We start from the raw sequence: 124,452 nt of genomic DNA on the forward strand, positions 1-124,452 counted from the left end.
ACTAAAACATGCTAATATCGATATTATATTTACCAAATTAGACAAATATAAATAGTTTTTGTTATTGTTCGATTTTTCATGTTTTAGATTGATCACACACACACACACACACACACACACACACACACACACACACACACACACACACACACACACACACACACACACACACACACACACACACTTGTGAGTGATAACAGCATGCAACTGTGCATTACTGACAGTGTTACCTACCACTTTTTGTCTAGTTACTGGACATGATTGAAGATCACTTTCCAGGGAAGTTAATGACCTTAAGTCTTCAATTGGAAACAGTTTTGGTTCTGTGCCTCTGTGATCTCCCGAACGTTGTTTGCTTTGAGATCTTGCACCATCCTTACAATGTTCCTCTGCTGCTCCATAAGGATTTCTTGTTTAGATATTATGTCATGGAGAAGTGCTAAAACATTAAACACAGGTACTGAAAGGGTTTAACGTTACCACACCACATCTGCTATGACATGTGGTGTTACATGGTGTACCTATAATCATAATAACCCATATACAAGCATGAATGAATCCTAACAAAACACAATTCAGTTTAAAACATTCAAGATAGCCTAACTTTTAGCACTGGGCAAAAATAAAACTGAAATAGTTTACAAAAATGTCCCCACAAAAATTAAAGCAAGCCAAAGACTCTTTCCTAAAATAACATACAATTCAGATCTAGATTAAAATTAAAAATATAACTTTCGGGGTCATACTAATCTACATAATAACAACAAATGATACAGACGTGACAAATACATTTGTATTTGTATGTTTATGTATTGCAAGTTGTAATATGTTAGAATTTATGATTATGACTATTAGGTGTTTGAATTTGCATATATGATGATACCACCAAAAATGTATTATGTGCATGGTGTTCAATAGAGGGCGCCAGTAAACATGACGCACAATTTGCTCAAGAAAAAAAACCCACTAGCCCTACATTAGGTCGGCTGCAGAAATTGAACGTGTACGCCTGCGCCCTTGACATGCTGCTGTCTCTCTGCTTTATAACAGCTGTACTTGAAAGTGTTAGACGCTGGATACCAACCCTGACGAGCCGAATAACATGAATTCTTAACACAACGCGTAAATCTACACAGTATCCTTCGGGGAGTCTAATAATATGTAAGGATATCGGCTGGCCGTGAGCACGGTACACGTCATGTGTCGCGCGAGCCGAATCACTTGAAGTTCGCTGAACATTATTTCATTTTCTTATTCGGCATATGGAGACTCTGCTCTAGATAGCTCACAGTCTTTGAGATGATCCATTTCTGCAATGGCGAGGGGTCTGTTTTCACGGGCCTGTCTGTCAAAGACTTACCACTTTCAGGTAATAATGCTTTTGAAAATGTATATGCAGTAGCCTATTTTTATGCTGAAATGAAATGCTACTATCTCAGCGAATGCTTGGTGAGAATGAACGGAGCAATCTGAATGACCTTTAAAGCCGAGAGAATTTTTGCTTATATTTAATTTATATTGTTTTTAACGAGTGCAGCTGCTGCTCTAATCTGCGTTGAATCTGTCAGCTCTTCTTGATCAGCGAGCGTTGTTGTGTGACTAACTCTCGTAACTCTCGCTTTTGAACAGCAGTTCAGAATATGTTTTTACGTCAGAGGCAAATGGTTAGGGAATTCTTACATATTATTTATGGAAATAAGTTCTCCATTTACCCTTGAGAGGACTGGGTTGCCATGGGCTTCTCTGCTGTGAGTTTAATCCCCTTCACTGGACGAAGTTAAACGGTCTCATGTCAGCCTGTATAACTCCACAACAGGACTATAAGGAGCTTAAACAGAAGCCAGGCTTACAGCACACATGAGCAATGTTTGTTTAATTTGCAAATAAACGGTTGTGAATCATTGTTTATGGTTCATATGTAGCCTAAACTAGAGGTAGCCTAACCTATTCATAATAAACATTTAAAGTAGCAAACTATATGTGAAAGCAATTAGTTCACTTGGTCAATGGCTTTAAATGTGGAATAACTGGAATGAAAAGATTACTTGAAAAATACACTAGCAATTAGAGTTAAAATATTACCAAGTTTGATATTTTGAGGTTATTATTAGACATAGACAATATAATTATTATAAGTTTTTGTAGACTCAGGAGGGGCGGCGCTAGGGCTGGGCTAAGGGGGCTTAAGCCCCGAATATCCACTGACCTTAGAACCGCCCCTGCTCAGGACCTTGTATTCTCCAAAAGCTCAGTGAGAATTTTTCTGAAAAAGCAGTCAATCCGGTTCCAGTTTGTTTAGCAGGCTGGATTTTTTTTAAACCATTGTACACACTAGGGCTGAACGATATTCTGTTTTAACATCGACATCGCGATGTGCGAATGAGCGATAGTCACATCGCCGGAACATGCGATGTGAAGGGTAACGTTAGTAGTACCCATAAGAGAACGGTAGCACACAGTAAACACGAGTTTGTTGTATGGCTTTTTGCTGGGGTGACATACGCGTTCTGCGTGCCTGCACAGTGATTGGTTCGCTGTGCCGCAGCTCACCGCGCTCACAGCCAACATTCAATAATGCGCGACGAAGAGGATCTGCCGCAAAAAAAGTCAAAATCAGCTATTTGGGACTAGCCTATTTCGTCTACAAAAAGGAGGATGTTGACCAAAAAGAGGTAGGCGACTTTGCTGGAGTGTTATAAAGTTGTGGATGGTTGTCTTTTTTAAACATTCGTTTATTTTTCGTGTTCGCATTTATGAGGAAAAAAACAATGTTACGTGACAATACGGACGCGACCGTTATGAAAGCGCCACTAAAAGACTGCTTTAAAACTTTAACAGAAACCTCAAATTGAAAGCACAAAGCCTTTCTTTAAAACGAATTTCGTTTTGTATTAATTGTATCTTAATTTTAATCAGTATTTCATTATCCAATTTCCTGGATTTAATAATGATTAATAATAATTGAAAATAGCAGCCAGCGCCTTAACCGGAGATTAAGCTATCATCCATGAACCGAAACTCAGCGTAAAAGGTACCCTTCTCGCCTCACACACCTAAAAAAAAAAGAAATATATCTATTATCTACAGAAATCTCTACTTTTAAACAGAACCATTAAAAAAAAAATATATAGCTATATTTAATCTGTATGAAAAGTGCATTTCTCCCGATCACTGCTGCGAAGATCGCGAGTCAGTATATTGTCAACTTCAGCTTTACAGAAAACACTTGTTTATTAATAAACAATTAAAATGTCTCATTGTAATATTTTACATATTATGAATCATTACTTTTGATGGGTCTAGGTGGCGTTTACATGAACGCGTCACTGAATCAGCACAGAAAACATAATTTTTCAGGTCCTAGAACCCGAAGAACGTTAGGTCCTGTGTAGAACGTTCACCGAATTCTGAGAGAAATATGTTTCTGGAATAAAATATTAAGTGGCCTTTTTGTTACTTGTAATGAAGCTTGCTTATTAGTGAAATTATTAATAACATGGAATGGTAATTATTGACTTTAGCCTGGATTGATGGCTCGCAATATCGCGATATATATCGTTGGGGGAAAAATATCGCAATGTAATTTTTTTTCCAATATCGTGCAGCCCTAGTACACACCTTTTTTTGTATGATATCATATTTCAGCATCTGGCTCATATTCGCCATCTCAAACTTATTCTCAAAACTATCATTTTCAACATCTTCAAAATCAATATTTTGATCGCTGACAGCTTTTTATCAGATCCACCATCAAGTGACAGTGACACTAATATTTGATTGCTTTCAGTACTTGCTCTGCAGTAAATCGTTGAGCCATTTCAAGTTTTGCTGATGAAACTTCCTATTCTTTTCCTTCTGCCTGCTGTAACTGTGAGTGAAACGTCACTTAAAGGCACACTATGCAGTTTCTGTTTTTGTCAAACAGCAACCCCTAGAGTCGCTGTGGAGTACTTGTATTTAACGTTACTGTCGTAAATACCTATCACGCAGAGCCGGTTCCTCAAGCGGTCAGTTTGTCGTTTTCTTTCCCTTGACAATTTTCATCGACTCTGCCACGTGATTCACGTCTGAAATGCGTGCTGGTGTCTTCCATAGAGGCTGCTTCATGTTGTTGATGTATGTGACGTCGTGCCGTAAAGCAAGTCGTGATTCTCGCGAGATTTGTCCCCTGCTTTGCTATCGGGATGATTTGCCTTACTACAAGTTTGTTTACCATCGAAATGACTTCGAAGCTGTCATATTAAAGGGTTAGTTCACCCAAAAATGAAAATTCTGTCAGTAATTACTCACCCTCATGTTGTTCCAACCCCGTAAGACCTTCGTTCATCTTCGGAACACAGATTAAGATATTTTTGATTAAATCTAAGAGCTGTCTCACTCCTCCACAGGCTTATGGACACTATAACTTGCTGGCCCAGAAAATGTATTAAAGACATCGTTAATATAGTCCAAGTGACTCCAGTGGCTCAATCTTAAGTTTATAAAGCGACGAGAATACTTTTTGTGCGCAAAAAAAACAACAAAAATAACGACTTTATTCCACTATTCATTTCATTCTCTCTCTGTGCCTCAAGTTAGTTTACGTAGTGTTTTTGCGCAGCGCGTCTGTGTTGCACGTCACCACGTAGGCTCACTATTGGGCGATGCTGGTCATGTGTGTGATGCGTGGTGACGAGAAATATATAAAAAATTATTATTCAGCCAGCGCACATACCTGTATTTACATCCTGTTTTCGGTCGAAGTCCACAGTAATCGATTGTCGAGTTCACGCGCATAGGTTTAGTACCTATGATCACACGCGTGAACTCGACAATCGACTACTGTGGACTTTCGACCGAAAACAGGATGTAAATACAGGTATGTGTGCGCTGGCTGAATAAACATAATTTTTTATATATTTATTTCACATCTACTGCAGTCAGATTCACCCGCGTTCACGCCGAAGGAATCACTCACATGACCTGTGCACTTGTAATGTCACATCAAGGATGTTAAGAGGCTAAAAGCAGGTTTAAAACTTGCCCCATTGAAGTCAACAGGGTGCAAATTTTAAAACGAGGATAACACGGTGTAGGCAACACCGATTTTTGTCGTTGTTCTCTGTACTGACAGCACTCCAAATGTATAAAAAAATGAGCTCAATGTTAAAATTGACGGAGTTCTCCTTTAAGGTACAAATCTTGCATAGTGTGCCTTTAAGCACTGTGTATCAGACATTGACACCTTGTGGAATAAAGGTGAATTGCACTTATTCAGTAATCAAAGATTCAATTATTGTTGTGCAGAAAAAAGATACTTAGACTGTTACACACCTATAAAAGTTTTACAAAAAAATGAATGGGAGAGCAGGCATTCTTTTATAATTTTATTAATACTAAGAAGGTTGATGTATAACTATGTATATAAAATATATATAAAATATAATTCATATAAAAATGAATGAGGAAGAGGGTAGTGAATGACGTTCCGGGTCACTAAAGACCACCAGAAGTATGCGTTTCAGGGTTAAATAAAAAATAAAACCCTAAAACACTTTTTACAGGTACAGATTGCACTGAAAACAATAATATCCCTCATTATGTCTATTTCAAGTGACAACCTCCAATAAGTTTGTTTTCTTCAATTGCTATCCTCTGCTGATTTCAGAATTACCAAATTTGTCTACTCAGACGGGCTTGAGGTTTGATTTACATTTTTAAGCAAAAAGAAAGTTTTTCAGAAATGAAAGGCAGAAATGCCACCAAAAGTGGGGAAACAATGCCCCAAGAATGTAAAATATTGGGGCAAATTTGCTGAAATTATTTGTTGTTTTCTGTGTATATGCTAGACCTTGAATGTGATGTGGTTATTAGTCATATTAGTTATAGATTTGCTTTCTCAGAGCTAATATGACTTGAATTTTTATATAAAAAAGCTCTGAATAATAACTCAAAACAAAAGACATAATAATAATAATAAAGTATATTAATAATAAATACTATTAGTATTGTGATATGAATAAATATTGCTAATAAACGACTGTTGAGATAGTATTCTCAATTGAACCGAGTAGAAGCTTGCGTCATGACTAGAGATGTCAATTTACATAAATTCCTATAATCAATCATTGTTTAAATTAACGATCAATTAATTGAGTATTAATTAACCTTAATCTCTTGAATCCGAAGCGGGGGTGCTACTAAGTTATCACATTACTTAACAACAACCCCTTACACAACCAACACAAAATAGGTGTTGTTTTAGACCTTAACAAGTGCTTTTAAATTTGCTGACATATTAGAAGTGCTCCATTTTCATAGTGTGAAAAAGTAACTGTTTAGATGAAAATGTGATCCTTAAAATCATCGTACATAACAGATACACTTGTGTCATATATCGTTGACAAAACTAGCAGAATACAACTAGCATATTTGTTTCAGTTAAAGACCAAACTATACCAAGTATTTGTATGGAAAATCTCTGCGATGCACCTGCCAACAGTATGCTTTTCACTACGTTTTTTGTTTGTAACTTCACGTAACATTAGTTAACTATAGTACTAGATCGCATTATCTTTATTTCGAGCATGTGGTTTCTAACGAGCCCAAACATAACATAAGACAATGCGTGGATCACAGAGTCACATGACATGCTGCTTTGCTAAAGCTAGAGAACGTCTCCGGTTACTTTCGTAACCTCGGTTCCCTGAAAGGAACGAGACATTACGGATGTCGTATATGGGAACTCCTCTCATCCTTCACTTCCGCTGAAATCTTATAGGCTAACGCCAGCAGAGCTGGCCAATTGACGCAAATATGCTAATACTGAACCTTGTGCAGTATAAAGCAAGTGCATCGTCAATTCCATTCAGAATCGAACAAAAAACGCTTAAATCAAGCGAACACGGCGGCGAGCGTAATGTCTCGTTCCTTGCCTTTCAGGGAACCGAGGTTACGAAAGTAACCGGAGACGTTCCCTATCAAGGCTACGGAACTTCGACATTACGGATGTCGTATATGGGAACTGTATAGAATCCCGCCGTGGCAGCATAACAAACCACTGACAACAGAACCCAATACCAAGACCGCCCCCCCAGCATGCGAGCATCTGATAGGCGAAGATTGACCAATGGCGAACCTCTAACCTCTGATAGGTCCAAAGGAACCAATCACAAGCTCACAAAACACTGCCAGAATTTGCATATCCCGCGCAGTATAACCGGGGAAGTTAGCACTGTTTTAGCAACAGGGCAACAACAGTAGAGAAAGCCAACGCATTGCGGTGACACAGTCTAAAACACACACAAATAGCACAAGAACAACTCATGAGCAAGCGCAGAGCAGCTCTCTCAATGCTGCGTAATGCAATCAACTCACCGAAAGCACTCGAGATGCTACAGAGGGCAAATCCAATTTGTAAAACCTGGCGAACGTGTTCTGAGAAGACCAGCCAGCCGCAAGACATAAATCCTGAATAGACATACCCTTAGTCCAGGCCCACGAGGAGGCGATCGCCCTAGTCGAATGGGCCTTGACGTTAAGGGGGCAATCCTGCCCCAGGCATTAATAAGCCAAAACAATAGCGTCCACAATCCAGTGAGCAAGCCTCTGTTTAGAGACCCCGCGTCCCTTATTGCACCCACCAAAGCACACAAATAGCTGGTCCGATTGACGAAAAGCGGCCGAGCGAGAAATGTATTCCCGGAGCGCTCTGACTGGGCAAATAGCACTCTGAGCATCAGAACCCTGAGAGGTAGATGCCTCAGCGGACAGGGCAGGCAGAGAAACAATCTGCGCTCTGAACGGGGTATTGAGCGACTTAGGGACGTAACCCGGCCTCGGTCTGAGCGTCACATTACAGTTTCCCGGTCCAAAGCGAATACAATCTTCACTCACAGAGAAAGCCTGTAAATCCCCAACCCGCTTCGCCGAAGCGAGAGCGAGAAGCAGCGCCGTTTTAACCGAAAGCTCCATAATGGCGATCGAAGCCAAGGGTTCAAAAGGCGGTCGTGACAAAGCCTCCAAGACCAAAGCCAAATCCCATGGCGGCACAGAAGGCGGCCGTGCAGGGCATAATCTCCTAGCTCCCCTGAGGAACCGTGTCACCGACGCATGTCTACCGATAGACTGACCGTCAACAGGGGTGTGAAACGCAGCGATAGCGGCCACGTATACCTTCAGAGTAGATGGTAGGCTCCCTTCATCCATCCTGTACTGAAGGAAGCGTAGAATATCCGACACAGAGCAGGTCGCTGGGTCTATATCGACATCCTGACACCATTTTGAGAAAACACCCCATTTCAGAGCATACAGGCGCCTAGTGGATGGGGCTGGCGCTTCCGCGATGGTATTCAAAGCTCGCGAATGCAGTGCCTCCAGCCCGCTCAGCGACCCTGCAGCGGCCACACATGTAAGCTCCACAGCGCGGGGCTGGGACGCCAGATCGATCCGCTCGCCTTAGACAGCAAGTCCTTCCTGAGCGGAATCTCCCAAGGCTGCCCTGCCAGTAACTCTATCAAATCCGCGAACCAAGGCTGATTCGGCCAGTACGGGGCTACCAGAGTCACCGCCGCCTTCTCCTCCCTGATTTTGCACAACACCATGGGCAAAATTTTTACCGGTGGAAAGGCATAGAGACAGCTTTTCGGCCATCGCGTCCTTAGCGCGTCCATCTCCCGGGGGGAATGGGACAGCGAGAAGAACATCTGACAATGCGTATTCTCGCTCGTTGCAAAGAGGTCGACCTCCGCTCTGCCGAAACGATTCCATATCAGCTGAACCGTCCCGGGGTGAAGACTCCATTCCCCTTGAGGAATCCCGCTCCTCGAGAGCATATCCGCCCCGCGATTTAGAACACCGGGGATGTGCGCCGCTCTCAACGAGAGGAAAAACCGGTCTGCCCACAGCAGAAGGGATTCCGCCTGCTTGAATAGGGCTCTGGAATGTACACCGCCTTGGTGATTTATGTACGAGACCACGGAAGTGTTGTCGGTCCGAATCAACACATGCCGCTGCTCCAGCCGAGACCAGAAAGCTTTGAGAGCTAGAGAGACCGCTTCCAGCTCTAAGCGATTTATGTGCCACTCCAATTGCTTCTCTGACCACCGACCCGAGGCGGGCTTGCCCAAGCAGACTGCTCCCCATCCGGTGGAGGAAGCGTCCGTCAGGACTTCCACGCGCCGTGTCACTATGCCGATAGGAACACCTGAGCTGAAAAGATCCGTGTTCTTCCACGGGGCCAGGGCGCGGGCGCATCCGTGAGTGACCATGATGCGCTTGTGGCCGGAATACCACGCACTCGGGGGGCGCTTTCAGCCAGTGCTGAAGCGGTCTCATATGCAGTAACCCCAGATGACACACTGGAGAAGCAGCTGCCATCCGTCCCAGTAGCCTCTGAAACTCTTTCAGTGGGACGAGCCTGCCCGGTCTGAAGCGACCGAGAGAAGAGCTCAGAGCCTCCGCTCGCTCGGGGGTGAGGCGCGCTCTCATTCTCACCGAATCCAAACATACTCCCAGGAATGTGGTAGTCTGACTCGGTGTGAGCACACTTTTCTGAACGTTCACCCTCAAACCGAGCATCTCCAAGTGTCGGAGGAGGGCTTCCACATGGCTGACCAGTGTCTCCCTCGACTGCGCGAGAAACAGCCAGTCGTCCAGATAGTTCCATACGCGCATCCCGCTCGACCTGAGGGGTGAAAGTGCCGCGTCTACACATTCCGAAAATGTTCGGGGGGCCAGGGCTAGCCCAAACGGAAGCACCGTGTATTGGTACACCGAATTTTTGAACGCAAACCTCAGGAATCTCCTGTGACGCTTTACTATCTGGATATGGAAGTAAGCGTCCTTCAAATCTACTGAAGCGAACCAATCCCCGGGGCGAATTTGCGCCAGGATCTGTTTCAGAGTAGTCATCCTGAATGCGCGCTTGTGAAGCGCTCTGTTGACGGCTCTCAGATCCAGTATGGGGCGGAGACCCCCTCCCTTCTTCGGCACAACGAAGTAGCGGCTGTAGAACCCGCTCTCCCATTCGCTCGGGGGAACCGGCTCTATATACTCTATTGCCTAACTGCACACTTCCTGCCTCAGCACGTGAGTGTTTTGGGGCAAAGTAAATGACTGGATTACGCCGCGGAAGCGGGGTGGTCTGCGTTTGAACTGAAGTGTGTACCCGTGCCGAACTATATTTAACACCCATGGTGAAATGCCTGGAATAGCTTCCCACGCTGCCTGAAACCGACTGAGTGTGGGCCGATCTAAACCAGCTTCGTCTCGCCTGGCTTTGAGGGCTCGCAGGGACATGTCCGCGCAGTGGTCGCAGGACCCTTCATCTCTGAGGGCTGACTCAGCGTGGGCCAGCCCCAAGCACGCAACACAAAACAGGTGCGTATCCGGGGGCACGATGGAGCCCCTGCACAGGTTGCAAACAGTCGCCATCGGATGCAGGAGACAGTTGTAGTATCTCTGGCGCACCTCTGACGACGGCGAGTAATCCAAAAGTTTGTTAAGTAATATCAGCTTTCTAGCACACGATTTGAGCGTGAAGAGAGAGATTCTGAATGGAATTGACGCTGCACTTGCTTTATACTGCACAAGGTTCAGTATTAGCATATTTGCGTCAATTGGCCAGCTCTGCTGGCGTTAGCCTATAAGATTTCAGCGGAAGTGAAGGATGAGAGGAGTTCCCATATACGACATCCGTAATGTCGAAGTTCCGTAGCCTTGATAGGGAACTTTCGGGATCCGATCGTGTCGTGATCATCATGAGGTTTTCCAACGTCATTTGGAAGATCAACCAATGGAAGCTGGATCTCAGGTGTGGTGGGTTTGTATAGTGGGTAGAGACCAATCAGACACCGTTTTACAGCTGGAGCGCGCTTCGATTGGTTTTATTGCTCAGGTTGAAAGGTTTTGATTTACTGTGTGCATTTGAAACAGTGCTGGCTTAATCTAAGTCCTGTTTGTGAAACAGGGCCTTAGAATATGTCACTACGGCTCGCTCGCTTCATATTTCCTCTCGTGTCTGCTGCTTATGTTTTGCACATGAGCCGCACGCACCTCAAAACTACTTAATCTAAGGATGACCTTAATCTACCATCGATACATTTTATCAATTAAATTCTTATCAACAATTCATTGTTAGCATCCCTAGTCACAATTTAACAAGTGGATTATTTCAAATGTATTCTAGCAGAGTGTTTATTGTATAATGATATCTTGAGCATTATATGTATTTGAGGTAGATTTGATAATTGTTCAAACTGACAGTTTATTTCAATTAAAGTCCATGAACTGGAAGTATCAATTGACTTTACTTCAGTATTGTAACCAATTTGAAACAGAATATTAATTTAAGGGCATCTTAATTTTCAGATTCTGACTAAAGATTCTGAAGACAATTTTTTTTCTGTGGATTCATTTGCACAGATTAATTGTTCACCACAAAACTGTGCTAACAAAGCAAATAGGGCCGATTTTGTTGAAGTTGAAGAATTTGACATATAGACCATTTTTATATGGTTAGTAAAAATGTCCTCAAAATGAAAGTTAATTCCAGGGGTCATATCCTTCATAAAAAGTTTATTTCTGGCAGTACTTACAGTGATGAATGTTGTATAGCACATGAACTGAAGTGAAATGGCGTGGAAGTAGAGTTTCTCGTAACTCATGACACTTCACAGCTGTACCAAAAACAAGAAAATGAAGGTGTGTGGTCAAGTGAATCACATCAGAAGGAATCGGCAGCATGATGAATTGACTTGAGCTCTGTGCTGACAGTGCCAGAGCTGGTGCTTACATGCAGGAATGCTGACTCTAGTCTGGAAAGCAGCAGGCCGTAGGAACAGGGAGCATGTGGCGTCAGATTCTTCTGGTGTTGATGGTGTGATGGACCACTGATTTGTGGAAAATAAAATGTAAGGCATCAGATGTTTTTATCCATTGTGAATTGATTAGATGGTGTGTTTTTTAAGAGAATGAAACCAAGTCTGAATGCTTGTTTGAAGTCACTTATAGAGGACTATTTCCTCCTGAAACACTGGAGGTACACTGTTAAATGTTCAAGCTCTTGAAAGTCGGATGGATTCTGATTGGCTGTCAGTGTTCATTGTTGGGGAAAAAATTTGCTCTGAATGTGATTCCAACACTATCATTCTTCTATGCTGTATCATCCTAGTTGTAAACAGGCCGCCATTGCACGAATAAAGTCGGCATGAAATGGATGTTGCGATAGTTTTTTCTTCCCTGTTGTGTCGTATATCCGAGTGAAACGTCCTCTGAGTCTGAAATGAGAAAAAAATTGAGAAAGGACTTGATATTGTTATTAAAAAAAATAAGAATTGTCCATTTTGATTTCATAGTGACTCAGGTAAATCAGGTATAGATTGAATAATCAAATGTAAAATAACACTGCATAGTCTTCACTGTATAAATGAATTTTTTTTTTGTTAAAGCTACAAAAGTCATTTTCTCTTTCTCTTTTGATTAAAGGGATAGTTCACCCCAAAATGAAAATGCTGTCATCATTTACTCACCCTCATGTTGTTCCAAACCTGTATGATTTCCTTTCTTCTGCTGAACACAAAAGAAGATATTTTAAAGAAGGTTGGTAATTAAACAGTTGCTGGTCCCCATTGACTTCCATAGTATTTTTTTTCCTACTATGGAAGTCAATGGGGTCCATCAGTCGTTTGGTTACCGACTTTCTTCAAAATATCTTCTTTTGTGTTCAGCAGAAGAAAGTCATACAGGTTTGGAACAACATGAGGGTGAGTAAATGAGGACAGCATTTTCATTTTTTGGTGAACTATCCCTTTAACATTGGTGACACAAAGCTGGGTTCATATTAGGCTGCTGTCCCTTTAAGACGAATGCAGGTATCCAATATAATGATACGCATCCGTTTTCTTTTTCAATTGTTTAACACAACCGACTGTGTTTATGAGGATACTCATCGGGACAGGCATTTTTACTTAATTTTGCGTTCACCTGTCCGTTCAAGTTCAAAAGACGATAAAGAAACCTGAATTTGGTGTCCACGTGCTGTCTGCGCGGCTCTGTGCGCGCACAGAAAACAGCGCACGAGTTCCAGTTTTCTTGCTCTTGACATTTAAACGGACAGGATTTAAAAACACATGCAAAATAAATGATAAACTTTCACTCTATATGGTGGTTAAACTTTGCAATTAATCCACGATCACATGATCAACTACGATCCCTATTGCGCATGTGACTATCCCGAATGGCTCATCATGATATCGAATTATCGATACTAATATGATATATCATGCAGCCCTAATTGGCATTGCTTTTGGGTGACAACTGCACAAGGACACTAAAGTACTTTAGGGCTGTAAAATTAAAATTCGAATTTGGAATATTTGTTGAATTTAAAATAAAAATCCACAACCCCCCCCCCCCCAAAAAAGGTGCATTTAGACCGTGCTAGAGCTAGACGGACATCTTTGACCGTTGCACTCTCATGACAGAGTCACATGCTTAGAAAGCCATGGAAAGTTAAAAGAAGTTCAACTTTTAAAAAACATGTCTCTAAACTTTGTGGGGTTTTTTTTATATTCCACTAAACGTTTTAAACACAAAAAGTACTCGGTGTGATTGGCGCCTTGGCCCTTTGTATTAAACTATGCATAATTACATGATGCTGTTTTGTTTATAATTGTTTATGCAATTTACGAAATTATATTTGATTCATAAATGTAATTAGTTATATTTTGGTCTAAAATTCAAATTTAGTTTTTCAGCCATTTTGACATTCCTTAAGTACTCTTGGATTTCAATGCTAGCAATTATCTTTATCCTCACTATTTTTAAGTTGGACCCTTTAGTTTGGCAAATGTGAGCATAGGTAGCATAAAGAAAGTCCATTTTGAGAAAACACCTTAAATTGACAAGACAGAATGGTTTGTCTTAAAGTGTTCTCCTTAGTCTGGCAGACTGGCTCTGTATAGGGCTGTCAGATTGATTTCTGAAAATGGACCCAGGGCTACATTTATGTGTGAAACAGCTTCTCCTTAGATAATTGTTCTGGGCTGAAGCTGCTTGTTAGCCAAAACAGTTAATTACGCCATTTCAGCAGCAAGACAGCAGTTTGCTGAACTCCTTTTTACACTGAATAGTGCTTGCGAAGGTTGAGAGGAAACGTTATACATAGTAATGTGAAGGTTTGATTTGCAGCTCTATACTTGGACACCACCCTAATGTGCTCCATAAAACACAGACTAGCGTGATTTGGCAGCAAGGAGCTTAGTCTGAAACAAGCTCCACTGAGACATTTGTACGGGGAATCTGGCATTTTTCTCAGTTTATTGCATCACATTCATCTCATGATCACACACACATCTGGATGGAGTTTTTCTTGGACATTTTCCTGGACTTCTTTTGTTCAAGACAAATTCATATGCTGGACAACATGATTGCTTCTTTTCAATAGGGTTTGAGTAGCAACTTCTTAAACTTTTCAGCCATGGAACAGGATGTTTGTAAAGTGATGTACAGCGTTGGTTGTTTGCTACAAAGGACGGGGGGAAGGGAGGCTTCCAGTGTCTGAACTTCATTAGATGACAGACTTTTGCTGTTGACTCTCCTCATAAGCAGAAAACATTTTTTGTGTGGTATTACAGTGGTGGTGTATTCCAGAAAGCAGGTTATGCAACATACAGTTTACACTTAAATATGAGGATAACCTCAACTTTCAGTTTCCAAAAATGGAATTAACTTTCAGGCTATACCTGAAATACCAAGTCCTGTCAGAGCCATAGGGTTCAGAGCATGTACTCTGAGTTTAGGTCGCTTAGACTGTGCATTTAGGAGGGCAACAGGGTGCTAATCATCTTCCCAAACTTCCCTTTCCAGATTCCCATCTCCTATCCCTCTGTCCTCTGCTTCCTGTCTCAAACTGTTCTATCAAAATACTTTCAACAATTTAAAGAGAAAAGAAGTCAAGTCCTAGCTTAAAGTGATGCGAGGACTGTATTGTCTGGATCTCCAAAAATCATGTGAGAGTAATTATGAAAGGTTGAATGATATAGGAGTCACAAGGGAGAACATTTCCGACAAATCTAATTTGGACTTTTTAAAGACTGAGTCCTTCTGGGAAACTAACCTGTAATCATGTCTGAAGGAAACCAGTATTTATACCTACCAGCTTCATTGCAGTTTTCTCCTATAAAGAGTGAATGGGATTTCTGAGTTATGGAAGGAAATAAAATCTGAGCTTGCTGTTGTATTACAGAAGCAGCACCTCAAGCCCACATAATGGGTCTTCTACTACTTTGATTCACATTCTTAAAGCTGAAGTGTGTATTAGTTTCCACTAGTAGCACCAAACAGAAATGTTACACCACTGGTTGAGTCAGTGTTGCTGCTCTGGGCTGGTTCTCACATTTTAAACACATTTGTCTTATTTTAATAGCAGTATGTCTAAGATCATGACTAGGTATTAACTGTAATTTTCTTTAATCATTTCACTGTAATTCCAGATGTTCTTTAGACTTAGACTTAGACTTCCTTTATTAATCCCTGAGGGGAAATCAAGGTGTTACAGCAGCAACAGAAATCGAGACAACAACATGTATAACAAAAAATCAATAATCGCAATAATCTGAATATCTAGTAATTACAAAATACCATACAACAACCTACTGTACTTTACATAACAAATTCAAAAACACCTCCAATTCCCTTACCCACATACACACTCAATACCCCAAAACAATGCCACTCAACCCCTAGTCCAAGCAAAAACATTCAATATATTATTTAAAACAAGTTATTACGGTAATATGGACTAAAATAGTAAAATAGTAAATAGACTAAATAACTTCCATTCGTGCATCTACGTAAGTACATATACGCAAGTACGCAAACCAAACATACCCGCATACATCCCTATGCATACGTACATACCTAAATATACCCATATACATATATACCTATACATGCACGCAAATACACACATACACATTTCTATCCATATTTCCATATAAATACATATACCCTCACTATTCTGCACATACTCCAAATCAGGGTGTGGTTGTACAGCCTAATCACAGCAGGAATAAAAGACCTAAAATATCTCTCCTTTTTACACCGAGGAGGAATCAACCTCCTACTAAATGTACTCTCCTGTGCACCAACAATACCATTTAAAGGGTGAGCAGTTTCACACAAAATGACAGAGAGTTTGGCCAGAATTCTCCTCTCCATCACCACCTCCAAGGGTAGTCCCCAACACAGAGCTGGCTTTATCAGTTTATTCAGTCTGTTTGCATCGCTGATCCTGATTCCACTTCCCCAGCATACAACCGACTCATAAAAGGAACTGAGCATTTCTCCCCGAACTCCAAAAGATCTCAATCTCCTCAAGAAATAGAGACGACTCTGTCCTTTTTTAAATCAATGTTAGTGGCCCAGCTCAATTTGTTGTCCAAGTGCAATCCCAGATATTTATAAGAAGTGACAGTCTGAATCTCTTCACCATTAATTCTGATGGGAGACACTGCATGTTTAGATCTCCTAAAATCAATCACCATGTCCTTAGTTTTGTTTGTGTTAAGCTGGAGATTGTTCTGCTTGCAACAGTCCACAAAGCTTTCCACCAGGCTCCTATACTCCTCTTCCTTTCCTTCACTTAAAAATCCCATGACCACAGAGTCGTCTGAAGATTTCTGGAGATGGCATGCCCCAGTATCATACTTAAAGTGAGTATGTAAACGTCAGAGCATCTTTTTCAGCGATTTTTGAGTGAGCATACCAGTGAACACCCCTGACCACTCGGTGAGTTTCACGTCTTTGTAAACGAAAGTTTAATGTGTTTTAGGAAGGAATGTTCCAGTGCACCTAGACAACCATTGTGGGGGTGGGGGGAAAAGCGAAATAAACCTAAAATTCTCGGGACAGGAGCATGTGTCCAAAATTTAATCTTAACCGTTCTATTTCATCAGATACGATCTGTAACCAGGGCTTTAAGTGTAAAATACCGAACTTGTCCTTTAAGCCAGGGAAAACCCTGGTTACGTTAAGTGTTTCCCGCATGAGGTACTTTGTGTTGTACGTGCGCATGAAACTACCATGGTACCTCATCGTTTGTTGTTGTACACAACAAATGTGTCCCCACATTAAGTCCTTGAATTTGACCGTATTGGACCTGGAAAGTCCTTGAAAGGTCCTTGAATTTGAAGTTAACCAAGGTGTGGGAACCCTGTATGCAGTTTGTATTCTAACAGTTTTAATGAACAAATAAAAGAACAACTAGTGTTGGTGTTTATTCTTCATACTTGACCTGAAGATTTATAATGTTTTACAGCATTTGCCAAGCAATTAAATAATTGATTTTAAGCCATTGTTGTATATTCGGCTCTACTGTAATCTAATAATGTAAACACTACTGTTCAGATGTTTGGGGTCAGTAAGATTTATTTGTAATTTATATGTTTATTCAGCAAGGACTCAGTAAATTGATCAAAAGTAAGTGTAGTAATTGATCTCTAAACATGTTGCGCTTCAGGTGACCTGAGTTCGAGTCCCGGCTTGGGTACCTTTTCTGATCCTTTCTCTCTCTCTCTCTCTCTCTCTCTCCCACTTTGCTTCCTGCTAGTTCTCTGTACTATCTCAGTAAAGCCACAAAGGCCAAAACAAGAAAAAGCACAAATAGTCAGTAAAGACAACTTCTAGTGGCTGCAAAGCTACTACTCTACATAGTGATGCCCCCTGATGCCTTTCACTTTAAACTGCTGTGAAACTCGATGCCCAACGTGACATAGTAAGGCTTTGGTGACCGCAGTAACCACAGTCTTTTTTATTTCTGCAGCATAAAGAGCTTCATGCAGGTCTTTTTGTAGTTCAAAGCCTTTGTGTGCAACAGATCCAACCCTCTAGTCTAGGGTGTCTGTCATAGAGACTTAATTAAAATGAGTTAATGTAGCAGATGAATATTGACCTTGTTAAGAATGATCAAATTGTGGCTGTACTCATTTCCTGACCCATTGGCTGATAGTTAGAAAATAAGTGGTTTGTTGATGTGGGTGTATTTCTTTGGACTTGTTGTAGCAGGAAGTTTTCTGTTTGTGCTGGAACTTGCAGTATGACATACTGCTGTATATATGTAGAGACTTGCTGTATTTATGTGTGTATTCAGCCTCTTTTTTTTTGCTTTTGAAATTTCACATGAGTCATGAACTACAAGTAAATATTTGAACTTCTCGTGTTCAGTCAGGATTTGAGTTTACTTTTAGCATGGACTGTGTTAAAGTTCACGACCCAGGCTTGTTTACTTTCTGCTTCTTTCCCCTTAGGCTCGTCTGTCCTACACTCGAGTGAAGTATCTCTTTCTCACATGGCTTGCTGTATTTGTGGGTAGTTGGGTTGTGTATGTGCAATACTCTACTTACACTGAGCTGTGCAGAGGACGAGAGTGCAAGAGCATCATTGTGAGTACGACCCTCTCTGACAGTTGCATTCATTTCAGATTCATCTTGGCACACCGTGATCTAATTTTACATTTAGTGTACCTTTGCCAACTGACGCTCACTTAAAGTTAATCTTAAACACTAATGATTTAACACTGTTGTGTTAACTGTATTCTTTATCAAATCTTCAGTAAATGATGTGATGCCTAAATTCACTTCTTGTATTTATTTTAGTTTTTTTTATCGATTATTGGCCAAAACATAGAATAATAATGATTTTAATATCGGTGCATCCCTAATAACAGTACAGTGACATTTAAAGGGAATAGTTCACTTAAAAAGAGAAATTAAAAGGAAAATTCACCCTCATGTTGTTCTAAATGTATATTTTCCCTTCTTCAATAGAAAGCAAAAAGAGATTTTTTTTTTAATCCGACACACACAAAGCTATTTTATGTCGGCATGAGACTTTTATAATATAGTACATAAGTCATATAAATATTTTATGTCCTTTTTTTAAGTTTGACAGCCCCTGCTCAACATCCACTGCCACTGTATTGAAAAGAGCAGCTTAAAAATTCTTTTGTGTTCTGTGAAACAAAGAACGTCATATGGGTTTGATATAACATAAGGGTGAGTAAATTATGGCAACTTTGAATTTTGGGTGAACTATCCCTTTAAGCCATAAATGAGATAGAAACAAACATCCATGTCCTACCTAACCCCCAGCCCCACCTATTGGTGATGTAGTGAAAATGTTTCTCCCATATTTAAGCCATTACACAACATCTTATTGAAACGCTTCCACTTGTTCGACAGAATGTCACTTACATGCTCATTGAAATGGACCTTCCTTTTCCAACAGTGTGACAAATACAGCAAAGGTATTATCGATGGCTCTGCCTGTAGCAGCCTGTGTGAAGAAAGCTCACTATACTTTGGAAGGTGCCTCTCCACCAAGCCAAACAATCAGGTATGACACAATAAGGCTACGTCCACATTAATCTGGATATGTAAAAAATAAAAAAGGGTTCTTTCATTTCAAAACGAACTCTGTCCACACAAGCGTTTTTAAGCATTTTCCAAAAGTTTCTCATCCACACTGAAACATCTGAAAATTGCTTGAATCACTTTGCTGTGCATGCGTGAAACATCATAAAAGCTCACTGAATATTCTCATGCTATTCTTCTGGCACGATCACTTTATTAGGTTGCACTCAATCGGCATTCCATATATGGTTTAAGGGTCGTTCATGTCGCGACTTTTGCATACTCAAGTTCGCTATTTTAATAGTAGATGCATGACAAGTGTGCTTACAATAGAGAGCGACGTTATTGCAACGCTAATGCATTGTGACATGCTCGTTTATTCCAGGTGTGTTTACACCGCAGCGTGATGAAAAATCTAAACTTTTCAGAATGCTGCAGGGCAAGCACACCGCAAGTCATGTGACAAGAACCAACCAATCAGCTTCACCCTTTCCGTTTGAAATGAACATCGAAAGCTCTGCCAAGGTGGAGGAACAGCTGATCATTGCTGTACAATATGCTTCACATGGCTAAATATGCATCGTCATTATCGAATCCCATCATTTCCGAATACCACACTACAACGTGAAAATGCCGTTTTCAAATTTATCCAGTTTGGAGAGATTCTTTAGAAATATTGATTTTCTGCGGACAAAAGGCCAAAACATTAATTTCCCAACAATAAATTTATCTGGAATAATGTGGATGCCACACTCACCATAGTCCCTAAAATAGGGTGCCCAGTCCTGCTCCTGGAGGGCCACCTTCCAGCAGAGTCTAGCACTAATGCTGCCTTCCAGTGCTATCCGAATTATCGTAAATACGACTTTCCTAGTTAAAACATTGGACATGAATGCCCTCTCAAGTCATATTTACCACTGGGAAGCTCAGGGATAATTTTGATACCCGAGGTCTCAAGTTGGGAAGACAATAAACTTTTTTGATCAAAGATTGCTACTTTATTGGTTAATACCAAGTAATTATTATTAATTTATATTAGCCATGTCTTATCATTAAAGTAGTGTATATTTACATGTATGAATACTTTAGTGAAGCGTGTTGTGTCTTTTATACAAATAGCCTGTGTTTGACCAAAATTCCAGAATCGTAAGCAAGCTTTCTATATAGTGCGGTGAATGTTTATATGGTTGTCAATGAAAGGTATGCTAAATATCATTTTTGCTTTAATCAGATATTCCCAATAAATAGGCAAGAATAAACCCGGTGTCCTCCATGATTCATGTTCTTTCTGACAATAAAGCACTTGAATGCAACGATTACGAGCTCGTAATCACGACTTCGGAAGTGGGAAGCAGGAAAAGTCCCATAGTGCGTGAAGGCAGCAAAATTAAACACACCAGAACCTTCAGGATCACTAGAGCAGGAGCAGGTTTGGACACCCATGCCCTTAAACCACATGCATATCAGTACTGTCACGTTGACATTGTGTGTTCATCCACTACTCTTAGGTCTATACAGGCAGCTGGGGTGACCTGGACGGCATCATTAAGTGTCAGCTGAGTGACGTCCTGCACTATGAGCTGGGAGAGGAACTGGAGCCAAAGAAAGAGATCGCACTCTTTGACAAACCCACTCGAGGAACCTCTGTAGAGAAGTTCAAAGAGATGGTTGCCAGTCATTTGAAGGTTTGGATACTTTTTTATTTGTTTTTTTTAAAACAATAGGGGCTTTCGCATTAGGGGCTTTCGCACTAGTTAGTTCTAGGAACTAGCCACCAGGGTGGTTCCCCAAGAACGAATCGTTCCCCTAGGAACATTTTCCTGTTTGTGTTCACACCGCTAGTAGGAACTCTGAAGTGACGTAAGCCCTGCTTGTTGTTGTGACTTTTATTTTGACGGCGCAGCAGACCTTTATTTTGATTTTGACACACAGTGTTCGCAATCTCCGTGTTCATTAGTTTACGATCTGTCTAACAGTCCTGTCTAATACATTATTAGATACTGTTATACAAAGAAAGTAGACAGTATATTAAAAGGTATTAGCGTTTGCCATGTGGTTGATATCCTGTGTTGCTAGCTGAGCAGAAATCAGGGGGCCAATTTTTCGGAAAACATTGAAGCTTCCCCGGGCGCCGCCATTGATTAGCAGACCCCCACCTGCTGTTAGCATTCCATTGACTCCCATTCATTTTGGTGTCACTTTGACAGCGAATAACTTTACATCTGAGGCGTTTAAAGACTCCATTTGTCCATTATTTATTTCTAAAGAAACACGAAAATGTATAAAACGCTCCATTACCTTGTATCTTACGTTATGGCCCCGTAGAAGCCGTTTTTGTAAAAATAGGCTAACGATTGCGTCATAACCATGCGACTCTCTGTCGCACAGTAGAGAAATGACCGTATAGACAGGAGGAGAAGCTTGCGGGCAATCGGGGGGACGTGGAGGCAAAATGACAAAATAATTAATCAGAATACTTAGCAAAAGTTTCTCCTGCTCCTAGCTCATGGACACCTCCTACTCACACTCTCCGTCTCTGCAAGTTTCGGAAGGGAATGATTCAGATTTCTCTTGGCACAGCTACTAGAAGACAGACGGGTTGCTCACGTCACATCTACGTCGTCAAGCTCAGTTTGAGTCTGCGTAGTACGCTCAGCCATCAGGAAGTGAGAGCTTCTAATTTACTTAACTTTTCTCCGTTGAATCCAATGGGGTCGCTGTGTCCATTTATTTTACTGTCTATGGCAGAAATACATAATCATGTTTCGCTTGGTTCCCTCAAAGTTGCGTTGGATGTTCTCCTTGGCGTAAAGGTTTACCCCGGATTTCCACCAACTGCGGAACGGCTGCGGAACGGCTCCGCGCTCCGCCGTCCTTCAATACCCACCAGGTCCGGATTTGTTGCGGAACGGCTGCGGCCATGACTTACAGCTGAAGTCACGAGGACCCATGAGATCTCGCGAATTCACGTATGATCGCGCGATATAAGTGCTGAATTGCTGCGGAGCTCTCCAGCATCCGGCAAAAATAGAAGCTCTGCGTATCTGCCCCGGAGGGCTGCGGATCGCTGGAGTCGGAACGCAGCCGTTCCACAGTCAGTGAAAATACACACATTGACTTTAATGGAAACCTATTGACTCCGCCGCCGTTGCACAGCGGATCCGCAGCCGTTCCGCAGTTGGTGGAAATTAGGGGTAAGAGGTCCATTTATCACTGTTTTCCATGTTCTTAGAGTTAGTTTGTGAAGTAAATACATACGCTATTATCTGTGTGTTTACACAGCTTTTAAAAAAATGGCGGGTGCTGGTCTTTCGCGTGCGTTCGGCCAATCAGCGTTCGCTAACGTCTCTGTAGTTCCTATTGTGCTGGTTTAGACCCTACTCTGAAGTAGGAGCTAAATTAATTCCTCCAAAAGGAGTTCCTCGAACTCCAGGTACTGTACCGAAATCCAGGTACTTCCGCCAATAGTTCTAGGAACTATGAAAAGGTTCCTCCGATGCGAAAGCCCCTATTGTTGGATCACTCAGTTCTTTAAAGGAAAGCCACAATCAGGTTGAAGTAACTTAATGCACCTTGCATTTATAGTCACAATGTAATGGACGTAGCAACATATATTTTCTTTCATATTGTGAAAAGAAAAAGAAAACATGTTGGGCAGGACTTGGTTCTATTCATCGTCTGTTGATTGGACGGAAGTAGATCTAAATGCGAGCTTGCAGTCGATTGAATAAAAAGGGGCAGTTTAAGTGGACTAAATAATTCAGTACCAGGGCTGCACAATATATTGAAATTACGCAAATGTATATCGCGATATGCATATCGCAACGGCTTGCAATAACTGGGGTCATGAACAAAAGACGAAGAGAAAATCACTCACTACTCTTGGCTGAATAACTTTTGTAGCTTTAATAATAATCAGTATATATTTTTAATTCATACAGTGAAAACTAAGCACATTAGATTATTCAGTTTCTGTTGTTAAATAACCCTAATGTAGGCCTTCCTGAAAACCTAAACCCTGTGGTTTACACTTATGTTAAAAACTTCTTATGCTACAGTAAAACACTGCTGTTCGCTTTCTGAAGTTGTAGGGATGTTTTCTTGTCACAAAAAGAATGTGAAAACGTATGTAGGTTAAATAATTTTAAAGATAATTTAAGTTTATTTTACACACTTTAAGCATTACCGTATCGTATATAGAATATCGCATATTGCAGTTTTCTTCAATATCGTGCAGCCCTATTCAATACTATTGCGTTCATATTTGCAGTGAACTGTACCCCAGACCACCTTTTTAAAGTGGACTCTGATATGGATCGGGGTTAAAGCACCCTTATAGGCTTTGGCATTTCTTTTTTCACTGCAATTATTTGAGTACAAAATCATAAAATCAGTCTATCCCTTGTTTTGTTCCTACAGGCAAAAGTTGGAGAGCAAGCCAACCTCTCCAGTTTGGTAAGCCTGATCCTTTCAGTGGCGGACAGCAATAAAGATGGCCTCATCTCTCTCCCCGAGGCCAAGTCTGTTTGGGCTTTGCTGCAGCTCAACGAGGTTCTGCTGGCAGTGGTGCTCCAAGACCGAGAGCACACACCTAGACTGTTGGGCTTCTGCGGGGACCTGTACGTGGTGGAGCGGGTGCCTCACGCCCCCCTGTACGGCCTCAGTCTGCCGTGGCCCATGGAACTATGGATCCCTACGGGCATGCGGCAAAGCATGGACCAGTGGTTCACGCCTTCCTGGCCCCGCAAGGCCAAAATCTTTATCGGCTTGCTGGAACTTATAGAAGACATCTTCCACGGTACCTTTGGGAGCTTCTTAATGTGCGACATGAGAGCCAGTACTTTCGGTTACAACGATCGTCACGACCTCAGGCTGGTGGACGGGCGTCGTGTAGTTGCTGAGGAGGCCTTCAAACAGGCCATGACCCTTCAGCGCTGCGAGGACGATGAGGACTGCGTGTACGGCGTGGACTGTAGGACTTCGTGCGACCGCGCAGAACACCGGTGCATGGCCGAGGTGGCTCAGCCCAACCTGGCCAGGGCCTGCGGAGCAATGAAGGATTACCTCCTACGAGGAGCTCCGTACCATATACAGGAAGAGCTGGAGAAGCAGCTGTACGCCTGCATGGCTCTCAAAGGTTCAGCCGAGCAGATGGAAATGGAGCACTCGCTCATTCTCAACAACCTCAAGACCCTGCTGTGGAAACAGATCTCGCACACCAATGACTCCTGAAGGAAAAAGAAGATGCGCTGGTGACTACGTTCAGATTCTTGAATGTCTTCTGGAGCACTTCAGGTCATTGTGAATCTGGCTGGAAAAACATGCTGATGGCAATATTCAGTGCTGCTTTGGTATTAAAGTTCTCTTTAGAAGGGGGTAGAATTAAATCTGTGAGGACTTTTTGCTCAGGCTCAACTTTAGAGTAACGTTCACGTCTGTCTCGTGTTTATGTCGTCATGCTTTGTCATACACGATTGATCAGTGATCATGTTAAATTTACAATTCCTTCAGATGTTATGAAGGAGCAAATGACGCTAACTTTGCATCCATTGTTGGATGTTAACAGAAAATTGAGGAATGCACTCGCCACTGACTGTGGTTGTGTGTCTCGTATTGTAATATTTGTCACATGAGCACAGCAAAAAGTCATAAAAGAGCCATTTTGAAATGGACATAGTCCAATGCCTTGATGTGCATGTTGCCAGTGAGTGTGTGTTTGTTTTTTTTTGTTTTTTTTTATGCTTGTGTGAAAAAGGTAACACTTTACAATAAGGTTCAATTTGATAACATGAATGAACTAATAATGAAGAATATTTCTAAAGCATTTATTAATGTAGGTTTATGTTAAGTTATAAATATACTAACACATTTCTAACATTTTAATGCATTACAAACATAAATTACCATTGAGCAGTATTTATAAATTAAAATAAACCTAGATTAATAAATGTAAATGAATTTAATCTTATTCTAAAGTGTTATTGATCTAAATGTTTACAAGGAGTTTCGTGAATCATGCTAAAGGAAGGAAGCCTCTCAACTATGACATTTCACAGCAGTGATCATTACATTTCTAATCATTTTAGTTTGTTGGGTTCCCAATTTATACTCCTAAGGCATGTCTAGTGAAAATCATCTTGATATGGTAAAAATTTGATTTTAATCTAAAACAAAATGAAATGTCAATCATCAGAGTCATGATTCTTAATGTACTAATGAATGAAGAGATAAAAAGTGCTTTTTTTCCATCAGCCATTTTTCAGTGGGATGTTTCAGATTGTACATTGTCAGACTGCTTCAATTTTCTGTATTTATAAATCACACTGCTGCTGATAAAGAGTTAAATGGATTTTTCTAAGATTTGATTGCATGACTTTGCACATTAAAAGTGTTTCAAATAATCACCCGATTATGTCAGTCTACATCATCTCATGTTCTAGTGTACCAAAGACCACAAACACAATATTCTTTCCAAATGATTTATTTGGAAAAGGTGCACACTTTCTTTGGAGCAGTTGACAGTTCTTCTCTTCAGTCGTCTTCAACAGCCTCCTGAGCCCGAAGGAAACTGGCCTTTTTCTGGGCCACGCGATCCTTCCTCTGTGCCAGAGTGAGCTTGGCACGGTTCCACCTACAACACAATATCCATCAGTGATGAGAAAAGAAACATCTCATCTGCTCACAGTAGAGTAGTAGATGGTAATGCAGGTAACAAAAAATAACAGGAAATACAATCATCTGACATGCAACTTTAAGTATTATAGTACTATAATAAGTAGCAACTACAGTATTTCAACAGCACAAACATTTGTTTTTATAGCAACATGTCAAGCTGCAATGAACATTTATACAGATACTAATGAACAATGATGTCAATACTGTCCAACTTTATGGCAATCAATTTCATCCTAGGGCATCCCTAAAAAAAAAAAAAAAACCTGAAAAAAAAAAAGCGTGTGAACGCACCTCTTCTTCTTGACCTCTTTCTTGGGCTTGTTCTCATGAACCGGGTTGTCACGGATGGAAGCATGAGCCTTTTTGTACATCTCTAGAACCTGCAGGAACCGGATAACAACACAATGAGATGGTGAAGGTAAAGGTAAAGCACAGGATTGACAATAAATGCTGAAAATGTTTTCAAATACTACACTGTACACAACAAACAAGAATTACACTTCAAGAAATTTAAGATTTAGCCACCAGCATCATGTCACAAATAGTGTTCATCTACTGATGATACAGTATCCGATCAATATAATAATGACACTTTCCTGTATCCAATCTTAAAACGCTTATCAATCTGTGCCCTGAGTAGTTCATCGAAAAGCAACAAGTGAACCTGAACCAACAAAATGTTTAAGTTCTGTGACAATGCTTAAAGAACTTTGAACTTGACGCACAACGTAATGACGAACGCGGTTGCCCAGCCCTGTTTGTTTGAACCGCGAGAGGCGTCAAGGCTTACGCTAATCCTACATCGTCAATTGTTACTCTTCTGGCGTAAGTTGACTTGCGGGCGGCCGTCTGCCAGAAGCTAGTTATTTTAGTCGCTTAAGTTTTAAAGATGGATATTTTTCTTTCACGAACGCATCGCTTCATTTCAGAAGGCCTTTATTAACCCCCCAGAGCTGTGTCAAGCACTTTTATCATGGTTGGATGTGCTTTGATGGACTTCTAAAAAAAATATATACCCATTGACATTTTTTTATATAACTCCGATTGTGTTCGTCTGAAAGAATAATGTAATATACACCTAGGATGACTTCAGGGTAATTTTTCATTTTTGGGTGAACTATCCCTTTAAAGGTATTGACTCCAACTGTGTGATCCATTCAAATCCAAAGGCAAACAAAAGTTAGCAGTAAAATGATCCAGCAAAGTGCTTTCTTACAATTTCAGGTGTGACGCCGTTCTTGATGAAGCGGGAGAACTGCTTCTTGTACAGGTCCTCGTCCTCCTCCATCAGATAGCTCATGTACTCTGACACGTTCTGGCCCATGATGTGCTTCCTGTGAACCTCCGCATTAAACTCTTTACTTTCAGTGTCGTAGCCCGGGAACCGTTTAGTGCTGAGAAAGAAAGTTACAATGTCAATAAAGACAGGACATACAACTTCACAGCATACTTCACATATTTGGAACTTGTGACAATATGTGTGGCATCCCTTAAAAAGCAAAGACAATCATCAGACACACTGCAAAAGTGGATTAATTCATGCGCTCAACATATATGTCTGTGATTGGCTACAATGATCAACGCTTCAAAAACATGTTGTAAATAGACATCTTTGACGCTCTTCACCGAGCGCACAGATACACACAGGAGCGTAAAGATAGCAACTGCTATTGCTTAAAAAATAATACTGTATTTATATGTCCCGATAAAGTTTTTTGTGCCACCAATCCGAGTCATTGAATTCTGAGTATCTGCCGATACCGAGTCCAGATCTGATACTTGAATTTTCCTAGTACTTTGTGCACACTTCAAGTACATTAACGTTTTTCAAATCAATCCAATGTATACAGGGATGTGCAGTGTGTTTCTCAGGGACTCAAATGTAAAAAAGGTGCATCTTTCACTATGGAGTAATTACAAACATATGGGACTACTGATATAAACTTTGTATTTTATATTTACAATAAGCAGAATAACTGCAAAAAAAAAAAAAAAAAAAAAAAAAAAAAAAGAATAACTTTTAAGTGATTCATTACAAAAATGCGCATCAAATATGCTAAACACGGAAGCTGGAACATGCGTGTGACAGAACAGACCTCGTTCCGAGCAGACCTAAGCACACTGAGTTTCTTTTCCTTTAAATGGCGGTTGGCAAACCCACTTGAAGGTGCATACTACGACACCAGTATGAAAATATAAAATTCGATATGAATATCCCACATTTCTGCTACAATCCCATGGTTTCAGTTAGTGTTATTACAGTAAATCAAGGCAAATGTTGGCGACTTGTGGATTGAAAAGCCTTCTAAGTGTATCATCGCTGCACAACGTTTCTCCTGTTTTCTGCATGAGTGTTGTTGAGAATGTCAGCTGTTTCATCTGGCTTTACACTTAAACTCAGTTGATCTGTGGTTTGTATGGGAGGGCTCTGCACAGAACTGGAACACTTTTCACTGGATCTCACAGCGCCGTTTAGTGGTCATGTGATCGAGACAGAAGAATTTGAGTAAACTTTCTTCAACTATGTGTTTCTCATTTTTAAGGAGCGATCACTAGTCAACAGTGCAGTGATGCATGAAGCGCAGCTCACACAGGAATCACTTTAAAACCACGTAGCTTTCTGTTGGTGAACACTGCGATTCCGTGAAAAAACTGTGGAAAAAAAATGTGCCCAAACCTCAAGTGTTGATTATTGACTTCAGGCAATCCATACAGAAGCTTATTTTTATGGAGAAAACGTAATGTTTTCATAAAGACTTTTTGAAAGCACCCATGCATCCAAAAGTGCTGAATCAATGTCCGTTGTCTAAGTTTGCAAAAAGATAAAAACAGCATGCACTGACCTGTGAGGGATAGACAGTCCTCCGTCCACTGCTCCTTTGAGAGCTCCAAACACCTTATTCCCTGTGGTGGTTCTGGCGAGGCCAGCGTCCAGGTAGCATGTAAACGCCCCTGGCTGGCCATCAATGCTTTCCACATTAAACTCATCGCCAGTCACCTCAACCTGGCCTTCGTAGACCTTATCCAGACCAAACTTATTCAGCAGCTGTAAGCAGAAAACAAATCTGAGCAAGACCATACTATGAGATTTGAACAATACTAGACATTCATGAATGCTAAGGACATTTACCCTGCGTGCACACAGCAAACCGGTGCAGTAGGCGGCAGCGTAGTTTGTCAGTCCTACAGTAATGCCATACTTTGGCAACTCGTGAGAGTAAGCAGCGCAGACGATCGCGTCGCCTTCAATTTTGGCATATGCGATCTGACAGAGAGAAAGACAAGACACTCAGTAACCCAACGGTAATTAGCAAGATTTCAAAAACTATGGCAAAGACGACATGGTAGTAGGGCTGGGCGATATAATCGCATCTCATCAGTAGGGGTGTCCATGGTTAACCGATTAACCGATTAACCGTTAAAAATTGCGTAACCGAGTGAAACATTTTGCTCGGTTAAGTGGCGTCAATGGCGTGCATTGAATTTAGTTGTAATACATTTTTGCACCACCAGAGACCGCTAGACCAGTTTTCTAATATGAAGCGGGCAAAGAAAGCGCGCGTCCGAGAGTGAAGGCTCTGCGCGAGCCAGAAACAAATAGTATCCGCGCCACTGATGGCAGCACAATAATATCTTTCTGCAGAGCCGCAGAGCCACAGCTTTACCCCAGCAGTTTTACCCCGCGCATGCGCAAATTCATCACAACAGTTTTACCCGCAGAGTCCGTTTACCGTTACGTTAACCAATACAATTTGTATTATGCATTTCCTAAACATGTACTTGCTAATCAAACACTTTATCTGAACAAACTACTAATCTATAAAACACAATCGGTCTTCCGACCTTTTACTATTGTGTTGATATGCGCGAGGGAGAGAGAGCAATACAGCGCTCGTGTTGTTTGAAGGCGGTGAGAGTGCGCGCGCGCGGCCGGGGCTCTCTCACTGTTTGTTCTTATGCTCCCTGTCCACTGATCTAAATAATTAGTTGTTACGACGACTTATTTGTTCCCTCGTTTTAATAAATCGTGGACACGTTGAACAAATTCCCTCCCTCATTTTGATTTAACGAATTACAACGTGGCCAAAAACAGTTTGATACTATTAATTAGTGAATGCTAAAGACCTATTTTTTGCGAATTGGTGAATTATTTCGTGGCCACGAATTAATAATAATTATTAAACTGTTTTTCTTACCTGTGAAGATAGCTCTTCAGTGAAGGCCGACTATTCTCGTACAGCTTTTTATTCCTTTTTTTGGTGTGTGAATTGGTGAATATTCAGGTGAATTGTTTCGTGGCCACGAATTAATAATACCTCAGCACGTTTTACAAGACCCTTCTCGATCGCAGCGGCAACGAGCACTTTGATCACTTGATTTAAAAAACAAAACATTTCAGCGCTAGATCGCCTAAAAAAAAAACGAATGAAATGAATGCTCTGCTAGTTAACTGGAGATGTTTTGTTTATTTGTATTGGTATTCCTGCCGCGAGATGTTTCAAAAGTGGTGGGGACAATATCGACCTTAGAAAATAGTGGTGTAGACATGTCTCACCCGCAAATTACGCCTATCTCGGGGTTGCGGCGCGCACACTATGCTACCATATATGGTTAACCGAGTATTAACCGCTAAGGGCCTCGGTTAACGGTTAATGAAAAACTTGAAAACGTGCAGCCCTACTCATCAGTAAAGCCGGTTCCTTGATTAGTAGTAAATCGCCATCACCTACTTTCAGATGGAGCGTCATTTACTACACAGAGCCGTAGTTCACTGACAAGCTGAGCCGTATCGCATTAATTATCGCAGGCGATATGGCTCAGCTTGTCAGTGAACTACGGCTCTGTGTAGTAAATGCCGCTCCATCTGAAAGCAGGTGATGGCGATTTACTACTAATCAAGGAACCGGCTTTACTGACGAGATGCGCATAACAATGTCACGCGATATATCGCCCAGCCCTACATGGTAGTAGTTCATACCTGGCAAACAATATCCCTGTTGGAGAGTCGAACGATCATCCTGTACTTCGGTGTGTTGTACTTGTTCTTGTCTTGGATGACAAGGCGTTTGCGGGCAAAGTAGTCAGTTTTTCCCTCTGAAAAGGCAAAGTGTGTTAGACAACTGTTGAAAAAGCATCCTAAGTTGGTTTTAGGGGCCATTCATACGGAACATGCTTTTTTTATTTCACTGCTTTTCCATTGATTTTCTATGTAAACACGCTTGAACTGTGTTCAAGTTAAATCTCGACACATTGAGTTTTAACTGAATGCTTTTCACTTTTTTCAAAGCAAAAATACATTCTGGGTGAACCAGCCCTTAGAGGAGTTTGAGTGGCCAAACATAAAGTCCATGATTTCAAACTATAATGCTCTATATTTAGTAGGCCACTATGTTGTATTCATGTCATATTCATTGTGTGCAGTATGTAAAATTAGTTATACCTTGTCTTTATTTGAAAAAATATTATTCCTAGTGCACACAGACTTGCCAGATGACCGAGTGCACTGGTGTTTACAGTGATTACTTCCTTTTTATTCATATTTTTAACAAGTTTTTTTCATTTTCAAATTATTTTTGTAATTTTGTAAATATTATGCAAAATAAATATTTCATTTCAGCAATTGTTATGCATGTTTTTACCATCTTTAAATTGAATATTGTGATGATGTTTCTGTGTTACATATATATAATAAATATATAGGCCACCCAGCTCTCTAAGACATTAGTTGACCACTAGTTTCAGTCACTTGAGACATCCTTGTTGACCATCTAAACCAGCTGAAAGACCAGTATATATTGTTTTCATGTTTTTTCCAGAAGGAACACATTCAGGCCGGTTCACTGTCACAACTGGAAACATTCTTCCCCAAAGGTAAGGAAACACGTTGACATACCTCGCCTCCTCCTGAACTTGACCTGGTATCTCTTGAAATACGCCTTGTTCTTTACCACCTTAACGAAGCCCTGCAACAGACAACTTTATTTGTAAGTTAAACTGTTGACAAGCAGGACAGTAGAGATTTGAAGAGCAATAATCCTAATGACACTGTTGGCTGCCTCTGGTTATGATCAGATGATCAGATGATGCAGTGCGCTAAGTGACAGTAAACATGACAACGCAAAACCGAATAAAAGAACAGACTTTTAACCAGGGCAAACACACACTCACAAAAACTACTACTAAAGGGAGAAATGCTTATTTTTTGCGTTTAGTGTCGAAAAACAATTTTTTTAATGTTTCGAGGGAAATGTGCCACTGACGTTCACGCAACGACTGGACTACCGATTGAATCTAATACCATCCCGTCGCTTCATGAGTTCATCTTTGATGGAAATCGAGCTGAAATAGCTGGTGAGGGAATGTAATGAGTAGAACATTGTATTTTGGTGATTTACTGACCATTTTGTTATCGTTTGTTCTCCTTTAGGTTGGGAGACTGAAGTCTTCAGACTCCGATACTGCTCCCGCTGCACTGAGAAAAGGAAGTTCATGGTGCGCTGCGACCGGATAAACAAAACACGCGCAGGCAGAAGTGTGCGCGCTCCTAGCGTCCTGGAGGAAACACGGCAGTATATTTAGGCCCGTTCACACCAAGAATTATTACTATAAAGATAACTATATTAGCTCTGTTTATTCTAAGCGCGTGTTTTTCTGCCGCTTTAAATGCTCGAGTTCGTTGCAGAAAGTTGGATTCTGATTGGCTGTCAATGTTTTTATCGTTCATCAGCTGGATAAAATCCTTCTGAAAGTGATTTCAACGATTTCGTTTCTCTGTGTTGTTATCGTTATAGCTGTTGTGTGAACTCTGCTATTCTCTAATATGAGGAATGGTTTTTAGAACTATATTTTTTATCGTTATCTTTATCGTTATCGTCCTCTGTGTGAACGGGCATGAAACTTCAACATTTCAATCATAAAAAATATTAAAATAGTGAATGAAGCACTCAAACTTCTGGTAGGAAAGCAATTAATTTGTTTTCATTTCTATAGATACACAATCCTAAATTAATTTCTATGTAGGATTCAACGATTTGAACAAATTAACAAAGCATTCCTAATGGGATCAAATGAGAATCAAATAATAAGTAGGCCTATACATTTTAAAAATGAATCAGGTTCTGATGGGTAATCAAAAATGATTTCCCATTTGAATGAGTTCAAGTGATAGGGACTTCCCTTGTGAAAAAGAAGTGTTGAATGTGCACTTACGCCTACTTCAAATCTTAAAACTAAAACACAGTAGCCTACTTGCAATCATATAAATATGATAATTCATTATATAAATGAAATAAAAGGCTGCCTAAGTGTACTTGGAGTCCACTTTCATGACTGTTTCTTTAACACTTACAAACGTCGCTTTAATGTCAAATTAAAAGTTTTACTTTAAAGTGCATTTTATGTCATTGTTTTAATAATCAGTTGTTGTGCTACTAACAAGCACATGTAAAATACTTTATTGTAATTTTAACTGTAGTGTGCTAATATATAAAGTTGATATATTTTAAATGTACTGAATTGCAAATGCGTAAGTTTCAATAGAAATGACATTATTTTAGTTTGCCATAAATGCTTGTCAGTACAACGTTCAAAGACAATTATGAAATGAAAGTTCATATTGTGGTGTAAAAAAGGTTTAGGGTTGCAAACAAACCAATGTCACTTTATCGACTTCCTTAAAATAGGGTGGAGCTAAAAACATAGATGTGTATCAACCTAGTGTCTGTCGACACACAGCCTTGTTGACCCAAAAAACCTTCCTTTTTGTTTCAGTAAATGATTTATGTTTATGCTGCATGAGGGAGCTTATCTGTCAAAGTTTCACAGAGACCTGGACAAGATTAACCATGCAGTTGCTTCTCTCTGCAGTCTAACCGGTTGAAGTCCCACAGGTGAATGTTATGGGGCCTGGTAAAAAGTATGAGAAGTTGTAAGAGGAAGTTGTTCACTCAGTCAGGTCACTTTAAAAACAAGCTCCTGAGTCACAGGCAGAACTGTTATTTTGAGGAACTTTGATCAGCCTGTGAGGCTCTGCTATAAAGCGGCATGTGATTCGTTTGCTGTGTGTTTTTTCCCCTCTGCGGTATGGAAGAAACAGGTGTGACGGACAGTGTCACTGGATTAAGTTTGACAGAAACCAGAGGAAAGATTTTGTGGAGACATTTGCACCCCCAAATTACCGGAATCTCACACACTGGTAAGAAATCCCAGTTCTATGCCAGTGATCCTGATATACAGTAAATGCCATAAAATATGATATGCAAGATGTGAAACTTACAGTATGTATGAAAATAGCAATGTACTAGATTCCATCAACTTCACACATAAACACACACACATTTCCAGAAGCGCATATTTGTATTTTTTTGTTTTTGACATTTGTAAATGTTTTTTTTTTAGGTTTCAAGAGGTCCGGCTTCACTCTGAGTGTTACAGATGGACTCTTTGAGCGCAGCATCTCTGTGTCCCTCACCGGGGTCTCCGCTCAGTGCAGATGAGATGAAGTTGCTTGCTAAACTTGAGGAACAGAACAGGTCACTTCTTCACACCCTGCCCTGTTTCCTAGAAGCAACAACCTAAACTAAAAAGTTAAATATTACATTAGTGACACGTCTCTGTTTCCACACTGTGTCACCAAATTATGCTTTTTATAGGGTTAAGTTTAAAGAACATCATTTATTTAGGTATTTATTTGTTTTTATCTTTTTGTTTCATTTTATTTCATTTTATTAGCATTCAGCATCAAACAAACATTATTACATGTATTTCAAATACTGTATATATAATATATATCATACATAATATATATTAATGTCATCATACATCTCAAAACAGTACATTTATTTATTTGTGTTTTTATTATATGTATATATAATATATTCAAGCTTATACATCTCAAAATTGTACTAATCAAAAGTGTTATTTGTTTGTTTAATTAATTTTCTATTTACATTGGGCTTCAAACAAACATTATTAGATGTATTTAAATATAATACATTCATGTTTATCACACATCTCAAAATATTAGGCTACTTATTAAAAGTATGCTATTTATTTGTTTAACTTGTTTTATTTACATCCAGCATAAAACAAACATTATTAGATGTATTTAAATATAATACATTCATGTTTATCACACATCTCAAAATATTACTTATTAAAAGTATGCTATTTATTTGTTTAACTTGTTTTATTTACATCCAGCATAAAACAAACATTATTAGATGTATTTTAAATAGACTACTTTACGTACATAATAATATATTCAGGTTTATCATACATCTCAAATGTATTTATTTTTATTAAACATTTTTATTAATATTATTACATTTTTAATCTATACAAGTTTTTTTTATATCATTTTACATAGCCTAAAGGTATAGTGGAGGATTTTCTTTTTCCGGGTGGATCATCAAGACTATTGGTCCTCCTAGTTGTCAATCATTCTGGTGATATGTTTACGTGGCTGTCGTACGTGCTCGTCCCTAGGTAGTTTTCGCTTTCTGCGCATGCGCACTTTCAGGTGTATATGTGTGGTGAGCCGTTTATATCATAGACATCATATGGTTTATATACTGTCTATGGTGGTGAGCTACGGTTTCAGTCATTCATTGAAGCTAGTCGTTCTCACCGGGTTTTTTCAAAAGGTCTGAGGGTCGCAAAAGAAAAAGTGTCTACAACAAGAAGAGAAAGGCCTCTGAAGAAAGAAACAAGACCAGAGTGTTTTTGGGAGAATATTTCAGACGCTGGCGTGCGCTAAAAGCACAGGTTGGGCTTCCCACTGATGCCTCAGTCGCGAAGTTTCTACTCGACAGGTAAAGTTTGGCATGCTATTTGGAGAAATCCATTTAAAATCACTGCTAAAAAGTTAATGTAAGCTATGATTAGCGATGCTAGCCCTGGCACAAGTCACGCACCGACAGCAACTTGTAAACAGAGCGTGCACGAGGAGAACTAGGCTCGTGCATGCTCTCTCGTGCACACTTTTAATAGGCGTTCCCTCTCGGGAGCAGGTCGAGTGTTGCGCATGTGCATTTTTTCAAAAAGTGGAGAGGGCGGTTCTTTTCTAAAATTCGGGAAAATCCTCCACTATACCTTTAAATTCTCCTTTTGTATTATTGTAAAGAATTAAGGGCTTTATTATGTAAAGGATTAAGTCATTACATTAGTCTCTACTAATTAATCACTCAGTTCTATTTGACGTTGACGAATACACATCATCTTATCTGCACTCCTAAACAGGCTGCTAGAGACAGACAGTAAGTCTCTTTACTCTGTAAGCGGGGTCCTGCAAAGTCCCACCTCGCCTAAAACCCTCTCTTATGAAGATGACATATGGGGTCATGTCATTAAAGAATGGGACGACTGGAGCAAGAGAAAAGTGGGACAGATCAAGGTAACCGACCGCTCGATCTGTCATGATGATTTCAATGTGGGTGTACACTCATCAGTGAGCAGTATCTCATTTGTGTGTCCCGATCAGGTGCTGATCAGGAGGGGTGTCCCGGCTCACCTGCGGCCCGTGGTGTGGCAGCTGCTGTGTGACGCTCAGAACGTGTCCGTTTCACAGCACTACTCGGATCTGCTGAAGAGCTCCTGTCCCGCTGAGACTCTGATACACAGAGACCTGTCCCGTATCCTCCCACAACACCAGCTCTTTCAGAAGCTCCGGGACGCCACCTGCCAGGAGCCACTGCTTAACGTGCTGAAGGTTAGATGACCGAGAATATGATTGTACTTCTGCATTTGAGGAGTATAGATAACACAATGTGGCTTTTATTACAGGCTTACTCAGTCTTAGACCGAGAGATTGGCTATTGCCAGGGAAGTGTGTTTATTGTAGGCCTGCTGCTCACACAGGTAATTAATTGATTTTTGAATTATAGTTGCATTTAATTATAGTAGTTAGTACTAGTCTATGAATTGAGTTGATGATCTTTCAGATGGCTGAGGAGGAGGCCTTCTGCGTTTTTGTGAGGCTGATGAAGGACTTCAGATTGAGGGAGCTCTATAGATCCAGTATGGTTGAGCTTGGCTGCTGCATTTACCAGTTTGACTCTATGATTCAGGTAAACAAGTGTAATTCTGCTCTATTTAAAGGCACATTCATTATTTATAAAATGTTCCTTCCATAAACCCTGAGCTGAGTAAGCTACATAAAGCCTGTTACAAATGATCTGCTGAATATCTTTGCGATTTCTGAGAATTGCACATGACAAGAACTTCTGAGTCGTAGATGTCCATATTTGGTATTATAGGGGATTGTGGGGTAAGCTGTGTCACCTTTATTTAAAAAAAAAAAAATTAACCAGTGCTCTGCCGTGCAAAGGCAAAAGACCGTAACTTCGTTTTTGGTCGAAAATGAGTTATTTATATTTTTGGCACATTCAAGACCTTCTTTATCATGTGGATAATTATCTTGAATCAATTCCGTTGTTTTTTTCGAGAAAATAATGATTTGTCGTAACAGTAACTTCCAAAAGCCCATGAGAAACAAAGGCAGAACACCGTAACATCAGTTACCGCTCTTTGGCTTTGTTTTGGAACGCTCAAATTGAGTTACGGTGCTCTGCCTTTGTTTAGCCGCGCGTCAATATGAAGTTACTGTGCCGGTGTTCTATCAAATAATGCTACCTACCAGACTGTACGGTGTTCTGCCTTTGTTTTACTGTCTATTAAAATTAAAATTATGGTGTAGCCTGTGTACTTTGTACAGCTGTCATCAGTCCCTCTAACTTCTGATGTCCTCAGAGCTTTGTCCTGCACAATTGCGGTCAGAACATTTAGTATGGTCTGAACCCGCGCTCCATCGACAAACGTGCGATATCGATCGCGAAGGATTATGCAGAGTTAACAGAAAAACGTTACACATTGCCGTATCAGATGAATACAACCAAGAATTAAAGCTTGGCAAACTAGCTGGCAGAGTGCCAAAACTTCGCCTTCAGCCCCGCCCTAAACGCGGTCGAGTCAACGCTGGACTAATATATCTATGGAGGTATTTTGTCATGTCAAATGTATTAATAATGCCATCAGAATGCAACCAAAGCACAGGATAGCAATAAGTAGATGGCTATAAATAATTGTAAATCATACAAAATAAATGCCATGATCACTAGATTTTATACAGGTGTTACTATAATGATTTTGTTAATGGTGATCAGCAACCAAATATTGATAATGTGGAAGTTACTGCCTTTTGCCTTGGCATTACTTCTCACTTTTTGCTGACAATACAAAGGCAGAGTACAGTAACTTTAAAATAGTGGTCAAAAGTCAAGTTTGAGCTCAATATTTTTTTATGTATATAATTTTCATTACTAAAACATCTATTTGCCAGATTTCCAGTGTCCTACCTATAATTAATTTGGCGGGACAACTAAAAATCTTTAAAGTCATTTTTCTCAGTTCCACACTCTAGCGACTTAAGGTCTTTTGCCTTTGTAGGGCAGTGCTGTCCTCTAGTCTAAGCAATGAGAAATTAGTTAAATCTTAGATTTCAAATTATATTTTATATATAATAAAATATAATAAATATATTAAAAAATATATAAAAATGTATTAAAACAAACAAATGCATAAATAAATAAATTTGCATTGTTTTATACATTGGTAATTCATCAAAATATTTATTAACTATTAAAAGTTTGGGGTTATTAAGATTTTTTTTAATGTTTTTGAATGAAGTCTCATGCTCATCGTGGCTGCATTTATTTGATACAAAAATACAGTAAACAGCAATATTGTGAACTATTATTACAATTTAACTGTTTTCTATTATATGATTTATTCCTGTGATGGCAAAGCTGAATTTTCAGTATCATTACTCCAGTCTTCAGTGTCACATGATCCTTTAGAAATCATTCTAATATGCTGATTTGATGCTCAAGAAACATTTATTAATATTATTAATGTTGAAAACAGTTGTGTTGCTTAATATTTTTGTGGAAACCGTGATACTTTTTTTCCCAGGATGTTTTGATGAATAGAAATGAGAAAAGAACAATTGTTTTGCAATATAAATACTTTGTAACATTATACATTTCATAAATGTAATGTATTCTTAGTAACTGAATAAACGTATTCAATTTCCTTTAAAAAAAACTAAAACTTATGATCCCAAACATTTGAATTGAAAAATTGACTTTACAAAATGGAAATTACAGGATTTTTAGCATAAAAGTGCTTATCAGTGCATGGACACATGACAAAAACGGCACACGTTTTTTTTTTTTTTAAAGGGTGTGACACATCTTACCCCACTCTTCCCTACAGTTGGTGGTCATCTGTTGTCTGAAGATATCTTTCTCTCTCTGATAGGAGCAGCTTCCTGAGCTTCATTCCCACTTCCAGACTCAGGGTTTTCACACCTCCATGTTCTCCTCATCCTGGTTTCTCAACATCCTCCTCTCATCTCTGCCTATCACAGCGGCCATGAGGACTTTTGATATCTTCATGTGTGAGGTACATTCAGTCACGTCACAACATCCCACCATAACCCATCACTTCACACTGAATGTCATATTTCATATCTATAGGAAATAGATAAGCTAAGAATTAGCTTTTATTTGTCATTTTATTGTTTTATATTTTCATTTTAGTTTAAGTTTTAGTCATTTTGTTGTGTTTTTATCATTTTTTTTGTTTTATTTTTTTCATCTTTAGTTTAATCGAACTTAGTATTTCAATTTAAACTTATCTACATCAGTATATATTGCATTTTTTCGTCTAATTTTTATTTTAATTGAACTATTTCAATTACCTAAAAAGATTTTTATTTTAGTTAACAATAACAACACTGCAACTAGCATCTAAATATGCAGTTAAATGGACAATATGAGTGTTGATATATATATACGCATGTGTCTGTAGGGTTTGGAGATCGTCTTCCGGGTTGGTTTGGCTGTGCTTCACATGAAGCAGACAGAACTCATCAAGCTCGATATAGAGGGAATGATGAACGTAATGGAGCACTCCAAAGAAACACTGCTATCAAATATTGCCTCTTTGAATTTCTTGGTCTTTAGAGTAACTCTGTTGTTTTCAGTGCTTGCAGAATCTAGAATCATGGGAATCAGATCCTGATGGGATGATTGAAGCAGCATATCAAATTAAATACAATTCCAGCAGAATGAAACAGTAAGCTCTTCCTTCAATTTTTGCCTAATTTTCCTTGTTCTTCTAGCCTGTTATCTGTTGTATTCCACTCATTTTAGACTGAGAAAAGAGTATACATCTATCAAGACTAAAGAGCTGGAGGATCAGGAGGAACTAAATGTGAGTGCTTGTTTCTTTCCCTTCACATAAGCGAATTCAGGTTGATTGAATCACCCTGAATTCACCCTAGTATTTCTCTTTAGGGTTATGAATCGCCATTTTCAGCCACTGTTTGCAAGTGCTCAGTTTTTCTCTTGCCTTTTCTTAAGGGACTGTCCTCAGAAAACGAACATTTAAAGCAGAGACTTGACATTCTGGAGAAGGTGAGTCTATTGCAATGCCTTTATGTTAAAGTTATGTTAATGCACATTTTCTAATGTTCATGTTCTTACCGTGCCGCCCTTCCAGAGGTGCTCTGAGCAACTGGTGTCGCAGATGAAGAAAGAGTTGGAGAAATCTCTGCTAAATGCAGCCAGGTCACAAAACACTTTAAAGGAGATGCAGACGAACACCTTGCAGATAGAAGAGGTCAAAGTCAAGTCAAATCTTTAATGCAAACTTTAAACCCCTGTTTTCCATTCATTATCATGAAGTATTAAGCACAGTTATAGAGTGCTGCAGAGATTGAATACTCGAAAGTCACCTTGGTTCCCTCAACAAAAACCGAATAGGATTATTCTATTGTAGAAAATAAGCTCTGTCAGTGTCATAAGCAAAAGCTTGATTCCTGAACATTTGTTCATTGTGATAATCTTCACAAACGAATACAACTGGTATGTCAAAATCAAAATCAAAAACTACTTATAATGCCTAGAACAAATCGCCTATATAAAGGCGCCCGGGCCTTTGCAGTAATAGGGCCGAGACAGTGGAATGGTCTGCCAAATCACTGTCAATGTTTAAAGCGCACCTAAAGTTGGTAGCGTTTAATGGTTTATTGGTCTATTTATTGGTCTGTGTGTGTCCGTCTTTTTTTTTAAAGAATTTGTATGTAAAGCACTTTGGTTCAGCCTTGGTTGTGTTTTAACAGTGCTATATAAATAAACAAGAAAAAGAACAAGGTATAAGAGATTTTGAAGCCTAAATACTATCGCCAGAAGTAAAAAGCTAACATCGCGATCATGACTTCAACGTCACCACCACTAAGCTTTCAGTCTTTATATACATCTATATATATATATATATATATATATATATATATATATATATATATATATAATATATATATAATATATATATATCCCTGAGAGTTTGAGTAAGCGAAATTATGGCCATTATGGCGCTTTTCCATTACCAGTACCAGCTCGACTCGACTCGCCTCGCCTCGACTCAGCTCGGCTCGGCTCGCTTTTCGCTCCGTTTTCCATTGCAGATAGTACCTCCACAATAGTACCTGGTCGTCATAGCGACACCGCAGGAAACTGCCGTGACTTAATCTTTTACGCGAGACGCGCGAGACACACCCGCTACCTACACACACAGGACAATGGAGGAAATCGAGTGTATGCTGTTTTTGGATGTTTTTGTTTTTGTTTTTGCTGTTTTTTTATTCAGGATACTGCGTCTGGCGCGTGCAATGATGACGCAGTGAATAGTGACGATTCTCTCTGACCAATCAGCAGTCTGCCATGATTTCACGTCACATTTTAGTATCGCCTCAGCTCGCCTCAGCCCGCTTAGAACCGCGCCGGAGGTGGTACGAAAAAAAGTACCTGGAAGCAGGTACAGGTACAACTTTTACACAGTGGAAAACCAAACAGAGCCGAGGCGAGCTGGTACTGTGTAGTGGAAAAGCGCCATAACACTATAACACTAATCTTTCACAGTGAAACAGAATAGTTTGCAAGAGCAAATGAGGCTGTGAAAGCAGACTATAAGTGAATCTGTTCGGCGTGATGATGTTTAATGTCCCGTACAATCTCTGTCACATTTAGACACTTGTTAGAAACCGACTTTTTCAGGACAAATTAAAATCTTTAAAAAATCCCAAGGGGGAATTACTGATGTATTTTATGTCATGGAATAAAACAGGGAAATATCCTGAGCTTAAAGCACAGACTTTATCTCAGCCATTTAACCAAAAAACACATTAAAAAAACTCACTGACTTCAGGACGATTAAACCGGAAGTGCTAAAATGTTTGTTTCTGGGTTTTGGCCTACAAAAATGCATCATCCCTGCAGCACTCTATTATGTATAGTGAGCTACAGAATATTAGATATCACTATTTGCTGATGTTTAGACAGACGTGGGTTTGCTTTAGTAATCATAAATGTGTGTGTGTGTGTGTTGTAGAGCAGCAGCACTGTGCCTGATGAGAACAGTGTGATGTATCTGCAGACGGAGCTGATCAGCTGTAGACTGCGGGAAGCAGAGGCACTTACAGGGCTCAAAGAGCTGAAACAGCACATTAAAGACCTGGTAAAGAAATGGCAGGTAAATTTAGATGGGGATAGAAAAAAAAAGAGGATATTCAGTGTTCAATATACCATAAGTAAGGTTCATCACAATGTCTCTCTCAGTGGCAGCAGGTGCATTGTGGAGGTCAGCAGAAGGTCAGCAGTGCACAGAATGACCTGCAGGTTGAGCTGTTGAGCACAAGACTGAAGGAAGCGCTCACCCAGGCCGCGCTTAAAGAGAGCCGCCACAAATTGCTGCAGCTGCAGACAGAGGTTAAAACCCTCAGCTGATCATATCTACTGGTTTACAGCTTGATGCACTACGATATGAGGAACAATAGAGCAACCAAAGCTTAGTTCAGGTCGCTTACTCCTGAAACTGGTGTCAAGACAAATGTGACACTACAATACACTTTGATATAAAGTCGGCATAAATCAGAAGTTGTGTTTTGCTCCCCTCTTTTGACGTCTATTTGAGTGAAATGAAAAATTTAGGATGGGACTTGATTTTGTCCATCGAGAATTGATTGGGTGCGTCCAAAATCACGTACTCTCTTGTACTTATTTTGAATGAGTAATTACTTCTATATAGAATTAATTTGTGCTGTACGAATGTAATCTGGACGTACTGCATCCGCCATGATGTCATTATCATGTGACCTACCAACGTCAGTTATGTTGCTTCACTGATATTCGCAAATCCTCATCCGTGGCCGTCGTATGCACACTTCAGAATCTCGCCGGAAGAAGCAGGTCATCCGGGTACTCTTTGCCTACTCGTTTATGAGTACTGTGAATTCAGACATACTTATTTTGTCACATACTGTTTTTTGCCTACTACATAGTAGGGAAGTATGAATCTTCAGATGCAGCCATTAGATGGTTGTGGTTTGCTTTGTGATGTCATGTGAGTGACAGGTTGTTGCTGCCTCTGTACAAGTAAACATGTCATCAGAGAAAGAGATGAGATGCTACAAGAGTGAGGGGAGGTTAAAAAAAAAAAAAAACCTGAGGGATAGTGATTTTGATTAAAGATTTTGGGCACATGAATTAAAAATTAATAATATTGATGTGAATCTATCATTTATAAAAATAATTTATAATAAATAGGCCTACTGCAATATCAAAAAAGAAGAACATTTTTGATCTCATGGTGACTTTAAGTGAATTTATTATAGTACAATGTATATTAATATACGATATTATAAAATATATAGTCGGCAGCTAGGGTATGCATGCACTGGCACGCGCTATGCTGAGGGTTAAGCCTATTCAGATGTAAGATGAAAAGTGTCCCAAATGACGCACTATACACTATGCACTTATACACTGTGTACTCAACCATGTAGTGTATGATGTAATTAAAGATGCAACAGATGAGCTAACCTTCCACACTTCGGCTGGATCTGAAATCGCATACTTTTCCTCCTATAGGCTAATAGGGGAAAAACAAAAGAATGTGACAAAAGAAGTATGTCCGAATTCACAGTAACGTTACTCATAAAAGAGTAGGCAAAAAGTATTCGGATGACCTACTACTTCCGTCGAGATTCTGAATTGTGCATTTGATGGACACTTTACTATCCCATAAGGCCACGGGAGAGGATTTGTGAATGACAGTGAAGCAACACTGGTGGTAGGTCACATGATAATAACAAAATGGCAAATGTAGTATGTCCAGATTACATTCATAGCCTACTAGATAGTCATAGAACATACTTTTTTAACAGTCGGACAGTAATTACTGTCAAAATAAATAAGACTTCGATTTTGTGTCACATCGGCAGTTAAGCAACGTAACTGATACTGGTAGGTCACATGATAATGACAGAATGGTGGATGTAGGCAACGTCCGAATTACATTAATAGATATTCATATAGAACATACTTATTTAGCAATATTTATTTCAGTTAAGTGCATCATCCGGGTATTTAAAAGTGCACCTTTTCTATTCAGAATTTTCAGTGTGAACATGTCACCACACAAGCCTAGGCTACTACAAAAGCATAAAATAGTAGGCTACATAAGTACGCGAATTTGGACGTTTCCATCACCTATTTACTGAGCAACATTTTGAAATAGTCCTTCTTCAGGAGCTATAAATGCCATTAAAGTGTGAAAATTAAACTGCGCTAATCAAAAGAAGCGCGCTGCTTGGACAAAGCATTCGTGCGAGCACTGCGCATCACGAGCCGCTGACAGCGACGCAGATCAAGGCGACAGCGCAGTGTGAATCGCGCAATCCGTTTCGCTTCAGTCGTTCTGCGTGATAGAATGGATGACAGATCACAGTTTGTTCTTGTTGTCTTTATCTAGAAACAAAAAGAAGTTTCCGCTATCAGTTTTTGAGATTTTCAAACTTGCTACAGTCAGGGTCCTAAACATATCACAATAACGGAAATTCGTGAGCTACAACAACGAGGAAAGGATCGCGCGCAACACACACGCGCGCGCAACACACACGCACGCGCACACACACACAAACAAACATGTTTTCATGTTTTATGGGGACTTTTCATAGACATAATAATTTTTATTCTGTACAAACTGTACATTCTATCACCTGCCCTATCCATAAACAGCTACCCATTACAGAAAACGTTCTGCATTTTTATATTGTCAAAAACATCACAGTATATTAAGCTGTTTTCCTCACTGGGACCACAAAAATGTCAGACTACATAGGGTTCAATATGTCACGTTGGAAATGTGGTAATTTAAACCTGAAAATTGATAAAAGCTTAGGTTTTTGAAAAGTTCAAAGAAATATGAAACAGTGAATCAAAAATATATATAAAAACATTGATGTTAGGCCTACTTACCAAAACAATCAAGTTGGGGATTGATCATTTTATACTGTTTGGGATACATGGACCGCATTAAGTGTGAAATATGTCAATGAAATATTCGTTTTTTATAAACTTTTAAATTATGCATAAATGCCTTTGTGGTGGGGATGGGGGAATTAATTAATCCCAGTGATTAACTAACAAGGAAAATTAAAAATGGCACTGCATGACAAAAAGGTTATTATTTAGTTTAATAAAGTTATTCTTTACCTCATAATCATTTATTATAATAATTGCATTTGAATACAGTAAACTGAATATGGTTAATCCGGTGCATTATAGCTGCATTTCAATATTTTAGTATTTGTCCTCTTTCTACTTTTTCAGATATAACCCAACAACTTTTTAGTTATGTTAATTGTGTGTTTGTTTATTTTATTCAAATGTATAGGCCTATATATTTTCCAATTACCAATTTGAGAATTTAATTTGTCATTGCTATGCCTCATGATGAAACATCCCGAGATGTCAAAATGATTCTTATCTCTGATTGGGAAACATTACAGTTTTGAAATGTCTAGGGGAGCATGAGACATGACTACTAAATCAGATTCTGACCAACTGAAATCTCTTACACTGTTAGTACTGCAAATCAATATGTCCTCACATTAAATGTGACTCGATTCAGTCCTCTAATTTGATCTGTTTTATTATATCACTACAGGACAAAATTCACAGCGACCAGCTAACGCGTACAGAAGCGCATATAAACAGTCAGCGAGATCATCTACGGGAGTTGACGTCACAGCACCAAGATCTGCGCAGCCAATTACAACAGAGCAGACAACAGTTTTCAGCTCTTCAATACAAGGTAACACCACACCTGACATCATCTGCTATTTGACAGTCTGGAGGTGTCTAATTACAGTGTCATTTACCCTCGCTGACTTCCTTCAGGCTAAATTAATCCTGGACCACGAGCATCATTAAACTTCTCTCACTCATCTCAGCTCTGTGTTCAAGGACTATTCTGGGTTCAGTGCGAGTTAACCTCAGTTGACGGGATTGAGGGGTGGGGCATAATGTTGATTACCACAAAAAAAGATTTCCAATAAGTCCACACTTTTCTGGCTAACAGTAAGACACTTACAATGGACATGAATGGGGCCAATCATAAACATTAAAATACTCCATGTTTCAAACATGAAACCATTAAACGTAAATGATATGTGTTCAAATGAACCCGTAATAGTAGAGGAAATGAAAGCACCTCCCAACACACAAGCCTATTACAAGCTAATCACAGTCCACAAGCAAAAACACAGCATAAAGCTCAGATCAGCGACTGTTCCATTTATTCATCACACATGACTTCGTGCAAAAGTGGCCTGTCTGTTGATCACCCAAACGGCCTTGAGGGAAGCGGTATCTTCTGCTTTTTCTAGAAGCAAAGCTACGATAACATCTTTCTCACTCTCTTGGCCGAGTCTTCAGATGCTTGCGTAGTTCACACACTCAGACCAGGCATAAACATCACACTTGTCTATCAGCTCTTTTATGCAGAAGTGATTTTGCAAGAAAATGCCAACACTGTATCTCACTTAACAGTAATCTGAAACAAATGCTTGCTTGCTTTAATGTTGCACTGAAAGAGTTCTCTTCCGGATGGTCTAGTCTAGCGTGATGGTGGTAGACGAAAAGATTCAGATTACCTTAAATCTGATTTCAAAGAATTGAATGTTACTTCACTGGTGACATTGTTGCTTTTGTAGCAGCCTGTTTGCATCCTTTCCTGTGCTTCAGTGAAATCAAAGGGATAGTTCTCCCAAAAATGTAAATGTTATCATCATTTACTCACCCTCAAGTTGTTCCAAACATGTATGAGTTTCTTTTTTCTCTTGAACACAAACGAAGATTGAATTATGCTGGGAAGCAGACAGTTGACGGTAGCCATTGACTTCCATAGTAGGGTAAAAAAAAATACTATTGAAGTCAATTGTCAACTGTCTGGTTTCCAGCATTCTTCAAAATATCTTCTTTTGTGTTCAGCAGAAGAAAGAAACTCATACAGGTTTGGAACAACATGAAGGTAAGTAGATGATGACAGAATTTTCATTTTTTTGTGAACTATCACTTTAAAGGTTTAAAGTCGCAATGAAATTGAGGAAGCGACACATCTTTTCTTGATGTACATCTGAGTGTAGAGGCCCGTTTACTCAGACTAAGGATGTTAACTATTACCCTGGTAATCCAGAGTTCTCGCGAGAGCACAAGTTGAATTTGCTCAGCGGGTTACTCTGGTGAGTAATGATGCTCATTAAATATGCCCCTCTATCTGAGCTGCACCAATCACATCGGGTAATCTGATATAGGCGGGCCTGAGGCGAGATGACGACAGCGCTGCGACGTCGAAGTCATTAGTAAACATTGCAAGATGGCTATGAATGAACACCATTTGTTTGAAACGGCTTTGGCCGCTACAATGAAAGATTTAGACTTGCCTTTTTCTCTAAAAGAGGAACAGAAGACGGCGCTCGAATCGTTCCTTTGCAAGAAGGGCGTTTTTTGCTGTTTTGCCGACCGGATACGGCAAGAGTATAATCTACCAGTTAGCTCCGCTGGTAGCTAAGCGATGTTGTGATTGGTCGTAGTGTTATCCAATTGCGTGCAGTGAGATTTTCAAATGCATGCTTGGTGCCGCCCCTCGAGCTGGCCGATTTTCATTAGTCGACGCCAGACCATTAAAGCGGGGCTCAGTAGTTTTGGGATTTCTTCGCTGTATTCTCGCTTTTTGCTCGCAGGTTTCTCTCTAGAGCTCCCCCCACAGCTTCGGAATAGATATTTGACAACACTGTTGTAAAAACTCGTTGGCTATTCTCAGACACCAGAGGCTAGTAGATCAACGACATCAAAGCAGATGGGACATTCTTTAAAACGTCTTCTTCATTCGGGTTCGAACAGCTTGAGGGAGCGCAATAATGACAGAATTTTAGCAGATTTCTTTTGGCCGTAAAGCAATTGTTTACATCGCGAGACCTGATATCACGCGAGACTTCCTGACGCGGCAGCCAATCAGAATCCATCCTGCTTTAAAGAGCTAGAGCATTTATGGCAATGTGGCAGACAAAAAAAATAGCAATAAACAGAACATTTTCATACGTTGGTTCGAATGATAATCACAGTAGTTATCGTTCCTGGTGTGAACAGGGCCTAAACAGAGTTATGACATTTTGACTAAACATTATGAGTAAAAAAAAAAAAAAAAACGTATATACGTTTATATATAAATATAAAGTCTGTTGTTTGCAATCATCAGATTTTTGCAATTTTAACTGTCACTTGCTACCACGTTTTACACATCTCGTCTAGCCGAGAATTAGTCCTCCAAATGAATCCTCCAATAAAACCACAGATTACAAATATACTCTGCTGTCAGTGTGTCAGAAGCCACACGGTTGAGCTAACAGACATGCTAACGCTAATTACTGCAGCACAACAAGACACAAAGAGACCAAAACGAAACCTCTGACTTAAAATAAAATTAGTCAAATACACGTGTCCCGATAAGCCGTCAGAGCCATGATCATGCACACATGCTGTGCAGCCAAACTTCTCCTTATTGAGAGAACATTTTCTCAAATAGCCACACAATGGCCAGGAAACTCTTAGCACCTCTCTACACGTCTGCCTTCATGTGATTTGTAGCACCCCACTGTTCAGTAGATTTACAACCAGAAACCCTGGCGTGCAGGTTCACGATGAGCATAGCTGATTACAAAGATAACGGAAGACCTCCTCCCATTGTAACCGGTTAACCGTGCGGCCTGGTTCATTATTGTCTTGCCACAAAGTATTGTAAGAAAGGTGCTAGTGAGATAAACTGCAGTTCACATGGTGCAACAAGAAGGGAATAAAGCCATCTGACAAACAAGCAGTCAGTATATATGGATGAATCATCTGTTCTGGAAACTTAGTTTGTGATTTCCTACAGAGTAAAAAAAAAAAGCCTATATTTTGTCAGTATTATACTGGTTTGTAAATACATAAAAAGCTGCAGCCTATTCTATTCTCGCATTCAGGGTCAGCTTTGACCCAGTGGAACATAAGCTTATATTTCAAAGTTTTGCATGTTATTACTAGACTAATTATTATTATTTTAAAAAATATCTCAAATAATATTTGATCTACAGAAAAACCAGTGTGATGCAGGAAAAACATATTTTTATCAATATTTTTGAGAGATTTTATTTGATATATATATTATGTATATATATTGAGAGAGAGAGAGATTTTATATAATTAAATGAATTTTATATGAACATATAAGAATTATAAACAGTATAATGTACACACACACACACACACACACTATATATATATATATATATATACATACATTATATGTGTGTGTGTGTGCGTGCGTGCGTGTCTTTGTGGGTGTGTGTGTGTGTGTGTGTGTGTGTGTGTATATATATATATATATATACACTACGTATATGCACACACACATATAATACATATAAATATAGGCTAATTTGACAGCCCTACATTTACCCTTTGCTCCACACTTCTTTTGGCTGTAGTTCATTTGATTTTGTTTATTTTTTATGTCACTTACATTTGGTGCTGTTTATAGTGTGTTTGTCTACGCATATTCATGTTCATCGACAAAATTCTGTCCTAAATTTTTTTGCTAGATATGGTAAAGAGGCTGTATTCGTATGTATTTTATTGTATAAATGTATTTTAAAACCTTTTTTAGTGTTTTTTTCCTCCTCCCGTTTAAAAAAGGACCTGAATGCATTTCAAGGCTAAGAGCAGTTTCATGACAAATGCCTATCAAAACAGATAACACACACACACACACACACACACACACTTTTTTGGATATCTTAAAAAAAAAAAAACACTTGTTTAATAATACCTATAGCTGGCTTTCATTTCCAATACTGTGAAGAAGTTTGATTTTTACCAAATTACCGAGAGGAACTCTCCAGTTGTTTTGATTCTGACGCATAACTTTGCCCTGAAGTTTCCTACTCTTTCCTATCTGAGGCGAACAGAAACATTGTCAGTAGTTTGAGGTCTGGTGAGAAACTGCCGCTATCAGATAACCTGTAGGTGTGAGCGCCCCCTCAACACCTCCTGCTCTCTGACTGATTTTCTGTGGGTTCGGTGGTGGTAAGGGGAACCAGTCTGATTAAATTTGATTGATACTTATTTCTCATTACCTGTTTTATGCTGATACCACAGTGTTTGGCTCATAAACTTATAGTTAAAACCTTTTTGTGCTAGCGGAAGATTTTGAACCGGTCCGCATTGATGCAGAAATATAACGCCATTGAGTTTAAGACGCTTTCGCGTCTAATTCTCACATGCATGGTTTCGAATTGAGCGATGTGTGTGGCTATAATCAATGTCTCCTTTTTAAAAGAGCTGCTAAGCCATGCACCATCTCTGATTGAGCTCTGGTTGAGCTGTTGTCTCAAATTCAGAAATAACATTGTGGTCGTGAAAGCTTGTATACATCTCAGTCTATCTATCAGACAGAGTGAACAACGCTCTGAGAACCCAGAAACCTCAAACCATTATCACGGCTGCTTCATGCTATTTCAATCACGTACTCCCTAAAGAGACGCAGAAAGGCTCAGCCCTAAAAGAAAGACGAGAAAGAAATATAGACCTTAGTGTTTCTGAAGTTTTGACCTATGCTGCAGTCAAACTGTCTGTTCAAGTCTGTCTTTTGGTTTCCTGTTCTTGATGAGAAGAGGAGGAGGTTTGTCACGTTTACACACTGTGTGAAGAGAACTACACTATGTCTGTCCTTTGACTTTGCTTCACATTTGCTCTTTAAACTGCCATTAGCTTTAATCTAAAGGGGTTGAAGACAGAGGACTTTCATCATAAGAAAGATCACTTCTTAGTAGACCACAGTGCCAGAATTATTCTTATCAATATTTGCAATTCATTTATGAGCAATTTCCTGCCTTTATAGAGTTTTTGAAAATATTCCTAAAAAATATTACAATGAAAATATGAATTAGTCATTCTAAAAAAAGTGACAATCTGACTCTACAGCTGGCATCTGAGAGGCACTAAATCCATTACTATACAGACTTACAACAAAATATTAAGAATTATAGGCCCATCAGATGTAAGATAACAGAAACAGAAACAAAACAATGGCTAAATATGTGAGACGTCTTTGTCACTTTCAGTGGCAACTGTGGTCAATTCTGGTTAATTCTGTATATGCATATCTATGTAGAAACATTAGTGCTGTGTTGATAGTTGACCCAAAAATGAAAATTCTGTCTTCATTTACTCACCCTCATGTTGTTCCAAACCTGTATGAGTTTCTTTCTTCTGCTGAACACAAAAGAAGATATTTTGAAGAATGTCAGTAACCAAACAGTTGATGGACCCATAGTATGTTTTTTTGTTTTTTTCAAACTATGAAAGTCAATGGGGCCCATCAACTGTTTGGTTACCCATAGTATTCAATTCAGCAGAAGAAAGAAATGTAGACAGGTTTGGAACAACTTGAGGGTGAGTACATGATGACAGACTTCATTTTTGGGTGAACTATGCCCTTATTTGTCAGGTTTTGTGTAATGTTATGCAGTTTTTGTATAATACGGGATCGTTCTTTACAGATTCAGATCCTCTCCAAGAGTGCTACGTCATTTTCTCAAACCACGCTGAAGCCTTCCACATCCGCCTCTCTGGAACACAATGACACCTAAAAATGGACAGCAGCCTTAACGTCCCGTCAACCTGTCTCCAGAAGCAGTGAAGATGTTCTATTAAGAGCTCGACCCACTTCTGCAGTGTCCACTATGAGAGTCTTCACAGCTCCAGCTGTTAATCATGCTGCAACACATCAAGTGTCATGAGCAAAGACTCACTGTGTCAGTTTTGCCATTAACACTTAAAAGTGACAACAAGATTAGGCATTCTTACAAAAAAAAAAGTTACATTTCTTAGATATTTCATTCAAGTAACTGTGACACTGTAAAATAGGTTTTTAGTCATTTACACAGCAATAAACATCTTACTACTGGATTACCGGTACTGAAAACCATGCTGATTGACCAACAGTGATTTCAGTCAAATGAATCTGTATTTAAGTGTTTAGGCCCTCGGTTTCATCTCTTCTGTTTTAAACATATAGGGTCTATGAAAACTGTCACTGTAAGTAAATGAATTAGTACACAATAAATTGCACAAATGTATTATGCACTATTATAAATCATATTTGACACTGTGATGAATGATGTAGTATATACTAAGAGAAATAGTCATTTTAATGAGGCTTTTCTTTAATATGATTTTATAATGAATAATAAATTATCATACTTAATATTACTTTATATACATTTCATTATTAATTATAAATAAATATATTGCATATATATGCTTAATTACATGCAACTAACCCTAAACCACACCATAATCCTAACCCTAACCCTATAGTGATACATGTCGTTAATTATTATTACTCAGTACTAAAATGTATACTTACACTATAACACGGACACCTTAAAATAAAGTTTCATTTAAAATGAAATGTTCATCATTAAAGAGGTAGCCAGTTCAAGTCATTGTATAGCCTATGAATTGCATTCTTTATGTATTTTTGAATGTGCAATGACACCCTGCGTTGGCTGGGATGTTATTCCTGGAAGAGTAATTGCAGAAAACCACACCTGGGACAAATATAAAACCGCCCAGCACAGACAAGCCTAAAATCCTAATGTGATTTAGATCACTTTGCGCGTCTAGCAGGCTAAATCGTATCATGCAGTTTATATTGTCAATTGAGATCAAAATGCATGAGGTTAGGTAGCTGCAGGCACTTACGAGAATCGGGTGAAAATTTAGTGACTGTGAGACATGATCAAACACGGTCGCGTTCAGGAAGTTCGCGTGTGTATTTAAGGCGCGTGTTTGCGCTGCTGTTGCTGGAGACAGGCAGGTCGCGCGCAGCAGTCACATCATCTATAGCGGAGAACAGCAGCGCAACAGGTGAGTCCTGTCCTGACTCACACCGCAGTCGTAATCAGGTGTCAGAATTATTCGCTTTGGATAAAGTAAACGTTATCTTGACGCGCTGGCCGAGGTAAGCTTGAAACTTTTTTTGACTTCTGCACATACTCTTCTAGACAATTTGAACTGTACGGAAAACGTCCAGATATAGGCTAGTGTAGCGATAGATTCACGCGTCACAGCCGGTGCCCCACGGTATTTCCCGTGCACATTCACTCCAACATCTGATCTGACTGCTGGACTCTTATGGTTCAGCATTAATGAAGCCGTGTCCGCTCAATTCATACAAACTTTTTGATTGCAGCTGCTGGCAGAGCATTACGCTTCCTAATGCCAGAGAGCCCGCAAGGGTGTGTTAGGGGGTCTTGGGGAAACTTCAAATTAAAGCAACGAAATTTTTTTAACGAAATGGAAAAAGGTAACAATTGACAATATTACGGTTTCATTCTGCTTTCTGAAATAATGAGATTTAACACCTGAATTGATTCAAGCCCTATAGTTGAACTATATGCTATGCACTTCTTCTTTATTTATAATAATCATAGTAGCCTAATCGCTCTTTTCTTTTTCACATGCTTTAAAGATTAGTATTGTCTCGTTTGTTTTGCCTATAGCTTTAAGGCATAAAGCTGCACTGGAAGAATATTTGTATGGAAAGTGTTGATATCCGAATACATTCAAAACGAATATTTTTTGTTTGTTATAATTGGTTTATACATAAAGCGAACAGAAAAATATACAATGTCAAAAAGTAGGCAAACATTTTTCCAGACAATATATAATTTAATATTAATTTGGATGTAGCTGACCAAATCTGTAGCCTATAGGCTAGTTATGAAAATATTTCACTAATCAATTGTTTGTCACGTTTTATAATAATTTTCGTTGTTTTCCAAAATAATTGCGCAAGCTGAAGACATACATGTACAGAGAGCATCAAGTTAAACAAATTCTTTTAAAATTATTATAAATCTCTAATCGAATACGCATGCAAATATTGTGCGTGACGCAGAGATGGCTAAACCGAATAACCTATTATGTTGTCTCATTTTCTTCCTTATTATTAGGGAAATAAATATGCAGTGTTAAATGCAATAGCCTATATTATTTGAAACTAATTGTTTATTCCCTATGCTTGGAATTCGATGTTCTTTAAGTCTCGTCATCAGGTTATTAACGACCGAAACAAAACCTATTAGTTATTGGCAATAATACCCTGGGCCCCATTTGCAGTCTGTTACTTGGAAGTGACACGATGCTCATACATATTATGCGGACAGAGGATCAGTTTACTAAATAAGTCTTTGAGATCAAGTTGCCGAGAGGGAGCCTAATGACAAAGTGCGCCGTGCAGTGAGTGCAGTGCCTCGACTTCAAATCGCTTTTGCTTTATTTGGGAGGTTTTGATTGCAAAAGGGTGCTGGATAGAGATTTGACACACACCTGCTGTTGCTGTAGGCCTACTGATTCTGTGAAGATCAGGTGCGTTTTTTCACACCGGCCGAAATCCACTTTTCAGGCAGGATTGGAGAGCCGTGAGTGATTGGTAACCCTGAACCTGATAACGGAGAGTAAACATGCCGAGGTCATTTTTGGTGAAGAGCAAACGGGCGCACAGTTATCATCAACCCCGTTACCTGGACGACAACTGCATCCCAATTGAGAAACTTCTCACGTGCCAAGGTACATTTATCAATATATGAATTAAGCAATGAAAAGCGTTCATTAAAACAGCGACGGATAATGCATTGTGATTTTGATTGGGTTTAGAGAGTCAAACGGGGCAGATCCCCGAGAGCCCGGTGGATGTGGGTAATCATTCCCCTAAAGCCAGCATGGTGTGCACGGCGGATCACTCCTCTCAACAGTCCCCGCTGAGCTGCGAGGGCAGTGTGTGTGACCGCTCATCCGACTATGAGGACTTCTGGAGGCCCCTGTCATCCGGAACCTCTCCAGGTTGGCATGACATGATCAATACGTTATGATAACATATGTTTTTAGATTGCTTTAACTCATCAAAATAAGTTAAGCAATATATCAACTTTTTTTGTAAGTTATACAATATTCAACTCCTGCTTTAAAGTCAGTTTAATGTAATTTAAGTTGAAATGACTTAAACATCCAAGTTGATTGTAGGCTATTTAAAAATTTAAGGCAGCAACTTTATTTTTTATTTTTTACATTTAACATGGTCTACGCAAAATCCTCATTACGCTTTCCTTTTGTAACATATCTCACTCTAGATCTGGATAAATGCCCGGTGTCTTCTCCAGACGACTCGCAGCCTTTTGACTTGTCTTACCGTCCTTATGTTTGGGCCCATTCGACATCCGAGCTCAGACACCTCATTCAATCGTGCAACAGTGTTTCTGCGGATTCAGAAACATCAATGGGAGTGCATGAGGCCATGGACAGAAGGCCGGGTGCCCATCTTCTCATTGATCCAGCACAATCCGGCCGATTTTACCAGGACTATGCCTCTCTGAACACTAACCTGTTGGATAGTAGAGGCTTTTATGCAGACTTCAAGATTTCAACTAAAGTGGCAGAGATCGATTCGGAGTCTGATATTATGTCCACGCGACTTCAACTAAGCGGGTCGTTCAAATGCGTAAAATGCACTAAGGTAGGCCTCTAATAGGCTAAATCAACATTTCTATTATTAAGCTAGGCTATATAAATATATCAACTGTTTGTCCTTAAAAAAATTTTTCGAAGCTGAAAATAAAACAAAGATTATTGGAATAGCCTACGTTTTAATATAGCCTACATTTTTAGTTTTTCTACTTAAAAAGTTTACGTTTAATTAAAATAAAAAATGATAGGTTGTTTCACCCCACGTTTGGGTCAAACAGGCCTATGGACAAACCCAACCAGGTTGAAACAACCCAGGTAAAATGGTAACATTTCTGAGTGAACATTTTTTCTACACCATAGCTAACTGAAATAAATTAAATCGTAGGGTTCTTGACTCAATTTTAAAGACCTCTTTATGTCAAAAAGGTTATATCTGCTATAAGGAGAAATTTCTTAAATTATTGCATATTAGCCTACTTTTACATTTACCAGGTTATTTAATTTCCCCCCTAATGTTTCCCCCCCGAGCCGTTTAATTCATAAAACTGTAGGTCTATTACAATTAAAATGGAATTAACAATTAATTAAAACTAAATCAATAAAATGATCACATGATTGTGGAACCCCTGACAGAACCCTTTATGCAGAATTTGCTTTTGTCTAGAAAACTCCAGCCTTTCGTCTTTAGACCAAAATACTTTTTAAGATCCCACGAAACTAAACTAAATCACGACTGTTTAAACTTACTTCTTCTAAACGGTTATGCTTTTGTTTTTTAACAGGTGTTTTCTACCCCTCATGGGTTGGAAGTTCACGTGCGGCGGTCTCACAGTGGCACGAGGCCCTTCGCGTGCGATATCTGCGGAAAAACCTTCGGCCACGCGGTCAGCCTGGAGCAACATAAAGCTGTCCATTCACAAGTATGCTTGCGTTCCCACAACATTTATTGGGCTAATTATTACAGAATTATACGCCAGGGAAATCTTACTAATCACATTCTTTACCTACAGGAACGGGTCTTCAGCTGCAAAATCTGCGACAAAAGTTTCAAGAGGTCGTCCACGCTGTCCACGCACCTCCTCATCCACTCGGACACCAGACCATATCCCTGTCAGTACTGCGGCAAACGATTCCACCAGAAATCAGATATGAAGAAACACACGTTCATTCATACAGGTGATTTATATTTTGATAAAAACAAAACAATATTTTATATAGGGTTAATTACAGCCGAACCGCACATTGCGCAGGCGTTTGCATAAATATTGCGTAATGGAATAGCCTAACTATACGATGTATTAGTCAGTCAAAGTTTGTTACTTAAAACCCCTTCATTATTTTCCAGGTGAAAAGCCTCACAAGTGTCAGGTGTGTGGCAAAGCCTTCAGTCAGAGTTCAAACCTCATCACACACAGCAGAAAACACACAGGATTCAAGCCTTTCGGATGCGATCTGTGTGGCAAAGGATTTCAGCGCAAGGTAGATCTGAGGAGACACAAAGAAACGCAGCATGGACTAAAATAATGCACAAACAATTTTGTATTTGTTTTTTTCCCTTACACCTGTTTGTTTGCACATGCATGTGACACTAGAATTAGAAGGTAGGCTAATGTTGTGGTTTTATGGATTAAGAAAATAACGAATTAATTTGCTGATGTCAGAGAGATTTCCTACACAATTCCAAGTAGGCTATTTTATAACAAGCTGTGATATTATGTTCCTGCAAAATATTTAATAAATGGACAAACAAAATGCTAGTTCTCATTTTTTTTCTTTTACTTCGAAATACAAAGGCCTTTTAAAGGTTTAGGATAAAAATGTTACGTCATGTCAGCAGGCTAAAGCGGATTTCGTCAATGTTAAATTCATATTCTTGTGAAAGTGTGATAGTTGCAGATATAGCAATTGTTAGCAACGCACCTGTCACGGCTTCAAATTCACATTTGAGGTAATTTATGAGGAAAACATAAGAACAAATGAACCAACCATGTATTCTTAATCCAAAAATAGATATTTGTTTGCACTGTAGGCTATATTGTAGCTACTGAATTTAAAGGCTAAAAAGATTTTGTTTAGAAAAGATGTTATTTTAACCCGTCTGAAGCCATACACAAGCTGCATGCATTCATCAAGCTATATTAGGCCCATCCTATGGCCCAAAATCCAACTGAAATTTCACCAAGAGCATTACCTTGCACTTCTATTATACAATTCTTCAGACAGAACAATCCTTCAGAAACTCTTTTTAAGAATGAAGCAGGTTTTTTTTTTTTTTACGTTCATGTTCTATGAACACAATCTGAATTTGATTCATTGTCAGTCAATTTTGAGCAAGTAAATAAGATATTAACTACATTAATATAATACTGACTAATGAAAAAAGGATGCATACAATCTTTGTATTAGGTAGGCTTTTATTATAAATTCTACATGTGTGCTGTACATTATGTTTGAGCAACACAGGGTTTGAAGAGCAGCACGAGGTTGTGTAGATCTTTATCCTCCAGTTTCAGCTCGCTCATGATAGAGGAGATGTACTCCAACGAAGACGGACTTGCCAGCGACTCTCTCAGCAATGGTGACACTTCTGTTAATCTGAGCAAACAAACAGCGTTTAGCACCATTGGCATGCAAACAGATTTAAACTGAAGTTAGTGAGAATAAAAGATCATCTCTCTAGAGTACTTTAACACCTGCATTTATGCCACTTTCATGGAGTCATCCATCCCTAGCTCTCTCTCGAAGAGGAAAAGGGTTATTGCAACAGCTCGGATTCAACCTGTTCTACAGTTTCTGGAGCTTTATCTATTATTGAACTGCTCTGAACAAAAGCCCACAGGCCGGCGGCACACCTGACATAAGGCACAGAGTAATTTGGAAGAGGCTTCCAAATTATTCATGAAGGGAAAATAACAGGCCCTCTGCTGATAAACAGATTGAAAGCCTTAAATGGGCTCTGAACGTAATGAAGTTGAGCAGTCAAAAAACACAGTCTGAAACACACTGATTAGTGAATATAAAGTTATAAAACATGCAATATGTTTAAAAAAAAAAAAAGCTTTCCCATCGATAAAGAAATAGTTTGTGTGCTGAAGATGACCATATTTTTCGCAACTTCTCTGGGCAAAATCTAAATAATTATTTGTTGCATTATCAATGGATAATTTAATCTAATTTAGTAATCAATAATCAACTAATCAATTTAATCCTGTACTTGCATGACTGAAATAGCGGTCCGAGATGCATTTGAAAGATGGCCGCCGACTCGAGGAAAATGACTTGCAGGACTTTGGTCATTTCTGTGTAATTAACTAGCAATTTCGAAGCGAAAATTGTTTCTACACCAAACTGAAGTTATTATAAAACATATAGGCCTAAATGTATTAATATTGGGTTAAGAAATCCCCCAGGCAGTCAATAATAAATCAGAGCCACGTCTTCAGGACAGATCTTTAAATGGGGGGTGGTTTAAGTGGCTCTTCAGGTGGAATGTTTCCCATGCTGTTCCCGCAGCATCACGGATCCACGGCAATCAGGCCGTGATAAGAGACGGGCTTGTGTTGACACAGCCAGGGAGCAGCACGGAACTCTCCTCAGAGTTAGTGGCTCTGAGGGAAGCCATACACACCACCTGCTACTGTACAAACATCACACACACACACACACACACTGACACCAAAAACTGGGCCCGTATTCATAAAAAAAATCTCAATGCAAAGAGTAGCTCCTAGTGACAAAATTCTTAGAAATGTGGGCGTTTACTCTTAAAAGTCATTCGGAAAGCATCTTAACCCTTAAAAGAGGTCTTGATAGGAGTACGGACGAGGACTTTTAAGAGGCTTAAGAGTTTCTTTAGCAAAGGAGAAAATGGCAGAGAGACGAAGAGGGAGAAGAAATGTGTTGCAGACGACGTTATAGATTAGATCATGTTTGTGACAGATCTTATTAGAGACACGCTAACATCTCCGACACAGCGCAGAAATGCCATAGCGCCAGATATTAAAGTAATCACTTCATTAAGATATTTGGCAACTGGGAAAATGCAACAATGCAGCAGTGATGATTTGGGTCTGTCACAACCTTCTGTAAGCAGAGCGATCACACAATTACAGCACTTTCAGAACCTCTTATTGTGTCGCAGTTCATTTCGTTTCCACTGGACATTCCCACTGCATTTATGAATATAGCAGGCTTTCCTGGTGCGCACAATCAGGGGGAATGAACCGTTAATAATTTATTATTAACCGCTATAAGCTCCCGCGTCTGCTTCTTGCACCGTGCTGTGACACCCGGTCCAAATTTTTCTTTAAGGATAGCCTTGTGTTCATCCACTAACTGGGCTAACAGTAAACACTGTTCCTCTGTCCGGTCGGGCTTTCTCGTCCTTGTTTTTGATTCCATGTTTGCTACATTAAAACCAACATTCAAACCACCACTTAAATAGACATGCCAGCAATCAGTGTAATTGGAAAGAGTGGAACACTTTTTAATCATTCTAAGCCAATCAAATACCTTATAGGAAATTAACAGCAATGTAAATAAAAAATAATATACATATATGTATAGGCTTTTTTTTTTTCCTTCTTCTTGGACAACCAACAAATCACAGTCTTCAAAAGATTGTGTCATACGTAGCAACGGGGTCAGCCCCGCCTCCTCACTAAGATTAAAGTTTTTGTCTTTTCCTTGCTCAGAGTTGTTCTCAGATCGGTCCCGAATCGCTCTTAAGCTAAGACTCCTACCTGGAAGTTTTAATGTAGGATTTTTCTGAGAGGATTCTTAGAAACTTTAAAAATACGGGCCCTGATATTTTGAGACCTTTTGACCTTGACACAGTCATGAGGGTCTGCAGCACTGAAAAAAATTTGGAGTAGGATTTACTTGAAAAAAAGCTAGGCAACTTTTTTTCACTGCTAGTAAATGCTAGTAAATTTACAAAGATTTGCCAAGTAAAAACCTAAACATATTCATCAGTAGCTTTAATTAGAAATCTTTAAGATAAATTTACTTGGAATATGGAATTAAGTAAACTTTACTTAACCTAGTTAAGTGAAAGTAACACAGAAAATAAGTAATTTTAACTTGGCTAATAAAAGGTTGATTAATATCGATTTAGTTGAAATTTCCTTTGCATTACATTTCACTCAAACAATAATATTGAATTATACCAGTCATTTATAGTATGTGCTTTACTTAGATTATCTAAGTAATTTATACTACAGCATGTCAGATGTTAAGCATCAGGTGAATGCAAAGACCTCAATACTTGGTAGACAATACACAATGACGGTAACATTTGATGGATCGTTTTTGTGTTTGAATGTGTCATTTTGAGCAGAAAATTTACTCGAAATGTCACAAAATGGCAAGTTACTAATCCTATTAAGAGCAGGCGCGCTCAACTCGCAAAATAGTTTATGGGTGCGAGTAATAAAAAACGTTTATCAAAAGTAAAGATGAAAAACCGCACTCTCAGGTTCTATTTTCATACATTTATTATTACCATGTCCTCACAGACGCGTTTCGGCCTAAGCCATCATCAGTGTGTTACTAGTTACTAATCCTGACAACAAAAGCAATGATAAAACAGTGTAAATACAGCTGGAAACCAGTGAAAAATTAACCTCATTAATTATTCAAGGTCCAGTGCATGATGGGAACCCCAGTATCAGAAAAGCTGAGTAATTTTTACTTAATTTTATTGAGGTGATATTTACGCTTTCATTTCTACTCGCTTGAATTAAGTACTGATATGGAATTTACTTTGTTTTTTAAATTCTTGCCTGAACTAACTTTTTCATGTAAATTCAAAAATTCATTGTTTTTTTTCAGTAGTATTTACAGTGAGGGATCCTCTCTATGATATTTTGATTTCCACTGAGTTTTATTATTCTGTCTGCATGTTAGTCACATCATATGACAATGATTTAGCATACAAACATTTTTCATGTTTTTTTTTATGTCTCTAAGAATTAATAATATAATATTAAGCCAAACCATAGGTAAAACATTGATTAATGCAACAATTAAAACATTTGTTAAAGTATTAATTCATTTTTGTTCATTTTAGTTAATAAAACTACAACTGTTCATTGTCAGTTCATGTTATATCAGGTCCGTAAAGGGTTAGTTCACCCAAAAATTAAAATTAGCCCATGATTTACTCACCCTCAAGTCATCCTAGGTGTATGGTGTATGGCCGTTTGGTCGGAAGATAGAATTGTACTTTGTAACGTGTTAAATATGAATATTTTTCTTACACAAACTCATCACTTCGCTTCAGAAGGCCTTTATTAACCCCCCGGAGCTGTGTTGAGCACTTTTATGATGGATAGAGGCACTTTTATGGTCAAAACAGAAACAGCAATACACTGCCATCATAAAGCTTGGAAGAGCCAGGACATTTTTTAATATAACTAATATATCATAGATATATCAAATAATTATCGTCTGAAAGAAGAAAGTCATTTACACCTAGGATGACTTGAGGGTGAATAAATCATGGGCTAATTTTAATTTCTGGGTGAAATATCCCTTTAAAATAATATTAACAGAATACAACTTTTAAATTTAATAATGTATTGGAAAATGTTTACATTAGCATCAACTAAGATTAATAAAAGCTTTAGAAATATTTTTCAGTGTTAGTTTTATGTTAACCAATATAGTTAACTAATGTTAACACATGTAATGGTCCTACGTGTGCACATGCATGTTTTTACATTTTACTTACATATTTAAAAATACCTGTATGCAATTACAGCTTCAACCTACTCATAGCCCCTAACCGTACCCGTATTCACCTCAATAGCAGCAAAAGTGTTCTGCAATGCAACATTCTTTTTTAATACAAGTAGTTAAAGACACCTAATATAAAGTGTGACCAATGTAAACTTATTGTAAAGTCTTACCACTACTTCAAATATATATATATATTTTTTTAGTTTTTTCTAGTTTTGCGATTCAAAGGAAAAGATCTCTCACATTAGAAACTCCAGAATCAATCCTCAATAGAAGAACAAATCTTTATCAAGTAGACAAATATTAACTTGGAGCAAAAACAAATGCACACAAATCATACACGCACTCGCACGGACATAAATCACTTGCGTCTTATGACTTTACATAGTGTGTTCCTGAAGAGAAAACAATGCTCCCTGATTTCCTCAGTCCTGTTCCCGTCCGCTCTTGTTAAAGCCAGGCCCTCCAGCTGTTGATCCGTCTACCACATACTTTCACTGTCAGAGCACAGCAGGCCAGCGAGAAGCCATAAAGCCCCAATCAACAGCCATCATCAGATAAACCCACAGCATTATCTGCAGTTGCAATAATCTGAGCGCGGCCGTGCTGGACTCTCATGGCAAATACCAACACATGTGGCACTTTCCCATGCAAGAGCAAAGCCAAGCGTTAGTAGATAATTAGCTTAAGCAATCTAAAAATCTGTCCGACATCTGAAAGATACCAAATATGTAAAGACCCGACTCTGGTTGGACGCAATCTGGACGATGGTATGATGAGCCAGAAACCACCCAGCAACTTCAGAAAATATTCCAATCTTAGTTTTAATGTATTGAATGTTTACTTGATACTTACACTGACAGAAGAACCACGGCGATTAAAGTCCATTCTGGGCTTTTGTGAATGATATTTGTGTTTGTAAACCTGGAACAAAAGGACAATGTTAGCAAAAGTGCACTTAAATGCCATCCGATTTTGAATGCGCGTTGATGTCGGTCATGACGACTTGCAAAATAATGGGGAATAAGTGCAATGTTAAAGTCAAACTGCTTTAATGGGTGTCATGGTTTTGAAGCTGCTCAGATTTAGTGGCCCTCAACAGGAGAGACATAATTCCTGGAAGCAGGTTCAATCCAAGGGTCAAGTGACCCTTCAGAGGCATGCTAAATCATCTTCATAGTGTGACACACTACTTCCTGTTGACAACACCTCTATGGCCAATCACAATTTATGGGCCGTGAAACTCAAAATGTCATGACTCGGGTCAAAAAGGTCTACCGAGTGTCTGATAGACAGACATAAACACTGATTTGACAATTTGTCTCTTATGCTTCATTTATTTGAACAAAAATACAGTAAAAACAGTAATATTGTGAAATATTATTGCAATTTAAAAAATTTCTATTATTTAAAATGTAATTTATTCCTGATGCAAAGCTGAATTTTCAGCATCATTACTCCAGCTTTCAGTGTCACATGATCCTTCAGAAATCATTCTAAAATGATCTGATTTGATGCTCAAATAATTTTGACCATAAAAGTATTAGAAATATTTGGCAACATTATAAATTTCTTTACTGTTACATCAATTGAATGTACAGAAGCCCTGAACCGCATAGTGAAAAAAAGTTATTTCGAGATATTAAGTCGTTATTCCAACATAATATCTTGTTATTTCGACATAATATATATTGTTATTTCGACATTATCTCATAATTTCAACATAAGGGGACATTCTAATATGCATTAAGCCACATTTAGCGTTCTTCTATTGGTTTTCTGAGGGAGGAAAATGCTTAACGTGAAATTAAACGCGTTGCGTTCATATTCTGGACTCATCAGATTTTTTGTAGTATACTTTATTATGATTTTTATCATATGATTAATAAATGCATGCACAATTATCCGTGAACTTGATAAATGTTGCAGATATGTTTTACTATCCACAAACAAATTAAAATGAGCCCAGAAAAAAATAAAATAAAATGTATGAGCCCAGAATATAAACTCAACGCGTTTAATTGCACGTTAAGCATTGCCGAATACACTCAAATGAGATTGACTCAGAAAAGACGTCAATAAATGCACGCGCGTCACCTGTACATCATCTTTGTTACATGCGCAAATTATGATCACTAATTTTGAATGAAAAATGCAAAAAAATTGCTGCACATTTGTTGAATTCTGCACACATAAGTTGAAAGCAATTTGTTTGTGGATAGTAAAACATATCTGCAACATTTATCAAGTTCACGGATAATTGTGCGTGCATTTATTAATCATTATGATACTAAAATCATAGTCAAGTGATAAAATCAAAGTATACTACAAAAAAAATCAGATGAGTCCAGAATATGTGTAATTTCACATTAAGCATTTTCCTCCCATAGAAAACCATTATAAGAATGCTAAATGTGGCTTAATGCATATTAGAATGTCCCCTTATTATGTCGAAATAATGAGGTATTATGTCAAAATAACGAGATATTATGCCGAAATAACGACTTAATGTCTAGAAATAACGAGATTTTCTAAAAAAAAATTCCACCATACGGTTCAGGGCTTCCATATTAATGCATCCTTAATGAATAGAAAATCTTAATTTTGAACAGTATTCGTATAGACAGTCTATCAGCTTGTTTGAAAACACATACAAAGTCTTCACTCTTCATCTAGTGTGCGATGCGACGCGACTTACCTGAATGTCCTGACCAGATTATTTATGTTATTGATGACATCACTTATTGTTAGACACAGGGGTCCCACAACATCTCTCAAGCTTTTGGAAGACACAAGAAGGTTATGTTAAGTAACAAAATGCAAGAAGACTGAAAGTGCAGGGTGTGTTTGACAGAAATGCAGGTCACCATTTATACCGATTTCAAGCAGGCCAAATACATTATTAGGGTGACCAAATCAACATACAGTTGTGTCTAAAGCAGCTGGAATGCTGAACACTGACCTCCGGCTGAGTTTCTCCACAACAATGCGTTTCTGTATCAGGTGCTGTGCATGAGAATCAACCAAAGGCAGAGGAGGGTCCTTGTCCTTCCCACTGTCCTGGAGGCCCATAAGAAAAAGATTGCATGTGAATCAAGAATGCAACATGCAGAAATGAATGAGAGATGCTGCCAGGTGTCAGGAAGATTATGCTAGAATTAAGCACCCACAACAGGACAGTCAGAGTAACTGCAGGTTTACAGTTCAGAACGAGAGGCCATTCATGGATGCTTTAAGCATGACAAAAGTATTAATGCCATTGCTTTAGATATAAAATATGAAATCAAGTGGCATTTTAAAAGAAGAACACATTAATAAGATATGATGGAACTAGCTGAAATATGTTTAAGTTGAAGTACGAAATGTACTAACTGAATAAAAAAACTAATAAAAAAAACAACAAAAGCACATCAATTACTAAAATTAAAACTTAGCCATTATATTGTATGTGCAAGTATAAGTCTAGAAGGGAAGCTTAAAAGTGAAAATTTGAAAGGCAAATCATTCAGTTCTCACCTGTGTATCTTCAGTCTCTTTGACTTTGACAGTCTCTCCTTCATAAAACTCCCTCACTCTCAGCTCCAGCGACGCAGTCTCTTTCCACAGTGTCTCAATATCAGGAGCAGGAGCTCTGGGTGTGAAAGAACTTCCACTGTCCTGTCTCAAGCCCACCTCCACCTCAGCCTCATCCAGGTCATCTTCATCCAGTTCCTCAACCTCCTGTGCTTTAGACTCTGTTCCTGAAACATATTCAGGCCCATAAAGTAACTTCATAGTGTCCTCAGTTCTCCACTCCGTAAAGGTTTGTCGTAGACGCTCTAGAAGGCACAGATTGACGGCTGTAGGGGTTGTTTTAGCCCTGTTATGATCCTTCAACAATCCTTTGAGGCCTGCAGCTCCTCTCTTACTCATGCCCACCTGAGTGATGTTCAGAGCACCAGCGGCAGGGAGGGAGTTTACAATCTCAGGCTGTGAAGGGAGGTTAGTTTCCTCTTGGGTTGCAGCGTCCTTCAGACTACACCGATTCAAAAGCTCCAGAGTGCCTTTAATATCAGATTCTGCAGATGTGGTTTTATCCAGTTTAGGTAGACATTCGGATGGGTCTTTCTGTGGTTGAGGAGTTTGTGAAGATCCACTTTCATCATTATTTTCTCTTTGTGAAGGTTCAGGATGCGCATATTGCTTCATTTCAGCAGTGGACTCATCCTCACTCGCTCCATCCCTCTTTGGAAGCTTTCCCCAGTGAACCCGTGCTTGTTTACTCTGTCTGGACACCACACTGGAGACAAAGTCTTGCTCAATGTCGCTGTTGTCACTCTGGCTGAAGGGAGGAGAGTCTTTGTAAGACTCAGGAATGTCTGTGACGGGATTCTCAATGTCGGCTTTTTTTAAAGGCTTGTCCACCAACTTTATCTCCTGTCCTGAGCTGCCTCTGTGCACAGGTGAGAACAAACTTCCAGTCAATTTATACAACTATAAACTACTCATTCAGAAGGTTATTCCACTGCAAAACATCTACTAAACAATGGCATTTCTCTAAGACAAACAGCATGCGCATACCCGTCTCCTTCTTTCATCAGCTTAACCTCAGGAGGCCTTTTATGGAAAAGAAAAGAACATTGTTACATTATTTAAAAAACATTATTAAAAATACAGTTTAATTAAAAGTATTATTGTCAAATAAACTACCGTTCAAAAGTTTGGGTATGACTTTTTAATTAGAAGAGAGAAATATATTTATTCAGCAAGGACATATTAAATTGAACATAAGTTTTTCATATTTAAATGTCAAACAAATGCTGTTCTTTCGAATTTTCTATTCCTCAAAGAATGCTGAACATCATTTTTAATTATTATACAGTACAACTGATAATCAGAAATGTTTCTTGAGCATCGAATCAGCATATTAGAATGATTTCTGAAGGATCATGTGACACTGAAGACTGGAGTAATGATGCTGAAAATTCAGCTTTGCTATCACAGGAATAAAATTACAATTTAAAATATATTCAATTAGAAAACAGTTATTTAAAATCATAATAATCTTTCACAATATTACTATTTTTCCTGTATTTTTAATCAAACAAATGCAGCCTTGACGAGCATAAGAGACTTCTTTCAAAAACGTAATTTCTTTCAGAACCCAAACTTTTGAATCGCCATGAAGTTAAAAATGTAATATTACATATAAAATAAAATAAATTATATCCTTTTTTATAGAATTCAGTTTTATGATTAAAATATTTGAATTATATGATTAAACATTTTGATTTTAATAATAAATTAAATATCTACTTAATTATAATGAACTGGATTGATAGATATACTACCTCTCATCCTTTCTGAGCCAAAGTGGAGTTGTTGATATCTGGAACTCGAAACATTTGGAGGCTTTGTAGCAGAAATTACAACAAAAGCACTGAAAAATAAAGAACAAACAACAGAACATTATGAAGAACTGGTCTGCTTAATCTCTAAATACATTTCAGGAGAGCGATGGAAATAAATCATACCTTGCGCTCTGTAATATCATAGACTCTATTAGTTTTGGTGGATATTTTAAACTGTTGAGCGGGCACCTGAAATTAATAAACTCTTATTAGACAGAAAGAAACAACAAAATTGGTCAAATAAAAAAAATAACTTGTGTAATTCCAAGAAGGGTTCTTACATTGGTTAGTTTATTTGGACACACAGGGTATCCACACAGTTTGGCAATGGACCGCTCTTCCACTGTGTCTTTGTAATTGGTAGAAGTGATGTACCATGCCTGAAGCAGAAGATGACAGGACATTATTTTTGGAGCACAACCCACAACTACTTAAATCCCCAGCTAATAAAGAGGCTAAACATGTAAGTTACACAGTCGATGAGGAACTGCTCTGTCACGCTGTCCTCTTCCACCAAGCGCTCGACCACATGCAGGGCTCTGCGCTCCAACTCCAGCTTCTGTCTGAGTGCCTCTTTAATGACTTCCCTCCTGCAAACAACACGCTTTATATAACTCGCGTCATTTTAATAGTTACTTGAAAATATTGGTATTCAAAAATAGGGGTCAAGATTCTAAACATATCACGATACTGAACTCACTATATTATGTTATTGCGTTGCGATACTCCAAGACATATGGTAAAAGGTTTACAAAATGAATAGGATTTAACTTGGTGCTGGTAACCCAATGCACACAGGACAATAGTAACACCAGAATTATTCTAAAGCTGAAAATACAGAATTATTTTAAGAATGTGCTTGGACTCTGTCACTGACTAGATTTATTTAAAATAATGTAGGACACTTTTTTTACTGGTAATATAAGACATTTGGCATTATCAGGACCCACAAATATACCCCACTGCATTACATTATATATTGTAGTTTAATATAGTACTACTGACACTAAAACAAAACAGTCACAGTCCACGATACATATTGTTACACTCCTAGTCAAAAACATAGTTCAACTAAAGTAAACAAACACAAAAGCACCTTCTCGCCTCATGCGCTGCTGAAATCGCTTCGGCTCCCTTTCCACCTGAAATTCAAACGAAGCGGACAAATATTGTTAAGGTTTAAAAATAAAAACTTTGAGGGCAAATCCCATGTAGCTCCATATATCCACTAACCTTTCTTTTTGGATTTTGAGGAGCTATTCTTTCCTGTCACTTCACCGGCTTCCATGCTTGTTTTCCCAAAACAAAACTTTTTCCGCCTACGTCACAGCACTACGGCAAGCCGCAAGTGACACGCTTTATTCCGCTTTCCAGTTTCCAAACATGCGGCGCTGCTTATTGAAAGTATAGCTGTAAGTGAGCGCGCATTTTCAGTTTGTATCTTTTTTTAGTAGATGTGTATCTTATAAGCAAATTAAACCAGCGGCCGTACCTGTACAAAGCTACGCGAACGCATAATCTGATTACAGAGCTTATTTAGTGAACGCCAGTCGAGATTTTAGCTATCTTGCTAATGACTACAACAACGTTTTATATCCATATACAGACTCTCTGACGAAGAGTGGGGTCTATTTATGAATATTTTCTGTTTTATATGGATATTTTCTGCTTTGTTTGCTGATGATAATAATTAGAGCTGTGTGTGACCACCAGCTGCTCTTTATAAAGCTGTCATGATTGATGACTACGTCAATGCTCTATTGTCTTTGCACCACATCATTATCATGCATAATATTAATATCATAATTTGTTTTTTCTATACAGAAATCTTTGATGACAGAAGACGTTTCGGACCATCAAGATGGCTCTAGAACAGCTCAGTGATGTAGTCCAGAGATGTGTAAGTGTCTAGATATGTGCTACAATGACGATGTGTCACCTACCATCAGTCACGTGTATATTCACTTTTTCTTTAGCAAGCAATCAAGGATGAAAGCTACTCATCGCAGGACTACGATTTATTCCTCACCGCTGGAAGAACCTGTATAGAACAAGGCGACAGTGCTCAAGTTCTCAGCATCCTAGTCGATGAGAAGAACAAGGTTAGTTGGACAGCATCTAGTGCACTTTGTGATCCATCTATGGAGAAGGACAAATTCAGGAATGTTTTTCCTTGTTTTACTCAAGAGCATAGTGAGATGCATGGGCTGGAATCTGCTGGGACCTCTGGTACAGATGCTCCTGAAGAAGGAGGACAAAAACCTTCCCCACTGCCATGCCATCCTGTCGCATCTGCTGGAGGTTGTTTATGTCTTGTTCTTAAACCGTTACCAGCTGTAAGTTTCCATGCTGCGTTCAGTTGTTCATAGTGTTGTTTTGTGAAACAGGTTTGCAGTCCTAAAGAGCTGCTGGTGGGTTTGTTGGAGCAGGTGGAGGAGGCTGATTCTGCCTCCATTGCTGAGACGCTTACACTTCTCCTCAAGCCTTTACAAACAGGTTCCTCTTCTCTTACTGAATCATAAGCGCTGAAATGTTGATGTATTGTTGACATCAGTGAACTGCTGACAGCCTAAATGTTTCAGCCATGAAAACCATCTCTGAGAAGTTTCAGATTTTAAGTTTTTAATCTACACTACTGTTCAAAATTCAGTGCATTTTTAAATGTTTTGAAAGAAGTCTCTTATGCTCATCAAGGCTGTATTTATTTGAACAGTACAGTAAAAGAATACAGTAAAAACAGTAATATTGTGAAATATTAATCATATTTAAAATAACTTTTTTTTTAAAATATATTTTTAAAAGGAATTTATTCCTGTGACGGCAAAGCTGAATTTTCAGCAGTCATTACTCATTATTTGAAATAAGATATTTAGTGTCAATTTTTATCAATTTAATGTAGATTTAATAAAATGATGCAATGCGACGGTCTGCAATTATTTGCATAGTGGATTAACAATGTATCGAACATTTATCAAACCTTTGTTTTAATTTTATAGGGTAAGGTTATATCATAATCATTGCTATCGTTTTATCCCAAAGCCCCAATTTAGCGTGTCCTTTCTGAATAAAAGTATTGGGAAAAAAAACGTACTGACCCCAATCTTTTGAACGGTACTGTAGGTAAACTCACTTCAACTGACTACTAAGTTGTTTTCTGACCATCCTGACTCATGCATACTGTATTCCTATGTACTCATAAGACTCTTCCATGTGACTCTGATGGTTCTGAATGGATCCTAAATTAACCAGATCCTCTTTTTGCCCCTGATATGTCCTGAACCCGTCAGTGCTGCTGAGGCTGGGCATGAAGAAGGCCTCGTCCGTGGGCATGGCTCTCTCCACGCTGCTCGGCCAGGTGGCCAGACTGCCGGTGCCCATCACCAAAGAGCAGGAGGAGGATGATGTTTTCGGCTTGTGCTGCTGCTGCACTGCTCTTCTGCAGTTTGTGAAGCCCTTTGTTGAAGAGATCAAGGAGATCATCAAGGACAACAACAGAATATCCAAGGACAATGAGCTCAGAGTGGAACTGCTCAAGTTGTAGGTTTTATAAGTGTAGCTTATCATTTTTACCCCAAATTAAGGATATATCGACATGATTTCAGTTATCGGTACTGGTCAGCATTGGATATTTAATTGTTCATACTCATTTCCTCGATTTTTACATTTAGATTACCATTGCTGCTTTCTGGACTCTAACACTTGATTAGTTAATCCTTAAAGGGATACTCCACTTTTTTGGAAATAGGCTCATTTTACAACTCCCCCAGAGTTAAACAGTCGAGTTTTACCGTTTTCGAATCCATTCAGCCGATCTCCGGGTCTGGCGGTACCACTTTTAGCATAGCTTAGCATAGATCATTGAATCGGACAGGACCATTAGCATCTCTCTCAAAAAAATGAGTTTTGATATTTTTCCTATTTAAAACTTGACTCTTCTAATTGTACACGGTCTTACATCGTGTACTAAGACTGACGGAAAATGTAAAGTTGCGATTTTCTAGGCTGATATGGCTAGGAACTATACTCTCATTCCTGCGTAATAATCAAGAAACTTTGCTGCCGTACCATGAGTGCAGCAGGCGTAATGATATGACTCAGCGCCTGAAAATAGGTCTAATAGGTTAGACAAACATAGTCCCGGTCACGTTGGAAATTAGCGAGCTGGGGACTATTTTCAGGCGCTGCGTCATATCATTACACCTGCTGGACTCATGGTACGGCAGCAAAGTTTCTTGATTATTACGCAGGAATGAGAGTATAGTTCCTAGCCATATCAGCCTAGAAAATCGCAACTTTACATTTTCCGTCGGTCTTAGTACACGATGTAACTACAGAAGAGTCAAGTTTTAAATAGGAAAAATATCGAAACTCTTTGGTCATTTTTTTGAGAGAGATGCTAATGGTCCTGTCCGATTCAATGATCTATGCTAAGCTATGCTAAAAGTGGTACCGACAGACCCGGAGTTCGGCTGAATGGATTCGAAAACGGTAAAACTCAACTGTTTAACTCTGGGGGAGTTGTAAAATTAGCCTATTTCCAAAAAAAGTGGAGTATCCCTTTAAAAACACCAGTATTGTAATATAACTCTGTAAAATAAATGAAATCTTTAGCAAAATCTCAACGTTAGAGTTATAATAGTGTGATACGCAGATTTATTTAAAACAATTGATTTTTTTTTTTCGGGTTTTAGTTCATAATTTTTTAGACAATATAAGAAAGTGTTTTAATATGGGCAATTTATGTATTATATTTTTTTTCTTCAGCTGTATGAAGAGTTTAAGTGAGCCTCTGCTGGAGGTGCAGTTGAAAGATCCAGACACACTCCAGAAATCCCCTCTGAGAGACTTTGCTACTGAGATACTGGTATAATATTGCATGAACTTTCTTAACTATTGCATTCCTTTATTGTATGATGTGTTTTGAAACTTACACTGTCATTCAAACGTTTGGGGTCAGTAAGAAATGTATTCTTTTTTAAATTAAAAGTAACAGTAAAGACATTTATAATGTTACAAACATTTTTTTATCACAGTTCCCACAAAAATATCAAATAGCATAATATTAAATCTAGAGGCATCTCCTGATGTATTTCAAAACCACTGCCTTGATATACCTTTTCATACTTAATCTGCATTATGTTCCATGTACAGATAATTTTGTCAAATATTGGGGAGTCACTCCCTGATTTGTTGAGTCGTAATGTGCTGAAGAGAAGGGAGGTCCCAGGCTTTCTGGAAGAGGAGGTCAGATACCCGAAAGAGTCGCTGGCCTGCATGTGCCACCTGCTCTTTGTGAATCATATAGCCGTGGACATCTTTCCAGCGGTTCTCAGGTGAAGACAGAAGCTGCTGACCATGATTTACCCACAGATAAACCCTCATGTCAATTTGTGCTGACATTTGTTTGCGTGTTTTTTTCAGTTCGGTTTTTGTTCTTCAGTGCAACATGGAATACATCGAGCTGCTGTTAAGCAGGTACTAATGAAGTTATGACTGTGAATCTGAATATTTGTGTATGAGAGTCTTCTGACACACAGGATTTCACTCTACTGTTTTGATCTTCATGTATAGAACTGAAGGATCCCGTGTGCAGAAAGGATTGGTAAGAGTGTTCATCACAACATTAAACCAGACCACATTGTATTAATATTATTTAACAACATGTACTTACTATTGGGTTAGGAATAGGATTTGAATTTGACTTTTTGAAATTGAAGTCCTGGAAATCCCTTGAAAACAGCCATATTTATGAAAAGTACTTGAAAAGTTATTGACAGACAATATATGTGAAATTAGTGTTTAATTGTATTTGATAAAACAATCTTTTCACTCAAAATGAACACTGCAGCCCGTCTGATATAGATATAGAGCCATTTCGCATGGCTATGAGCATGATATTGCTCATATAAATATCCAAGTATATGATACAGCTTTCATTCTTCAGGTCGATCATGTGTTCATGAGGAAAAAAAATCAGTTTGAATAAAGGATATCTTTGTCATAGTATCCTTTCAAGGGTTAAATGTTTCCACAGTCATTGCATGCGCTGCACTTGAATTGTTTTGTTTGATAAGTGAGATCTCTATTGTAGTCCTTGTAAACCAAAAAAGTGAAAAGTGCTTAAAGTTCTTGAAAGTCCTGGAATTACATTTTACAGTATCTGTATGAACCCTGGTAAGTACACGTGACATACAGTGAGGAAAATAAGTATTTGAACACCCTGCTATTTTGCAAGTTCTCCCACTTAGAAATCATGGAGGGGTCTGAAATTGTCATCGTAGGTGCATGTCCACTGTGAGAGACATAATCAAAAAAAAAAAATCCAGAAATCACAATGTATGATTTTTTAACTATTTATTTGTATGATACAGCTGCAAATAAGTATTTGAACACCTGAGAAAATCAATGTTAATATTTGGTACAGTAGCCTTTGTTTGCAATTACAGAGGTCAAACGTTTCCTGTAGTTTTTCACCAGGTTTGCACACACTGCAGGAGGGATTTTGGCCCACTCCTCCACACAGATCTTCTCTAGATCAGTCAGGTTTCTGGGCTGTCGCTGAGAAACACGGAGTTTCTCTCTCCAAAGATTCTCTATTGGGTTTAGGTCTGGAGACTGGCTAGGCCACGCCAGAACCTTGATATGCTTCTTACAGAGCCACTCCTTGGTTATCCTGGCTGTGTGCTTCGGGTCATTGTCATGTTGGAAGACCCAGCCTCGACCCATCTTCAATGCTCTAACTGAGGGAAGGAGGTTGTTCCCCAAAATCTCGCAATACATGGCCCCGGTCATCCTCTCCTTAATACAGTGCAGTCGCCCTGTCCCATGTGCAGAAAAACACCCCCAAAGCATGATGCTACCACCCCCATGCTTCACAGTAGGGATGGTGTTCTTGGGATGGTACTCATCATTCTTCTTCCTCCAAACACGTTTAGTGGAATTATGACCAAAAAGTTCTATTTTGGTCTCATCTGACCACATGACTTTCTCCCATGACTCCTCTGGATCATCCAAATGGTCATTGGCAAACTTAAGACGGGCCTTGACATGTGCTGGTTTAAGCAGGGAACCTGTATTACCAACAGTAACCTTGGAAACGGTGGTCCCAGCTCTTTTCAGGTCATTGACCAGCTCCTCCCGTGTAGTTCTGGGCTGATTTCTCACCTTTCTTAGGATCATTGAGACCCCACGAGGTGAGATCTTGCATGGAGCCCCAGTCCGAGGGAGATTGACAGTCATGTTTAGCTTCTTCCATTTTCTAATGATTGCTCCACCAGTGGACCTTTTTTCACCAAGCTGCTTGGCAATTTCCCCGTAGCCCTTTCCAGCCTTGTGGAGGTGTACAATTTTGTCTCTAGTGTCTTTCGACAGCTCTTTGGTCTTGGCCATGTTAGTAGTTGGATTCTTACTGATTGTATGGGGTGGACAGGTGTCTTTATGCAGCTAACGACCTCAAACGGGTGCATCTAATTTAGGATAATAAATGGAGTGGAGGTGGACATTTTAAAGGCAGACTAACCGGTCTTTGAGGGTCAGAATTCTAGCTGATAGACAGGTGTTCAAATACTTATTTGCAGCTGTATCATACAAATAAATAGTTAAAAAATCATATATCGTGATCTGGATTATTTTTTTTAGATTATGTCTCTCACAGTGGACATGCACCTACGATGACAATTTCAGACCCCTCCATGATTTCCAAGTGGGAGAACTTGCAAAATAGCAGGGTGTTCAAATACTTATTTTCCTCACTGTATGGAACAAGGACACTTTAAAATAAAGTGTTACCACCTGTTTTAATATTCCTTTAATTCTTTCGTCATAGGAACTGTATGAAAAAAGTCTTGTCAGAGTTGAAGATAACAGTCTACCAGTAGATATTTTGGAGCTGAAGACATTTTTCAGTGTTCCACAGGTACAAATATTATAACTAATTATGCTGTAACAATAGTTCTGCGTGTGATTTAGGTGAGGTCTTGTTCTAAGACTTTTTGTTTTCTGTCTAGAACTTGGTTAAAGTTATGACGTTGTGTCCAGACCAGACTTTGGTAAGTGAGATGATCTGTTGTTTATATGTTTGTGTTGTATAATATGTGTTATCATTGTTCATTTTGATTTGTGTTCACCACAGAGAACTAAAGGCCTTAAAGTGTTTCAGCTGAGTATTGACAAATTCAGCACAGAGGCGAAATACAAGTTCTTCAGGTATAAAATATTTTTCCTTGAGTTTGCTGGTTAACAGGTGAGCCAGGGAATAGTATAGCACCATATTAGACATAAACATCTGAAATCACTACACAATAGTGTGTGAAATTGAGAACTAATTCACAGATTAATCAATTCTCAAAATCATCAGTAGTTGCCGCCCTAATAGCAACTTTATATCTCACAATTCCACGTTAAATGTCACAATGTGCTTAATTGTAATTCATTCAGCAGATGCTTTTATCCAAAGTGACTTACAAATGATGAACACAACAAGCGATTCCTCTTAAAGAGGCTATAAACACGAGAAATGCTAGTAATACAAAGAAACTCTTTCCTATTTTAGTCTTTATCTGGCATATACTGCGATATCTGAGGTGGAAACGGGTTTCCATTGAAACAACAGAACATGTAGACAGCTTAGCTGGTGATATTAGTGTTATTAGACACTTTCATTTATGGCGTTCCTCCATTTTAGAGGCATGTTGAAAACAAGTCACCACGCGGGGGTGGAGGGATACATTATCAAGAATATCAAGAATCAGATTGACTTTTCCCTCAAGGTAAGATGAGTCATGATATCATGTCATTTGGTTCCATTTATTTTTTATTGCACCTCCATTTTTGTGTGTGTGTGTGTGTGTGTGTGTGCATTTTTAGCCATGTAATGGTAATGAGTGGTTCCTGGGTAAACATCTGCTGCCTCTGCTGCGGCTAGTGCTGTGTCTTCCGCACGGACCGGAAACAGACCTTCTGCAGAACTTAGACAGGTGAGAGCTCGGTCTTACTGCCACAACGCTTGCTTCAGTCGCAGTCGTTTGACTTGACCAAACTGCTGTTCATATCATACAGGATCATGGAATCACTGAACCTCCTGAGATACATGCTCATCCGAGATAAAGAATGGGAGAATGAGGTAAGGGTGAACCGTCTTCGCTTAAAATGAGGTAAAAAGATGAAACAAGCCTTAAAATAAGCTAAAACAACTAAACACTGACATTGTATTTCTCAGTTTTATTCGTTCCCTCGACAACTGTAATTAGTTTTTTGTTTCACACGGTCTTGGAAAACCTGGATTAATGAGGGAATTTTAAAAGTGTGATTTGTAAAACTGGAAAAGTGGTGGAGTTTTTTTTTTTTGTTGTATTTTGAATATAATTTTTCTAGTTAATGTCAAGCTAAAATATTGTGAAGAAAAAAATATTATCTAAGAGTGCGTTTGGCACTCAAAAAATCCCAAAGCAAACTATGGGTGCTCCGGAAAGGGTACAATATACAAAAATACAAGTGGATATTCCCTCGCGAAAATGAGAGCATGCATCCACGTACAGGATGGCACTCACACATATTTTATTTATAAAAAAAATATTTTTATTTATTATTATTATTTTAAATTATTAATATTTTTTACTGGATGCTCTCTAAAATATTTTATTGGGTTGAAATTGCTGAGTATTGTTATTTTTATATCACTGAGATTTTAGTTTTTATTAATTATTAATTTTTTTTAATTTGTATTATTTATTTATCCTATATATGTTTTAGGATAAATAATAAATAATGTTTTAGGAGTTTTGTTTTTGTAATTTAATTAAATGTTTATTATGTCTTTATAGTTAAAATATAGTTTTAGTTTTTGTTATTTTAGTAAATTAAGTTAAATGAAAATGAGAAACGTTGGCAACTAGCTGAAATAAAGGTTTCAGTTAATTTTTTTTTTTTTTTTCAGTTAAAGTTTGTTAAAGTAATGATTTTTTTAAAATGGTTTTACTTAACTGCAATAACCCTGTTGCTGATAAATTTCTATTTGTTAGTAGATAAAAACGCAATAACAAAAGAAATAAGTAATTTAAATTAATTGGTAATAATAAAATAGTAATTAATAAGTAGAAATATGATAAGAAAATTTAATTACTTTATTTGTAACAACATCAACAATTATAATTTATTATTGTTATTATTTTAATATATTGCCTACTAGTTTCTGTACAAAAGTTTAAAAACAAGTAGCTTTTGTCTTTATGGTTTTTGTCAATGGGGGACCCACTGCTCTACATCCATAACAGACTCCCACATAATATATATATATATATATATATATATATATAATTTTTTTTTTTTAATCTGTTTAGACAGGGATTTGGACGGAGCTTTATAAGATTGAGGACAACTATCTGAAGCCAATGCGGACCGGTCTGAACATGTCCAAAGCGCATTATGAGGCAGAACTGAAGAGCATGAAAGCGAATAAGATCACTTCTAAAGGTGCAATACTCTCTCATTCATAATCCCGAACTTAACATATTTATGCTGTGAATGTAGCTTGTGTCACTTGAAATCTCTGTAGTGAGGCTGCTAACCCTTTTTTGTTGCGTTCGACAGACTCTCAAGCATCAGTCTGCACATTAACCGTTGACAATGAGAAGCTGCCCAACATGACACCAGAAATGCAGATTCAGGTATATTATTTTGTGCACCAGTCCATATGGGTGCTCAATACAGTGGACACAGCTAACAGTGTTTGCATGCCACTTCTGCAGGTTCTGCAGTCAGCCCTCTTCACATTTGACCTGATAGAGAGCGTCTTGGCAAGAATCGAGGAGATCACCCAGGCTAAAGAAAGACCCTTGTCATGATGTGAGAGCCTGTATGAGTCTTTTAGCATCTTCTCTTTCGGTTAATGTAGTCAAAGCACCAGAACCAGCTTCCTTTAATGATTCGACAGCTAATCGGAAGTGAGAGAGTTTTGTGATGCCGCCAGCACTAGGGTGGGGACAAAAAGCTTGGACTACATTCGATTTGCTGTATTTTATCGTGTCTGTGTCCACTCTGGTTGTAATCACTCTTTACTCTTTAGTAGCATATTATTGTAGTCTATTGTCAGGGAGAAAACATTAAATGTTATTTGCAACTTTTTAGGATGGATTTTCATTGTTTTGGCTTCTGAACTATGATTGTGCACATTTGTTTGACGTCAAGATACTAATGTAAAAAAGTAATGTTCGGTCACTTATAAATGTAAATGACAATATAATAAGTTATTGGATTATTACCTGCTGACAGGCTTTGTGTGTAGCGATCACTAAAACAAACACTGAACTATGCAAAAATTGCACGAATTAAGATTCTTAGACCTTTTGTACCTGCATTTTTGCATCTTTCTTGTCTGTGAAAGTTTTTCTGTGGAGGAAATATTAAGCAATGTTCTCCTCTACAGTTTGCTACATGAAATGATCCCTCAGGCTTTGAATAAATACTATTGTTTTTCAGCTGCAATTTTTCTTTTTCCACATAGGGTCCAATTCAATAACCGTGCGCGTGCACAATTTCACAGACAAATTATGATTCACCAAAAACCTGCGTACTAAAAATTTATTCTGAATGTACAAGTTTAGCAACTGAAACCCAACACTTCTGGGTAAGATGACATTTTTATTGAATAAGTTGTACTTCAAGCATGTGGTCATTCAATATATACAAATATAATATAAAAGCACCCGTGTTGTGACCTTTTTTGCGAGGTTATGTGCATATTAACAAAAATATCCATGCGATTATTAGTCAATGAGACCTTTTGTTTTTATTATTATTGGAAAAACAAGTAGCAAAAACAGTCTGGTGGTTTCCAAAAGTTTAAAATGTATTTTATGCAAAAATATTTACGAGTGACAGAACCTTATATTCGGGGAGCATTCTCTTAAAATTAAACAATTAGGTTTGAACTTTTTATTCTCAAAAGTGAATCTATGAAACCCCCCCCCCCCCCAAAAAAAAAATAAGACAAATAAATAAATCACTGTACAGCATGTAGTTAGAAAATAAATGCATTCATGCAGCCCTTTACAGAATAATGCAAAAATTAGGAGGATACACAAAAATTAAACAGTCATATCTTTGAAGAGTGGATGCTGCAGTGCCATGGAGGCCGTTATCCTCGTTGCTGGGTTTAAATCTAACAGTTTATCCAGGAGGTCGTATACATCATCAGGCGCTTTGTCCCAGCCCATCTCCTGCAGCTCTGCAATGCTTCTGAGTGAGCCTGAGCTCATGCGTTTCTTAGCGGGACTCCCAGCATCCTGTTTGACTTCTGCTGGGTTACATGAGGCTTGAAACTCAGCAGGAAGCGAGGCGTCGTCCCATGATCGCAAACCTCTCAGGGTCTCACAGAGGATCCTCAGGTCCAGCCGAGGAAGTTCACGACTGCACACTATAGATTTACCTGCATTCAGAAACAAAACAATATTCAGTCAGCTGAAGGTGCGATGAAAATCAACAGGACCCATAGACATCTGTCCCCATACCAAACGTCTTAGCAGCCTCCTTCGTCTCCCTAGATCCTCGAATGGTCATGATCTGAGTGAGAGCGATCAGATCGTCACTGGCTTTGAAGAACGGATACCTCCCGCTCAGCAGGGACAGCAATATGACTCCAGCTGACCACATGTCAATAGCTGCATAGAGGTGTGCTTTTATTAGTCACAATTCATTACGGAAGGACAAAGTTTCACTATGTAACCATAAGACAGTTGAACTAAATATGACATGTACACCATACTAAATTTGTGTTCCATTCACAAGTCAGATGTGGGATATTCCTACTTCACATCTCTGTCTTCTGGCCATGAAACTTTTGTTATCCAATGCTCAGATAATATTAGCACTGGGTATGAAATACAGATTTCCTGATTTGATTCAGTTCTGATTTATTTGGGTATACTCCGATTCAATCAGTAACTCTTGAGTTTGAGTCATTAACAGAACTAACACACGAGAGTCATTTGTTGGTGAATCAGACTTCAGTGATCATGATGACAGTGTTTGTTGTGCAGGTGTACAATTCATCAGTTTAAAGGGAGTAACATCAAGTGGCATTTTATTTTACTTTTCCAAGTTTAATCTAAACTAGCATTAATACGGAATCACATTCCATATAACAATATGCAACAAATATTAATGTCGATGAGTAGCTTTACCTGTTCCCTGGTTGGGGCACTTGGTCAGAACCTCAGGAGCCCTAAAGCCTGGGGTCCCGGCCCTCGGAGCCACCTGCTGTTTCCTGTCAAAGCAGTTAAGTTTTTCACTGACCGCACTATTAAATGAACCCTGTAAAGCCTGACATGTGAAATAATGGTGCCAAATATGTATTTTTTTTTTAAATTGGAACTGTTTATGAGTCATTCATGAACGATCCATTCATTGCATCTGTCACGTGACAAATGAACGAAAGACTCGGAAGTAATTTTTCTTTACTGCATTATAATGATTTCTTAATTCAGAATATGATCAAGATTGCGTAGGTGGATGTTTTTGGGGAATTTGGCTGTAAAAAGTATAACATTTAAAGCCACTTAAAATTAACGAATTGACTCGAAAAAAGATTTGTTCATTTTGATGAACGAGATCGAACAAGAGAGTCAGTAAAATGATCCGAACTTCCCATCACTAGAACCTTTAGAACAGGGCTATCAAACTCAGCTCTTAGAGGGCCACAGTCCCACAGAAAATCTGTTTGCAATTCGCCCATACCTGTAGTTTTAAATAGGCCTGAAGAAATTGATTAGCAGGATCAGGTGCGTTTAATTAATGTTAAAGCCCTCCAGGAACTGAGTTTGACACCCCTGCAGACAAAACATCTAAAAAAGAAAGTTTGCATTTAGTAATGTGGGTGGACAAAACACGTAATGCAGTGCAATACAAGAGATGTACAACTAAACGTTCCTCAAAAGCCTGATGGATCATGTTTTTGATGCATTTTAACAAGATTTTCCCAAAAGAATGATGGACAAACTTGAAAGTAAACTTGAAATATTACTTCATTTTGAAATATCACTGACAATATAAAAGTTATTCTTACATTTACTTAATAAAAAAATATACTATATATAAATATGACTTGATTAAGAGTGTGTACCTGGACAGGCAGATGTTGCAGACGCGGTCGGTCATGAAGCAGTTGCAGGTGAGCATCGGGCTGACGGCAGGGGCTTTGGGTTTCTGATTTAAAGGAGTTCTCACAGGGACTGGGCGGTGTTTTGAAGAAACTATCTTACGTGGAATTACCTCCTCTCTTTTTGTTTTTAAAAGCAATCCCTGAAAGACAATCCGACAGGTAAAGAGCTGATAGTTATTCAGGTGTCACATGCAACCAGTGTGAGAAAAGACGCTAACCTCAACTTTGTCAGTGCCAGGTTTATGAGAGTTTGTGCCGTTTATGTTTTTCTCCCCAAATACAGACCGTGGTGCCTTATCAAGTCCCAACAGTTCCTTTGAGAGGAAGGAAATAAGTTTTTGACATGAATATGTTTTCTAAAATAAAACAATATGAACATGGCAGAGCAAACCTGGAAGTACAGTGTCCCCCAATGTGAGTCATAACCATCATCATATTAAAAACTGAATTCATCTATTTAACAAAGAGACAGTGCAGACACCTTGCTGTGTTTAATGCGTGAGGGTGGGCAGGGTCTTTTAGCTGGTGCTTTAGTGCTAGACAGGATGGCAGGGTTTCTGGTGTTGGGTGGTAAAGGCACTAGTTTCTGTTTCCCAAGTGATTCCTCCACCATCTTAGACGACCCTCCACCTTTATGAGCTTTTGCTTTCACCACCTTCAGCAGTTCTATCTGCGTATCAGGAGTGCCCTGCGCCAGGCCAAAGTCCACAAGAGAGTACCTGAGGAACGAGAATAGTGAGAACGGGAATCAGCATGCTTCAGTTAACTTGGATCTATTCCAGTGGTTATCAGCCTTTTTGACTCCAAGGCCCCCCTTTGTCTTAGACAATGTTCAAAGGTCCTCCTATCCTAATTATGTAAATCTGTGTTAATAAAAATAAAGGCAAATCAGTTTAATGTTGTGCATTTTATTATTATTGAGTTATTTTTTTGTAGAATTGGGGCCCCTGGCCCCAAAAAGTTCAAGAAGATATAAGTAAATGTAATTCATATGAAACAAGCTGTTTAAGAGAATTAATAATCTCTTTATATGATGATGAACATATTTAATTTAGGATTTTTTTTTTTCTTCACAAACAAACATTGATCAACACACATACATGGAGCTCATAAAATATGATAAACAGAAGCTCAACCGTACTTGCTTGAAATGTGAGAACAAACCTCATTGGTTGTCGTGCGTCAAGCAAGTACATTTCTGAGCTGCCTTTTACCATATTGGATGAGCTCTATGTATGTTCTTTGATCAGTGAACTTTTTAAAGAGTCAAAGACAAAGTTTTGGTGGAATGAACTTTCAATGGAGGGACAAAAATCTCAGGTTTCATTAAAAAATATCTTCATTTGTGTTTCGAAGATGAACGAAAGTCTAACAGGTTTGGAACAGCATGACAGTGTGAGAAAAAAATACCTGATTTTCATTTTTTTTACATCTATAAATTCCATTAGGAAAGCACAATATATTAGCACCAAATTGGCTGTAAGATATTTTAAAGCTGATTTCCCTTTTTATTTGTACATTACTTAGCTATAATCTAACAATCATTTAGCCAGTTACAATTGTTACAATTATCTTAAATAAGCAAGAAACTGGCAATTACATGTGTATCAGGCAGAGATACTAGACATGAACATTAGGTACATACTCTTTCCTTTGTTGATTGAACAGGAAATTGGTTGGTTTGATGTCTCGATGGATGATGCCAAACTTGTGAACGTGTCTCAAGGCTTTGAGCAGGTGGAAGATGTAATGCTTCACATCCTCAAAACTCAAGGAGCCAACAATATCCTACAAGGAATGAAGACTTTTGGGTGATATCTTGGGTATAGGGTAAACTAGGCTGCATTTACACTGGCACAACAAATCCGATCTTTTACTCACATCTGACACAGATCGGAATTTGTTGCCCACGTGTAAACACAAAAATCCGCATGAGATCCGATTTTTTCACATCCGATCTGAGCCACTTCCAAATGTGGTTTTAAATCAGATACATATCCGATGTCTGGACATCCGACCCACGTCTAAACACGCATATCCGATTCCGCTTTGAATTCCAAGCCACCACAAGGCGAGGACGACACGTTTATTCACAAAGATAGCTTTTTAATCTTGTACTTCGCTGTAATTAAACCAACAAGCTTCACTTTTGGGTTACTCGCTCACGCGCTCTCTCTCTCTCTCTCTCAGGTTAATTCATTCGAATTAATTAAAAAAAAAAAAATATATATATTACAGGGCTACTTTATTTCACTTCAGAATTCTAGATCTGAGCTGTAGATAAACGAAAAATTATTTCCGGACTATATTTCTGTTCCGTCAGATTTTGCGCTGCAAAACATTCATGACAGCTGTAATCTAGTCCATGCTGGCAAATAATCATGACCACCCGACATGAATTATATAAATAATTTTAATAGCACGGCCATTCAAAACCAGGGTCTACCATGTGCATAGTAAAACGATCACCGAAAAATCATTTTTGGTGGGCATTAATGTAAACACAGATATCGGATACCAGTCCTGTCTAAACTGAGTGTAAACAGTCGGGCCAAAAAATCGGATCTGGTCAAAAGATCGGATCTGTGCATTAAGACTTGCAGTGTAAATGCAGCCCTATTCATGGTGTATCATTATTTGGGTTAAAAGCACACATATGACAGACATTTACCACAAATGTTTGATGCTCCATGTATGGCATGACAATGACCACGTGATGCTCTTTCCTGAAGCAGTACGTGACCCCCATCACATTTTCTGTTCCTCTGCAAAGGGAGATAAAATAGATAAAAATCCTGTAAAGTAACTCTGAAACCAATGTTTGCTCATGGCATGAGCATATCTTACATGGCATGCATCACAGAAAACATGAAACCGAACGATGATAGGTTAAAATATGACACATTTTCATTACTCACCCAGCAACAGTCAGGCACTGGAGTTCAGCAGCTATTCGCACAGGATGACTGGTGGGGATCAGGTGTTTCAATGCAAACATCCTTCTTGAACCGTCGGTCATCTGCGCCTCTGCCAAATACACTGTGCTGAAAGTGCCTGAAATCACACGATGATGCAAAGGTTAAACTAAGGTTAATCAATCAGCAGAAAAAAAGAAAAAAAAAGTATCATTTATGTGCATTCAAAGCTATTCCATCATTAAGTATAACCAGCAAGAAATGTAATAGCAAACCTTCTCCAATTTTATCTATAATACGAAAAATTCGAGACAGCTGTGGCAGAACTTCATACAGGTATGCAATGTCCGTCTCAACATCCCCTAAACAAAAGAGAATCACATAGGTTTAATTATTTAGGTAAAATTACATAATGAAACAGAATTATCTAAAAAACTTTTCCTTGTGAAATAAAGTACATACTTTTAAAAAGAGTAAATATTATTTAAATAATACACTGTAAAAGAATATACTTAAGTGTGAACTAAATGTAATGTTTTTGGACACTTAATTGCATGTTAAATGAAAATGTATTATAGTTTAAATTTAAGTTAAATGCAATTAAGTGAACGTAAGAGTGCCCTTTTGACCTACTTAAGTACATCTTTATGCAATTTCATAAATACTTCTACTGTAGGCTATTGCAAAAATTTACTACTAAGCAATTCAACTAAAATATACTTTAATGTCATTTCTATTGAAACTTGTATGTCAAGTATTTAAATGTAATTGCATGTTTGTCATGAGTACATTTAAAACACTAACATTCATAGTGAAAAAGGCTCACTCACTGGGAATTTTGTGTCTGCTCCTGCCCTTTTCAACACTTTGATGAGAGCTTCTCTGCCCAGTCGGTGCTGCTTCCATTTAATCCCACAATAACCAACAGATCCAATAATGTGGGAAAAACTGTTGGATGGCATTAGACACTATTAATACTCCTAAACAGCTCAACTGGTATAATCTTGTTTAACTGAATCCAAATGAGACCAAAACACATTTTAACGTCGGAATTTATAATATAGTGTAAAAATATAGTTTTAAAAACCTTTACCTGTTGTTTTTGCTCGAGTTTATGAGAAATACTGTACTTTACCAGTAAGTTATACTGTATCCGATGAACAGCTGCACGCACTGGCGTAACGTTAAACACACAGCTACCGCACAAAGTTCATAAGTTATGTTAACGACTTATTTTGATATTAAACAATAAATTCATCGCCGTGTCAAACACGTTTATCGCGCAGATAAAAGAAAACGCAAATGTTTTAATAAACACACAACTAACGTTAGAGAGATGTCTTTCTTCTCGACGAACTCCAAGTTCCGCGCTAAAACTGAGACGCAGGTCACGTGACCACCCAGCTAACTCATAGCTTCCCTTTAGCAAAAGTATTAATTCAGTAATGGCTGACATTTTAAATGGAAGTTTCCCCGCAAACAAACTTAAAATAACACAATAAATGCTCAATTAATAAATGACATTCACAAAATAGCATCTCAAATGATGAATGCAATGTTAAATACAATTCCTCATTTAATGAATCATAAACTTTAAGAAAATAAAATGAAATACAGTTTGTGTTTATATACTTCATAATTTTAAAGCAATTCAACCATTCAATGAAGGCGTTTCACTTAGTATTGAATATTTTATTCACTAAAATATTGAAAGACAGCTCTTTTTTTTTTTTGCCTTTGTACAACTATTAATCATTTGTATTGTAAAATAATGGGTGTATTAGTGGACTGGAGTTTTAATCGATGTTTTGTGTTTTTATATTGCCCGTTTTAACGAGATAGAAGGCTTTTATTTTGAAAAACCTTTGTCGCGCAGACGCGTATTCTCTTCCGGTGTGAATCAGAAAATTCAGTTTACCGCTTTTTGCCATAACGTTACTGCTCTGTTCACTGATCTACAATGTAGTAACGTTAACCTAAAAATAATAATAAGTGTAGCTAGAGCTGGAGTCAATAAGCTCTTTAGAATCGTTCATATCAGGGTTTTAATCATGGATAAATTTGTTGTTCGGTTACCAAAAGGAGACAGGGTGAAACAGGAACCAAAACAAGAGAGAAATTACAAACAAGCAACATTAGAGTCCTTGCGGGTAAGTCATTGCTAATTTTACCCTGCCCGTCATTCTTCACCAGATGTGCTATATTATTAATATATACATTTATTTGTCTACATATTTGTTCCAGAGAGTGGTCGTGATTGAAGACATTGAAAGGTACAAGTCAATCCTTGAACTGCCTGGCCAAGCTAAAGAGAACATGATAGCAGCCTTAAAGGAGTTGGACAAGAAAGTGCCTTCCAAAGAAGTGCTAAAGACTACCAAAATTGGTAAAACTCGCTTATTCCTTTCTAGTTGCATCCCTGTCTTTTCAAATCAATCCCATCAAATCAAATACTAATTTCAGCCCCTACCACTTTCATTTGTATCTATTCAGGACACACAGTTAACAACCTTCGCAAACACTCAGAAGATCCTGAAATCAAGTCCCTCGCGGGGGAGGTGTATAAACACTGGAGGACCTTTATTGAGGAACATGCAAATAAACCTTCCATAGAAGTTCGCTGTGACAAACAGACAGAAACTTTAAGGAGCAATGCCAAGAAACTGCTCTCTGAAGCAATTGCATTGAAGGTACTGATCCTAAATGACCATTACAATTTCTTAACCGCACGGACAGTTATTATGCTTTCATTAGTTTCTTGTTTCATTTAAATTCTGGAATGGTATTATTAAATATAATCATGATACAGTTGTACTTCGCATGCATGTTGTGTGATTCTTTTCCTGCCTGTCCAGGTGGAGCATGGACTGGTGGAGAACATTGAGAGGGAGGTCTTCCACCAGAGCTCTCGGCTTGTTAGCGGAGCTTACAGAAGGACTGTGAGGGCTCTTGTCTTTGCTCTGAAACATAAGCCTGAGTTGAGAGCGCAGGTCAAGGACGGCAAATTACCAGTTAATATATTCGTCTGCAATCACAAAAAGAAACTGTAAAGAATCGAAGAATTCAGCCTTGTGACCTAAAGAAAATATTGTTTACCCATTTCATTTTAAAAAAATATATTTATAATGTGGTTTTTTTTAACATACAGCTGTATGATTTACTCATTGACTTGTAAACATTTTTAACTTTCAATCTTAAATACAACATTTGACTTTTTTACATCTCATTTGCCAGAATGTTTCTTTCCATTCACAGCTACACTGCTGGTCAAAAGTTTGGAATAATTGAGATTTTTTAAAATGTTTTTGAAAGAAGTCTCTTATGCTCACAAATGCTTTGTTTATTTGATCAAAGATACAGTAGAAACAGTTATGTTGTGAAATAATATTACAACTTAAATAACTGTTTTCTATTTTAATATATGTCAAATATAATTTATTCCTGTGATGCAAAGCTGAATTTTCAGCATCATTACTCCAGTCTTCAGTGTCACATGATCCTTCAGAAATCACTCTAATATGATGATTTGCTGCTCAAGAAACATTTATTATTATTATTATTATCAATGTTTAAAACGGTTTTGCTGCTTATATTGTTGTGGTAAAGGTGACACTACCATTTAAAAGTTTGGGGTAAGTACGATCATTTAAAAAAATAGAAATGAGTACTTTTGATTCAAGTGACAGTACAGACATTTATAATATTTACAAATATTTCTATTTCAAATAAATTGCTGTTCTTTTAACTTTCTATTCATTAAAGAATCCTGAAAAAATTCAGTTTTCACAAAAATATTAAGCAGCAACACTGATAATAATAAAAATCATTATTCATAATTGAGCACCAGTAATAATTAAGCATCAAATCAGCATATTAGAATGATTTCTGAAGGATCATGTGACACTGAAGACAACTTTGCATCGCAGGATAAATTACATTAAAATAGAAATTAATTTCAAAATGTAATCATATTTCACAAAAAATTTTTAGTGTATTTATACAAAATATTTTTGATCAAATACAAGCAACCTTAGTGAGCATAAGAGACTTCTTTCAAAAACACATATTTATTAAATTTTTTAAAACTTTGGACCACCAGTGTACATAAAAAAGTATCAAAATAGAGATATATCAAGTCCTTATGTATTCATTGTGTGGCGCTCCTATGGACCTTATGTATCCCGCTCGTTGTGTTCAATCTTCCGGTTTGTATTTCCACAGCATGATGGAACGATCTTACGGATTTATGAACGAACCGCTCGTTTTATAATCTTCCCATTCTACTGACATTTGTTATGACATCTGCTTCAAACATAACAATGCTCACGATAACTTTCGTTAATGCTACAATAAGTAAATCCACTTCACCAGCTAATTACTCTTCGACAGCGATGCCATAGAAATATACAGAGCTACTTCAAAAGGAAGTTCAAAGACTAAAGATGTCTGCACGCTTGTTTCTCTGGCGCATAAGGTCTATAGGAGCACCAACCACACAATAGCAATTAACATGAGGATGACAGCGAGAACACAGATACTGATGAAGATGATGTCACTGGTGTCATGCGGTTCACTTTCTTCTTCGACTTTCTTGTTGTTTGATTCCTGGGCCAGGCGGGCCAGTTCATTGAGCCGGATACGTTCCTCAACTGAGATAATGCTGGCCATGGCCACCTTCCTCTGGGCGTCACACTGCACCTCATATTCCTGAATATTCTGCTGCGGTCCATCAGAGAAGTCGATATAAAGCGAGTTGACCAGCATGGTGATGTTTTGACGTTTCTGCAGAAGATCAGATATCAGGATATGAGGCATCGTTAATGTTGATTTGAACAAAGCCATATTTAAAAGCTGCTATAAGAGATACTGTATCAAACATTTGTTAACATCTGAATTAGACCTAGGACCGTCACTGAGAAAAGTATAGGAAACCAGGGGTGTTTTAAGTGTGGTATCCCAAAAAAAGAATCTGCACTTGTCTCTTTATCTTATATACCTGTCCAGCAGTTCCACAGTTGACAAAACGGGCTAGAATTTTGTAGGATGTTTCTGTCAGCTGGGCTGAACAGGATGGATTCCCCAGGTACATTTTTTCACGGTCCAGCTGAGGTAAAGCCTGTCTGGAGACCTGAATCTGAAACTCAGTTCGTGTGCAGCTTACATTGACTGGCACCACTGCAACACAAAGACAACAACAAAACATCAACTCAGGTTGAGGTCAATGAATATATGATATGGAATGCTGTGTTGGAAGAATTTAACAATTCTTTTAGTACTTGTTTTGAGGAATAAATATTTTGGGGAATAAATGCAGTTCTGTTACTAAGTAATGAGATAATCTCAGTAATAAATACATTTTAAAATTCTTAATCAACTTTTTTTGGAGTCATAAACTTTATTAGCCTATAGGCTACACACTATGTAACTTTTTGAAAACAAAAACAAATTTTAATTAATGAGATAGTCTTACAAACCATGCACCCAAATAATACACTTTTGATGGACCTATAATAATTGATATTTTATAACTGTCGGGGCGGATTTGGCGGGAAATTGCGTACATTCGTAGTACGTAACGTACGTGCGTAGCCTAACGTCGTATATAATCAAAAATTCAAATGTATAATTTTAGGGCTTCGGGTCATTTTGACCAGCGACGGAAGGATTTCTTACAGGTAAGGGAGGAGAGGATGGATAAAGTTTGTTAAGAAAAATGGACCATGGATCATTTAAAACGGTTGCAAAAAACAAACAAACAAAAACGCTATTTATATGTCCATCCGGCTCTCTTAAGATGTCATATATCTGTGTACACTCGAACCACATTCATCATCCGCACGGAGGAGCAGAGCTGAAGCGCAACTAAAACAATTTTGCAGTATTTTTAACCACTTGAGGGCCAAATATAAAGTGTAGCTCAAATAACAAATATGAGGTAACTCATTATTATTTATAGTCTACACTCTCTTCCCATACTTTCCATTCCACAAAAGGTCCTTTATAGTCGAGAAAGGCTCTTCATATTTTTTAAATGTTCTACACAATAAGAAAAAATAGTTATTTTAAAAACTGAAAGGTTCTTTGGGGAACTATGGCATTGCTGTGAAAAACTACTTTTGGAAGCTTTACTTTCAAGAGTGAACCACTGAAAATATGCGTATGTCATATACAACCAGTCAGTATAGGCTATAACTAAAATACTTGCGCCTATTTGTATACTGAATGTGTTGAATTCTACTGGGCTGTATGTTTTTGATTCACTAAATAAACCATAACGTAACATCATTTGGTTCCCAAAACTACTTTTAGAAGGATGAATTCAAACTGTGATAAGTGAGCACTCACCTCCTATGTAGGAGGCTGTGAAGCCCTTAAAGGCATTGTTACGGTCAGTGTTGAGAACAACCAATAGTTTATTTCCCTTAGAGGTCAACGATGGAGGCTGTTCACTACCACACCACTGGCCCAACAGAGTGTCAGTCTCGCTGTCCCCATCGTACACAGTCACAGAGTCATAGTTGCACATGTCGGTCAGGCTGTTCCGATCCTCAAGCTCCAGAAGGGGAAAAAATAGCTTGACCCTGTATCCGGCCGCTAGAGTGATTGTCCAGTGGCAGTTGATGTTATTGGGGTAGATGTTTGGGAAGTGAGGGCTAGTAAAGTTCCCACTGATATGTTTGAGTATTTGCTGGCACTCTCCTTTAAAAAAACAGCAAGATCAAGGATTATACACATGAAATGTTATTATGATTATGCATCTTGTATGACAACAAGTGTCTCACCTGAGTAGTAGTAGGCTTTAAAACCTCTCCCTCCGATGTTGAAGTCAGATTTGAAGACCACCAGCAGTTGGTTTGATGTGGTGACGGTGTTGGGAGGTCTCTCATTACCGCAGTAATTGCCCAGGTGATGGTGTTTAACAGTGGGCCCGTCAAAGAGAGCCACATAGTCAAAGTTGCACCCCTCGTTGTTTTCCAACTGAAAGTCGAGAAACACCAGGCTGACTACACTCTGATTGGACACATGTACTGTCCAGGAGCAGTCGGCATTGTTGCTGTAGTCTTGTGGATGACCTGGGCTTGAGATGACTCCTGAAAGACCGGTCAAAACCCCACCGCACATATCTGTTTTAGAGAGAGAAACAAATTAACTGATGTATAAATTAATGTAAACAATTACACACAGTGTGTGTGAAAGTGAAAGAGTTTCCTGGATGCATTTTGGGTTATTTGTGACCCAGAAATGATTTAACATATATAGTTTTTAGAATGGCAACCAAAGACCATTGAACCAGATTGAACAATTGCATCATAAAAATTGATCAAGTATTTATGCATGTAAAATGAATATATTTATGTGACTGTTTATATATTTGTGACTGTTTTTGAGGAGTCGTGAGTTATAAGTTCAAAGGAACTTAATTAAATCCATTGATTTCAATGGAGTTAATACTGGTATTTATATGACAAATACATTCTTATAAATGTTTTATTAAAAAATATTCGAAAACAAAGATACAAATATAGATTTTTAGTGTATCACAGTGGTTTAGCTGTAGTTCATTTAAATGACATTTTACAATTTTAATTAATAAAAAAGCAGCAAGTTGTCATAACATGGTAATAACATGGTAATATGCAAAACTTCATTCATTAATGAGAAGATATCAGATACAATATGTTTTTTGATGGAAAATATTATAGGGTTCACCCAAAAATCATTACTCACCCTCATTTTGCAAACCCGTAAGACTTTGATCACCTTCAAAACACAAATGAAGATATTTTAACTTAAATCTGAGAGATTTCTGTCCCATTGCCATCCGCAACTACCCCTTTGTCGCTTCAAAAAGTTCATAAAAGATCGTAAAACGAATCCATTTGAATTGAGTGGTTTAGTCCAAATTTTCTGAAGAAACTTGATCACTTTATATGAGGAACAGACTGAATTTAGGCCTTTATTCACATATAAATATACATATAAGTTCACATATATGGAAGTCTTACAGGTTTGGAATGAGAGTGAGTAAATGATGACAGAATTTTAGTTTTTGGGTGAGCTAACCCTTTAAGTTATGACTGTTTTTATGCATTATAAGCATGACAGGAGTTGAAAGATGGGATATAACAAGGTTAGTAAGCAATTTCATCACACTAGACTTCTGTTATCAAATATAATGTTGAAGTTTTGTGGCAATACTTCCAAAACAATGTGTATTCTAACCTACAACTCTGTGCAACGTCTTGTCCCATAGACTTCCATTCAAAATGGATTACAATATTTTTAATAATTATTGTCTGTTGTAATGAACTGCATATTGACTCAATGTTCAGTTGCACTCCTCACCTTTCCTATAGCCCACCGAGAAACCCTTGCGTGCGACATGGCGGTCTGAATGGAAGATAATGGACATGACGTTCCAGGACGAGCTGAACTGAGGTGGAGACACATCTCCACAGAATTTCCCCAGGAGGTTGCCCTCATCCTCGGAGATGCCGTTGTATATCTTGATGTAGTCGTAAGCACAGTCTGTATGGTATTCCAGCTCAAAGTGTTGGAAGGTTAACAGTACGGAAGAGCCTTCTGAGACCACTATCAACCAGGTGCATTCAGTGTTATAAGGGTACAGGCCTGGAAAATTAGGACTTGACACATTGCCGCTGCTTGCAGAGAGGATTCCTCCACATTTAACACCTATTCAAATATTACATTCAGTTGAATCAAAACCAAAGCAACTTACAATGCTTTCAAGATTTACATTTGATCAGTATGCGTTACCTAATCAATAACGACTATTGAACGTACTTGTGTTTAAGACAAAGATGCACAGGCGCATACTAAAAACAATCACATAATTAGGAAGCTGCCTTACAAGTTTAAGGAAGAACTGAGGTGTTTACAACGGTACAACATTCATAAGGCGTGCACTTTCACCCATGTGATAGGAAGCCGTCCTACCTTTCTTGGAGGTGACCTTTCCAGCAATGAACAAGACATGAATGAAGACATTTATCCTTAAAACCATGTTGTTTCTTTTAGTATGCAGCATTTAAGTTCTTCTGCACATACTATCCTGCAGGGTTCAGAGAACAGGAGTAATATTAAAGCTCCTCATTCTTTAGACTACTGTCATGGGGAAATTGGATAGGTGGTCCACTCTTTGGCGCTCCAACTAAATTTTAATGAGGACTATCAAATGCACGCAGGTGGCTTGTCGATACACTGTTCGGAGAGAAAGCCATGAAATGTTAATGAGTGTATTGTGCACATTTAAAGTTGATAAGAGGAAGGGACACGCAGATGACCACATGTATTACAAGCAGTCTTAATGCTGCGGATGTTTTAAAGTTTACACACATAAAGTCTACACACTATTATTATATGCAATTCTACAGGGCAAATCTATGAAATAGACCGTTGGATTTTAATAATGGGAATTATTATAAATCTCCTTTTTTTTTTTAAGTAGGGCCTATAGGTTAAAATGGGAGGTTTGGGTATTATTATTCAAACAATACAAAAACAGGACTTACTTTTTTTATATTAAAACAAGACTATACATGAAAACAATAATATAAAAAATATTATACTTTATATTTTGTTTCATGTTACATATTGATTTAAAACCACCAAATGGCACAATTTTTTTTATTATATTATATAATACATTACATTATATTATATTAAAACAATCGAAGCAGACTTTCAAAAACTTTTTATTTTACAAATATGTTGATACGCTGATACAAGAACAAATAATAAATACAAATAAAAAGACAAATAAAATTTTTTATATTAAAACAAGACTATACATGAAAACAATAATATAAAAAATATTATACTTTATATTTTGTTACATGTTACATAGGCCTATATGATTTAAAAACCACCAAATGGCACACAAATATTACGGTTTATATTATATTATATTATATTATATTATATTATATTATATTATATTATATTATATTATATTATATTATATTATATGTAAAAAGCTTTCAAGAAGACTTTCAAAAACATTTTATTGTACACATATTTTGTTACACATAAATTGCATTTAAACACCACCAACACCAAGTCATTTTGGAATGGCAAGAAAATAGGTTTAGATAGATTTACATTATGAACACAGATCAGTGCCTTTGAGTCCGATCTATTTTTTACAGTCTTTGAGTCCGATGCAGCTTCAGACCTGAAAATCTGCACTGATCAATAGATGGCAGTGATGACGCGTAATCAACACGACATTCACTGACTCCAGAAGAAGACACTCACTGCGTGACGTCACACAATCATGGCCGCCTCCTGAGTGCAACGAGAAAATGTCATAGCGACGAGCATCATTGTATAGTTGTTTTTTGGCTAATATATACATTTTAGACATCTGTTGTATACTTTTGGTAAAATGTTTAACGCAACAGTGCAACGAATAAGGACACCGGCATTTAAAATAACTAAAAACTGCAAATCAAAAGACTGTCATAGTGTCCTCTACATGATTCCTCATGGACGTCGCTTCTTGTCCACCAGCTCTTGTTTATATGGGAAGATTCTTCCGAGGAAAAAACCTCGGGTGGTCCACGAAATAGCCGGGCTGGAGCCGATCACTTATGCTGACAGGATGCACTTTGTACCTGGACTGGCAAAGCCTAGGTTTCCTCCCTGGGACCGTGGATGGAAAGACCCGAGTCACTATACGTCCCCTAAACTAGAAGACATGCCTCTGCATAAAGACAAACCCTGTTACATGTTTAATCAGAGGACGAATGTGCTGGAAGGTAGTGATAGTTTTTTCTGTGTATTGTTGTGGGTGAAAATTGGGAAATTTAAGATATTTCATTTTTTTCTCTCACGATAACAGTGTATAGACACACACATTTATATATACATATACACACTACCGTTCAAAAGTTTGGGGTCAGTAAGATTTTTTAATGTTTTTAAAAGAAGTATCTTCTGCTCATCAAGGCTGCATTTATTTGATAAAAAACAATGAAAAAAACAGTAATATTGTTAAATTTTATGACAATTTAAAATGACTGTTTTCTATTTTAATATAGGCTATTTTAAACTGTAATTTATTACTGTGATCAAAGCTGAATTTTCAGCATCATTACTCCAGTCTTCAGTGTTACATGATCCTTCAGAAATCATTCTAATATGATGATTTTATGCTCAAGTAACATTCATTATTATTATCAATGTTGAAAACAGTTGTGTATTATTTTTTTTTTTCAAAATCTTTGATGAATAGAAAGTTCAAAAGAACAGCATTTATTTAAAATAAAATATTTTCTAACATTATAAATGTCTTACTGTAACTTTTGATCAGTTTAACTCATCCTTGATGAATAAAAGTATTTACCGGTATTTATTTTATTTATTTACCCCAAAAATAAAATAAAAATTCGTACTGACCCCAAACTTTTGAAAGGTAGAGTTTAATGTTACAAAAGCTTTAGATTTCAGATAAATGCTGTTCTTTTGAACTTTCTATTCATCATAGCATCATGAAATAAAAATGTAAATAACTGTTTTCAACATTGATAATAATCATAAATGTTTCTTGAGCATCATTCTGAAGGATCATGTGACACTGAAGACTGGAGTAATGATGCTGAAAATTCAGCTTTGATCACAGGAATAAATTACACTTTACTGTATATTCACATAGAAAACAGCTGGTTTAAATTGGAATAATATTTCACAATATTACTGTTTTTGTTTGTATTTTTAATCAAATAAATGCAGCCTTGGTGGTGAGCAGAAGATACTTCTTTTAAAAACATTAAAAATCTTACTGACCCCAAACTTTTGAACGGTAGGTATAACTTTGGTTTGATATGTGTGTAACAGCGGATAATATATGATTGTGATCTGTTTGTAGGTGTTCGACAAGCCCTCTGGCTCAGTAAGTCAGTCATCATTAAAGGTTTACCCGCTCAGATTCTCGCCCTGGCTGAAGATCCAGCCAATCAGATTGAGAATCAAGATGAGAGAGTACAGGACGCCATTAAAAACTCCAGGCTGTGGGACACTACAGAACCCCGGCCGCCCAGAGACAGGTTCTGGTGGGTACCCTGTCCTCATTTCTGATCACGTTTCTATAGTGTATAGAAACAAGGCTTCTTTAATACAATGGTCTTGTCATAAATGCAACTCCTTAATTAGCAATTGATCATAAAATGGCTAGACAGCCTATCAAGACACTAGCAGCTTTTTCATTAAACCAGAACACATTTACTCCACTGACCTTTTTTATCAGTACATTTTTGTAGAGTTGTTGAGTTTGTATTATTGCTGAGAAGCCCAACAACATATTGTGTATTTTACATAATTTCTTACTGCTAAATGATTCCAGAATTTAAACCGCCCTTACTTGCTTCACACAAAAATGAAAATTGTCATAATTTACTCACACAAAAGTGAGTTGAAACACAAAAGAAGATATTTTTGATGTTCTATCATAATTTCTGTACATCTATTGAAAATCCAACCAGAATTTTCAAGCTTCAAAAAGTTCAGTAAGACATTGTAATCCTTATGTTTTGGGCAGTTTAATCCAAGTATATATAATGCTGTATATGGTGAATAGATTTAATTTGTTCACATATAAACATTGATCAGTGCACATCCAATATGGTAATCGGAAGCTCAAACATGCTTGTTTGGCGTGTGAGAACCAATCAGGTTTGTTCTCATGTGTCAAGCAAGAATGTTAATTAGCAAGTCTTAATAACCTAACAGTTATTTTTGTTTACTGTTAACAAAAATTAAATGATAGAAACTAGGGGTGGGACATAATATCCATAGGGCAATATATTGTTGTCCTTCTCCGTGCAACACGAGAATCGACACGTTAGCGCCAACTATCGATATTTGAATGAATAAAATAAGGTGCTCTAAACAGATTTCCCTGCTCCCAGTGTTGCTACTTCATGGCTCCTCAAGGTAGCGCTCAACACATGAATGACGGAAACCTGAATATAAGTTAACTAGCCTGAGATAAAGAGGTTTTTAATGGGATGGCGGACAGCAGTGTGAGTAAAATAATAGATGCCCCAGCCACGTTTAAGTCCAAAGTCTGGACCCACTTCAGCTTTTAAAACATTTATGGGGACAAACATGTTGTAAATAGACATCTTTGACGCTCTTCTCCGAGCGCTTACACGGATACACACGGGACAGTTTTAAAGCAGGCGTCTATCAGCGGAAAGCCTGCTTTCAAACGCTCCCGTGTGTGTCTGTGTAAGCGCTCGGAGAAGAGCGTCAAAGATGTCTATTTACAACATGTTTTTGAAGCGTTGATCATTGTAGCCAATCACAGACACAATGGCCAATCAGATGTTTAAGAATCCGTTCAACAGTGCTCAAAATGCTAGGGGGAAATGCTGGTATCGTCACATTATTAAAATTTTAAAATACCCAAGTTGGTACCTTTGACAACACTATTCTCAGGGGTTTTTTTAAAGAAAGCTGGTAAACACTGAGATGTTCCCAGAGAGGTTGGTACATTTTTAAATGTACCAGGTTTATATAAAATAAGCTGATAAGCAGGTAAATGTGTCAGTTAACACACAAAGAAAATGTTAAGCTTTTAAAAAGTATAAGCATTAAATGTGTAATTCACTTAAAATGTTCAATTTAATTTACTTTTTGTGCTGTTTTCTAACAGTTTGGACTTTAATAAAGAGAGAAAACCTGCACTTAACCTTTTCACGGGCATTTATACACAGCTATTATAGGATTGTCTAGCAATATATTGATTATCGCAGAATTGCTGTATCGTGATATTATCGGTATTGTGAGCCATGCATCGATTGGTGTATCGTGACGTATCATGAGGTACCCTGTGATTCCAAACCCTAGTAGAAACAGAAAATTACTTTCATTTTAAGATTGTCTGGTTGCTCTGATTTAAAGTGCCCCTATTATGCTTTTTCAGATATTTCCCTTCATGCATTGTGTAATATAGTCTTACTTCCAGCATGATCCTACGTAGGCTTGTAACACATTTGCATAATGTGTCTTCATTGGCTGCCCGTGAACAATGTGTACTTTGACCCTCAAACACTGTAGATGCAGCTGAGACTGGAGTTTAGTTTGTGTTGTCCACACTTAAAAATTTTTTTTTGGTTTTATTTGTTTAATTTCTGCATGCACTTCAAAAGGATGAGATTCGCGCTGGGATTGATACAGAAAAACTGACATAATCGTTACTGTTCATATCACTGTGTATACAAGCGCTGAGGAAGGAAGATCCACAGCTGAAATTCAGACGTTGTAAATGGCATTTGGTTTCCGTCACAAGCTATAAGTGGTAGACCAATCACAACAGACTGACTGAGCCATCTGACCAATCAGAGCAGAGCAGACTCTCGGACAAGTGGGGTTTAGAGAAGTGACGCTACAATGTATATAATGAGAAAATTAGTGTGTTTTTTTACTTGAATGCATGTTAACATATTGAAGGAGACAAAAAAAATAGCATAATAATTCAAGTAACCTCCCAGATTTGTTCTTCTAAAAAAAAAAAACAATCACAGTTGTCCTTTTTGTGGTGTTTAGGTGAGGGTAAATCTGGTATGTTATAGGCAGATGGAACAGCGTATGGTGCAACTGAATAAACACTCGTTTTATAGGAGCCTGCTGGGTTTCATTTAAAATAATGTAAGTGTATATATTATTATGAATATAATTTTATCTCAATTAAAATGCAAAAAACATACAATTCCAGTTTCTGTGAATAATATAATATTCTTGTTCTAGTTTAAGATGGGCATGTTTAATAGCATTATATAGATAGTCAGCCATATATCACAAATGTACCATTGCTACCATAAACATGCAGCTCATTCTGTTCATCTCTGCACCATAAACAGACCCGCGGCTGAATGAAGCGCACACTGCAGCTACCGTCCCCTCTAACCCAGCACTTCATAATTGGCTCAACAGCTTCAATATGGAAGGTGGCATTTGGCCCGGTCCGCGGCGCTCTGATGGAGTGTTGAATTTAATGACGGTCATTAAACACGGGCCGGTCTGCATTCCCAGCAGGCAGCGGCTCTGTAAAGCCTTTATTAATTAATACTGCTCCTGGGAGGTCTGCCATTCATAAGAGCCTCTTTGATATCTCTCATCTCCCCGGTTAAAGTCTGCCCTTTGGTGGCTGTTTTATCTCCCAACTACTGCTGGCCCTTAACATTTTCCTTCTCACAAAAACCCGTCACAGCACGAGCACGAAAAGGCCATATTGACATTGACACGAAGTGACATTACACTCGGGAACATACGTTTGGTGAATTGGGAATGTTCCCGTTCTGTTCTGTATGAAGCATCAGATGGGTAAAAGAAGGTGTTTTATGTGGTAAACAGTATTTTATTTTCCTCTGTAGTCCCTCGCTCTTGCACAGACTGCTTCACCTGTGTGGCGGCCTGCAGGTCACTCGTCCTGAGCTGGCCAAGAGGATTCTTGCTGAGAAATACAGTTTGGCAGCGACCTGGAGGAGAGGTGGGTGTACATTGGGCCGCATTCTCTTCAGTCTGTGTCTAGATTTTTGCATTTAGGTGCATTTATGCACATCTTCTGCTATTAGCAGTAAGTAGTCGACCAAATATTGTATTTGTTTTTTAAATTGCCAATATGGATGTATACACATTACACAGACTAACGTTCAGAAGTTTGGGAAAGATGAGATTTTAAAATGTTTAAATACAGTAAAAATCTTTGATGAAATGGAAACAGAATTTATATGAAATCTAAATATTTTAAGATAATTGTCTTTAATGTAATTTTTGATGATTTTTAACAGGTCTTTGCTAAAAAAAAAATTACGCTATAACATTTGGTTTTAAAATGGCATACAGAAAATAATGATCGCAAATGAGATGTACACAAAATTGTGGGAATTTAATGCACACATTTTTACACAACGTTTACTCGTTTATAAAAATTACAATATTTTTTGAAAACAGAAAAACACTTTTTTTTACATTTTCACTGGGCACAATTTTGACATTGATACCATATAGGGAAAAACTGCCATTTTTTTATATTATCTCATAATTTGGCCGCATGTGTATTAGGCTGCTGTCACTTTAAGACCTGACGCACTGACCCATTATGCTGTTACACATGTGTTTTCTTTCTCAACTGCTGTGTTTACGTGAATACTCGCCAAGACCGGCATTTTGACATTTTGTGTGTATTTGACTGTTTAAGTGCAATAAGCAGTGGGAAAAAAACCCTCAATTTAGTACTGAGAGGTTTTATGTGCGCGCATTTTGGGTGTGAGCACAAAATCTGTGGGAATGAGTCAAATTATGCCACGCCGAAATTCCAAGCCCTGTAACACAAACAATGTTCATTCGGAGCAAATGAAACGAGTGAGTGAGCGGAGGCGGGTGTGTGTGTGTTAACTCGCTGTCTGAGAGATCATGAGAGAGCGAGAAAGCAATGTATCGAAAGCTGGTATCATGTGTCTATTCTGCCAAAAATTTGTATCTGAAGTGTTCTAGATATTTCAGTATCGATATAAAAACAGTATCACTAAATTGCACTTAGTTCATTATTTCAGATGTCTTTTCAAAAGACAATTGAAAAATGAATATATATTATATATAAAGTTCAACCTGCCAAAGTGGCTAGTAGGAGTGACTTGGTGGATTGGCGGGTGTTAATGTCAAGCCCTGCTTTTTATTTATTTTATTGAAAACGCTGTATGTAGATCAAAACCGGGGAAGAGGCACTTCTGTTACTTACTCTGCAAAACTCATCTGTTTCCAGGAGAGGACGTGTTCCAGGTCAGAGGTCAGAACGGGTTGCTGTTGAACTCCATGACCCCTGTACCTGTGTTGGCTGGAGAGGAGCAGATCCAGAGCACTGCTGATCAGGCTCTGGAGACCTTCTACCCCATCGCGCCCACCATCGACCTGCAGCGCACACACGTCTACCAGGAGAAGAACGACACAGGTCAGCCGCCGGCTTCATTCGTGCTCGCTCACAGCGAGTTCCTGAAACAAAGCAACTGGAACTCATTAATTACAGCTGTCAATCAGTCAGTGTTCCTGTGTTTGAATCATGCCTAGTTTGAGATCATGTCCACGTTAGGGGAATGAGAAGTATTGGCGGTTCATTGCTTGTTTCCTTTCGCCAGGTTTCAGAGAGGGCTATCCTTACCCTCATGCCCACACTCTCTTCCTGATGGAGATGGGAAACACCCCAAAGCTCTTCCCTGAGCAGCTCCGTGCTAAGATGGTAATGTTCGCCTTTGGAAACGCGCTGGCCCGAGCACAGGCCCTGTATGGGGTAAGATCCTTACATCTTTAAAAGATTCATTAGAACTATTGATTAGGGCTGGACAATATATTGAGTGTTTACGATGTACACTACTGTTTTTTTTTATAATATATATATATATATATTAGAATTATATATTGAATAATTTAGAAATATATATATTTAAAGTAAATACTATTATTCGGCAAGGATGCATTAAGCTTTCCAAAAGTTAGCAAGACTTTTACAGTTTTACTAAATTGAAAAAAAAAAAAAAATAGGTAAAAGAAATAATGTTTTTTTGTACGTTTTCATTAAAGAATCCTGAAAAAAACACACAAAAAAAAAAACAGAATCATTCCACAGAGCCGTGTAATAATATTATATAATATTAATTGCAAGTTCAAACTGTTTCAATGAATTGACTGAAATAAATAGTGCCGTTTGTTACTGTTTGGTTATATTGGTGCATAAATAAACGTACTTCTAGATCACCCATCCTTGTGCTTATTTAGAGAAAAACATGTCAATGACATTCCTTGATTGTTTACTGTACTTTACTCCTTGCATTAATTGAAATGACTTGAGTTTGTCAATAATAACAAAGCAAAAAAGGAAGTTTACAGACAGATGTCCTCTGGTCTTCCTGCAGAAAGAGCCCAGAGTTCTGGAGAAGCCCATCGTGGTGCAGAGCGTGGCCACTAACGGCCGTCTCTTCCAGTTCGTGGTGTTTCAGCTCAACACCACCGACCTGCAGTCCGACAGCGGAGTGAAGAATCTGGTGTGGGTGGACGAGGACCAGCCTCTCTATGGGTTTGCCAAGGTCTGGCCTTTTATCAAGAAGAAAGTCGTCAAGGTAAAGAGTCGAGTTCGTTCAGATACATTTACTTTGTCCATCAAAATAGCATTATGTGGACTTCCAACGGTAGAGAAAAACTGCCAAAGTTACAGTAGTGTTCATGAAGCCTCTGGAACCTGCCAGTTATGATAAGGGGCGTCACATTTCCAACACATGCTCTAAGTGGTAGACCAATCACAACAGACTAGGGCCGACTGACTAATCAGAGCAGACTGTGCTTTTCTTAAGGCGAAGGAAAGAAACTAAAACCATTTAGACAGAAGGTGAAAACAGGTCTTTAAATCCTGTAAAGTTATTTTAGTAGATCCCCATAGCAATGTTATGAACCTTTAAAATAGGGGCCCTTTAATACTTTTATTCAGCAAGGATGCTGATTGTGACAGTGAAGACATTTACAGTGTTACAAAAGATTTCAAATAACTGCTATTCTTTTGAACTTTCTATTCATCAACTAATCCTGAAAAAAAATGTGTCATGGTTTATACAAAAATATTAACCAGCAACACAACTGTTTTCAACATTGGTAATAATAAGAAATGTTTCTTGAGCTGTAAATCAGCATATCAGAGTGATTTCTGAAGGATCATGTGACACTGAAGACTGGAGTAATGATGCTGAAAATTCAGCTTTGCCATCATAGGAATAAATTACATTTTAAAATATATTCAAATAGAAAACAGTTATTTTAAATTGCAATATTATTTCACAATATTACTGTTTTTACTGTAGTTTGATCAAATAAATGCAGCCTTGGTGAGCAGAAGAGTCATCCGTCAGAAACTATGTGGCCTCTCCATCAAAAATGTGAACTTCAGTTAATGCCAAGTTTCTTATTTTTGGTTAAACATTGAGTTATGCATTTGTTTTGACTTCGGCGAGTTGTGCTGTGCACTGCAGAAAGCCACCATTTATTTTGGTTTACAAAGAAACATTACCTGCTTTGAAAGTCCTGACCAATACGTGGAATGCTGTGGTCAACAAATCAGAATTCCAGTAATTGAGTTGTGAAATATAAGAAGGTGGTGTGAAGTTTTCTGTTTTGTGTGACCTCAGTCGTTATTGTTGGTTTGCTGACTGAACATGTCGTGCTCTTCATTTGTAGGTCCCTGCTGGTTTGTCAGGATATCAGCCTAACACTTTCAAGAAGTTCCTGGCACTCTACCTACATGGAGCAGCGTGAACAGAACAGCACCTCTGCCAAAATTATCACCACACTTCAATATCTCATTAAAATCCCATAAATGGAAATAAATAATTCTGAATATTAAGTCTAATCATGACTGTTCCTTTGAATGTCTCATATCTAATACTGACAGAAACATTTGTCTTATAATATATATGTATGTTTATTTGCAGAAGACATGAGACCGAAACAAGAGTGGTATGAACTGAAAAATAATTTAATCATAAAAATTACACAAGTCATTTTACTGCGTCTTCCAAAGAACATAATGTACGTCGTAAAGGCTAAACAACATGGTGTAACAGGTCACGAGTGGCCATACAGCATCATGACAGACTAGAGAAAACTTGAAAAGATATATAGTTAAATAACTGTCCTTTGGGTGTTTGCCGCACGTCTTCAACTGTGCCTAAAAGCAAACAGCAATGGGTCAGAAACACAATATAACAGCACAAGGACAATGAGAACTAAGCCAGTGTGAAAAGATGCAGTGTTATATGATAAAGTGTTGTTGCGTTTGGCTGAACTGCCATCCAAAAATAATCTCACGTCATCTGAGGTTACCATTAAAAAGTGGAAAATGGCATGAATGTCTCATGTTAGGTGTCGTGCCAGTCTTATGGCTCATTACAAAAGGCTTCTGCAGTAAAATCTACTGTTATAAAACAAGAAGACATGAAACCAAAGAAAACAAAATGTTAATTTTGCTAGCATTCCCAAGTATGCGACGAAAGGAAGGACAGCAGATTTGCTTGCGATTCCCATTGGCGCATATCATCAAATCCGCCGTAGCCAATGCCGTTCCTCTGGATTAAGTCATTTTCAAGGAAGCCATTACAGTGCGATGAACTTGTTGCGAAGCTTTTTAAGAGATCAGAGACTAGATCCTAAAATACTCTAATGGAATGTTACACAGACGCTGTAGAAGAAGCACATGGCATTCTGCACTACATCCACAGTGTGAATATTGTCACGGTCCCGACGGTTTGACATCCATCTAACGAAAAGAAGCAAATTTACCTCGGTCTTGTCCTGTGTGGGCTTCTATGTTAAAATGATACGAAAATATTAAAGTGGTTTAAAATGAGGGAGCTCCCATCTCAGACAGGTCCTTCCTGGAAGCAGATTTCATCTGTCCGTACTGAAATCAGGAGCATGCACCTCATCCAGAGCTGCGGTGGGATTTGGTTCTCATAGATGTGTGAGATTAAGACTCACTCTGGTCCCTGGTCTTTGAGACGCCTAGATGCGGCGTCTTGGAGCTGAAGCTCGTCCTTCACACACTCATTGTCATTGTCGGTGAGTACTGAAGAGAGATGGAACCATTGATTTAGACAGAAGCCCATAAATTCATCGTTATCATGTCATGTGTTCGTGTGTGCTGGCGCTCACGCTTTCGTTTTGGAACGAGTGAAGGAAGCTTCCACCCAGTTCACTGTCGTCTCGTGGCGTTCCTGGCGGGTTACTCATGCCACTCAGGTTATTAGGGGAGTTCTGAGATTGTAAAGAAAAAACACCAAGATGTCAGTCGGTGGTATCCGTCATTATAAAATGGATTGTTCCGATCCTTCATTATGGTCAAAGCCGTTGTAAAACACTCTATAAACAAACACGTGTGACCTCATTACATCAGTATAACTGTTCTGTTTTGCTTGGCAACCATTCTGCTGTATGTTTTAGATGGAATGTTTTTTGTTTTTTTTCTGAGGATTAAATGTGTAATTATAGATGAGTAATAGCCATCATTACCAAGATTAAGTAGGCGGCCTATATGATGAGTCTTGAGTAGCACAAACTACATAGCACAAACAACCTGTAATTTATATAAACTTTACACAAATCCATTATACAGGATTTCCACACCTTTTGACTAATGTCCAGTATTTTATTAATCATTGCGATTGCATTCACGTCAGAAATGAGCAGAAAAAAGTATACTTCCATTTTCTAAATGTTTTGAAAATAAGTCTATCATGGTCACCAACACTGCATTTAAAAAAAAAAAAATATATATATAAAAAAAAAAAAAAAAAAAAAAAAATTATATATATATATATATATATATATATTTTTTTTTATATATATAGAGTGTATAATATATGGAAGCTTGTTTCCGCCACAAAAAAAAAAAAAATTAAATGATAATTGCGACTTTTTATCTCACAATTGCGAGTTTACATCTCGCAATTCTGACTTTATTTCTCAGAATTGCGAGATACAAAGTCAGAATTGCGTGAAATAAAGTCGCAATTGCGTGTTATAAAGTCAGAATTGTGAGATATAAAGTCAGAATTACGTGAAATAAAGTCACAATTGCGTGTTATAAAGTCAGAATTCTGACTTTTTTTCTCGCAATTGCGACTTTATATCACGCAATTCTGACTTTATAACACGCAATTGCGAGTTTATATCTCGCAATTCTGACATATTTTCTCAGAATTGTGAGATATAAACTCACAATTATGAGATATAAAGTCCAATTCTAAGGGAAAAAAAAAGAATTTTTTTTTTTTTTTTACCTCAGAATAGTTTATCTCACAATTCTGACTTTATAACACGCAATTGCGACTTTATATCATGCAATTCTGACTTTATATCTCCCAATTGCGTATTATAAAGTCAGAATTGCATGATATAAAGTCGCAATTGCGAGAAAAAAAGTCAGAATTCTGACTTTATAAGACGCAATTGCTACTTTATTTCACGCAATTCTGACTTTATATCTCACAATTCTGACTTTATATCTCACAATTCTGACTTTATAACACGCAATTGCGACTTTATTTCACGCAATTCTGACTTTATATCTCGCAATTCTGACTTTATAACACTCAATTGCGACTATTTCACGCAATTCTGACTTTATATCTCAAAATTCTGAGAAATAAAGTCAGAATTGCGAGATGTAAACTCGCAATTGTGAGATAAAAAGTCGCAATTATCTCTTAAAATGTTTTATTCTGTGGCGGAAACAAGCTTCCATAAAAATATTATTACAATTTAAAATATTTTAATATATTTTAAAATGTCAAATCTGAATTTTCAGCATCATTACTCTAGTCTTCAGTGTCACATGATCCTTCAGAAATCATTCTAATATGATGATTTGCTGCTCAAGAAACATTTCTTATTATTATTATTAAGTATAGCAGTTGTGCTGCTTGATATTTTTGTGGAAACATCATTATGTCTTTACTGTCACTTTTAATCAATTTAATGCATCCTTGCTGAATAAAATATTAATTTATTTTTTAAATAAAGAAAACTCATTAGTGAATATATTCTACACAGAAATTCCCAAGACTTAATATTTTATAATATTCCCAGATTTTTTCAAGCCTAGAAATTACTAATTTAAAATGACCTGATATTTCCACGTTTTCCATAAAAAAAAAAAAAACCATAATATTAATATATATAATAATAACAAAGTTGATTTTTTTTTTTTACTATTAAAAGACTTAATAAGCACTTTTATTTAAAGTGAAAAAATTTGTTAAAACTAAAATAACTTTAACTATGTTCATGTTTAGTTTAAAAATCCATTACAATACAGTACTTGCATTGGAAGTTTTGAAACTGTAAGATCAACCTATGCCAAAGCCCTCATTAAAGTTCAGTCTCAGACATATTCTAACACGAACAGACATGCTGTGCTAGTTTTCAGATCATTTCGACAGAAATAATAGGTCTAAATAATAGGTTGAATAATACCTTAGGGAGTCCATCTATGTCACCCGAACCTGTGAGAAAAGTAAAAATGAATAATTTGCAGATCTTTAGATCACACAATGTTCACTGATCTAATTGGGAGGGCAACAAAAACAAGCAATGTTTTGAAAAATTGATGTAGTTGCCATGGTGAATCGTGTTTTACCTAATGAGCCGTTCATGTGATGCGGCTCCAGTCCTCCCATTGGGCCGTCTGACCCTGGACCCATAGGAAACTACAAACACAGACGAGAGAGCATTTACAGGGAGATCAAACACACAATCCATGCAGCACACAGGAACATCAGGAGCAGTGGAGTAACTCACACTAGATCGGTTTCCTCCTGGTGGGACTGAGTTTATCAACGTGTAGAGGTTTTCACCCGAGTTAGTGGAGTCTGTCAACACAGAGGGGGAAGTCACCATGAAACTGTTCTCACGTCACGTGACCAGGCAGCAATGGGTCTTAAAGGGCCAGTGATGTTGGCAGTAGACCGAGATGTGAATGAGATAAGCCATTACCTGCTGGACTTGGCATGATGGGTGTTCCTGGAGGACATCCACCGCCTCCTGCTCCTCCTGGAGGACCCTGTGAAAGCAGGACAGCAGAAACTGAAGCCTTCATGACAGACAATATCATAAAAGAAGGAAAAAGAAACGCTCAGTTACCACGTATGTTCCTGGGGATGATGAGGAATATGGGATCTGTGAAGCCAAAAGTTTATTTGTCAGCCAGGTTTGCCAGATATCATCACTAATTCATTCTCTATATTATAATATGAGCTGAAGTATCTTACCGTGTTTCCATTATTAGGATTAGGCCACAGTCTGCCTGCTCCTGCTCCCCTGTACAGAGAAACACAGCCGTTTATATTTTGTAACGGTGATAAGAACATCAAATAAGTCTCAAGTGTACAAGTTGAAATAAAACTACAGAAAATAATTTCACTGATGATCTTTGCAGATCTGTGCCACTAGAGTTCAAGTGTCTTTATATAAAGATATTTATGTAATAAAGTGACACTTCAAAATCATAGGATTTGTCTCTGAAGTTCACTGTTAAATATTTAGTAAAGAACTGTAAAAACATTGTAAAGCTTTAAATTGGAAGTGTGCGTTTTTTTAAAATGTTAACCATATAAAGCCAACTGTATCATCATAGAAAATTTCGAAGGCCTCCAAATGATCATATGTCATCTGATTGATATTTTATACCTTTTAGCAAGTAAAAGGCCTTTTAGTTTAAAAATGTCCAGCTGCAGGTTCATGTGTCTTTTTGATGTAAAATCTTTACTGATTTTTATAAGGTAAATGTAAGATTGTTAATAAAAATTACTTACTGGACTGAAGCAACTTAGTTTTCCATGATTATCCATAAATGTTTTTTTTTTTTTTTTGAAAAATCACATTAAAATGTGAGTATCAAATATGATACATCAGGTTTTTGAGGAATGCTTTTTTGTAAAATTTCTCAACCATCACTATTGCATTGCATTATATGTTTTGCCCCCACAATAAATACTACAGAGCTTTGATTATAAAACTAAGCATTTAAATATCATCTTACTAAGACATTATTGGGAGCTATAGAGTGACACTGATGTTTTATGCAAGCAGTCTGCTATATGGATCTCACTGATTTACAAGTAATTCATTTTTTGCTCAGTTTGGCCCTCTAGATAAAATGTAGGTGTTTTCTGTTCCTCTTTGAATATGAGATCCATATTCTCACTAAATCATACTGAAAAAAATGATTCTTTGAATTTAAGCAATTTTTTTTTATGGTAAGTGGTTGCACACAATTGATTTTAGCTACATTTAAACAAATGCATTAAGTTGAACTAAAATTGATTAAGTTCAACTTAATGCATTTGTTTAAATGTAGCTAAAATCAATTGTGTGCAACCACTTACCATAATTTTTTTTATTAAATTCAATGGTGTATATCGAATATGATCCTCAACAAAAAACTAATATGCAAACCTTTTTTTTTTAGATTTCATTTTTGAAATATTTTGACTAAAGTTTCAATAAAATGTTCCATTAAAAAAAAAAAAAAAGATTTTCCAGACAGGTCAGGCTTTACAGGGTTAAATACTTCCTCCATTCCTAGTTTAATATGCAGAGACAACATAACCAAAGTAATCTTTATGTTAATCCCTCCTTTAATGTTTTGATTGCACCCAGAGACACTTTTCTGTTTGTTTGAGCATCCTGACCAGTCCGACACAGAGACATACACATGAAATCCCACAAATGCGATAGACTGGGAAAGTCCTTACATGTTCACGCCTGGCATTCCAGGGCCCATGGAGTTTGGAGGCCTCATTCCTCCGCCATAGTTCTGTAATGATAACCAAGGATCAGACTACGATGCCCAGCACCCGAGAGGACACCACGAGAGAGGAGAGAACAAGGACACGGTTAGTTTAGAGGAAAACAGGCTGAACATAACAAGGATTACGGCTGATATGAAAGAAGATTAATGCTGTAGTAAAGATGCCGTACGTGTGGATGCCGTACAAACGCTGAACGAGGACTGACTCAAGTTCAGAACACAAGAAATGCATTCAAATAATTGGTGTACGAGTAGGGTTGGGTGATATATATCGAATATTCGCAATATTTTCACAAATGATTTTGCTGAATTGAAATTTTGGTAGCACTTTATTTTACAGTCCCCATGTACAGACTATGTACTTATTGTAGCAATTACAATAACAGGGTAATAACTAGGTACTAACCCTGAACCTACCCCTAAACCTAACCTTAACCCATATAGTTGCCTTATATTAACCAGTACTTTCTTAGGCAAGTACACTGCAAGTACGAATATTGTAAAATAAAGTGCAACCTAAATTTAAGTAGAAAAAAATGCTGTTAGAGTTGGTAGGAAAGTGTCGATTTCAATGAATCGATTCAAAACTCTGATTCAACAATGCACTTGCATCATTCCTTGAAAATATTATAACTATATTTAAACCTTTACACACATAGGAAATAGAAATCATGCCTTAATTTTTACAAAATTTTTCCTGTATTTGACTCTTTTCAAAAACATTTAAAAGAAACTTACAGACACTAAACTTTTGAACATTAGTATAGTCTATTATGTTCATCTAGGCTGTATTTATTTGATCAAAATACAGTACAAACCGTAATATTGTGATATATTATTACAATTGAAAAGAGCTGTTATCTATCTGAATATATTATAAAATGTAATTTATTCTTTACTGATTGAATAAAAGTATTAATTTCTTCTCTCTTTATATATATATATTAAATGGTGAGGTAAAAAATATTGAGATATAGTTGTTTTAACTATATCACCTAGTCCTAGTGGTGAGCAACTCATTGATGGGGTCTAGGGCAACGATATTCAGGTTTTTGTGAATGACAGCATAAGATCAGACCTGTAGTCCCGGTCCCATTGGGCCCATTCCTCGAGGAACGTTCATTCTCTGCATGGTTGCCAAGTTTGGATGGCCTGAGCAAATAATAACCTCATTAAAAATTCAAAATTTAACAGACATGCACTTCACAATCAAAAATCAATGAAATGACAATGCTGAATTTGCACTTGCAGAGAAGTTGCCCATCAACAAACACTGATCTCATTAGTCTCTTACCTGTTGGTCGTGTAGGGTCCATCATGTTTGGAGGCAAAGGCTGCCCACCGGGAGGCTAAAGAAACAGAGACAGTCAGGTGCTAAAATAAGTCAGAGTAAATAAACTCGGTTGTTTGAAACATTTTTAACGCGACTTACCGGGTTACCCATTCTGATGGGCGGCCGAGGTCCTCCAGCATAGCGAGGAGACATAAAAGGCTGGAGAAACAGTGACATACAGTTTTAGCAATGTGACATATACAAAAGCTGACAGGGAGAAGGGGGGGAACGCGTGCCTAACCGATATCAGCAGAGAGAACGTGTGTGTTGTTACCTGTCCGTGCGCCCCCATCATGTTAGAGTTTGGAGGTAGCTGAGCGTGAGGGGAGGCTTGGGAACCAGGTGGTCCCTGCAGAGAGGGCGGGTGGGGGGAGCAAGTGGAGGTTGCCATAGTACCAGCAACGAAATGCCAAGAGAAAGACAGAGCAAAGTCAAAGACAGGACAGGACAGGTGAAAGCGACAGGTGCAGCAGATCCAGAGAACAGAGCCGAGGGTAAAGCTCAGAACTAGTCTGATGTGGAGCTGATATCAGTTTTGCTTTAAGACCCAATTATACTGGAAAGCAAGAGGCGACCCCACAATAATCAAGTGGCACCAAACTGATTATTGAACATAAATGTGATTAAAATCAAATATATTTATTAATTGATGAATATTATAAAAATGATTCATGGTATTAATCAATTAATAAATGACACAAATGGATGCACAGCTTTTGACATCAACAGCACAATGAATGGGAAGTACTTCCCTATAGACATTTATAATGTCACAAAAGATTTCTATTACAAATAAATGCTGTTCTTTTGAATTTTCTGTTCATCAAAGACAGTTTTTTTTTTCTTGCAGACAAAATTCAAGTCGTAATATGTTATGTTATGTTATTTTTTACAGAAAAAAAGAAAAAGAATAATGATAAAGAATATATTTTATAGTGTAAAAATGTCACCAATGTCACCACTAGAGGGCAATGGGGTTTAAGGGTAGTCAAAACATCCTCAAAAGGCACTTAACTGTTTCTCAAGTTTTCCTGTACACCCACTGATGCATGTTTCAAGACTTGCACAAACCAGTTCTATGTTCTGCATTCTCAGTCTCTGAGAATCCGTTCCCTTAAAGCCCTCGAAGGGTCATGACTCCATCTGCTCTGAGAAAGAGTTCTCCAAATGCTTCCTTCCATACGGTCATAATAAACATCATATCATCCATAAATCTTTTCCAAGAACTCATTAAGATATTTTGTCGAGTCACCCTCTCTGAAAACTCCCGAGTGATAAAGCGTTAACTCCGCTGCAACACATTTAGCAGGGCTACTCAGCAGGGCAACAGCGAGTCTGCTCTCAGAGTGGAGAATGAACATAACCCTGCCTTGCCATTAGCGGCTAATGGTCGCAATCAGACCGGTTCCCTGCAGACACTGGGCTTGGCAGATGACCAGAGACCGTGGCATAATGGTTCCTCTGTGAACCGCCGGCACATGTCTGTGCACCTGAGGGCTGCTAGTTAGATGGTTACGGATGGTTTATGGAGAAGGGCTGAGGAGGAGTGACCCACCTGAAAGAATCCGGGGGGCATGGGGCCACCTGGCATCCCGTCACCGGGGGGCATGTTGCCCAGGACTGGACTCGGTGCTGCAGCAGCGCTCTGTGATGACAGGGGAAAAAAACACGTCACGTTTTTTATTTAAAGAAAATACTTTTATTCAGCAAGGATGCATATAATAGATCAAATGTGACAGTAAAAAATATTTTTATTTCAAATAAATGCTGTTCTTTTTAACTTTCTAATCAAAGAATCCTGGATAAAAACTTTTTTCAACATTGATGATAATAAGAAATGTTTCTTGAGCAGCAAATCAGCGTGTGAGAATGATTTCTGAAGGATCATGTGACACTGAAGACTGGAGTAATGATGCTAAAAATTCAGCTTTGCATCACAGGAATAGATTTCATGTTAAAACATTAAAATATATAAAAAAAATATATTTCACAATATTACTGTTTATACTGTAAAGTTGTATGGCTGTGTAAATGGAATGCCAATGTGTATAATTCAATTCAATTCATCAGCTTTAGCATTTTAAGGTTAAAAACGTTTGACTGGAATGTATTCTGAGCAATCACAGATACAGATTTGCTGACATATTAGTAGGTCCAACATTTCAAAATCAGAGGTTTTATGGGGGACATTATATAATTCAAACGTAGCTGCACAGATATCAACGAGTCATGGCATGATCTCAGAATTCCCCTTTAATCTAATTACAGAATTTAAAAAATGTGAACTTCAGCCTAAACAGATTTATTTGAAGAAGAATCACTTTGAATGCATTTTAATGCCAAATTTTTCACAAAACACATATTTAGGGAATAATCACCCCTGGAAACAGCTGTGGTGAACATTGTGTCATGCTACAATTTTCAAAGCAAACCTGTAGTTTATTAGCCTGGGAAAACCCAGACAACTTCCGGCAAATTGATTTGCTCTGCAAGTAGTCTGGGCAAAGAGCTCATTCAAGCCCATTTCTAATCCGTCGAAATCGCGGCACCAATCAGAAACGTTGGGGCGGGCTTTACACGATGACGATCGCTCTGATTGGTTTTAGGTCTTATCCAATTGCGCCTAGAGGCATTTGAGCGACGTCCGTTGGTGAAGTGCACCAAATGCATTATTATATTCAAATTGCAAACACATGAGGACAGTCTCCATGAAAGACCCACTGGCAGATGAACGTGCTACTACATTTCTCTCCGAAACGGTAGGAAATTAAATTAGATTTAATAGAGGATTTTAACTGTGACAAGATGATTGACAGGGCAGTTTACGTGACAGGGTGCACGCGACAGATCCGTCCGATAAAGATGACGAAGTAGTATGTCCCAAAGCTTGCCTACTTTTTTGCTACACATTCACAAAAAGAGTACATACCTTTATGGCGTAGTGTAACTTAGGCGAATTGGGACGCAGCATATGGCTTTACACGATGACGATCGCTCTGATTGGTTTTAGGTCTATCCAATTGCGCCCAGAGGCATTTGAGCGACGTCCGTTGGTGACGCCCCTTTGGAAATGAGTTATTAATGAAGCTTTGCCAGACCATAACTCAGTTATTACTGAGAATGGTCTGGTTTTAACCAGGCTAGTTTATACCACATTAAACATTCAAAAGTTTTAAAACAGTTCAAAAGTTTGGAGTCATTTATTTTAAATTAACACTTTTATTCAACAAGGAGGATGCATTAAATTGATCAAAATTGGCAGTAAAGACATTTCTAGTCACAAATGATTTCTATTTCAATTAAAGGCTTTTGAACTTTCTATTCATCAGTGAATCCTGAAAGAAAATGGTATCACGGTCTCTACAAAAACATTAAGCACCACTGTTTGTGAATGATAAGAATAATGGATGTTTCTTGAGCATCAAATCATCATATTAAGAGTGATTTCTGAAGGCACATGTGACACTGAAGACTGGAGTAATGATGCTGAAAATTCAGCTTTGCCACCACTGATTTTACAATACATATTGAAATAGAAAACAGTTATTTTAAATGGTAAATAATAATAATAATAATATTTTACAATATAACAGTTTTACTCTATTTTTGATCAAATAAATGCAACCTTGGTGAGCTTAAGAAACTTTTCAAAAACATAAAAAAAATCATACCGACCTCAAACTTTTGAATGATAGTCTGACATTGATCTCTGTCTACTCACTTTGCACAATGTGTTGTTTGTTGCATTTTTGAAAGTGCCACCACTTTACTGCTTTATTATATGTGGTACATCTGATTTCACAGTTAGCCGCCCCTAAATGTCGTGTAAAACTGAGGTTGGCCACTTAAAGGGATAGTTCACTTTGAAATTAATTTTTGATATGTTTTAGCTTACCTCAAGGGCATCCAAGATGTAGGTGTCTTTGTTTCCGCAGTAGTTTCAATTTTGATATTTTTAGGTCAAACCGTTCTTGTCTGTCAGTCATATAATGCAGGTCGATGGTCACTGTCTCAAAACACAAGCACAGAGTCCAAATTAAAACAATTCCCCATCGTCCAAATTAAACAATTCCGCATCGTAAGTACACATTGATGGCCTAAGACACGAAACGAGCGGTTTGTGTGAGAAAACGAACAGTATTTATATCGTTGTTATCTCTTGAACACAGCACACGTCCAAATGATCTGACGGCGCGGGCGGGTATAGATGTATGCACTAGATGTCGCTTCGCTACGGTTTCGTTCCAATGAACTGCAGTAGCCAAGGCGACATCTATTTATATATCTATACCCGCCCGCGCCGTCAGATCATTTGGACGTGTGCTGTGTTCAAGAGATAACAACGATATAAATACTGTTCGTTTTCTCACACAAACCGCTCGTTTCGTGTCTTAGGCCATCAATGTGTACTTACGTTGGGGAATTGTTTAATTTGGACGATGGGGAATTGTTTTAATTTGGACTCTGTGCTTGTGTTTTGAGACAGTGACCATCGACCTGCATTATATGACTGACAGACAAGAACGGTTTGACCTAAAAATATCAAAATTGAAACTACTGCGGAAACAAAGACACCTACATCTTGGATGCCCTTGAGGTAAGCTAAAACATACCAAAATTTTATTTCAAAGTGAACTATCCCTTTAAGTCAATCAGACGGTTCTTTGTGGACTAGGCTTTATGTCGATAGTCAAAACTCTGACTGAGTGAGACTAAAGCAGAATCTGTCAAGAGCTGCATTAATCCTGAGAAAGATGCATCATTGGTCATCACTCGCTCTCCGTCTTTCACGGAGTTGGTCAATCTCACAAGTTCAGTCTTTTGCGCTGTTATAGCAGCTCTGGGTCAGCGGGTGAAAGCTGATTACAACAAAGGTCAGGACTTAAGAGACTTACGACAGGTGAGGCGACATCTTACGCAGAAATCCCTCTAAGCAGATCATCTTGATACAGCTGCTCCGATTGGACAGTGAAGATAATGCCGAAACGCTTCAAAATAACAAACTCACATTGAATTATCCCTGCCTGAAACTGATCTTTATGGCACACTGCTGCATCGAGCCTTCAAATCAACATCTATCGAGAGTCTAACAGTTTCAACGGCCTCCGACAGTATTTATTGAGACGCCTCATATATTACAATCCTTTTCTGTGATGCAAACAGCTTATCAAGATCCTCTCAGCTCTGTACAGAAAGACAGACATCTCTCTACATCCTCACGTGGGACTCTCTAAACACTTACACGGATTGCAGTCACAGTTTATCAACGCTTCGCAATCCTCTCAGACCCCTGACTCAGGCCAGAGGGACAGAATTTAGGGCTTTTTCCTCAGCAGTCCAAACTAATCTCCTTTGTGAACACTGTTGTCCTCTCTGTGACCAAATACCACACACAGAGATTAACCGACGAGATAAACAAACTCCAAAAGAGTCGAGTCCTAAAACGGCATCAGGTTGGACAAGTGAAGGATCTGCGGATCAATACCCAAATCCAGACAAACACGAGACAGAGAGTCTGATGTTTAGAAGTACATTTATTCCTTAAAAGACTGAAAATTCAATATTTAACCACAATCAAGTTCTGGAGAAAACTGCCTGAAAGAAAAGCATTTGCCAATGGATTTTTCAGAGAAAGAGAGATATCTATGCAGAACAACCCAGCTAAACCAACAAATGGTTTAAGGAATACACTTTTTGTGATTTCCGGTGCTATACAGAGAAAAACTGTAATAGATATAACATTTCGTGTAATTTTACAGTAAAATACTGTAAAAAGTAAAAGGAACAGTAAACTGTAAAGTGACATTCCCAGATTTCACTGTGAGACGCTTCACATCTGATGTTTTTTTCATTTTAACAATTATGTTTCTTCTAAGATTTTTTGTTATGTACATTAGGGTTTTATGTTACATGTTATATTGTTAAATGCTTGTTTATTGCATTATTTTAATGTTGTTACCATGATGGTGTTTTGTATCTGTGTGCATGACACTGTATGCACTTTCTAATATAGTTATACTAATATATTAGTAGTATTAGTATTACTATATTATTTCCCTCAGCTTGTGGAAAAGCTGCTTTGATTCATCATGTGGTTTTCTCTTTACCAGCAGTGTTATTATGGTGTCTACAAAATATTTGTAGACATTTAATGGTATCTTATGGGTTTAGTAATAAAATCTGTGTTCTAAAGAGAGGGTGTTCTTTAAAGTCCGCGTGAACCGGAAGTTGCAAACGACTTTTCTCCAGTGTTGTGACGTATTTCCCAGTGAAAAGGAATATTGAACAGAGGGCAGGGTTTTACTCTAGCGCTCCTCCTCTCCATCTCTCGCTCATAGCAGACTAACGGTTTGAGGGGAGTGGTTAAGCGTTTCCCAACCCAAGCCGTCAAACCTACATCATCAGAGAAGGAACGCCATTCCAGACCGGAAGTAACTTTTCAGACTTTGATTAAAGATTACGACAGCAAACCATTTTTTTCTGTGTATTAACTTGCACGGATTAATTTTTCACCACAAGACTAGTAATATGCGCTAACAAAGTAAATAGGGTCAATTTTGATTTCAGTTGGACTTTAATGCTTTAGTCTCACATGTTTATTGATATAGTTTTAATCAGTGTTGGGGAAAGTTACTTTTAAAAGTAATGCATTACAATATCGCGTTACTCCCCAAAAAAGTAACTAATTGCGTTACTTAGTTACTTTTTATGAAAAGTAACGCGTTACGTTGCTTTTGTGTTACTTTTTCTCACCTGGGCTGGGCTTGCTTGTTTGTTTTTTTAATAACAACAAAAAAAAAAATCTATTTTTGGCAAATGTTAAGGCCTTTTGTTTTCACACCTTAATAAGTTTTCCCTATTTTGTCATATATTCAAGTGAAAAAATAAGTGGGCGGGACTTCTTTTTGTCCATGAGGAATTGATTGGATGGTTGTGGTTTGTTTTTGCTGTGATGTCATGTGAGTGACAGGTTGTCTCTCCCTCACACTAGTAAACACATCAGAAGTCACTGCAAGAGGGAGGGGTTATTGTGATTAAAGATTCAAAAAATAATAATTATTAGACCAAAATTTTTAGGTTAAATCATTCCTTGACCTTACTTTGCAGATCATCTGACTGACTATATCACAGAGTTGACAATATTATCATTGATCATGAAAATAACAGACTGACAGACAGTAAAGAACTCGCACTGACTGCCAAGTAAACAACAAAACTAAATATGAAATTATTGATTTGTGCAGTTCGAATTGATCATTCATTTAAATTTAGCCTAGAAATGAAGACATTATGGATTTCAAAAAAGTTCCTAATGTAATATTTAAAAGTTGACTAAATGATATACAGTACAAGTCTTGATCACTGTTCTCCCCATGGCAGATAACTGACTTCCTGAGTCAATCTCACTTATCAGTCCATCACAAGCCCCAGTGGGGATCTCAGTACACGCCTATGGCACCACCCATCAGATTAAACCACCAGTCAACTGCCAAGCGTCCTCGCTTTCCTGCTTCTAGTCATTCTCACATGGATGTGATGCTCATAATATTGCCTTCTAACGTTCTGTCTAACTAAGCGTCTGATATGGGTGTGATAGAGCTCAGGCGACACACATTAGAATGGCACTTGAGACAGCAGACCTGCACCACAGACAGGGAACACCGCTCTTCACATTCTGCCAGCGTCATTACACGAAAATCCTGGTCTGGCTCTGACCTCAGTACACAAAAGATCCATCTGGCTAGATGATAGTGAAAGTTAATATATTCATGTGATCCCAGGCCCAAGAACTACTTGATCGCCTTGGTGGCACGTACGTAGGATATTTGAAAAGATGAGTGAGCTCAAGTGGTAAAGCCCGAAGACTCATGTGACCTTGAAAAATATATCACAGAATAGCTATGGATTAATGATACAGCACTTGTATGCGGTGTAACACAGGAAGCATACGTAAGATGTGGAAGCACTGGAAAGGTTCAGTGAACATGGAATGTGAACATACCAGTTGCAATACCAGGAATACCACTTTCACAATCTCTTATTTCACCATTCGTAGTACACATTTTTGGGTGACAATATGTCTAATGATTAGATTAGCCTGATAATAGAGGCTCCTGCATATTTTGACCAAAAAAATGCAATCATTTCACTCTTGAAGGTAAATGAGGAAAATCTTTGTATGGCTGGAGTACAGGATACAGGATACTTTATTTAGTCACATAATTTGACAGATGTAACTCATTTAAAATAATGAAAATGTATTATTATTTAAATAATGTGTGAAACTTACATACTATGCATTTGACACTAAAACTACTGAGCGCACCAGGGTTGGTACAAGAAAAAAATGTCATTGGTTTTTAATACCTTTGCTGTTAAATTGCATGTAATTTATTACCAGGTACACCACATTTGAATTTGCCACGTCTGCTTTTCAAATTATATGTATATGACATCCAACTGTGACAGGGCTGAAATAATAAAGTGCTGTGTGGTTCGTATTAGGGAAATACTGATTAATAACTATTAGTATTTACAAAGTAAATAGGTGCGAGGCTGTAAGCAGGATTAATAGTTAAAAGAACAATTTTAAGAATTACTGAATAATTCAGAGATTGAAAAAAACCCTGTATTTGTTGACAACAAATATAAATATTGGATTGGATTTTTTTTTTTTTAAAGAACAACCCAGTTAATACAGTTGGTCACTTCCTATATAAAAACACCTTTAGTATACTGGACTGTGATACTGATTCATGCTGCTGTTAAGCAGTGAGTGTAATGCCACAAAGATACATTGTTTTGCACAGAATGCATGAAAAGAACCATTACATCTCACTCTAGTTACAGCATGAAATCGAGTAGATAGCTACTTTGCATCCAACTTATCACACAGCGCCCATTTAACAGTCAAAACACACTCATTGTGCTCCTACTGTCTGTCACTTGGTGGACAGGTGTTACTGGTTTGCTTATTCACACGTTTACTTTCCACATGGAGTGCTGGCCAGCTCTGAAGAGACACAGAGCGAGGAGATGAGTGCCATCTGCCTGGTAGCAAAGCCCCTTAATCTGACGCCATCCATACGTCTGACCTCATAAGAGCCAGATAAGATCCAAGAGCCCAGGGGTTAAATGAATGATTATCAAATACTGAAAGAAGAGTGAAAGAAATCACACGAATCCTTTCCTGAATAAAATGAATCCATCTGAGAAAGTCATTATCTTCAGGTCAGGTCTTATTGGAAATGAGCATGAACAGTTTAAAGTTCCTATAACGTGCTATTTTAGTATCACTGAGATACTATTCGAGTTTGTATTAATATTTTGAATCAGATTTCATTTTTATATTTTCCGTTTTCATTGTAGTTAAATGTTTAGTCATTTTGTTGTGTCTCTTAGTTATTTTTATATTTTTTAGTCTATATAGTTTTTTTATTAATTTTTATTTACTAATATTAGTTATTTTAGTACATCAAGCAAAACTAAATTAAAATAAGAAATTTAGCCTTAGCAACTAGTTAAACTTAAACTTATTTTATTTCAGTTGACATTTATTTAATTATTTCAAGTAAAAATAAAAGTTTGAAGGTTTTTGTTTCAATTAACTATAATAACCTCGATCATTACTGATTAATTGATGACAACATGTAACTCTAACCCTAAGTTAATTTATACATGTCTATTTCTATTAGCCATTTTATATCTAAAAGTAATTATAACAAATAATTTATAATTATATATATATATATATATATATATATATTATAATTAACAATAAAATTATAATAAAAACCATAAAACGAAAAAAGGAACATCGCATATTTATAAATTAATTATATATATATTTTTTATAATTTATAAATACAGTATTTTTATATTAAATAATATATTGATTTATTTCATTGAAATATTGTATATATTTAATATTAATATATAAATAATAACATAAATCTAAAAATCCAAAAAATAATACATTATTAATATAAATGAAATATAAATGAATATATATGAATATATATATATATATATATATATATATATATATATTTTTTATGTAATTGCTATTATTGTGACATTTGAACCAGTTGGCCATCTCCCAAACAATAAACACTGGTGTACAGATCTGTTGTTTGATCTAGATGAATAACAGGGGGAGGGAAGGAGAGAAGAATGAAAGAAGTAAAGTCAGTCCTGACCACAGCCTGGGGCAACACCTCCTGTCTGATGTTAGCAGTTCCCCTGGAGATTCATTAATGATTACCAGACACACAATCACTGAGATTTTTTGTGATGCAAGAGTCCTAAAAGGGGGAGGTTACTTTAGGACATAAAGGGATCATAAAAGACCAGATCTATAGAGCTGTGATATATGATACTGTAAGCTGTATAGATCTCTGCCTCCGATCTGAAGAACAGCATCCGAACTGCTAATAACGCATCATCTCTGCAATTTTCAAGCCATTCAAACAGAATCAACAAATAGATCAGTGATTTCTGCCCATGAGCATCAAGACCATTACGGTCAAGAACGACTCCATCAGGCCACTGTAATGCTGAAAGCCGATAGGCTTGCAGTTTAATGGCTATTGACAGCTGTTCCTTAGGGAGTCAGTGCTGGTGTACGGCATCAGGGAGCAGTCGACTTCAGGCAAGAAGCTCTCTCCATCTGCTACCATCTCCTGTAGCTTCTCTTTCTCAGTCCTTCTCCACCCACACTCCTCTCAGTTAAAAGGGCATCTGCTCAACCACGCTATACCTCCTCAAAGTCCTCTTGGCTATGATTGGAATAGCAAATACCATTCTACTCATACTAGTTTTGCTGGTTTATGTTAGCTAAAAGGTTGAAAAATGAAAATTCTGTCATTAATTACTCACCCTTCATGTCGTTCCAAACCTTTCGGTCATCTTTGCAACACAAATGAAGATCTTTTTGATGAAATCTAAGAGATTTCCGTTCCTCCATTGACAGCAATGCAACCGAAACTTTAACGCTTCAAAAAGTTCATAAAGAGATCGTAAAACTAATCCAAATGAATCGAGCGGTTTAGTCCAAATTCTCTGAAGAGACTCGATCGCTTTCTATGATAAACAGATTGAATTTAGGCTTTTATTCACATATAAACATTGATCAAGTGAACATAAACAGAAGCTCAACCGAACCTGCTTGACGCGAGAGAACAAACCTCATTGGTTCTTGCTGAAGCTCAAACGTGCTGCGTAACACGAGAATGAACATCATTGGTTTTCGCACGTCAAACAAACAAACATGCTTTAGCTTTCGTGTACTACAACTGATGAATGTTAATTTGTGAATTTTGTTCCTAAATTCAATCCGTTTATCATATAAAGCAATCGAGTCTCTTCAGAAAACAATTCATATGGATTCGTTTTACGATCTCTTTATGAACTGTTTGAAGCGTCAAAGTGGTAGTTGCATAGCTGTCAATAGAGGGACAGAAACCTCTCAGATTTCTTCAAAAACGTCTTCATTTGTGTTCCGAAGATGAACGAAAGTCTTACGGGTTTGGAACGACGTGAGAAGAACGACGTTTTTGGGTGAACTTGATCCCTTTAATTTGGCTTTTACTGTGCTGTGCTTAACGTGGTAACAGTCAGCATAGTGAAACCCTCTCAGAGAAGTTAAAGTACCACCACTACAGCCATTAACACACTGCTTCAATAATACATTTCAAGACAATCACTGTTGGACATCAGATCTCCTGCTGTGAGCAATGTTCCTGTTATTATGCAGAAGTGGAAAGATAAAGGACAGTATTTTTCTGCTGATTCTTCAAGGATTGTTACTCGCTCTTGGGTGTCAGTCTGACAGATGATTAATTTAATTAATCGCTGCAGTAGGAAAAGTCTCAACAAACCGTCGGATGCTATGAAGTAGATGAAAAACTATTTTCATTTAATTGAAATGGGTGGCAACAAGGATTTTGTGCTCAACAAAAGAAAGAAAGTCATGTGGGTTCAGAACAACATGAGAGTGAATAAATTATGACATTTTCATCCTATAACATGCAAAATAATCAGTTTACAGCTCCATATCGCTATAGAGATGCATGTTGTATCAGTACCACTGCATTTTCATTTACCTTTGCTTTCATCTTGAAAGTTATTCACAAAATAAGTATAAAAATATTAATAATGATGCCTAGAATTTAAATTGATTTAACAGTTGATTTGATTCACACTCGAAATGTTAACTGGACTCTGATGCCGCTGTAAGCATGCCTCCTTTTATACTGCGTTCCTAAGGGAATCTGCAAGTAGCAGTAACAGGACATAAGTGGCAAACACACGCTCTCTGGACTCCAGGGGTTTGCACTGATGCCTCGGTACTCCCATGGGTTTAGTTCGGCCAAAATGATGCAACTTACTTGACAATAATAGTAGCTGACAAACAATGTGGCCTAAAGATTATTGTGAGCAGCTAAGAGGTCTTTAGGAAACTCAATCCAGGTCCTCTGTCAAATCCATACTCAAGTCATGCACTGCAATG

The 124,452-nt window shown here is 38.0% G+C and overlaps 11 protein-coding genes across 17 annotated transcripts; 6 read left to right on the plus strand and 5 right to left on the minus strand.

Moving 5' to 3' along the window:
* The first annotated feature begins 898 nt into the window (after nt 1-898).
* Nucleotides 899-25,797, plus strand: dipk1aa (divergent protein kinase domain 1Aa). Its single transcript, XM_084410526.1, has 5 exons — nt 899-1,369; nt 18,288-18,422; nt 19,267-19,374; nt 20,900-21,076; nt 23,811-25,797. The coding sequence occupies exons 1-5, from the start codon at nt 1,316-1,318 to the stop codon at nt 24,621-24,623; spliced, it is 1,287 nt and encodes a 428-aa protein (XP_084266652.1). The 5' UTR covers nt 899-1,315; the 3' UTR covers nt 24,624-25,797.
* A 59-nt stretch (nt 25,798-25,856) lies between these two features.
* rpl5a (ribosomal protein L5a) lies at nt 25,857-32,596 on the minus strand. The gene is made up of 8 exons (XM_084410527.1): nt 32,466-32,596; nt 31,960-32,029; nt 31,045-31,160; nt 29,197-29,331; nt 28,910-29,112; nt 27,283-27,460; nt 26,358-26,446; nt 25,857-26,022 (listed from the first exon to the last, which is right to left on the minus strand). Exons 1-8 carry the CDS (start codon nt 32,466-32,468, stop codon nt 25,923-25,925), a joined length of 894 nt encoding a protein of 297 aa, XP_084266653.1. The 5' UTR covers nt 32,469-32,596; the 3' UTR covers nt 25,857-25,922.
* Nucleotides 32,597-33,822: 1,226 nt separating this feature from the next.
* On the plus strand, nt 33,823-52,474 carry evi5a (ecotropic viral integration site 5a). Its single transcript, XM_084410528.1, has 16 exons — nt 33,823-34,260; nt 34,464-34,597; nt 36,306-36,459; nt 36,547-36,774; nt 36,849-36,923; nt 37,007-37,132; nt 39,384-39,527; nt 39,936-40,025; nt 40,111-40,202; nt 40,280-40,340; nt 40,490-40,543; nt 40,629-40,748; nt 42,516-42,656; nt 42,743-42,892; nt 46,134-46,280; nt 52,066-52,474. The coding sequence occupies exons 2-16, from the start codon at nt 34,500-34,502 to the stop codon at nt 52,153-52,155; spliced, it is 1,770 nt and encodes a 589-aa protein (XP_084266654.1). The 5' UTR covers nt 33,823-34,260; nt 34,464-34,499; the 3' UTR covers nt 52,156-52,474.
* An 898-nt stretch (nt 52,475-53,372) lies between these two features.
* gfi1aa (growth factor independent 1A transcription repressor a) lies at nt 53,373-57,779 on the plus strand. 4 transcript variants are annotated; one of them, XM_084412471.1, is made up of 7 exons: nt 53,373-53,437; nt 54,978-55,141; nt 55,229-55,414; nt 55,702-56,084; nt 56,818-56,955; nt 57,046-57,211; nt 57,381-57,779. In XM_084412471.1, exons 2-7 carry the CDS (start codon nt 55,036-55,038, stop codon nt 57,557-57,559), a joined length of 1,158 nt encoding a protein of 385 aa, XP_084268597.1. In that variant the 5' UTR covers nt 53,373-53,437; nt 54,978-55,035; the 3' UTR covers nt 57,560-57,779. The 4 variants fall into 4 exon arrangements, with proteins under 4 accessions (XP_084268597.1, XP_084268598.1, XP_084268596.1 ...); XM_084412472.1 differs by having other exon boundaries at nt 53,376-53,531; XM_084412470.1 differs by having other exon boundaries at nt 53,378-53,437; nt 56,818-57,211; nt 57,381-57,672.
* A 658-nt stretch (nt 57,780-58,437) lies between these two features.
* Nucleotides 58,438-69,863, minus strand: rpap2 (RNA polymerase II associated protein 2). Its single transcript, XM_084410529.1, has 13 exons — nt 69,659-69,863; nt 69,400-69,557; nt 69,263-69,308; nt 68,639-68,756; nt 68,448-68,546; nt 68,290-68,355; nt 68,107-68,195; nt 67,337-67,372; nt 66,293-67,208; nt 65,739-65,836; nt 65,475-65,555; nt 63,632-63,700; nt 58,438-58,630 (listed from the first exon to the last, which is right to left on the minus strand). Exons 2-13 carry the CDS (start codon nt 69,452-69,454, stop codon nt 58,480-58,482), a joined length of 1,824 nt encoding a protein of 607 aa, XP_084266655.1. The 5' UTR covers nt 69,455-69,557; nt 69,659-69,863; the 3' UTR covers nt 58,438-58,479.
* On the plus strand, nt 69,506-79,287 carry glmna (glomulin, FKBP associated protein a). The gene is made up of 19 exons (XM_084410530.1): nt 69,506-69,578; nt 69,991-70,066; nt 70,143-70,268; nt 70,354-70,467; nt 70,554-70,662; nt 71,454-71,703; nt 72,931-73,030; nt 73,318-73,499; nt 73,588-73,641; nt 73,738-73,768; nt 75,992-76,081; nt 76,173-76,214; nt 76,298-76,371; nt 76,850-76,934; nt 77,032-77,141; nt 77,224-77,287; nt 78,504-78,636; nt 78,754-78,830; nt 78,912-79,287. Exons 2-19 carry the CDS (start codon nt 70,028-70,030, stop codon nt 79,005-79,007), a joined length of 1,776 nt encoding a protein of 591 aa, XP_084266656.1. The 5' UTR covers nt 69,506-69,578; nt 69,991-70,027; the 3' UTR covers nt 79,008-79,287.
* Nucleotides 79,288-79,729: 442 nt separating this feature from the next.
* cdc7 (cell division cycle 7 homolog) lies at nt 79,730-86,647 on the minus strand. The gene is made up of 12 exons (XM_084410531.1): nt 86,330-86,647; nt 86,067-86,184; nt 85,512-85,598; nt 85,240-85,375; nt 84,993-85,086; nt 83,967-84,109; nt 82,803-83,040; nt 82,540-82,635; nt 82,283-82,461; nt 81,345-81,427; nt 80,673-80,822; nt 79,730-80,590 (listed from the first exon to the last, which is right to left on the minus strand). Exons 2-12 carry the CDS (start codon nt 86,140-86,142, stop codon nt 80,250-80,252), a joined length of 1,623 nt encoding a protein of 540 aa, XP_084266657.1. The 5' UTR covers nt 86,143-86,184; nt 86,330-86,647; the 3' UTR covers nt 79,730-80,249.
* Nucleotides 86,648-87,130: 483 nt separating this feature from the next.
* Nucleotides 87,131-88,457, plus strand: tceanc2 (transcription elongation factor A (SII) N-terminal and central domain containing 2). Its single transcript, XM_084412745.1, has 4 exons — nt 87,131-87,386; nt 87,481-87,622; nt 87,730-87,926; nt 88,092-88,457. The coding sequence occupies exons 1-4, from the start codon at nt 87,288-87,290 to the stop codon at nt 88,284-88,286; spliced, it is 633 nt and encodes a 210-aa protein (XP_084268871.1). The 5' UTR covers nt 87,131-87,287; the 3' UTR covers nt 88,287-88,457.
* A 920-nt stretch (nt 88,458-89,377) lies between these two features.
* Nucleotides 89,378-94,261, minus strand: cdcp2 (CUB domain containing protein 2; the record flags this gene model as incomplete). The annotated part of the gene is made up of 6 exons (XM_084412053.1): nt 89,378-90,018; nt 90,233-90,411; nt 91,582-91,935; nt 92,019-92,360; nt 93,583-93,930; nt 94,195-94,261. 6 exons carry the CDS (start codon nt 94,259-94,261, stop codon nt 89,713-89,715), a joined length of 1,596 nt encoding a protein of 531 aa, XP_084268179.1. The 3' UTR covers nt 89,378-89,712.
* A 1,247-nt stretch (nt 94,262-95,508) lies between these two features.
* On the plus strand, nt 95,509-104,767 carry mrpl37 (mitochondrial ribosomal protein L37). Its single transcript, XM_084412187.1, has 7 exons — nt 95,509-96,017; nt 97,127-97,310; nt 100,635-100,750; nt 102,026-102,211; nt 102,396-102,547; nt 103,170-103,373; nt 104,479-104,767. Exons 1-7 carry the CDS (start codon nt 95,645-95,647, stop codon nt 104,554-104,556), a joined length of 1,293 nt encoding a protein of 430 aa, XP_084268313.1. The 5' UTR covers nt 95,509-95,644; the 3' UTR covers nt 104,557-104,767.
* Nucleotides 104,756-113,604, minus strand: ssbp3a (single stranded DNA binding protein 3a). 4 transcript variants are annotated; one of them, XR_014627722.1, is made up of 14 exons: nt 113,497-113,604; nt 112,041-112,100; nt 111,903-111,957; nt 111,687-111,760; nt 110,553-110,614; nt 109,068-109,116; nt 108,940-108,975; nt 108,793-108,859; nt 108,598-108,668; nt 108,437-108,506; nt 108,274-108,302; nt 105,952-106,053; nt 105,778-105,865; nt 104,756-104,968 (listed from the first exon to the last, which is right to left on the minus strand). XR_014627722.1 is itself a non-coding variant. In XM_084412189.1 (13 exons), the coding sequence occupies exons 1-13, from the start codon at nt 113,548-113,550 to the stop codon at nt 105,836-105,838; spliced, it is 759 nt and encodes a 252-aa protein (XP_084268315.1). In that variant the 5' UTR covers nt 113,551-113,604; the 3' UTR covers nt 104,756-105,835. The 4 variants fall into 4 exon arrangements, 2 of the variants coding, with proteins under 2 accessions (XP_084268315.1, XP_084268314.1); XR_014627723.1 differs by having other exon boundaries at nt 110,553-110,638; XM_084412189.1 differs by having other exon boundaries at nt 104,756-105,865.
* Between the last annotated feature and the right edge of the window lie 10,848 nt (nt 113,605-124,452).

The sequence above is a fragment of the Rutilus rutilus genome, assembly GCF_951802725.1.
Source record: "Rutilus rutilus genome assembly, chromosome: 6".
Classification (NCBI taxonomy): domain Eukaryota; kingdom Metazoa; phylum Chordata; class Actinopteri; order Cypriniformes; family Leuciscidae; genus Rutilus; species Rutilus rutilus.

Excerpts from the sequence above, each read along its gene's own strand:
- evi5a (XM_084410528.1), top strand. The coding sequence starts at position 34,500 with ATGGACTCTTTGAGCGCAGCATCTCTGTGTCCCTCACCGGGGTCTCCG. Across the intron at positions 34,598-36,305 it reads AAACTTGAGGAACAGAACAG|GCTGCTAGAGACAGACAGTA; the intron begins GTCACTTCTTCA and ends ACTCCTAAACAG. Across the intron at positions 42,657-42,742 it reads ACCTGGTAAAGAAATGGCAG|TGGCAGCAGGTGCATTGTGG; the intron begins GTAAATTTAGAT and ends TGTCTCTCTCAG.
- rpl5a (XM_084410527.1), bottom strand. Across the intron at positions 31,161-31,959 it reads CAAGTTCAGGAGGAGGCGAG|AGGGAAAAACTGACTACTTT; the intron begins GTATGTCAACGT and ends TTGCCTTTTCAG. Across the intron at positions 26,023-26,357 it reads AAAGAGGTCAAGAAGAAGAG|GTGGAACCGTGCCAAGCTCA; the intron begins GTGCGTTCACAC and ends ATTGTGTTGTAG.
- ssbp3a (XM_084412188.1), bottom strand. The coding sequence starts at position 113,550 with ATGCCCCCCGGTGACGGGATGCCAGGTGGCCCCATGCCCCCCGGATTC. Across the intron at positions 108,507-108,597 it reads CAGGAGGAAACCGATCTAGT|TTTCCTATGGGTCCAGGGTC; the intron begins GTGAGTTACTCC and ends CTGTGTTTGTAG. Across the intron at positions 108,303-108,436 it reads TCACATGAACGGCTCATTAG|GTTCGGGTGACATAGATGGA; the intron begins GTAAAACACGAT and ends CTTTTCTCACAG.
- tceanc2 (XM_084412745.1), top strand. The coding sequence starts at position 87,288 with ATGGATAAATTTGTTGTTCGGTTACCAAAAGGAGACAGGGTGAAACAG. Across the intron at positions 87,387-87,480 it reads CAACATTAGAGTCCTTGCGG|AGAGTGGTCGTGATTGAAGA; the intron begins GTAAGTCATTGC and ends TATTTGTTCCAG. Across the intron at positions 87,927-88,091 it reads CTGAAGCAATTGCATTGAAG|GTGGAGCATGGACTGGTGGA; the intron begins GTACTGATCCTA and ends CTGCCTGTCCAG.
- glmna (XM_084410530.1), top strand. The coding sequence starts at position 70,028 with ATGGCTCTAGAACAGCTCAGTGATGTAGTCCAGAGATGT. Across the intron at positions 70,067-70,142 it reads GTGATGTAGTCCAGAGATGT|CAAGCAATCAAGGATGAAAG; the intron begins GTAAGTGTCTAG and ends CTTTTTCTTTAG. Across the intron at positions 73,031-73,317 it reads ACTTTGCTACTGAGATACTG|ATAATTTTGTCAAATATTGG; the intron begins GTATAATATTGC and ends TTCCATGTACAG.
- mrpl37 (XM_084412187.1), top strand. The coding sequence starts at position 95,645 with ATGTTTAACGCAACAGTGCAACGAATAAGGACACCGGCATTTAAAATA. Across the intron at positions 97,311-100,634 it reads CCGCCCAGAGACAGGTTCTG|TCCCTCGCTCTTGCACAGAC; the intron begins GTGGGTACCCTG and ends TTTCCTCTGTAG. Across the intron at positions 103,374-104,478 it reads TCAAGAAGAAAGTCGTCAAG|GTCCCTGCTGGTTTGTCAGG; the intron begins GTAAAGAGTCGA and ends CTTCATTTGTAG.
- gfi1aa (XM_084412470.1), top strand. The coding sequence starts at position 55,036 with ATGCCGAGGTCATTTTTGGTGAAGAGCAAACGGGCGCACAGTTATCAT. Across the intron at positions 56,085-56,817 it reads AATGCGTAAAATGCACTAAG|GTGTTTTCTACCCCTCATGG; the intron begins GTAGGCCTCTAA and ends GTTTTTTAACAG. Across the intron at positions 57,212-57,380 it reads ACACACGTTCATTCATACAG|GTGAAAAGCCTCACAAGTGT; the intron begins GTGATTTATATT and ends ATTATTTTCCAG.
- dipk1aa (XM_084410526.1), top strand. The coding sequence starts at position 1,316 with ATGGCGAGGGGTCTGTTTTCACGGGCCTGTCTGTCAAAGACTTACCAC. Across the intron at positions 18,423-19,266 it reads GAGAGTGCAAGAGCATCATT|TGTGACAAATACAGCAAAGG; the intron begins GTGAGTACGACC and ends CTTTTCCAACAG. Across the intron at positions 19,375-20,899 it reads CCACCAAGCCAAACAATCAG|GTCTATACAGGCAGCTGGGG; the intron begins GTATGACACAAT and ends CACTACTCTTAG.
- cdc7 (XM_084410531.1), bottom strand. The coding sequence starts at position 86,142 with ATGGAAGCAGCACCGACTGGGCAGAGAAGCTCTCATCAAAGTGTTGAA. Across the intron at positions 80,823-81,344 it reads GTGCCCCAACCAGGGAACAG|CTATTGACATGTGGTCAGCT; the intron begins GTAAAGCTACTC and ends ACCTCTATGCAG. Across the intron at positions 80,591-80,672 it reads GGAGGCTGCTAAGACGTTTG|GTAAATCTATAGTGTGCAGT; the intron begins GTATGGGGACAG and ends TTCTGAATGCAG.
- rpap2 (XM_084410529.1), bottom strand. The coding sequence starts at position 69,454 with ATGGAAGCCGGTGAAGTGACAGGAAAGAATAGCTCCTCAAAATCCAAA. Across the intron at positions 68,757-69,262 it reads GCAGCGCATGAGGCGAGAAG|GAGGGAAGTCATTAAAGAGG; the intron begins GTGCTTTTGTGT and ends TGTTGTTTGCAG. Across the intron at positions 58,631-63,631 it reads GCCGTGGTTCTTCTGTCAGT|ATTAACAGAAGTGTCACCAT; the intron begins GTAAGTATCAAG and ends TTGTTTGCTCAG.